This window comes from Diadema antillarum, unplaced genomic scaffold, assembly GCF_040938485.1.
Source record: "Diadema antillarum isolate AM-2024a unplaced genomic scaffold, OU_Dant_1.0 seq00001677_RagTag, whole genome shotgun sequence".
Classification (NCBI taxonomy): Eukaryota; Metazoa; Echinodermata; class Echinoidea; order Diadematoida; family Diadematidae; genus Diadema; species Diadema antillarum.
The window spans coordinates 52,151-195,000 of record NW_027272372.1 but is presented as its reverse complement, the minus strand read 5'-3'; the positions used below and the strand labels follow the sequence as shown (position 1 = coordinate 195,000).

Sequence of the window (142,850 nt, the reverse complement as noted above, 5' to 3'; positions counted from 1 at the left end):
CGTTTGATATTTCGTTATCTTCACTTGAATCGTGGTCCGTCACTTTTATGACACAGAATGCATCAAGTTTCGAACCCTTGACTTTCACCTAGATTGCAACACATAGAAGCTTTTTGACCCACCTGCTTTCAGATATTATAATCCCTCCTAAAGTTTGCAGATGACACACACACACTTATACAAAGGCATTATAAACAAAGGATCAATTTTCCGACACTCGCGAACAGTATTTCGAAGAAGTTGAAGAGCCCTCGTTAAACTTCTTGAAGGAAGGTTGACTAAATAATTTTGCAAAGGCAAGTGGAAGGCAATACATCACGATATTTCAGAAATTATTGTTATCTGCATACATTGAGAAATTATTTCAAATATCACAGTAGAAAATAATTGTCAGCAGCACCACATTATCATTGTGGTCGCAAAAGGGAAACATAGGAACATTAATATAGTAACAGAAACAAGCTTTGTTTGAGTAACCCTGACATTAGAACAGCCAAACCCTTCCATTTATCAGGGGCGGATCCAGGAATTCCATAAGGGGAGGCGCCTTTACAAAATTAAAGGGGGCGCACGCGCCCCCTCCAATTTTTCTTCTTATTTCTTTGTTTTAACAAAAAAGAAAGAGGGGGCGCTCGTCCGGTGCGCCCCGTCTGGATCCGCCACTGTTTATGGTACAACGTCAAGCGGCAAGGAACACATATCTAAATCATTATCAGCCAAGCACCGAGTATTAAAAGACTGTATGTACAAAACTCAGTAGACACTTTTGCTATTAAAGTTGCTTTGCGAAAAGTGTCATGCACTCATTTTGACGAAATGGTACATTCATATCTCTTTGCAAGCACTCACTGCCCCCAAAAAACCACAAGTTCGTCCCACGACATGATCCAGCAATGACTTTGCAGCCTATATGATATTTTGCTGTATAAAAAATTACTTTGTAAAAAAAAGAAAGAAGAAGAAATATATGAAATTTTGATATACATGATAGCCTAGAGGCGTAATCAATATTCGACCAACTTTCTGCGCGCCTAGTTGAAATCTGACCAATCACGCTCCGCCTTATATTTTACTTCAGCCAATAGCTGCTGCAGCTGCGTCAAGGGTGTGTGGGTGCTAAGGAGAAATGGGTCTACATTATCTTATGTATTGCCACACACTTTTCAGATCAATTACTGGCAAGAGCGACAAAATCGTTCTTCATCTTACAAACCGAAATCCAACTAAAACTTACGTTAAATCTCTGAGCATGCTGCACTACGACTTTAATCCGTAAGAAATTATTCTTTAGCAATGATTGTTTGTACGTTTTTTTAAGGGGGGGGGGATGGATACAAAATAATTGTATAATAAATAAGTCAATAAACTTTTGACAGAAAATGAGAAATTCTAGACAATGTATGAAAAACTGAGGATATCGAATCATACAATGCTCTAGCTTCATGAGATATCGAGATGAAAGTATTATACATACGATATTGAGTCGAAACAAATGAAGCCACAAAATTTTGCCATTAACTAGCAATAATTGAATATTGTCTGAAATAATGATAATCTTTGAATATTTACAGGTAGCCAATCAGGCCAGGAAAGATCTCGTGTTTGCAAAGAGTTTATCTATACCACTTGAAGGTGAAGTTTCGTGTCTTTGCCTTTGCATTTAAAATACTGATGAATAAATATAAAGACTACTCGTGTTATTATGATGATTCTAATAGACCTTGATATTATTATGCTGTACAAAAATTGAAACTTATTTGTTTTCTGTATTTATTTTTTATATCTTTCTACTGTATTAAAAGGAATAGTAATGAATCAAGTATACAAAATGCCTGCTACATCACAACAGGAGAATTGTGTACTGCAATTATTCTAAAAGGCCAGTTTGGTGATGATCATTTTTTGTTTCTCTCAGCTGTTTATTTTTGGATCATTGTTCAAAATAATGCACAAAGTGTAGATTTGTTATACAAATACAATTTCTGTCTCATTTTTGATAGAATATGTAAAAGAATGGAATGGAGGAAAGTAATCATTTCAGTCAAAATGTGCAATGGACCCGTTCTCGCACTTGAAAATTAACAGTATGCAAAAGGTCTGTATATTTAGATGAGCTTCCTATACCACTTCATTACCATACAGGTACACCCCAATCTGTTTTTGATAATAAATACTACATTGAAGTTTTTACATTCTACAACTAAACAAGCAATGATATTCTACATTCACTACTCTTGTTTTAAAGGTACTGTTGGGACGCCCTGGGCGTGTTTGATTCGTATGATCTGCCGTGGTTTCATCAACCACACGGCTAGATATCCGATCATGACCATCTGGAGAAAACTATCCGCTAGGAAAGGCAGAAATGTGTTGTCGAAAGTTGGCGAGCCGCAACGGGCCTCCAGATCGCCGCGCCTCTCCCTCATTTCAACTAGGAGGGCGCTATACTGGTAATAGGTCAGACCAACTGTGGAGAGATGGAACAGCTGATGACTGTGAGCAATGAAGTCGAAGCGACCCGGGGCGAACACCTCGGGGAAGTGCGTCCCGTAGGTGACGACGGTGGCGAGTGCGAAGAGCCCATGGGTGATGTGGTGAGAGTCCGCCACCGCCAGGGCGGGGGAGGAGGCGGAGGATGTCACCGGTAGATGCCCGGAGCCGTAGAATGCTCGGTAGAACAGTGGCATACTGTAATGTTCAACAACGGAAAATTAAAACAAAAATTATAAGAATAATGGCACGTGCAATTTAAACTTTTAAAACTCTGAATCTTCACGGCAAATGTGGTTTTATGCACCAAATAGGACCAACATCATCCACCATCTAACTAATTGGGTCTAGGGCAATATACCCCCTGGGCAATTACACCCTCCGCACCCTTCCCCTGACCCTAACCCTACTTATAATCCTATATAATCTTGAACCTGATCCTAACCCTAACCCAAACTCTAACCCCAAACCTAACCCCCACCCTAATTTTTACTCTAACCTTATCACAAACCAGTTACTAGCCGGGGGGGAGGGGGGGGGGGGGTAATTGCCCTCGGGGGGTTATTGCCCTGATACGAACACTTATATTGTGAAACCTCGTAAGTGACGAGCTTGCTGCAACCGCTTAAAACGAGGAGACCGCATCAGTCCTATTTTCCCGTGGCAGAATGGCTCGGTTATAAGGAACTTTTTTCTTTGTTTTGTTTTAATCTGCTTTATTCGGAGGACATTTTCCAGCATCATGACAAAGAAAAATATACGCAATCTGATCGGGACGAAAGTTGCGTTGCACTAATCATGGCCAATATAAGAAGTATAAGAACACTGTTTAAATCGATTAAAAAAAAAGATACAGACTTACTTGCACCAAAAGTAGTAAGCGGGGAATGTGATCTTTCGTCCGTGGACGCGCAAGGCAGCGAACCGGGACAATCTCGACATACACGAGGTGGCAGAGAAGACCAGTGAAAGAAGAAAGACCATGGGTAGGTAGATACGATGAACGATCGAGTTTAGCAGCGACGGGGGAAATGCGTAGGCGTTGTATGCTGTGAGGACACAAAAAGAAAGTTCCTTGCATTGGATCAAAGAAAGTTTGCTGCCAAAACAGTAGAGTTGATTAAGATAATATCATTTGAATGATACCGCGGAGAAATCTTGTTAGACCTCAAATATCCTAGCTTGTCTGAAGTGGTTGTTGATGAAAACTAGGAGAATGGGATTCCTTCGATATTCACAATTCCATTGACGTTGTTCCCATCGAATATAATTCATCATAATCATCCAATTTTTCAGTTCAATTCAAATTAAATTTTCGGAGTCCAATATCACACATACAGCATTATCAAATACAACAACAGCTAAAAGTAACAACAATATAATATGAAACAAAATATACGAATGTAGCAATTGAAAACGGAAGAGAAAGAAAGCAGGTTCAAACCTATTATCGTGATTATACACTGTAAAAACATCGGTGTTAGATTTAACACCACGGGTGTTAAATCTAACACCGATCAAACTTCAATAAAGGACCACACCCACAGGTGTTAAAAATGCACTGTGATGGTGTTGAAAAGTGTTCACCTGACACTTCGTGGTGTTAATTTGACACTGTACCTGGTGTTATTTTGACACTGTACTGGTGTTAATTCAAAAATGACACCACATGGTGTTGATTTGATATTTGCTGGTGTTAATATCAATGGTTTAACACCCGTCCAGCTTCAATAAGGGACCACACCAGCTGGTGTTACTTTGGTGTAAATTTATTTTCACATTTTTTCAAAAATCTAGTATTTTAACGTAAAATTCTTGATCGTCTTGTTTAAATTCAAAATCAACAAGAAGTGCAGTTACTAAGAAACTCTTCAAAAAACAGTTAAAAATTTGGAAATGACACCCGTAGGTGTTAATTTAACACCATAAATGAGCACCGAAAATTTAACACCAGCTCGGTGTTCACTATTTAACACCGGACTTTTTGCAGTGTAGTAAACTTTTTGAACAAAATCATTGTGTTACTGGAAAAGAGAGACCCACGTATAAGACAAGATCGTAGAGACGGTGGCCAACTCACACGCACACACACACTCGCACACATGATCGAGATATAAAGACTATTATATAGACTGGACGACTAAAGCAAAAGACATCGGAAAGAAGCACGTTTACTCTCGATGGTTATCATGGTTATAGTCTATGTACACGTATATAACAAGATTTGAGAACGAAAGCAACAGATTCAGGAAGACATATTATACATTAAGCTCTGTGCTAATTAACAACTCCACTGCACGGTTAAACACACCTACACTGGGCCTCATTCTCATAAATATGATATCAATCTATCCATACGTAATATCTGAGATTCCAACTTCTTTCTTATTAATAGGTCAGCGTGGTTTAGTGGATAAGACTCTTGACTTTCAAACTGAGGTCCCGAATTCGAATCCCTCCAAGTGCATACGTCCTTGAACGAGATGTGTGTATGTGTGTGTGTGTGTGTGTGTGTGCGTGCGTGTGTGCGTGTGTGTGTGTTTGTGTGCGAGTTTTATTTAATTTTTGATGTCTCTCTCCACCAAGATGTTCTGATGGGTACCTGGCAATGCTTGGGTAATAATAATGACAGGGCCTTCTGGAAGGGCAATGCGTGCACTGTAAAAGCTTCCCTATCAGTCGATCTTATGATGATGATGATGACGATTGAAATCAAGATTAATATGATGATTTTCATAACCATTATTAATATTATCATCATGATTATGGTATAACGTATTCTAAGAACTTATAATTATGATGATAACGATAATGATAATGATAATGATAATAATAATAATAATAATAATAATGATAATAATAATAATAAAAGTAATAATAATAATAATAATAATAATAATAATAATAATAATAATAATTATTATTATTATTATTATTATTATTATTATTATTATCATTGTTATTGTCATCATCATCATCATCATCATCAACTTCATTAATATACCAATATATAACGCACCTATACTGAGGCCCATGATATAGATGCTGACGGTGCCATAGTCGATAAAGAAACAGATATAATAGGCGACCTCGGAGAGGCTGTTGAACATGTGCGCCATCGAACTCCCCAGCGTGTACAGGCAGATGGAGACGAGGAACACCATCATCGGCCAGTTGAAGGGGTCGACGACGAAGGCGTAGTCGACGGCGTACTGGAGAGTGACGACGAGGAAGATGAGGAAGGGCACGAAGTGGGTCCAGAAGTTGAGCGTCTCGTTGGTCAGACACGACACGCTGACTATGCAGGAGGTAATGCTACTTCGGCACGAGCGGTATCGAGTGAAGATAAACGGCTCACGGTAGATCGCCGGCACCTGTTGGTCAAAAATAATAATAATGAAAGTTGGATTACATTGGCGATGATGATGTGGATGATACTTTGATTATTGTCATTACTTTTATTAGCATTATTGAAATTATTTTTTCTTTATTATCATTATTGAGAAAATCTAATATCGTCTTTTTTATAAATAACATGTTAATGCCATGTTCACAATGTATGCATGGTTGCTGTGTTAAAGCGGATTTAAATTCGTGAAGAAAAAGGCGCCATTCAAAATTATTAATACTGCTTTGATAAATGAGATTTCCAATATAATCACTATGACAATAGCATTAATACATATGATATAGAGCTTATTATATTACTACCGGCATTATTACCTGGTTGAAGCGAAGACACTTCACAGGCCAAAGGGTGCCTCTCCTGTCCTTGCCTACGTTCAATAGTCCCATCTTGAACCATCAGGGTAAAACTAAAAAAAAAAGGACAACAATGATTAAAAGGATGGTATAGTATTGGAGGAGATAAGGATTGGGCTTTTAACTTTTATACGTTGTGAGATACCCAGAAACCACTTACGAAATAATACAGACCATACCATTTTATAAGAGGAATTCAAAGTTTATTAGATGAAAATCGGTTTTGGAATGGCTGAGACATCCATAAACAAAGTAAAACAAAGCGATCCTAATAAAAGGTGGGTCCCATCTTATATTACAATTGCTCTGTTTTGGATATCTCAGCCATTTCAAAACCAATTTTCATCAAATAAACGTTGAATCCCTTTTGCAAGTACATGCTCTTTCATAATTTTATACATTATAGATTTTACATTATCTCACCAAAAAAAAAAATGTTAGAAATGTGAAGTTAGGTCTCAACCAAAACTGTAGGATCCCTTTAAAATATGCAAGTAGACATAGATCAAGACAAATATACATCAAAAAAACTTTAACAACAAAACAAATACAAAACAGAAGAAACAGAAGTACACGAAAAGAAAAAATCTAATCAAAACACGATAATCACAGTTCTATCGGTGAAGCGAATTTGTTTCACCTCATTTCATTTCATTTATTTTCATTTCTAACATAATGCAATTACAACAAAGCATAATGTACATAGATATGCAAGAGCCATACAACAATATGAGGAAATACTGTGAACGGAAATACAGATATCATACACTGTGGCCTTTGTGACTGTACGGAAATAAAATTGTTGGAAATGGAGGAGAACCGCTGAAAAGGAAGGCTTGTACGTAGTTTGCAGCCCCGTCGAGTTAAAGGAGACCTCCGGATGATTTTCAGATTTTTACATTTCATTTCATTTCATTTCATTTCATTCTTCTCCTTTTTCCAACAGAACATAACACAGTATAAATTAGGAATCATATCACAATCGTATACATACAACTTGCAAATGATATCAGATACAATAATAAAGTTACATAAAATGCATGTATACGCAAAATAATACAAGGTTATGTTTCAGTTGGAAAAAAAAAAACTGAGAGGTCCACTAAAAAGCAAGCTTGTAGATTGTGAACCACTCAAGAGAAGTCTAATGAAATACTTATTTGCAAATGCTTAGCACAATTATAATTCAAGACAAGACGGAACAAAATAGGAGACACACAGCAACATGACACGACTCGACAGAATAGATGGAAAAATGGAAGGAAGGAAGAAAGAGAATGCATACACGCTGATCAAGGAAACGAAAGAGGGAATTGAAGAGGTGCTTCAAACAGCTGCTGGCTGCATACAGCCATGCAGAGATTATGATGGCTATTTCATTATAATGAATTCAGAGATTAAAGATAACATAAAGTTTTGGTACCTCAAAAGTTTCCCTGAGTTTCCTTGTCTTAGTTTGTGTTTCAGGATAAAGTACATTTTATAACTAACACTGTGAGACTTACTCGCCCCAAATTGCTCTCATGTCTTAGTAATCATGCAATAATGGTTTCATACAATACGTGTATATTGATTGTCGCGGTACCGCGTCGAGTCAAACTAACGGCTCGTTCGAATTTTTCAGAGCCCGCTCTGCTCTGATACGAAACCATTAATTCATGATCACTAAGACATTAGAGCACTTTGGGGCGAGTAAGTCTCACAGTGTTATTATATGAAAGGTACTTTAATCTGAAACACAAACTAAGACAAGGAAACTCAGGGAAACTTTTGAGGTACCAAAACTTTATAATCTTTAATTGATTGATGGTTGGATGATGAACCCTGTGGTTGTTGGGAAAAGCGAAACATCAGAGAGGGTTTATCAGAAAGGATTTCACCTTCCGCTTAAAAGAATACAAAGAAGGAGAATGTTTTATTTCGTAACTTAATAAATTCCAGAATCTAGGGCCTGTGTATATAAATGTATTTGAACAACAATACATCATATGAGTTATACTTAGTACAGAGTTTCAGAATCTATAGTGATTATAGGATAAGGAATAAAAGTGTTTTCAAAATTTATAACAAATTACGATGAACAAGGATGATGACATGGCAGCCTCACCATAAGAATGCATGAGCTGGGGCTCAAGGAAGCAGAACAAAAGAAGAAGGCATGCATACAGATTCTACGCAGGTGAACTTAGCAAGCGGTATTGTAATGGAATGATACTGCTACATTTCTGAAATACGTGAGGCTCTATGTCATCAACTCTGTTCAGTGTAATTTGTTTTAGATCTTTTATTGGTTTCTCTGCTTAAAGCTGGTATCTCACTGAGCGGCGAACGTTTGCGAACGTAGCGAATTTGAGATTCGCAACTTTTCTGACGAATGTTTGCGAAAAATCAAAGTTCGCTTCTGCCATTAGCGACAGTTAGCGACTTTTAGCGATGTTTAGCGACAATTAGCAACACTTTAGCGAATGTTTGCGAAAGTGTTTGCGAACACAGGTGGCGACTATTAGCGAATGTTAGCAAATGTTAGCGACAATTTTGCAAATGTTAGCGACAATTTTGCAAATGTTAGCGACAGTTTTGCAAATATTAGCAACTGTTTGCAAATCCTTTGCGACAATTTTGCGAATGTTCTTGGACCTAGAAAAGTACCAGGCGATTGTGTATAGTAAGACCCATAAAACGACATAAAACCTTCCACTGAATTCAGATCTCTTGTGACAACCGTTCAAGATGGATTTCCAGGATATGGAAATAAATTTCTAGAGGCTCAAGGTGTTGCTATCCTTGAAGAGCTGCTTTGTCAGGCTGCTGCTACAGCTATGTGCAGCATAAGAGAAATAAAATAAAGAAAAACAAGAAAGGAAGAAGAAAAGAAAGAGAGTCAGAGAGTGCTTGTTGCAGAGGACAGACTTCAGTCAAAATGAAAAGCTTTTGAAGCAATTACAATCATGATGGAGATGTCAAGAGCTTCAAGAACTTTCTTAGAGTGGAACCTTGTCTGTTTCAGAAGCTCTTATATAGGAACCATGTGGTTACTTGTTCACTAGCAGTGGCGAATCATATAAAAATGTTAGCGACACCGTATTACGACCGTTTGCGAATTCTTACAAGTGTTTTGCGAATGTTTGCGAATGTTTGCAACTGTTAGCGAAAACACAAATTTGCAAAGGTTCGCAAAGAAATTTTGAACATGTTAAAAAACTGTTTGCGACAATAAAAACCGTTTGCGAACTTTCTTGCGAATGTTAACGAACCTTTTACAACCGTTTACGAACTCTGATGGCGAATTCCCAAATTCGCTACGTTCGCAAACGTTCGCCGCTCAGTGAGATACCCCCTTAAGGGCCACAATAAATTCCACAAAGTATATACATGGAGCTGTCGATTTATGTACTATGCATGATGTGAAATTATGAAAATCGTATGGAATGCCCCTTTAATGGATCAAGGCACATGCCTCAATCTGTCTATAGGGAGCCATACCCCCCCCCCCCCACCCTCCATAAAAGGGGGAGGGGAAGATGCATGTCAACATAACTTCATATGTGAAAACTCGTCATTTTGCATGGAGAAAACAACAACATAGCAAAGGTAATAAGAAAAGTCCAAAGTCCAGTTTTCCGAGAGAAATCACCATGTTGATAGGGATTAGAAACTGCACTCATTCCCCTATCACACATCGGTTTTTCAATAGAGGAAGTATTTTGTGTAAAATGCGACATTCTATCTCTCCTTCACTCTCTCTCTCTCTCTCTTTAGAATTCCCTTTCAAGCATTTTGTGGACTAAAAATAAACATTAGTGCTCCTTACATTTTTCCTATGACCTTTTGACAAGGTTAAAATGTAAATAAAAAGATAGAATTCCCTCACATTGTTGACAAAAAACATTTTGTTGGCGAAAAATTTACATTATAACAAAAAAAAAAAATGCTCCAAAGGTACATCTTTTTCTCACGCATTTCCGACAAGGCCGGAGGGGAAAAAAAGAATGACGGGAAGAGAGAGAGAGAGAGGGAGAGAGGGAAAGAGAGAGATATTTATCTGTGTTTCTGTTCGCCTCTCGAATGACTCTAGCAAATTGTATTGGATCTGTTGAGGTCCGGGTCGCCTAAAAATGACGGTTGTATATTAATAAGCTATGCAGCAACAATAGCTATGATGACCAAACTGTGTTCATGGTGCTGATTATGGCAATTATGAAGATTGAACATGACCATGTGCGTTCATCATCATCATCTCTCTCTCTCCCTCTCCATCTCTCTTGTATTCTGTTTTCATGTCGTTGTCCATGTCGCTGTTATATTTAGTTTGTATAACTACATTATGTGTGTGTAGATGTGTGTGTGTGTGTGTGTGCGCGCGCGTGCATTTTGTGTGCATTTATGTGCCGTTTGTACGATGTATAGCGCTTTAAGAGCGGATTAAAGGTATTAGAGCTGATTGCTATAGCAACTCGCATATTATAGGCAATTATGCAATCATGTTTCAAAGCGGTTATAGCAACACTCGTATGAATACACAATGTCAATGCTTGTATATTTTGATGTATTGGAGCTAAGGAATTGATGTATCAACCAAATATCGGCACTCAATGTTGATTATACGTCCTTGGCCTGCTCTTTGCTACCGGTGGAAATGAGATTCAGCGGCCGCTATGGCAACTGTCTCAGAGGCGCCCCTGAGTGTGGCGGAGTGGAGTAAAATGACTGTCCAAGCCCTTCTCGATCAGCGCACCCGTTTAACTCGAGTATAGACATGGTGTGCGCCGCTCAGCTGAGCCATAGTGCATCGTAATGAGATGAAATACCCACACATCTTGGGGGAATGGATCGATGTTGATGATAGATGCACGCTAGATTAAGAGCTCCAGCAGTATTTTCTCCCTCGCTGCCCTCTCGTGTATACTCAATGTCTTTGCTCTCTCCCTCTCTCAAAATATATAAAACATATAACCATAATAATTATGTAACCATTATATCAAATCTGTAGGCCCTATATACTTATAAGTGACTTATCGGTGTTATAATGTTATAGTTCAGATGAAATACATAGATAATAATGATTACCCATGTGCGTGTGCCATTGAGTGTCTGCTAAAATTACACGCCTCCTTTCTATCAGTTTGAACAATTTTTAATTATCCGCCAAAAAGGTATATTAGGTATTTATTCCTTTTCATATTTTCTTTCCTCTCAATTTTGGAGATGATGAATTGAAAATTCCAATGTATATCAATCTTTGCTCCTCCCACCCCCCCCCCTCCTCTCTCTCTCTCTCTCTCAAAATATAAAACATATAACCTTAGTAACCATTATATCAAATCTATACACTTACTAGTAACTTCATGAATTTATCGGTATTATGATATTATAGTTCACAGAGGCGGATTCAGGAATTACATAAAGGGAGGGGGGGCACAAACAATATTTCTGGTGCTACTTCCGGGTTTCATCTAATTTTTTCCTTTTTATTTCTTTTGTTTTAACAACGTTTAATAAAAAGGGGGCGCGCGTCCGGTGCGCCCCCTCTGGATCCGCCACTGGTTCAGATGAAATAGATAATCATGTTAAACATGTGCGTGTGCCATCGAACGCGTCTCCTTTCTATGAATTTGCACAATTTTTATTATCTGCCAAAAGGTGTATCACTTTTTCCCATTTCTCCTCTCACAATACATTTTGGGGATGATGAAATTTTGAAAACCACAAAATTGTGACGATGATACGAATAATAATTACAGCAAACATTACTGTTGTCGGTATTCTCGCTGATACACTCAGATTTCTTTTCTTGTTCCATTTTCTCTCTTTTCATTCAGCTCAATTTTTGTTCCTTCACTTCTCTCACATTCACAATTATGTTGTCCACACCAACTACACACATACATGCACTCAACCCTTTTTTTCTCTTTCTCTCTTCCGCTTTCTCTCCCCCTCTCTCAAGTTCTCTTGCAAATTTCTAAGCAAAGAGAAGAGAAAAAAAACGAAAAAAGACCTATCACTCTTGCCGTGGTCACATGCCTACCGACCAGACTAAAAAATAATTGACTTTGTATTTTTTTTTTCCATTTCATATGAGCTGCAAAACGATTTCGCCAACTGCACTGCATTACACACTGTCATGCAGTTTATTATAGATACTCAAATAACAGCTAGATCATACCATAATTCATTTATATCAAACAGCCTTGTGATAAATCTTCAATATTAAGGGTTGAAACTAATTTCGTATCTACAATGCCTGGTAGTGAGCTATTCACTATCCTCCGCAGGGCCCCAAGAATAAATTATAGTTGAGAATACGCGTGTCTATATCAAAAAGATAAATATGAGAGAATAACAAAATATATACGACGGATGATTTCCCCATAGCACGTCGCGCAGCCCCTCGATCAATGAGCCGTTAAGAAAACGTGGTACGAGGTGTAAAATTCGCATCAAACGCGTACAGCGCATTATCGATTCCACACACAGTTGGGGAAAAAACCGAAAACGAAGCGATATTCATCTGTAATATTTGATCCTCCCGCTCAGTATGGTTGTATGTTATTCACATATGATATCCATTAGCAATCACATAAAGCAAGGAACGTCCAAGCAATTTTCTAATGAGGTCTACAATATTCTCACCGAGCTTGCAAATCGCATGAGGTACGAATGTGACTTACCGGTTGTGTATTATGCGTCCGTATCATATGCAGATCTTAAGTGGTTGTGCGGGCAGAGGTAAATTGGCGGCCAATGCTGCAGCTGCAGTTGTTACTGGCGTGTAAAACACCAAGGGGGAATGGCACACACAATATTGCTAGCTGCAGGTCTTCTCTTCCTCCGCTCTCGTATAAAATAAGCTTGAACAGCTCCTAGGTGCGCGCTATTTCAGCGTACGAGTTCGCATCGGAGAGTAAATTATGAATGATACTATTAACCGGTAGAAGAGATGATAATCATACAAAACAGCGACAGGCACTTGTCTTAGGCCCTATATTATATTCATAGCAACCGCTTTTTGCTCAGTTGTGGATCTCCGCATTTCATTTATGTTGTGTCGTAATACGCATGTTACAGACCAACCGTCGCTGCTATATAGTAATAAATTGGGAGATTCACACCTTATTACATGTTTTCTTACTTTCTTGAACTCGTGCAGCTGACCAACATGGCGCACAGAAATTGCGCATGCCTTTATTGCATAAACCACCTGCCATTATCAAACAATTTTACACTATTACAAATTGATGAGCATGTGCAGATATAGCTAGGTCATTACATACCATCTCTTAAAATAGACCGATTCCGTAATGTACTCAGATTTTATGCATGCTTTGTTCACAAAAGTTGTCCTTAACAAATACAAAGCTTGCCAGAGGCTGGCCCTATACGTTGCAAAATCTAAGTGAATTCCCGCCTGTGGAACTTAATGGAATTAGAGATCGAGCAGGTGAATGAAATATTTCGTTACTATAAACTAGGCGGTAAGAAATGAGACATCCATAAATTGTAATATTTAACGGTCTATTGACTTGCGCCTGATGTATAAGTTCAAAAACTGGATTATAGGCTTTGATGAAAACTATGGTTTTGTTTATTTGTTTGTTTGTTTTCAGATATTCATGTATGAACGAGGTACGTATTGGAATGTATCTGTACTCTCAAAAAAAAAAAAAATCGAGTGAAAATATTCGCTCTTAATGGAGTAAAATGTTCATTTTCACTCGTATTGGAGTGACCTTAGGGATCACTCGAAGATTTTGGAGTGATCCCTGAGGTCACTTCAAAACGAGTGAAAATGAACATTTTCACTCAAAATTCATTCTAAATTCACTTTTTTTTTGGGGGGGGGTATTCACTCCTTTAAGAGTGAATATTTTCACTCGATTTTTTTAGAGAATAGATTCTTTTCAACCAAAATTTGCAAGAGACATTCATGCAGCATTTACATACAGTCAAACCTGTCTATAGCGGCCACCCAAGGGAAACAACAAAAGTGACCGTTATATAGGTTTTCCAGGTCAAATGTCCACCGAGATAAACCAAAATGTCAAATAGGTAGTTCAAATGTCCATACAGCTAAACAAAATAATGTTCATGACAGAATATGGTATCAAATTAGGCAATTCAAATGTCCACTTAGGTATGAAATGTCCGCACAAATATCAGACAAGAGACAATGCAGTTCGAATGGTGCAAAAGCAAAATATTACAGAGAACAATGCTCTGGGAAACCAATATCAAATAATGTTTTCAAATGTCCATTCCCTATATAGACAGTGCTTTCTTGATTCACAAAATCATTATTTCACATAGGTAATTGTATCGTTTAGGACATGTTTTCCAAGTGAAATGTCCACTAGCTCAAACATTGTTCAAATGTTCATGTGCATTGTATATTATAAGAGAGAGGAATATATGTCCGCAATACAATACGGTTAGCAATAGGCAGTTCAAATGTCCATGTAGGTATGGAATGTCCATGCAGCACATGTCAAATATCAGACTAGGCAGTTTAAATGTCGCATAGCCAAATAAGTATCCAAATGACTGGAGCAATGTCCCATAAGGGAGATCAAATGTGACATAGTGATTTCAAATGTCCATAGTCTTAAATACTGCTTATTTAAACCATATAAATCGTAACCTTACATACATAAACGCATTCCTCAGTAATTAGTCTTGGATTAAATTGTTATATCATACACAAACACAGGTCCATACGATGTCAAGATAAAAACATATTTTTATTGAAACTTTTTTTTTTAAATGCATACAAGCAAAATCAATAGGGCTAAACTGACATGAAGCTCATGATAGCGATGTAACTTCCTTTCGTGCAATTTATCATTTCATCAAAGAATGAAGATTTCTGGCATGAGACTATTCACTTTCATTGTCTAAAACATAACGGAAGTCATTTTCTTCAGACTGTTTTGTTTTGTGATATTTTGCATCATCTCATACATAGAAAAAAAATAGTTTATGTATATATGTGTATACAGAACGGCCGTTCTTGTATTACTCCCTTTACTGCGATTGTGCTCCAGTTCAGAAACAAATGTAAACCTGTCATTTTGATGTCAAATTCTCAAGTTTCAGTTTTCTAAAGAACGTTTCCTCTCAGGCTTGTCGGACGGAATTTGAAGGTGGGACGGTTTCGGTCGTGGCTATAACCAATTATCATTTATCACCATTTTATCTTCTTGGTTTTTTTTTCTAACTCTTTTCTTCTCCCTCCATCCTCTCATTTCTCTTCCCCATTTTTCTCTCTCCCTTTTTCTTTTTCGGCTAAAAAGTGGTACAATTCATACCTTGCCATTAACTTCGAAAGACCTGCTTTTGTATTTCCTGCAAAAAGGTTTTTTTTTTTCAGATAGGAAACTGAGAATCAGCAAGAGAAGCGTAGTTATTTCGGTGATGTCACTTAAATTGTCTTGCATAATGTTGGCATAGACTCCAATAGGCAATGCTTGTCATCGTGTTTTCGAGTCAAAGGATATTTGAATTACCTATGTGACATTTGAATTCCCAATGACCGACGTGATACTCTCATTGACCAGAGATGACGAAAGAATTTCTATTGTGTGGACATTTGACTTGGCTATGGACTGCTTATGCACCTATATGGACATTTGATTTCCCTAATTGCATTAGAATGACTATATCATACTTGCTTCGCGAAAGAATTTGATTCAGAAAGCCTATGTTCTTGTGCGTGCAGAGCACCATACATCAAATGCCAGATTTCGGTGGCAAGAAGTATGAAATTTATTGAAATCTTTGCACACGTACAAAGAGTTACCGAAAAAGAAAATATTTGTGAATCTTATGATAAGAATTCCATCGAATATCTCATATTTTTTTAAGAATAGAATTTTCCAAGGTCGGACTACAGTTACTTCCTTGGTCAGAAAAAAAAAACCCACAGGAAGTGACTCTTCGTGATAATGATTCTTAACTCTTTTGCATCACCCCATGAAAATGTGATACTTCTTTTGTTCAAGTTCAAGTTCAAGTTCGAATTTATTCGTTTTTCCACAATAAAGTATAATATAAACATAAATCTCACTTTCTTGAGCGACAGAAACAATGCATGTAAATTTGTACAAAGAAAACAACAATAATGGGAAAAACTAACAGTATCAATACATTGCAATTGTTGCAGAGGTAACGAAAATGAAAGAATTTTCAATATGCACTGTGTGAAAAAACGGAGGGACCCACTAAAAGGACAATGCTTGTAGAGTGTGGGCCCCTCTTGTATTAAAAATTCGACGCAAAATTTGACTGAATATAGCAACAAAGCAGCACGAAAAGTTTAGCATAAAAAGTTTAGCAGCCCACTAAGAGACAGACGGACAAACAGTCACACACAAAACAATAACAAACAAAATAATGAGCATGAGACAAGACTGGGACAGCAACAAGACTACTTATAGGAAAGAAAACTGACTTGACGACACGACAGGAAACAAGGCTATTGCGCGACGAAGAGGTAATAAAATAGACAGGAATATGCAACAGAGACAACGATCCTCGGAGGTTTGAAGAAGAAAGAGAAGAAGAAGAAAAGAAGAATATACTCATTTTCTTGCAGTTCATAGGTATTTTCCTGTCATTTTATTGCAAATGCAAAATTGCTTCTCAAGTTTCAAACTTCTAAATTTATGCTTCACCACTCTTTGGAATTCCCTGGATAAAAAAAAAAAAAAACAACCCAGTGTTCTTCAGAAAAAGGAAAAAAATGAGTGAGACTCGCTTTGTTTTAATAAAGTCATGACAGATTGTCTCTGAATGGAAACCCAATTGTCTGTGCCTGATAATATTCATCAGGATTTCATATTGTTGAAAAAGATAATTCTCTTTGCTGTGTTTTGGAGTCAACTGATATCTAAATTACTTACATGGCATCTGAATCACCTATGAATGACATGATATGCTCTCATTGACCTGAAGTGACGCGAAAATTTACATTGTGTGGATATTTGACATGGCTATGGACATCTTACTTACCTTAACGGATATTGATTTGCTAAGTGGACATTTGATTTCCCTATTGACATTTGAATTACCTAATGTGACTCTTGATCTGATATTGCGGATATTTGACCTGGAAAACCTATAGCAAGGAGGTTGAAGAGATGGAGTAACAAAAGAGTTATTCCCTTTGATCTATGTTCGAAGCCGCCACTCAAAAATATTTGAAGCATATGCCAAACAGGATCTACCGCGCCGATACGAAGACACTTGACTCGTGTCTCATCGCATAATCACCAGCCACTTTCAAAGGAAGATATGTCTTTGTGATGGTAATTACTATTCGCTATCCTTCTTATAAATGCTATAGGTGGTACAGACACGAGGATGCGCGAACAGAAATTGAGGAAAAAATGCTGAAATGAAAATGAAAATTACTCGACTGGGCATGCGCGGGCACTAATCTGATATATCTATCAATAAAGACTTGAAGATTATTACATGACTTGTTATAGTTTCATTTGGGGAAATTAAGTCGAAAAGTGATAACACCAGCTTTCCAGGATGGTACAGTTTTAAACATTTTCACATAATACAGCTCTGATTTACTCTTTTGTGCAAATTTCTGAACGGAATTGACTTTTGTTTTACCTGCTCTAGTATCATTAAGTGAAATTTCATTTCATTTAATAAATGGATAAGCAAAATATGGCCAACATTACAATAACGTTCAAAATGAATCTTCAGATCGCTCAGCAAGACGGCGGCGTTGAACATCGATCATCAAAGGCACAAGTGCACCTGTGGAATTCTTTTGTACATCAATAGAAATCTGACAACTGTTTGAATAAATTACAGCCAGTTGGAACTCCATGTATAAAACCTCCGTGGTTATACACAGGTGGCCGCTATAGACAGGTTGGTGGCCATTTTGAATTTCAATACTTGCATTTTATAATAGCAGAAAATACCGCATGTTATTCTTTAAAAACAACCACCAGCAAACGTTTGCATGTACACTTATGTATCATGGGGATTTTTGATGTACCGTTTATTTCAGTTTAATTTTTCCCTACTTCTGTTCTTTTGGTTTTAAAAATAACATTTCGGGCCTGAGGAATTGCTCCTGGTTCGTACCGGTTTGCATGAATGGGGTTCACGGGTAAGTTCGAGAGGATCGATTGATAATGCGTGAAGCTTACGTATAAGCAACAAACAATACCAAGACAAGTATACCCTCTATTTGTCCTTATTCAAAGGGATTTAAACACTATTATTAGTCGGCATTTTGGCAAAATTATAAGATGTTATTAGGAGTTGCCTTTGCCTTTATAGCTCTATTCAGGGCGACATTACTGAAGCCCAGATCAAATCTGGTCATTAAGTCAAGTTAGTGGTATGACGGCTTTTCATGGCGAAGAGCTGCATTAATTTTGCCAATCATGTCGGTGTGATTGTGACTGAGCTACGACTTGGTATAGAATTCACGCGATAAACGTAAAAGCCAACGTATTCATCATGTTCATGGCTGATTTAGCGGTTCAGCTAAATTTTTGTGGCCGCTATACGCAGGTTGATATTCACCACGGGATACAAAATGAGTGGCCGCTATATAAAGGGTCTATAATACAGCAATTTCGTGCCGGGGATTTGGCAGTGGGCGCTACAAGCAGGTGGACGCTATAGACAGGTGGCCGCTAAAAAATTACCACTTTATCACACACATAAATTTATGTGAGAATAATCTTTCGTACCCCCGAGTATTAACAGTCATTCTCTTTTGTTTATCCTTAGTTTGGTCTTTAGTTGTACCCGTGCTCCTCATCCTATTCTCCACACTAGGCTTTGTTGGGACCTATATACACTCAACAAGCTTTGCTTTTTAGTAGGTTCCATCGTATTTCTCTTTGCATTCTTTACTTTGATTGAAAATGACACATCGACCGCTATGTACTATGTTTGTATTCCTATATCTTTTTGTATATATCCAAGCTGAACATTCTGTATTATTGTATTTTGTTATATTTCATGTGTTTTCCATCTAGAAATACGAAAATAAAAGTGAAAATTGAAATTGAAAATCGAAATTGAAATTGGCTGTTTTCAACGTCATCTTACGAGCCCGACACCAAAGAGGTATAATAATAACCCACGAGCTCGACATTGAATAAAGGTCCATGAGTCGTACAGCCCAGTGCACGAACTTGACGCCAGGCAAAAAGCCCCACCGGCCCGCGACTCTCTATATATAGGCAAAATAAGGCCCATGAGTTCGACTCTTATAATGGGCAAAAAATTAAGAAGGCCAATGAGTTCGACACTTGGCAAAGTGGAAGGCCTACGAGATAAACACCATAGGCGAGAAAGGCTCACGATCTGGACACAAGGCAAAAATGACCCACGAGACCGACAATACATAAATAAGGCCCACAAGACCGTCAGGAGCCGGGAAACTGTTTTTTTTCTTCTTTCTTTGGGGGGGGGGGGGGGTGAGGGGGAGAGTGTCAGGGTCAAAGGGTCTGGACCTGGATCTGGATCTGGGGGTGTTTCATCAACATTTTGTCAGCGCTGACAATTTAAGCAAAATCCTTGGTTTTGATTGGATGAGATGCTCTGGTCACTGACTGTTACTATGGTGATTGTCAGCGCTGACAAACGTTGATGAAACACCCCCAGGGGGGTGTTTCATAGAGCCGCTCGTAAAGTTACGAACAACTTACGAGCGACTGGTGATCAGTTCTTGTGCTGAATTATGGAAATTCTGATATGTACAATAGTGTATAGTACATCAGAACTGATCACCAGTCGCTCGTAAGCTGTTCGTAACTTTACGAACAGCTTTATGAAACAGGGCCCTGGATGTGTACGATGCAGGGCCCTACTGGGCATAACGCATCGGACGAGAGAGGGCGCAGAGTTAATTAGGAGGTTCAGAATTGATGGCCTTTTTGAATGAGGCGATTGCAGGCGAGTATAGATAGTCGCGTCACTCAGGTGGTGTCACTCGATGACAGAAGATGGGAAGAACGAGTTTCTGAATTCTTCTGTTTGTGCTCTCATTTTTATTAAAGCACTTACTGTTATTTGTCACTTGTCTCTCTAAGATATTTACAGCATCACAGTTTGTGAATTATTGCTTAACACGGATACGTCGTCTAAATTAAGAAGAAGGAATCTCAAACTCACCCTCAGGGGCGGATCCAGGAATTTCGTAAAGAGGGGGCGCGCCCCCCTCCCCATTTTTTTCTCGTTTTTATTTCTTTTGTTTCAACAAAAAATAATGGGGGGGGGGGGGGCATGCGCCGGTTGCGGTCCTCCCTGGATCCGCCCTTGCCTTTAACTATCGGTGCTCATCACGTCGATTAAGGGCAATTTGTCAATCAGTTGCAATTTAAATACGCAACTTAGATTAAGCGAAGAAAATCATAACCAAAGATTGCCCTTTTATAAAAACAAAATACGAAAGGTCAAAATTTTGATTTATCTTTATATAAGTCCGTCTCCTCAGTAAAAGGGAATATAGTTAGGGCAACGTAACAACAATTCAAAATATCGATGAGGAGAACTTTTTTTCTTCTTCTTGATTTTGATTCCATGTTAAACACAGGGAAATTAATGTCAGTTTTGTGTGGAGGCCATTATCATTCTCGAAGACACTTTTTTAATAATTAGATAATGATATATAAAAACATCACGTGAATGAGATTAATTTATGGTCACTTCGCTGCCCGGTATTGATCATCATGCAGTGTATATTTGCCGTCCTTTGGAGAGACGGGGTTGTACACAATGGATAGGCTATTGCACATTCTCAAAATTTCTATTTTGTTTTTAGGTGTTAGGCCTATTATGATACAGTGTATCATACAGTTGTTATACAGTGCACAAAGGATTTGCATCATTGGTGACTGATCAAACTGTATCCCTTCTGTGTTTGTTCCTGCTACGCGTGTAGACATAATTCGAAAAAAAAAAAACAGCAGCAAAAATCCGCCGGAAATCGAAGAAAATACTTACAAAGCGACCAAACGAACAAACACTCAGACATTAATCAACACAAGTTTCCATTCCCATCCTTATTTAATTTGTTATATTATGTATAAAAGAAATAGATTTCTTCATTTATTTTTTACTGACAACTTTTGTTAATTTACGTTTTGCAATTACAGTCAAACCTGTCTACATCGGCCACCCCAGGGAACGACAAAAGTGGCAGTTATAGACAGGCGGCCGCTATATACAGGTCGGTGGCCATTTTGAATGTCAATACTTGCATTTTATATTAGCAGGAAATAGTACCGCATGCACTTCTTTAAAAACAACAACCAGCAAATAAGTTTGCATATGCAACTATATATAGGCCTATCATGAGGATTTTTGTTGTACAATTTACTTCAGTTTAATATCTTTCTTTTTTTTGCGACTTCTGTTCTTTTGATATTAAAGATAACATTTCGGGCCTGAGGATTGAGCTGCTATGGTTGAGTTCGTAACGGTTTGCATGAATGGGGTTCACGAGTGAGTTCGAGGGGATTGAAAATGTGTAAAGTTGACGTAAACAACAACAACAAAAAAAAAAACAATACCCAGACAAGTACCCTTATTCAAAGGGAAGTTTAAACCCTAATTAGTTGGCATTCTGGTAAAATTCTAAGATGTTCGGCCTATTAGGAGTTGGCTCTTTGCTTTTGTCGCATCTATTCAGGGCGCATGGCGAAGAGATGCATTAATTTTGTCAGTCATGTCGGTGTGATTATGACTGAGCTATAGGACTTAGATTTCACGCGATGAACGTTGAAGTTCGCACAGTCATTTTTTCTTTGTTAAAGATAATATGAATCTAATTATTCATCACTGAAAGCCAACGTAGCGTATTCATGGCTGATTTAGAGGTTTAGCTAACTTTTTGTGGCCGCTATACGCAGGTAAATATTCACCACGGGATAGAAAATCAGTGGCCGCTATAAATTTCGTGCGGGGGATTCGTGCTATTAGCAGGTTGCCGCTATAGACAGGTGGCCGCTAACACAGGTTGACTGTATTAATTACAAAAATGTTCTGCTTACACATAATTCCCCTGTTTCTTTGATGGAAATGAAAATAAATTTGATCTTGAACTTGAACTTGACAGAAACAAAGATTATTGTTGACTTCGTTTCGATGATTTTCATAACGTTATTTTTGACTGACACTCGACAGTCTGCGGTGCAGAGGGATGTTTCCTGAGAGTGTGTACAATCTTCCTTGTTTGTGCTTGATCTATGGACACCATAGACCGTGTTGCGATGGTAGATTCCCATGATTGTGTAATGACTGGTGCACGGTCGGTGAGCGTGCTGTGGCATTTTACTCGTAAGCTCCCCATCGGCCTCATCCTTACCTTCCCATCCACTATCCTAGACACTGTGGACGGCGTTGCTAGATTGGTACATAATTGGTGAAGGCAGTTGGAAAACGGCAAGAAAGTTCAGGACAGTATCAGAGCTCTAACGGTTACAGGTATGATTATGTGTCCGTAATCCATGCCTATTTCATCTACTCTCGGCTGTATAAAACACGTGAGCATTCCTACTATAACAATAAAAGTCTCACTGTAAGATAACCCCGTCGCGGGGCGCTGTAACACAGTAACAGCGCCCCGAAGCAACCCATGCAATTTTAGGAAGCACTCAAATGCACTGCAACACGTAAACAACTCACTGCTCAAAAGGACACTTGGATTCGCAACGAAAAGCCACATGATATAAAACCATTATTGTTGAACAATAGAAACGACTATGTATTTCTCACCATTACCTCCGAAAACAAGATAAATAGTCATCTTTGAGACCGTCTACTCGAGATACTGTCCGTTCGCCGTCTTGTTGGTATCACGTAAATATACTGATCTGCGCATGCGCAAATGAATATTCATATTTTACGTCATCTGCCATATGTACAATGTTGCTCGTATTTGGTTCTCGGTCTCATTTAATAAAGGACACCTGTTCGTACCAATACCATAGGTATCATGGAGTTCAAAGATGCTCTAAGTGAAGTAGAGGAGGATGTAAAAAGAATTAAGTTCAAAGTGGAGCAAATAGAAATTATCGAGAACGCAGTGAAACAGAATGACACCTTCCTAATGTTGCCAACTGAGTTCGGCAAGAGTGCTTGCTTTGGTTTCATCACCAAATCTTGGAAGTTGGATAAAGCAGGGCTGCACACTAACCCATTTTTTTTTTTTTTTTTTGCCGGTCCAACCTGTCTCTGTCGGATCAGTAAATATCCATTTTTCCTCCCCATTTTTGTACTGGTCGGAACAGAAAATTTACTGGTCAACAACAACCTGAAAAAGCATTAACTGGCTTGCAAATTTATTTTCATGTTTTTGTCGACAATAATATTACCCCCCCCCCCAAAAAAAAAGAAAATACATTTTGCAAATAAATATTTGGTAAACTCAAGTGCCTTGTTTATGGATCATTTCCTTGAGAAGGAACAAAAAGGAATCATTTGTGAATTGATTTGTTGATACGAAAAGGAAGTAAAAAAAAAAAAGAAGGGACTGAAATGCGGTTTTTAACTTTCCTCCGAAAATTTCTTCCCGTATCTTACAAGTATGCGTTCTTGAAAGTACACTGCAGGGTCGAATTTGTGATGCTTTGTACTCCTATCTCTTCTTCGTGTATAGAACCATTTTAAAAGAATTGAATGTTTGTGAATTAAAGTGTTAAATGATTATGAACAAAATCAGATTGTATCAAATGCGTTTGTGACTTTCTGTCAACATCGGCGCACGTAGAGTAACACGCGTTACTTAAGTTGCTGCACTTTTCACATTTTTGGTGCTCAGCTGGATTGTAATGATTATATGAATTATTTTTGCTGTATAGTATTTTCTGATGCATGTGCCAGAAGGGGTTCTTTATTTTTCTCCCGATAATCTGTTCGCATTTGTGCATGCGCTCTTGAAAGGTATATACGGCAGCATACGGCATCAGGGTCGAATTCACGATCCTTTTTGCGCTTATTTCTACCTCAAATATCAGCGGGATTGTGACGATTTTATGAACTTTACTTCGGATCACTGTTCGGATGTAATCTGTTGTGATGAACACACCAGAATGGTTGACAATGCGCCCTTTATTTTGCTCCGATAATCTTTTCGCATTTCGTAAATGCGTCCTCTCGGATTAGAAGAAATGATACGGCCGAATTCATGATTCTTTTTGCACCTCTTGTTCTCCTCAAACTTCAACGGGATTGTGATGATTTCATGAATCATTTTGGCTGTAATTTTTTTAATGCACGCGCCAAAAGAGGTTTAAAATGTGTCTTATTTTTCTCCCGAATTTCTGCATGCGGTATGCGTTTTTGAAAAATACACAGCATGCAGGGCCAAATTCACGATCCTTTTTGCGCCTATTGTTTCTCAAATTTCAACGGGATTGCCATGATTTCATGGATTATTATTCGGCTATAATCTTAATGATTCACGTGCCAAGAGGGGTTGAAAATGTGTTCTTTATTTTTCCCCGATAAAATCTTCGAATTTCGTAAATGCGTTCTTGAAAGATCATAACACGGCCGAATTCATGATCCTGTTTGCGCCTATCAATTTAATATCAGCGGGATTGTGACGATTTCATGAATTCCTACAGCTGTAATCTTTTACTTTGCACACACCAAAAGGGGTTGAAATGTGTCCTTTTATACTTTTTACCGATAATCTCTCCCATTTCGTAAATGCGCGTCCTCTCGGATTAGAAGGTATTCACGGCCGAATTTATGATTCGTTTTGCGCCTATATTGTCTCCTCAAACTTTAACGGCACCGCGGTGATTTTATGAATTATTTCGGCTCTAATCTTTTGTAATGCACACACCAGAAGGGTTGAAAAAACATTCTTTATTTTTCTCCCGAAAATCTCTTCGGAATTATTCATGCGTTTTTTGAAAGACAGTATTCAGGGCCGAATTCGATATCCTTCTTGCGCCTATATTTCAACGGGATTGCCATGATTTGATATTCGGCTGTAATCTTTATGATGCACCACCAGAAGGGGTTGAAAATGTGTCTTTTATTTTTCCCCCAATAATCTCTTCGCACTATTCGAATATCACGATTTTTTTTTTGCGCCTATTTCTATACCTCAGATTTCAGCAAGATTGCGATGATTTCGTGAATTCTTTCGGCTGTAATCTGTTGTGATGCACGCACAAGAAGGATTGAAAGTAGTTTTTTTTTCCCGATAATTTCTTCACATTTGTACATGCGTTTTTGATAACCAACATGGCATGCAGGACCGAATTCAAGATCCTTTTTGCGCCTACTGTTTCCGCAAATTTCAACGGGACTGCGATGATTTTATGATTTTTTTTTTAATTTTTTTCTCGTCACATTTTGTGCATGTACACAACAGGACAAATTTCGTTATCCCTTTTGTGCCTATCTTCATTATGAGATCATTCTGAAGGAATGAAATGAAAACAAACGCAATCAGATCTTTATACTGCTGTAATTTTTTCAATTTTTCTAAAAATCTGCACAAGTAAACTCGTTCTAACATGTCATCTGCCACGCTGCTGCAAAGCCGGGATCAGATCATGGGTTAAAAAAAGGCATGAGTGAAATGACCACAGAAATGCGTGCGCCCCTACGAATACATACTCCTTGTCTGATGGCATGACCGCCGATCGCAAGCAAACGAACGATGTAAACGCGTTGGGGAATACCGGCATGCATTTCAGCAGTATTGTACATACACGTATAAGGCTTAAAAGGGTATTGATCAAGCAAGACAACATCCAAAAAAAAAAAAAAAAAAAAGCCATGGGGAGCAATGGAATACAATCCCAATGACCATGTGGATGGATCTGAAAGGGTTAATTTCTAGTTTTTCATCAACCAATCCATTATACCTTTAAGATGAAAGCCAATCTAAAATTTTATCAATTTCACGACAATGATAAAAAAAAAATCCAGCAGAACAGTGCAAAAATGATAAAATCAGATAAAAAATAAGGAAGTTATGACATTTGAAATTTCAAAAATTTTCAGAAGACACTTCTTGTCCCATTGCTATGAATGAATGAATGAATGAATGAAAATGAATGAATACTCAAGAGTCAATTTTATTGATCTGTATGTCACAGTACATAGAAATTTAGCTTCCAATTCTTCCAACTTGTTACACACAATAATTATGAAACACACACGCATGTGGACACACACACACACACATACACACAATCAAACAGAAAGTGACAAGCCTGACAGAAAAAGAAAGACAGGAAGGATCTCCTCTCATACGGTAGTAAGTCTTTGAAAAAAAAAAAAAAAGGTCTCTCAATAAATAATCAAACAATTCTCAACTATTGGAAATAAACAAAACATGTATGTAACAGAAGTGTATTCAATTCAAATCACAGTAGAAAATAAACATGAAGCAAAAATGAATATGAGTCCCCAAGAAGCAGAGCTTGTGAGTGGAGCCCATTGTGAATGTACAACATTAAAACTATAATGTACAGTGTGAAAGGAAACTTGATCTATAGATGAGACATCTGGGGCATTGCCTCTGCAGACTGGGGAAAAAAAAAACATACCCTCTATCATGAAAATCACCTGTTATTTTCTTAATCCTTCACATCTCCAGATGTTCATTATGTGTGCACTTCCTTTATTGCAAATAAATAATGAACCACACATTCGAAATGTGCTTTAAAAACGAAATAAATAAGTGCCGGTAGGCCCGATAGTAAATCATCGCCCAGCATGCATTCTATCTGTTACGTCTCATGAATATTCATTTCAGTTCTCAGCGAGCTGTCCGTTTTTTTTTTCCACACGCATACATTGCGTATTACAGTATGTGCTACGTTTTATCCATATTAGCGCATGCGCTGTGTAAGTCGTACTACAATACGAAATGCGGTAGGACTATAAAAACCTCGGATAAACTCTTTCACAGGGCTCTCAAAACAGATCATATTGTAAATCGACTTCGCCTGCCGTGATTGTAAGTATCTTATCTAAGAGTAAGGCTACTGATTTCAGTATAAAACCCTCTATTTTGGTCTCTGGTCACATAAATGCTTAGCCATATCAGGTGCTTCCGTGACAGGTATAGGTTTGCTGTGCGACCCCTTTACGGTACGTATTTGTCCGTATGGGGTCGCTGCTGCGGTAAACTGTAAGAGTGTAACAAAAATGTTAAAATTCTGAAGTCAAAATCTAACACTTAATTTAACAGCTGAATTAAATTAACTTAACGTTAGATCTAACGGTTAGATCTCATGTGACTGTGAGTGTACGGATGGGAATGTTTACAGTAGGTAGGGTCTACTGGTATTCTAGTAGGTCCTAAATTTACTTCTTGAGTTCTTCTGCTGACCTCACGACCTCGACCTGTGGCCGGCCTGTGGGCCCATTGTTCTCAATCTGTAGACACAAACACAATGATCATAACATTGTCACATTGATACAAATGGCAATGCAACACTAACCTGTATTGTAACCAACCAGTGCTAAAACAGCAAATTTTTCCAGTGACAGTGTGGGTGAAAGTGTACTGCCACTGATGCTGCTGAACATGACAAACAAAGAGGTAGATCTTCCTTAGTGTCTAACGGTTAGAATTAGAAGTGATTATAGAACCTAACAAACGTTAGCGAGACTCAAAAGAATGGAGACAGGTTCATAGTTCATGAGTTGAATAGCCACAGTGACCTACACATTTGTAGCCTTTATTGGGATAGTGATTCATACAGCGACTGGGCTGTAGTTACATGTAGCCTTGGGATGACACTAAACAGTTTGATGTTTCTAGAAACATATCCATTTTTAGGGAGGATGCAGGAATGGTGCTGACAAAGATGGTTTCATTACAATTTATATAAAAATCAGACTGCAGTAATTAGAGGGGCACATGTGCCCCCATTCATTTTAAAAATTTCTGTTTTAACCCCCCCCCCCCCAAAAAAAAGGGGGGGGGGCAAGTGCCTCCCTCCCCCCCCCCCCCCCCCCCCCCCCTTTGGATCCGCCACTGATGTTGTGCATGGTTGAATTTTGGCACGGGAATTCAAATTTCAGTGTGGACAGGTAGGGCCTACCATAAAAGTCTGAATTGAATTTGAAGAACGCTCATAAGTACTAGAGACTGGCTGTACTTTGCTCACATTGCAGTGTTATAACTTACAGGATAATTATCAATACCTGGTACTATGAATGTTTAAATTTATCTACTGTGAATTTTTGTGAATTGTGCCAGTTTTGGTTGATATCCAGGTGTGCTCCAGTCCAGCCAAGCGTTGTGTATTTGTGAGAAAGGGAGATGTCGCTGACACAAGTTCATCCGCCCCTTCTGCTGCGTGCATGCTATACGTGCAGCTGCCTAGTCCTACCAAAGACCACCCCATCCCTCAGCAGAATCCCCTCACAGCGACAAGAATGCCTCTCTCAAAGACATTTTCACTGCGCAACGTCGACAGCAAATTCTTCCCTGGCACGAGAACAGAGCTCCTCTTTTTCCCGCCGCAGTCAACTCAGAACTCTTACCTCTGTCGGCGGCAAGAAGGCCGGCCACGAAATGCCAGACTCGATGAGCCGCAATCCCGAGGGAAAGGACGTTGACATCATGCAGCTGGTTGGGAAACACCGGAAACGGTACACAAGTGTGTATTCGTGGGGCTTTACTTACACGGGTGCGCTCGGAGTTCCCGCTTACTTCTTTCCCACTAAGAGGAAGAACGCCATACGCAAGCCGAAGAAGTTTCAGTCCACACCGTACAAGCTGAAATTTGATGAAAAGGTGATTTTCCTTTTAACATATCCATGCCCCATCTCAAAATGCATTTATGATTACAATGTGAATGCCATGTTCCATGAATTTTTTTTTTTTTGAGATCTTTGCAATCTGACATAATAAGAATGCCAATTCTTTGTCTTATTTAATCTTGGGTATAGGGTGTTGTAATCAACGAAATGTGAAACTGAAATTACAACCAAAATGCAAATAGGATCCTACATTGAGTTGAATCTGCCCTAGAGATCTACAGAATACAGTGACAGAATAAGGATTAGTATCCCTTTTCAGAGAAAAACCATGTCATTTCACACCTAGGACTTGGAGATGAGTACCAGGGGGTGTTTCATAAAGCTGTCCTTGAAGTTACGAACGACTTAAGAACGACTGGAACACGTTCTGATGTGCTCTACTTATCAGAATTTCAATAATTCAGCACAAGAACTGCATGATCACCAGTCATTCTTAAAGTTGTTCTTAGCCTAAGAACAGCTTTATGAAACACCCCTCAGGTGTACTTGACTACACTTGTTTACACTGTACAGGTGTACATTGTACTTTGTACAGTATTAAAACCTAATAAAGAGGTTGGATAAAAACAAAACCCTGTTGTATACGTATGGTGATTTTGTACAGTTTGTAGGTCTCAATTCCTTACACTGTATTATATTTGTTTTTTTGTTTTTGGACCTGGTATTGTAGTAAGAATCCTGATGTAACAAGATAATTGTCATATGAGAAGGTTTCCCTGTATTACTGTAACCAATGGCAACATTTTACTCACCTCACAAATATCGTTTGATTCACAATAAACACACCATGAGGTACTGGTTAATGGCACATGTACATGTATGTAATGTTATACAAGAAAGCCGAGTAGGGGCAGCTGTTAAGGATTAAAATTAATTTTCAACATCCCCAGATCACGACAGCGGCATGTGGCTACGGCTTCACCCTCATTGGGAGCAACACCTTGGACACCCAGAAAGTTTGGGGCATGGGAATCAACACCAACTCACAGCTGGGCTACCAACCCAAGGCAGAAACTAGTGGTAAGATGTTGAATCTCTTTCCACCAGCACAATAAGTCCTAATGAAATCCTTTTTTTCTCCCCCTTTTAAGAGGAAATCTACCCTTAAAATGAATAAACTTTAAAAGAAAGAGAAAAATATTCCCTACAGAACGATACAAAAATGGAAAAAAAAAATCGGATAAGAAATAAGGCAGATATGACATTTTGAAATTTAACATTTTTTTTTTCAGAAAACATTTCTTGACCAGTCCAGGCAGGAATACTCAAATGAATAAGTTGATGATGTCATGTTCTCACAATTTCTTGTTCATTTCATGTACAGAAATGACAAAAATCTCATATTTCAGCTTTATAAATATAATACTTGCCTTAAAACCACCCAAAATAAAAAAGAATTAATGTTAACGCTAATATATCTTGGTATGAGAACTTGCTTTTACTTGTATTAGCTGAAAATAACAATTTTTCCGAATTTCATATTTAACATTTAATGAAAAATTGTGAGGATATTATGATGGTATGAATATTTATATCGCTTTCTTTTGAAGTTTATTTATTTCTTTGCTAGATTTCCTCTGTAAATCCCTTGTGATTAGCTTGGAGTCGTGTGATCTGTTATGCAGCATAATGAAATTCAGTCCTGAATTTCCCCCATAGAGTTTTTAGCCTGTGCCATTCAGCCAGTGCCAGATATATTTGAAGATTCTGAAAGGAGAATGAAAGGTGTCTGACTTCAATGAAAGACTCACTTTATATACAGGTAGTCTACTAAAACTTGGGTTTAGGAGATTTCAAAAACAGTAGAATCTGTTTAAAGTCTGATAGACAGAACTGCCAACTTGCATAGTTTTGCAATCTGTTTATATCATATTTAAAAAAAGAATCAAAATCAAGAAAGGTGTGTTTTTTACAATGAAAAATATACATATATTTTTCTGTAGAAATCTTGATGTAGTATGCGTAGTGTGAGCAACTTTTGCATGTTTGAAGGCATTTGAAACCCAAGTACAGTATGAGGATTAGCTAATGCAGAAATTATAGTAGAATGCATCAGTGTAAAAGTTTGAGGAAAATTGGACAATCCAGTCAAAAGTTATGAGTTTTGTAAAGTCTTTAAAGTGAGGGCATGTTGATATCAGATAAAATTTCAGGAGAGGTAAACAAACCAGTCATTTTTTCAACCCCAAATGTGCCTTTTTAGCCCTCGGAATACTGTGTTGTTGTTTTAACTAGGATAGCATCCTTATGTTGTATGCCCACATTGTGTACATGTTTTACTGTATTGATATTATCAGTGGAAGGGATGCATACAATCATCTCACCTACCCCAATCCACCTGCCTCTCATGTTCCCGAGGAAGACGCGAGTCACCCAGGTGGACTGTGGCCGCGCCCACTCGCTGATTCTCACCGACGAGGAGGGAGGTAAGGATACCATTTTGTGTGTGTGTGTGTGTGTGTGTGTGTGTGTGTATGTGTGTGTGTGTGTGTTGAAGTACAAGGTACATATTTTTATCCACTGGTGTACTTGTATACTATGTGTACGTGTATATTATTGGCAACATGTTACCATGTACATGTATTATTACCTCCGCCAAGGGAGGAGGTTATGTTTTCTTCGGCGTTTTTTGACAAGTTTGTTTGTTTGTCCGTTGGCAAAACAACTCAAAAAGTAGAGAACGGATTTGGATAAAGCTTACAGGGAAGATTGAGATTGACACCAATAAGAGATAATTAAATTTTGGTAGTGATTCAGGAATTTTTGTGGATTTTATGAAGGATTTTCAAAATTTTGACAGGTAGGGTCAATGAACTTGGGAGTTCAAGCTGCTTTTTTTTTTTTTGAGGTTTTCATACACACACTACAATTTGTGCTCTAGTTTCTGCTGCTTAGGCGAGGCGGGCCGTGCAGCTGGAGGTTGGTGAGGTAACAAAAAGATTCTATATTGGGGAATCAGACTACTTTCAGCATGCATACGTATGGGTAGAAATCATTGATCTCTATGGAAGAACAAGATCAATGGTGTATATGAACTGCTTTGCAGAGGTCTGTGCTCTCAGAGTGCTTCTCTAGGTCAGAATGTTATTTTAGATTATGTGCACTGTATGCAATGCCAGCAGAGAGAATGGAAGCATTGATTAAGAATCTGAAAACAGAGAGGAGCTTTGTTCTGTGTGCATGAAACCAGAATAATCACATTCCACGATGAACATTCTCTCTCTGTCTCTGTCTCTATCTGTTCCCCCCCCCCCCCCCCCCCCCCCCAGTGTTTAGTCTTGGCAACAATGCACACGGCCAGTGTGGAAGACCAGTCATAGAGAATGAAGACTACAGGTTAGTAGTATTTCTTTATTACCCACGCCGATGAAAATCGGCAGGGGGTTATGTAAAGGGTTCCGTATGTTTGTTTGTTTGTTTGTTTGTTTGTTTGTTTTTTTTGTTTGTTTGTTTGTTTGTTTGTTTGTTTGTTTGTTTGTGTACAAGATAACAAGAGAACGGGTAAACGGATTTGCACGAAATGTTATGGGGATGTTTGGATAATGGCAGGAAAGAATCGATTAGATTTTGGTGATAATCGGTTGACCCTTGCAAATTCTGTGTGACCTTGAAGTTTTGACCCCATGGTATAGTGACCATTCCGAAAATTTCCCGTTTCTCACTTTGCGATTTTCCGCTACCATACGAAAACATAAACTCCCCAACAATCCGACTTCGCTGCTCAAATGTTCATAAGAATTCTGAAATTTACGTTTAGGCCTATTTGAGGGCTATGTCCTTCTAGATTTATGAAAGTTCGTTCTCCGTCATCACAAACTGGCCCGTATTTTGATGATTTTTCAAATTAACATTGATTGTTTTTTTCGTTGGAGGAGCATTTTGCTCGGTCGCAGTCACACTGCACGATATGCGTGCTCAATGTCAATGCATGTGCAAGGCCGCTGAAAATGCATCGCGCTCTACACTGTTGGTGCAAAATTGCACCGGGGACGTTGCGGCGCTCGTTGGTGGCCGAATACTGGTGCAGTAGACATTTGCATTCAACCCTTGCATTGAATAATTCCCGTAGACACTAATCATAGGGGTAATTGCCTAGGGGATACGTAAATTTTGTTTTTCTTTTGCGCTTTTGTGGATACCATCAAAGATCGTACACTCATACGACCTTTGATATCATCACACTCTCGGCTTGCTATAATCAAAATATCCCGCAAGAAAACGGCGTATTTCTCGGTTTTTAGCACTTTTTCCGCGACCCGTCACGTAGACAATACTCTTAAAACTGGACTTAATTCGCGCGCGCTTGGAAAAGTTCCGATTCTGCACTTTTGACGGTGGAATTTGGGATTTTCGATGGGTTTTTGGAGGAGACTTAAGGACTTTCCTGTACGTGAATGAGTGTTAATACCGTATGTGTAATGATGTGATTTGCGTGTGATGTGACTGTAGAACCAAAGATCGTACACTTCAGTGTACGATCTTTGGTAGAACTCACTGGCTGGTGATAAAGCACACTGGCAATTAAGTGGCCGAATTCTGGTAGATGACCGAATGCACATTATGTTTACCCTGACTTTGTACTTAGGCGTGGGTCTGCCGCCTTTGACGGCCCCTCTCTAGTTCTGAATGTTATTGAAATATTTCCCAATCATTAAGCCAAATCAGGACAAAGCAAAAACAGAAACAAAACAAAACAAAAAAGCACACACACAAAAAAAAGCACACACATGCACACACACACACACACACACACACACACACACATGAACAAAAGGAGAAAATGGTGTAATTAGATATTATATGGAGTTTATTTGAATACTGGAACTTCTGAATTAGGCCATAACCACTTGAAGGAAGCCTGATGTGTCAAAACGATAATAATGACTCTGGTATATTGCTATAGTGCAGCTGCTACATAATACTGTGTTGCAATTTAGGAGGCTTCTGTCTTTTTTAGATTATATACACCCAAAAGGGTTAAAAACTTAAAATCACAAACTTAATGGAATTTCCTCATTATTACAAAAGTACAGATTATTCCATAGAGATAAAGGCAACAGGAACCCCCTGCCAGCACCCATACCACAGTGTGGTAAATACAGTATGCCATGTATGATATATTAAAGGTACAAGGTCCCGATGTTTTAGTCAAATGCGTACGCGGGCGCACGGCGCAAGTTTCCTATAGAGACCTACGCTATCAACTCCTCTTTAGCGCTTACGCTTTGGCCCACTTCCCCGAGTCCGAAGAAGTCCGATCCACTGTAGTCAGTGGTCCGATCACAGTTCGGCTCATGATTCGGCTGAGAGGAATGACAGCTTTAGCAACCTTCTTTTGTGACGTCGTAATAAGAAGCACATATGCACACACTATGGCATTACTACAGACTGCGCGATGCGCAGAGAAGACAACGAAGGCAACGTTACTTAGCAACACTTATGCACTTTACTCTTGATGACAGCTCAAATTCGGTAATCTTCGTATCAATGCTAACGGTGATCGGCAGTAACATCAACAGCGCCCTCTACACTACCGGGACTATGCCCCTTTAATGATACCTGTTTATCTCCCATTCTGTACTTTTGTTGTAGATGCCTACAAGTCATTCAAACTAAACATTTTTCTCTCCATTCAATTCTTATTTCTGCAGTTCAAATAAAGTGGTGCACAACATCAAGGGCATTGAAGGCAAAGTGACTCAGGTGTGAATCAGAGTAATTTGACCTTTTCTTGTCAATTCATGGATTTAAAGGCTGACAGTTAACAATATCTTGTACTTGTATGTGCACCATTTATTGTCCGCTCTTAGTAGGTCACGGGGGTTCGTACAGTATGTGGTCAAAGCTCACAGGGAACAATAATTTAGTGTAAATTTTTGACTACCAGTTCCCATACCTGGTGCGAAGTGTGCTCGGCTGAATCCTGAGCATTGTGTGTTCATCTTGATTGTGTACAATTGCACTTGGTTCATAATCCCTATAACAAATTGTGTTTATGGCTTTATGCATAGCAAACAGTAAGGGCATTGAAGAGAAAGTGACTCGGGCGAGAATCAGGGTGATTTGACCCTTCTTTAATAGTCAGTTTGCTGATTTATTGATCGTAGGTAAGGTGTGCTACGTATATGCGCAGTTATATTTTGTTTGATTGTATGTACACAACACTCAATGTTTTGTATTTATCTATACACTTGCAGTGCTTATCAATGCTTTCTTTCTCTTCAATTGTTTCTCAAAGCCATAAAGGAGTTTCAGTAAATGTTGATGCTGTACGATTGTCGATTTATGTTCTATGAGATGAAGCAGGAAATATTGTCTGCGGTGTGAATGATATCCTGCCTTATGGTTGCTCCCCACACAGATCGCATGTGGACACGATCACAGCCTCTTCCTGACGGACGCTGGTCACGTGTACAGCTGTGGGTGGGGTGCAGATGGCCAAACAGGCAAGTGATATGCCTCATCAATATTCATGATCAACTTTACAATATTGCCTCACCTAATTTGCATATTTTAACTTTTTTTGACACAATGAAAGAGCCCTTGAGTTATCTCCTCCAGAAAGCAGGGGGAATAGTTGAAGAGTTTGTTCGCAAAAACCGATAAGTCCATTTTTGAAGATTTTGAAGTACGGTCGCTGTCATAAAGTACAAAATAATACCTCTTAAATCATATATTGGTCAATACATATAAAGGTACATTTTTGAAGTTATGGTCAAAAGAAGCAAAAACTTTCTTATTATTCTCTCTATTTTTCTTGACCTTTAATCGCAAATATCTCCATTTGGCAAATATGGACCTATCGGTTTTTGCGAACAAACTCTTCAGTTTTATTCTTGATGTACAATGTATGTCAGTAAGTCAAGGAAATGTGTACTTTTCACACAAAATGGAATTTTGTGAATATTTCGTTATATTTTCTTGTTGCACATATGCAATGTCACAAATGGTAGTAGTCTTCTCCTCCCATGATGGCTGCACTGAAAATGTAAAAATTCATAATCTTGCAAAGGATTGTGTGATTTTTCTCAAAATATCTTTGCTAATGTGTTTTGCTAATATTGCCACATTCACTCAATCCACAGGTGTATTTGGATTTCATTTCTCTATAACATTTATTCTTTCATTATTTGTTTGAATTTTGTTTGATAATTTTGTATTAAGATAATTTATGCTTGTTTAACGGGACATTTATATGCATAAAAGACCAAAAATGGTTTAAAATATGAAATCCCTGTCCCGATACTCTCTGATATGAAATTTTCATTGAGGAATAATTCTCGCTATCGCCAATGACGTAAAAAGTACCCGGATGTGGCTTTCTCGTCAAGATTTAGTGCACTTGGTAGCAAGGGCACTTCCGGCGCGGGGCATAATTTGCACAACGCTAGCGTGCGCGTACGTGTACCTTACCTATAGCGCAGCGCCGACCACGGATACTAGTACAGTAGGCCGCTGTACTTGATACCGCCCGAGCCAGCGGGCGCGAGTGGCCAGGCCTGTCATACTCGTACACTGTAGTCCCCGCCGGCGGCCGGCCTTGCATTAGCATGCACCATGTGTACCACTGCACGCAGCGCATAAGCTAATACATACCGGTACAGCGTAATGCTTGATCATGCGATCGATGTGCACATCACAGATCAGTCATCTCTGCATATACGCTGAAAATATGCTGGAAAATATTCACCCACCTGGATATACAGTATATCGTCATGGAATGTCCATCCTTTTTCTTTATTTATTCTCTGTCGAAATGTCGCGAACACAATCGGGAACGAACAGTGATCTCGAACTTATCCTGTCTCCGAGGCAATTTCCTCCAAGTAAGTACGTACAATGTACGTAGGCAATAGGCCTACTACCTAGTGCTACTACCACAACTAGTAAGTCGCGCGTTCACGTACTGCGCTGTGGAGTCACCCGCAAACTTCACCCACGCTGCCACGTCACGTCTCGCATGCCAGTAAGGGTCCTATTTCTGCAGATTTTTTTCATTTATTGTCGTGCGAACAACACATGGCAGCTTCGCAGCAACAACCAATAGTTGTATTGACAGCAATTTCGTAAGAATGGAAAAATTTCAAATCATAGTAAAGCTGAAATTCAAGTCGAGAAAACCGGAAGTACACGTAGAATACAGTCGGTTGTGTGTGTAAATAGCATTAGTCACGTATCACGCGCGTACGAACGGAAGTGACTTTGCTACCGGACTATCCCATAATGCACCGTAAATGACGCTTAAATCAACATCCGGGTACTTTTTACGTCATTGGCGATAGCGAGAATTATACCCTTGTCCTTGTAGCTCACTACACAAATAATCACAAATAATGTGGAATGTATGAGTGAGATGGGATATCATCTTCTGTTTTCTTTTCCTCTCCAGGTCTAGGCCACTATGGTGACACCAGTATTCCCAAAAGACTAGAAGGAGACATCAAAGACATCCCCATCACACAAATCTCCACGTTTGCTGACTGCTGTCTGGCTATATCAGGTACTGTCAATCTTCCATGAAATCTTGTCTCTCCCAGAGAGCACACCCGCCCCTCACAACGATATTAGTTACGTTCAGATGGTGATCCTTCTCGAGGATATTAAAGCTAACTTTGAGGATAAGCTTGTTGTTGAGTATGAAGCACCAAGTCTCGCATGGTCTCTTTCGTCATGAAATGAAAATTTAATGACTAAATGTGACCCGCTACAACAAAAAGGTCCTAAAGTCGCGCACGGTCGAAGCCGTGAAAATCGAGTTTAAAGTCAGAGCATTAAAATTGGTCAAAACTTGCGATTTTTTGATTTTGATGTATTATTGGAGTCTAACATGTCTTCTATCATCGTCAAAATTTTGAAGCAAAATGATCAAAGGAAAGATTTAAAAAATAATGTTTTTCTGAGCCATGTTTTTTGGCGTTTCAACAAAGCAGAAACTGGTTCGAAAATTTGGATCGAGCGCCACAGATAGGTTCCGCCCCTAACAACGACCAGAGTGATCTCATTGGTCAGTTTGCTGCTTGCTGCTAACCGAAGCGTGAAGTTCGCACACTGCCCAGTCGAGTGGTGCGTGCGTGCGGGGTGCGCTATGCTCAGCCGCTTCTCACATCCTGGTCACTGATTGGTTGGTGAGGAGACCGCCGACGCTGATGTGCTTGAATGAACTCTTCGGGGGTTGCTAGGGCTTACCTTCTATTGTCCAGAGGTTGAAACTAACTTGCGTGTCCCTTGATCGCGATTGCGTCGAAAGGAAGACTTTAAGGGCGCTTTTCTCGAAACAGTGATTTTCCAGACGTCTCGACATGCTCTCTTTTAAACATCGATATCTCCGCAGCCGATTATTTTTTATAAAATGTTTTATATATCCATTTAAAGCAGAAAGATTAGGGGATTATATCATGCAATTTCGTTACAAAGAGACCATGCAACACTTGGCTCCCCATACTTAACTACAAGTTACCGTCGAGGTTAAGGATCACCATCTAACGTAACTTCTGACTGCTTTGAGGGTCATGGAACAAATCCTACATAGACCCCTACTGTTCACTCTTTAGTCTCAGACATGTTTAGACCTGCATTTTATTCACAGGTCATAGCATGTCAGTTAAAAGTAAACAGATTCTGTTATACCTTTGTTTCCACAGAGATTTTTTTTCTTATCGATCCCTCGTCTGAAGCAAAATTTTCTGCTTCCAACCACCCACCAAAGTTTATCAGATCACAGTCTAATGAATCCGACTTGTGTTGGTCGACTATCAGGTCAGTGTCAGACATGTCGGGCGTGTTCCGATGAGGTGAGATCGGCTGATGGAGGAACTACATTGTAGGCTCAAAGCTTAGTTTGCTGTCGAACGCAACTTGCTGTCACAAGTCAAGTCAGTGTCGGATAAGTGTTGAGTCTGTCCGGTGAGTGTCGAGTTACTTGGATATGTGTCAGATTAGTGTTGTATGGCTATCGGGCATGTCCAGCTGGTGTCCTATGTTGTCTGTTGAGTGTCTAATGACTCAGGACTTGAGTCGCCACCAGATCGGATCTTCAGACCGATGAGATACCGACATAACCTTTCGGCCCTGGAGAAGTATTCTCATCTGAACACACACCTCTTGTATTGCACTATTGCATGGACTGGTATCTGTGAATATTAAAACCGCTGTTTATTAATTGGAGCATTGATTAAAAAAATGTTGTTTACTTCTTATTATCACATTTGATGCATACAATGTATGTATATTTAAGCTGTATCACAAAACACCCTACTATACAAAAATTCCTAATAAAGTTGCAAATACGAGGAGATATCAGTACTTTTCTCAATAAATCATAATCATTTTAATAAAACCAATTGTTCTCATTTTGTATAGTTAACATTGATAATACTGATTAACACTTTCTTTTTGGTTATTTCAATCCCTAACTCTCATTTAAGAACTATTTTGAGGCACTAAAGCTGTTTTTTTTTTTTCTTTCATGTGCAAATGTTAGCACAGGGCTTTATTGTGTGGATTTTAATGTTTGATGTCTTTCAGACCAGGGTGAGCTGTTTGGCTGGGGGAACTCAGAGTACAACCAACTCAAGTGTATCACCGAGGAGACCCAGGTCTATGAGCCCCGGCACATTCCATTCAAGGAAGTGGGGAAGGTTACCAGTGCTTCCACTGGAGGGACCATTTGCGCCCTGACCAATGGTAGGAAATAGTGACCGTTTCTTAAAGATGTTAAAGATTATTTTAAGTTTTTAGAGTTTCAATAGTGGAACTTGTGATCTCAAGCTGTGAACCAGTGTGAACCTTTCAGTTATATCGAAATTAAAAGAGATTTATATATGGTTTATGGTAAAGACATCCCTTGATGTGTGCAGAGAGTATTGAATACTTTAGGTCTCAGTGGCCTGTATTCAAAAAGGTGGTTTGAATGAAAACCATTGTTTAAATTTAGTCCATGGACTAAAATAAGCATGAAATAGCCGTATTTTACACCTATGTGGTCATTGATGGAATTTTGTTGGAGAACACAATTTGTCACTTGCATCATGTATACACTAAATTTGCATTAATTAAGCATGAACTAAGTTTACTATAACCTCCTTAGTGAATAAGGGCAATTAAAGGTATTGTTTACCATTGGGAGCAGTGATTTTAAAAATGTTAAAGTTATCACATTTGATGCATATATGTAGGCCAGTTGTATTATAGAACATCCTACCATATAAAAATTTCACCATGAAACCTGAAATATAAGGAGACATCACTGTTTTTCTCAATAAACCATAACTGTAGATGGTTTATTTTTGAAACAATTTTATCAAAACTATTGTTCATATTTTGTATAACAATACTTAACATTGATTATACTGATTTAAATCTTTACATTGGTTGTTTCCATCCCTAACTCACATTTCAGAACTATTTTGAAGCACGAAAGCTTGGTTTTTGTTTCATCTGTAAATGGTAAATAATGACTTTAAGTTTACAAATATCAGTCAGCTGGGATTTACTTCTTTTTTGCTCCATGGAACAAAAACAAGATTTACTGCCTGATGAAGTAAAATTCACGTAATTATCTTTAATAAGATGTTTAAGACTGGTTGTTGCTGTAAATTGCAATAAGTAAAATTTTTTTTAGCTTGCTGTTGAAGTTCAGCTGTAATTCATGCATCAAATATACCTGCAGTTTTCTTCAGCAATATGCTATGCTGCCAGACTTGCAGTATTTTTTTCATGTCTGTCTGAACTTTCTCCAGATGCTGGTGAGGTGTGGGTGTGGGGTTACGGCTTCCTTGGTAGGGGACCAAAGCTGACGGACACGGCCACTCCCGAGTGCATCGACATGAACCTCTTTGGGAAATCCCCTTCCAAGACTGATGTGGCCGTCTCCAGGGTCTGGTGTGGTCTCCACTACTTTGCAGCTGTAACAAGTAAGAATGCTGCCCCTCTGGGAGAAAATACTTTTTTTTTTTATTGTTTGTTTGTTTGTTTGATGTCTTCATGTAGCTGCATTCCCAGCGGCCCTGAATTGGCAAAACAACATATCTACATGCATCCTCTTTTCCAGTAAATTGAGTTTAAAATTTGGCAGAAAGGTACTGCTCTGTAAGTGTTTTGTTTTATGTTTCCTATAATCATACCCTTAAAGGAACAACAGCATAAAAAGTATATTGAATCCAAATTGATTTCACTAGACCAGATTTCACTAGGCAAAACATTGTAACTCTCAGTCAAGTGCACATGGTGCATGTCTCACTGCATCATTCTGCGCATGGTTCTGCACGTGGTTCGCTGAACCCCGCACAGCCATGCAGCCTATTACTGCATAAACATGTATATGGTCATGCAACGTATTGCATGACTGTAGATACATTGTTTTGTAAGTTCATGACCGACGCGTGTTGAAAAGGGGCCACATACTTTGTTTTACCAACAAAATTCTAACATTTTGAATTGGGAGGGGACGTCATATCTCGGTATCAACTGGATGCATTCTGATTTCAAGATTTGGTTAAAAGTTTTATTACACGGAAAAACATTGAAATATGTCACTAAGTCAATTTTCCTCAATTTCAACATAACATTGTTTTGCCATCTCCCGGCCACCAGTGATCACTTCACTGACAGTAGGTAGTGTACATCGCAACAGTGGTGTACGTAATGTATGCTGTTTTTCCTTAGAATTTAAACATTTTAACATAAAATTCATAACATGTTTCTGTAGGGAATGTTATAAAATGAGGTAAATCATGTGAGTTCTCTAGGAGCTCTAATTGAGTTTGAAATCACTCTTTTTGTCTTCCTTGTGTGAACTTGTTTGTTTGGGTGATAACAATAACAATAAAAATAATAATAATAATAATAATAATAATAATAATGATAATAATAATAATGATAATAATAATGATAATAATGATGTCTTATTTACCTGGGGTAATCTCTTCAGTGTTGCCACTGCTCTACCAGAGGGCTCTGCTATTATCATTACCCTAGCATTGCCAGGTACCCTAAATATACACCTGGGTCGAGAGGGACATAGTGGGTAAAAACATCTTGTCCAAGGACGTAAGCACTTGGCGGGCGGGATGTGAACTCGGGTCCTCCGATCGGGAGTCGGGAGTCTTATCCACTATGCGACAGTGGCCCCATGATGGAGAAATCCAGATAAGAGAAGGCCAGACAGCTACAGTGTAAACACACGTTTACACACCCATTCTTTCTCCCTCTTTCCTCTGTTTAGACAAAGGGGACCTCTATACCTGGGGCACCAACGGCTCCGGCTGCCTAGGCCTCGGCCAACTTCACAGTCAGTACTTCCCTCTCAAGGTGAGCAGAAAGACTTTTCCCTACTTGGGAGTGGGAAGGTCATTTAAGCTGCTTCTACCATCATCCCTCTTTGCAAACCCCCATAGTTCCTTCAAAGTTTTATCTGTTTCCCGTCTCAAAGATTTTTAGCTCAGATTGCTTCACCATTCGGCGACATATAATGAGAATGCCTCCTGAATTTTTTAATTGCATGAGAGTCTGAAAGATTTCCAGTAAAGGCGACAGGGGGTTTGGCATCACTTATTGAATATGGTGAGGAAAGTACTCTCATTCTGTTTGTTTGTCTTGTCACAATGTGGTGTGAATTAAATATTGTATGATATTCTGCAGTAAAGCTGTAGTCTGACTATCTAGCTATTTAGCATCAAAATGAGGTATATATCTGTCAAAATGAATAAGGAGTGGGAAAAGATGTCTTCTATTGCAATGGAAGTATGATTAAAATGTACTGTAAAAGATTCTTCAATGTTTTTTTTTTTATACATATGAATATACGTGTACATGTATATTAAATACTGTCAAAGATTCTTGTACTGATGTCAATTTTGTCCCCTGCAAGACTGTTAGTCCCCACACGCTTTGTACAAGACGCACTAGGTTTCCCAAGGCAGTGCAGTAATTGTTGCCAGATAAAACCTTAAGAATTCCATGCTCATTGATGCCTTCTCCCGTGTTGCCATGGTAACGTGCTACAAGTTTCTCTTCAGGCCATAAAATGACCTTAAAGTGATGGTATGGTTTTGGTTTAGATAGGGGATTCAAATCGAAAGTATTTGTGAGATAATTAGAAACTACTTATGAAATATGATAGAGCATAAAGAGAAATTCAAAGTGTATTTGATGAAAATTGGTTTTGAAATGGCTAAAATCATAGAAGCAAGGTAAAACAAATTGGCCATAATAAAACATAGATCCCACCTTTCATTAGGACCTCTTTGTTTGTGGATGTCTGAGCCATTTCAAAACCAATTAGCCCGTTGAGGACGAGTCCCGAGTATACTCGGGCAGGTGTCTATGGGAATTGCGTGTTGTAGCAAAATCAAACCGTCCTCTACGGGTTAACATGAAATAGAGTTTACATTCTTCTAATAGTTACTCTATTTCTTTAGAGGTTTTTCATTATGCCACAAAACAGTTGGAGACCTGAAGCCCCTCTCAACCCAGGCTATACCATTCCTTTTAACCCTAATATGGCCGGGGGGGGGGAATCCGCCCCCCTCGACGTTTCATGCTATGATTCTGTTACGCGAGAAGGCCTCGTCGCAAGGCTTCTTGACTTTGTTTGTTTCGCACAACTTTTGAGACCAAATTTGCGACGTCCGCGCATACTTTTGCGAAGCCACGCCCGTTTTTGTAACGGAATGTCGCCCCAAAACGGGCACAATTTTGTGATTTTGTGTACATTTCCTATGGAAAACAGTGCTCTGTCATGAAAGTCATAAAAACCTGATTATTTTTACAATTAATCACTTTCATTGATTAGTTTTGTGCTAATTATGGTAGAAAAGTGGTCAGTGACAATTTTCAATGAAAAAACAATGAAAAAACAGAAGTTGAAAAACAGAAATACATAAGAAATTCTGAAAACAATAAACTACATTAAAAGAATTGAAATGAGTTTTGGAAGTTTTTGTGATGTACAATTGTTGAATATGCTAAAACAAATTTACAGATCAAAACTTAGACTCTCAATGCTTTTAATTAGGCTAAATTATGATCTTGAGGTTAATTTGCATAATTAATTAATTAAAATTAGAAATTGATTGTTTCAAAAAATCTTATGACATAATCTTGGAGATTATGACGCGGGTCTCACGCATGCAAAATTTCATCGCGATCGCACCACCGATGGGGGGGGGGGGGGGGAATCCATCCCCCCCGGTCTAAGCATAGCCAAAAAAGCCCGGCCCCTTTAGGGTTAAAACAAGGTGTAGCATTCGCAACAATTATATTGACAACCCACTGATACCCTCTTCCTGGTTTCCATGGTAACATGCCGTAAGATACTTTGCGAAATTCACAAAGGTGATGTCAGTTTTTCCATTGATGCATTCTTCATTTCCGTGGTGAAGTGCTACATCTCGGTGTCTAGGCGAAACAGTGACTCTGAGTACATATACATGTTTGCCTCCATAATATTATTCACAATCATGTTGATGTTGGTATTCTCCCGATACCTCTTTCTCCGTTTCCATGGCGACTCGCCAAAGGTCTCTCTTCCGGGCCAAGTGACCCACGTGGCATGCGGCGTCGACCACACCCTGGCCTTAGTCAAGAAAGACCTCTGATGCTCTAAACCCGGTCACAGCCAGCGACATCACATCGGTACACAATATCAATATCATTTTAAAGAGCTGTTGAATATGAGACGGTTATAACTTGCCAGAGAGAATTTATTTTGTATCTCGTCATTTAGCGGTACATATATGAATATCTATGTTCGTGAAAACAAGAAAGAAATGGTATCGTGGATACAAATCATATTCTCTTAGCTGCAGATAGTACCAAAGGTCAGTGATGGATGTAAACAGAGGAAGGCAATTGACCTTTCTTTGTTTTAATCCTAGAAGCAAGAGGTTGCAGTTTATTGTATTTTTCTTGTGCTAGCCAGGTGATATGTTTGCTTTTGTCTTCATTATGGGTAACGGAACTTAACCCATTGGAGACTAGTCCCGAGTATACTCAGACAGGTGTCTATGGGAAACGTGTATTATAGCAAAATCAGCCCGTCTTCAATGCGTTAAACTGAAGAGGTGGATGCGAAATGGCAATCAGTATTGTAACATTGATCCAAAGTTCATCAGGGTGCAAATGATTCAGTCTTATGCTGTCCAATTATATTCACCCCCATAATATAATATGCATGGATAGTATAAATGATTTCAAGCTACAGTAGTATCATTTGCGATTAAGCAGTCTTCTTCAGAGGGAGTCATTTAAATGGGAAGTTCATCCTTAATATAAAGTTTGTTGAATAGAACCAGAAAAGTGAGAGAAACAGGATAGTGAAAGTTTGACCAAACTCTGACTGAAAATTCTGTAAGTAGCAAAATTTTGAAGATGTGACCAATGGAACAGAAATCAATAACTTTGTGATGTAGCACATGTAGCATGTAAGCTCCACCTTCCATTTGCCCTGTACATGAAATTCCACAAATACTATAAAGATGTAATATGTTTTTATGCATGCAGAGGTTGTATTGAATGAATATTTCATATGATTGCACGAAGGGTGCATGCTATGCACGATTGGATATTTATTTCATTGGAGGATGAAAAATAGATTGGAAGTGAGCTCACATGTGACATCAGAAAATTGTCAATGTGCATTTGATTGTGATTGATTAAAACTTCAAGAAATCATAGCTTTCGTAGTTTTGATCAGAATTTGCTTCAGCTTTCGCTGTCCCGGGAGTTCCTCTAATATTTCTGCGTCTATCCACACAAACTAAAGTTCAGGGACCTTGTGATTGAAGTCTGGTCTTATCCATTGAGCTTCAATATCTCCTCAATACAGGATGCATTGGTTATACAGTGCACTCCCGTTATAACGAACGCGGTGAAAACAACGTAAAAATTCATGGTGCACCATCATCCAAATTATGTTTTTTATTGTTTATTTGTTTGGTTGTATAATGAAATTTTGATATAATGAATGAAAACTGCTGGTCCTTAGGACTTTGTTATACGGATATCCACTGTATTGCTGTCGTTTTCTAGATATTGTGTTTTGTAACACATAAAGAACTTGGCAGTGATGCCCTGGAATATTTGTATGCTACTTTTTTTTTTTAATCCAAAAGTATATGATGTGTGTGAAGAGAACTCATGTATTAGCCAGCAAATGAATGCAGCCAAAAGGTATTATTAGTGACGCCCATAATAATTAATATGAACACTTGTAATGCGCCGGTATCCGTCATGAATAGATGGTCATGGCGCAAGAAAGAGAGGCAGAAAGAAAATACCAGTGAAAAAGAGGTATGAGAAAAATTAAGTCCTCTGGACCCGCAGTTTACGTTTGTTACAGCAAAAATTTGTGTTGCCAAACGAAAGAAAAAGTGCAAAGCTAAACACTGTATACTTATAGATGATAGACTTAGGGACCTGAATTTTCACTTCGTTGTAACAAAATGTTGTTTAGGCATGTTTGTTATAACAGGAGCAGTCTGTGTCAATGATATGTGACCGTGCACCTCAAAACGAACATAAAGTCGCACACACTGATTTTGCGTGAGGACTGAAAATAAGTGAAATAGGTCAACCTAGCCGAACTTGACTTTTTCATATTTTCTGAAAGAGCAAGTCTTTTTCTACATTATGTTAAAATTTGGGATCATAAAACGGTCAGGAAAGTGTGTTTTTTAGCAGTTTATCTCGGACAGTTTTTAGTAGAATACTGTGATTAGATGTGTCTTTAGAGTCCAATTTTCATTTCTGAGAAACTTTGTACACACTCTTCACTTTCAACACTGTTCAACTCTAATAACTTTTGAAAGGATGACGCTACTGCTTTGAAAGTTGGCATTGATTATGGACAGAGTGTGTTAATAAGGCATGCTTAATTCCAGTTCACTTTGATAACCCCTTCATTGTCGTTACTCCGGTGGTTTACTTCCTGTTTTTTGGTCACCTTCATCGCACCGGGAGCATGGCTTGGTAAAGATTAAGCGCTTGAATAGACACAGTATATCAGAGCCTCTTTTCTCAGTTCACACTTTTCCTGAGTGTGTGCTTTCTTTCCAATATTTAGATAGGTTAGGAGAATCCATATGAATTGAGTTAAACATCATTGTAAAGCTTAGAGACAGGTCTTTCAGAATCTGCCCTTAACTAAAAATCCATGGCTGGCGACTTTTTGTGTGTTTTGTGGTGCAGGGTCACATATGGTAACAACCTATCATCCCTGAACTATGCTATCATTATAAACTTTCACAAACTTTCATCCAAACCTTATTATAATTGTGGGAGATATGAGAATTCAGTACATGTGTTACAGGCAAATAACATACGAGAAGAACCATTTGCATGTTTACATTATCAAAATAGTTTATTCATGTTTGTATACACAACATTTATTACGTGACAATACAGTATATCCTCCATGTTTTATAACCCATCTGTCACCATGAAACTGTGTCTTTTCGTAAACTGGTGTAACACCTGTAAAAAAATTATATGCAATGACACATGTGGAAGTGACACAGAAGGTGTAGCAGCTTTGCTGTGTTAACACATGGCATATTCAGTGCAAATTGAGTGCAAATTGAGTTTGGAAAGTGAACGATAAACAAATAATGTCTACATAATGTGGTCATTTGGTTTTCCAAATATAGCATACATAGCATTTTTACCAACTAGCCTTTACTTTGCAAAGTTCCGAGCAAGGGTACATTGAATACAGTTGTACGTGACATGTTGCTGAAATCTAGTCATGAGCTCCCCTCTGCTCTCCATATGAATACAAGTGAAACTGAAAAATTTAAAGGATAAACAGCACCCTTCCTGTTAGGTCAACTATTCAATAGAATGAACGAAACATGAATATATCTCATATATAAGTCCATCCACCTATGCTAACATCTCTACAGTAGAACAATTTCGTCGGTCTCATGCAAAGTGCTGAAAATATTTAATTACGTATCTTTTGTACTATACTGCAGTGTCAATCACAAAGAAATAAAAAAGGCCAAGTTCTTCTAGAAACAGACTTAGTAGAACTTTGATGAAATATCAATTTTATGTCTATACACCAACAATATTTTCTTAAATGCACTAGAGTACTGTTATTCTCATAATTATATATACAAATTGCTCAATTATTCATATATACAGTGTCATCAACCAACGAAGAAGAACAAAATAAAACATCAGAAAGTGGCGCTACATGTACTAAATGGGGCTATTTGCAGCTACATTGCAGTCGCCCATTGTGGAGGTTATGGATGAGAGTTGTAGAAAAATAAAATGTATTGAACTGTAACAAAACATGCAGACTAGGCGTGAAAGCAATATACTATTCCCAACACCAGAATATTACAAGACCTTAATGATGTTAATTCAGATACCGACACAATTTTCTCATTAATTTGGGATAAATGTGATATATGCTCCAATTTTTGATGCTTTCATTTCATATAGATTTTCATATTATTAAGTGCACTTGATTATTCATACACTTTGTACAGAAATCCTGACACATTTTGTAAATTTTCAAAAGAGCATGTATCTGTACATTACTATGCTGACAAGAATAAACCAAATGAAGAAATCTTCTGCCACAAGAGTTGTTGTACTAGTGCAGATGAAAGGTTGCCACAAATGCCAGAGCTGTTGACTTGTAATAATTCAAAATTGATAAAATTCATCAGTCTTTAACCAAGCGGGCATAACTTTCAAAGACTCAGAGAACACAATCTGTGTCTTGTTTTCCACTCACCTCTGCTTTCTGTAACTTTCATTAAGCTGCCTGACTTAACATTTATTCATATTCGCAGGAAACTTACAAATAGAAATACCTACATGTATTTGATAACAACACAGTATTTCAGCAGATGCTAGGCAAGCATTATTGTGTCCTTGCAAAAAAATTTTGCTGCAATATTTTCATCTGTGTGTGAAATTTACAATAATTGGAGCTGAAAATGCAGTATTCTCGTAATTGACAAAGTAAATTGTCCTAAATTTTGGACACGGAGCTCCAGCACTTACAACCATGTTTGCTGTGGAAGGAACTCTAAAGAAGCATGCTAAAACTCATTTCATTCAATGTTGGCCATTCCCAACAGAGACTATTCATCTAAAAGTTTGTCCACTTTATGGAGAGATGTATTCTTTATGATCGTATGTTACCCAAAGTATTTCTCTTGAAGCACTTCTCTAGTTATTGTCAGAATTGTGCATTATTCTAGCAAAAGATGTACATGCATAGCATACTATAGCAGTATCATGAAATGATATACAATGTACCTCAAAGCTAGATGATGAGATCTCACCGCGCTTGTTCTCTATATGAAGTTCAGTGTTCGTGGCCAGAGAGAAAATGGGCAGGGAAGATTGTTGAGGGACATACTTATGAATGAAAGCCCTGATTTAAACATTGAATAAGAATATGAGTTGCATGTAGCTTTGCTTCTGAGATATTTGTTCTTTATTGGTCCATTTTAGATTGCTGACTATTCTGCATCCTACTCATAATTTCATATTTTATGATTCATTGATAATCTGGTTCATACCCTTACTCTTGTCTTTAGATTTTGTTGCAATATGATTCTTAAAACTGTGTTGAGCACTGCTCACTTTTATTATCATTGAATAATTGTCATATTCTTAATCATTCTTGAATAAGATAATACTGTACTTATAACTGTTAAACAGGTTTTTGTTTGTTTGTATTTTTTAAACATCGTCACGCTGCACTTCTATATTTTGACATCACACCCAAGTTTATGACGTGCAGCCGGATAAAAATTAGTGAAGAAAAGGTGGTTAATTTATTGAACTGAATGATTTGCTTTTTTCATTTGTGTCAATAATTTTGGATGATCTGCATGTGATGCTTGTTTTGCTGTCCAGTTTTTCTGAGTTGTTGCAGCTCAGAAATATACTTCTGTTTCTAGCCTGTTTTTGAATCATTAAAGTTTTTGGCACAAGGCCTCCTCATATTCACCATTACACTGTATTTATAGTTTGACTATTGTATGTAGGTAACCAGTCAGAGTACTCCAGCTAATACTTACCCCCTATACTTGGCTAAAGTCTTTAGAATTGCTACATGGAGAGTAATGTGTACTGTGAAAACTTATCATGAGGAGATCTGAGATCTTAGACTCTCTTCTATACAGCTTATAGTACACTTGGAATTAAGACATAAATCGCAAATTGCCTCATGTAATGACAAATCCCATGCCTCCTCCACATCCTCATTATATGTGAAAAGACAAATAATTTTGATCCATAATTACTGTGAGGTGCAAGAATTAAGAAGGTATTTTCAAGTTGTATATTTAAACTGGTGTGTAATTTGAAGTAAGGTGCTGGTCAGAGAGACTAACTGTGCCGTGGTCTTTTCATCTTCAGAGCAGCCTTGACTAGAGACTATTCAAAATGATGAGTGTTGTCAACATTTGCAATACCAAATGCAAGTTAAATTTCTTTTTTCTTTCTTTCCTTTTGAAATAAAATATGGATACTGAAGAAGGAAGCCTTGTGAGTATGTTGTTTGTTTTGAGTTATCTTGTAGTAACTGCGTGATGACTTTAACATCCACATGTAATCTTATCATCACTGAAAGTTGATTTGGAACCAGAGACTGGTCTGACATTAGTACATAAGAAAATAATACATATCGGTTACGTTGACATACAGTGCACTAGAAACATGTACAATAAGAATAGAATTACGGATACATATTAAGTGAAATGCTCACAGCTTGTACGTTTTGCTGTTGTGGTGATGTTGCCATGGTTACAGTATTCATTAGTCGTAATTGCAAAGCGTTCGGCAGAAAGGCGCTCAGGATTCAACAAAGAGGGAGGGAAACAATTGTTTGTACTATAGCGTTTCAGTGCTATAAAATGCCAAGAAATTTGGATAGACTGTATGGTGACGGTACGTACCGCTCGTTTCGGGTTGATAATGATTGTACTGTGCAATGTCCTGCGTCTAGCGCAGCAGCGCACTCTGCGACCGTGGTCATGTCGGCTTCTAGTGCTCTGGCGGCCGGTGGTAGTGAGTATGTGAGGAATGCTTCTCAATAATCTAATAATCGTTTAGTATTCTTCGGCGGCTTGTCGCTCTTTCTTGATCAGACGTACCCGCGCCCATTCCCGCTTCTTCTCCAGGTCGTAGCCGCTGTAGTTCGACGTGACTTGCTCCTCGCTCTGGCGATCTTCCAGCGACGAGCGGAGGTTGCGCTGGCGGAACGCATCTAAAAATAACAAATGAAAACATTAAATTATTGAAGTGTCATTGACATAGCGCCAGCTATTAAGCGCAAAGAGACAGCGTATATTCTTGTGTGGAATTGTTATTATAATTGTTATTATATTTATACTTATTTAATATTGCAAATATTATAAATGCGTCATGATGATAATGCACAATGGCATTGGCAACCTCCCTGAAGATACCACAGCACCTGTTTCCATTAGTAAAGGGATTTACAATTACTGAAAGCTTGTTACTGTTGGTACTGTGGCAGCAACTAGAGGACAACTGATCAGTTGTGGCTGCAATGACTGCAGAATGACAAACCTCTACATGAAACAAGATGTCGAGATGGTTTCATCACGATAGCTGGTCTGAACCCATAGAGGGCGCCTTAACTTACAGTTCGTAACTCGACATTGGGTGAAACATGTAAACTTTGCAGATTGAAACAGGAAACTCTACTTTGGTAATGTGCTAAAACGCAGAATCATATCAACGGACATCATGGAATTTGATGATATGAAACACAATTTTGATGTTTAACACATTCTCACAAGAACGAGACAGGAAAAAGCGGTTTGTGATGAAGGAAAAGCAGTTTCGTCCCGGACATGCTTTTTTTGCTCGAATCGGTTGTTATATTGGAGCATGAATACACTGTAGTCTTCTTTTGATTCTGTGATAAGTCATGTTTTCTGTCATATTTTTCACTACTTTTACGTCACAATTTATTCCCTGCCAAACCAATAATTTTCCTTTTAGTACTAGAATCGTCTTGGGAATCTCTATCTTAGTTTTTACAGGCTTTGATATGCGAGTCTAGACGGACACTAAGACTCTTTTGGGAGAGAAAACTTTTGAGAATCAGTCATCATCTTACCTGCATTTCGAATCGACACCGCCCTGAAGACACTTCGCCTGGTCGTCCGGCCACCGTACTGTCCATATCCCGGAGAATCCCCGACCTCGCTGTTGTAGTACACCGATCCCGTCTCGCTGTAGTTGGAGTAACGCTCGCTGCGATCGAACCCGGACACCACACTTTGCCCGTCACTCGAGACGTCTGTGAAAAGATTTGTTTATTTAGAATGAGAATGGTGATAATGAAACTAAAGGTAAAAACGATGACGATGACGATAATGATTATGAGAAAGTAGTTTCTTATATTACATTCTCCTGTGCAAAATTCAACATTGGCAATGATAGGATTGATGTACCTCTCTCTCTCATCGTAACAGTAGTGGAAGTATTCATATTCAATGCTAAAAAGAAAACATCACGTTTAAAAAACAAACAGAAACAGAAAAAATGTATTAAAAAAACATAGCACATGAGTACATTTACTACATGTATTCTTACTAAATGACAACAATAATAGAAATGATGTAGAAGTGACAGATGAAGGAGAAGGAAACGGAGGAGGACAAGGAGAATGGTGAATAAGAAAAGAAAAGAATATGAAAATGAAAATGGCGGGAAAGAGGAGGGGACGAAGAAGACCGATATCTCCGTTGCTATGACTGCAATAAGCCACGCCTCTACTTTGCCCGTACCTGGCTCTGATTGGTCGTCGTCTTCTTCCCAGCTGTAGCTGAATGGTTGTTTCTCCTTCTTCGCCTGTTTCATGGCCTCCATACGCGCGCGCCGTCCGTCCTTCTTGTCTTCCTTCTCGAAGTTGGAGCGCCGCTTGTTGACGCGCGCCCACTTCCGGCTCGTCTGTGACGAAACATCAATGTAAACCGACCGTTAATTTAAACCAATTAAGAGAAGGGAGGGAAATGACCGTAAAAGTTTTTAAATGGTTGAGGACCATCATGTCAGTCGATTTCCGTTATGAAATCACTAGGCCCTATATTTGCTACGAAGAGGATGATCTGTGTATCTTATCTTGATAATACATTATACCATGTATTAGGGCCTACTCGGTAAACAACTACACGTCAATCTTCGTACACCTCGTAAGATTCATCATGCCAAAGAATGTATGAATTGTAAAGACATTCGATTCGTTCTTACCTCCCTCCCCATCATGTTGTCTTCGATTTGGGCAGCAGTGCGGAAAACTTTCAGAAACCGGTTGACGTCACGAAGAACTGTATAAGAAGAAAAAAGATGATTGGCTGAGGTTAACTTCTTGCTCCTGGCATAGTTATAATAGGTGGAGTTAATACATGACGAAGCGGAGTCCCATTTAAGAAAAAAAAATCAAAGAAAGGAAGCGCATGACTCATCAAGCGAGACGCGCTGCTTGTCTTCATCTCCAGTGGGTTTGTTGTATGGCAGATATGTACATATATTGACCAGTCGTAAACATAAATAATTATTGCCTGGCAGATATGGGTATATTGACCAGTCGTAAGCATCGATAATAAAATACATAAAATACTGACTGTGCTGTAGGAAACGAAGACGCTTGCTCTCAGGATGATTGTAAAAAAGAAGAAGAATAGATTTAGAATTAATCTGCAAACTTTCTCTTCTTCAGACCAATGATATTTAGGCTACAAGAAAATCGTCTGGACATTGATTTGAATAAAGTGGATGGAATTGCTGTAGACTACATACTACGATGCCAGCATTTCCTTTAAACTTTCAATCATCGCAGAAGAAGTCGATCTAAGGTAATATGATTGTAGGTGTCTGTCTTCAAGCTGCTTACGTAATTACGTGGTTACCTCGGTCGTGTAATTATCTGTCATGTCTCATTAATTCAGGCGGAAGAACGAATCATTATTACGTGACAAGCTGGGTCATTACAGATTTAATAGCGAACGGAAGGCCCAATGTGTTTTGCATATAACGGGTAACCGTTATCTGGGGCGCACGGAACTGGGTTATGCCAAGAGCCTAGTAGTACCTCCTTGGTTATGCCTGACCTATTACCTTGCTATCTCGGAATAATCCTTGAGACTAATAATTGGATGGGGTAATGTACTAGCTGGTCAGTCCTATACTAGTATAGTTCTGGGAATCTCTAGTGTCGGCTAATTTACTCATATGCCGAGCTAATCCCAAGATACTTTGCTTGAAAGATTTTAAAATTGCTTGTGTTTCTTGTTTTTAATGATGCTGACTTTTCAATGGTATCCTACTGTTGAAAAAATGAAGACAGTATATACAATGTATAAAATAAATATAATTCGTCATTTAATGAGACCCAGCATCTATAATGACAATGTAAAGCCAAATGCCAGGTCCCGTATAGTTACCAATCTGCGCTTGCCAAAATATTGATTAGTTCGGTAAAACGAATTCGAGATTCAAAGTTGATGTACTGCATGGTGTATAGGATCAAACATTTGTAGCTCTACACCTACAGGACAAGTCAGGTCCGTATCTTTGTTTAATACGTCACGAGATTTACCTCTGGGATTGTCCATTTTGATAGCGGGAAGAACAACTACAGAGATCCAGCAGGGTGTGTTGAAATCCTCGACTTTGTCCTTGACGAAGCTGAGCGATACGATACCAAGTTTCTTTAATCGATGGCTATCGATTTGGCCATCTCCTTTCTTTGCCTCGAGAGCAAGTTGAACTTTGTACTCCACGATGTCAAAGACCTGCGATATCACAAATGATAATACAAATGATAAATAAACTATGCACATTTTCTTTTTATTCTTCTCAATAGTGTGCGATCATTCGCGTCTATATATCAATGATAAACGAAAAACTTCTCTCACAATTTTAGTTTGGAGGGTATGATACGGTTGAATTTCAAAATAAGATTTATATGTCTGAGAAGTTCAAAGTGATGTGTAAGGATTGTTATCACATTAATGTAAAATACACTTTTTATTCGAAAAACATTTCTTTAAAATATAAAGAGAGTTTAATCGAAAAAAAAAACGAGTGAACTCCACTGTCTTTAATTTGAGAAATTTCCACTGAAAGCTACTGAATAAAAGAAACCATGTTAAGAAAATATGGGATACTTTTGGTTATTCCTTGTTATGCAACAATAAGTCATGAATTAAAAGTTAGATGTTGCTCCATCTGCTGATGGACTTACTCCAAATTGTTTAAAGACGGCATGTAACTCATTTTACGATCAAATTATCCTTCAAGTGACCTTCAAAATGGCCTTCAAGTTACCTTCATGGCCTGGTTGCGTGGTAGCCGCCCCATCCTTTCGATCACATCGGCGGAGATGCAGTGGTTTTCGGGTTCGAAGCAACCTTTCACGTAGACCTCGTTCTTGCCTAGTCTTGTCGCCCAGACGTTTCCATCACTGTCAATCTCCAGCTGGACTCCCTTGCCGATGTGCTCGCGTACTTTCTTGGTCTCCTGGTCGCGGAGAGGGTTTGTGAGAGCCCCGAATCCAAGTCTAATTCAGGTGACAAAAGATACATACTCTTACTGAAAGGAGCCACCCAACCTGTTATACCATCCCCGCACTTTCCAGATCACAGAAAACTGATTTCAAGCAAGCGAACTGAGGGCGTCACCCCCACCCCCACACTTTTACAGAATATTTGTTATGTCCAAATCATGTTTGTGTTTCCATTTCTTTCCTTGTCTCTTCACAAAACCTTGTCGAGAAAAAAAAAAATCCATACTTTCTGGACTCATCAATAAGCAGCTGAATTGCAGCATCTATCATCATTTTCAAACCTAGAGCTTTTCGGGATATTGAAATGAGAGATACAATTTCGACTATTTTTTAACTTGCGAGTTATCATTGTTCAGGAGTTACGTAATAAATTGACCAAAATGCAAGGCCACAGTTAATAAGGCCTGACACTTTTCTCTATCAGGTACAGTGCACTCCCATTATAACGACCACGGTTATAACGAAATTCCAGTTACAACGAAGTAAAAATTCAGGAAGCAACATTATCCGCTCTATGTCTTTTATTGTGTATTTGTTGGGTTATAACGACAATATAATATTGCCTTCATGCACGTTGCCCTGTATGAACTCCCTCTTCAGCGTAGAATATACAAAACAACAACAACAAAGCAATCGAACACATGAAATTTCGTCTTTGATATTGACCGTTTCCATATAAGTGCAATATAGATTACTATATGTGGTGTTTTATTTTATTTCATTTGTTTGTGTGTGTGTTGTTATTGTTTTTTCCTGTTTTTTATTTTTTATTTTTTATTTATTTTTTTATTTTTTGGTAGTTGCTGGTTTATTTTCAAATCATGTTTTGCTTGAACCAACCTGCCCGGATGTTGGAATGCATAGCCGTCGATGATGAGGGCGGGCGACTTGATCTGATAGTCGGAGAGTCTGCATCTCTTCTCCATGAAGTAGACTTTGCACCAGGCCTCGGATCCGATCTCGTCCATGCCGTACGAGAGTTCACTGATAATCTCCTGTATTTCGAGATAATGGTTCGAGAATATTATTCAAAAAGGGGCGTGGTCATGGGATAGCAGCCCGTGGTCTCTGGTGGAGTTCATACTGGTCTTCCATCATCGTGTGGAATTTCTTGCTTAGTCTCAGTCTTCATTCAAGGCAGAAACGACTTGGAGGTAGACTATTATGAAAACATCATGAAAACACCAAGCACTGCATTTCTCTTTCATTGTTAGAGACTTGAGATGCAGATGTGTTTTTTGAATTGTTCTTTAATATTTGAGGAGATGTTTTTCTCTGACCTGAACTTAAGTACAAACTATTAAAGGACAAGTTCACCTTCATAAACATAAGGATTGAGAAAATGCAGCAATATAAGTAGAACACATCAGTGAAAGTTTGAGGAAAATTGGACAATCGATGCAAAAGTTATGAATTTTTTAAATTTTTGTGTTGGAACCGCTGGATGAGGAGACTACTGCAGCTTGTGAGTCATATGCGTACAACTGTATAAAGAAAATGTAAAGAAAATTCAACATATTTTCACTTTTTTCGCATAATAAAAGACCACTTGACTTGTCTCTTTCTAGAGGCAGGGGGAATGATATTACCCATAACATATGTCGGTAAGGAGTCAAGGGAATGTGTACCTTTTTTCAAAAGATGAAATTTTGTGAAATTCTCTTTATATTTTCCTTATATTGTTGTACGCATGTGACATCTGAGTTATTCATACACTGCAGTAGTCTTCTCATCCAGCGGTTACTGCACAAAAACTTCAAAAATTCATAACTTTTGAACGGATTGTCCGATTTTCCTCAAACTTTCAATGATGTGTTCTACTAATATTGTTACAATCTCTCAATCCTTATGTTTATGAAGGTGAACTTGTCCTTTAAGCAGTCGGCATTTGGTCGGTGACATTGTGTGTTTATGAATGGACGATGGCAATTTATCTGTCACGTTTACATGAACGTATGAAGACTTCGTCTTCAGTGACGCCATAATGAATCTATACAGAAATATAATCATTGAAGGAATAGACAATTTAGATGCCTGAATATGACTTAGTCATCTATCTAGGGTCTATGAATTCATGATAACATGCTACTTAAAGTGAATGAGTAGGTGAACATGAGGCCAAGAAGGACTCGTCATGACTCGTCATGACTTTGTGGCGGGGGGGGGGGGGGGGGGGGAGGGGATAATGATATTTCATCGCCGAACTTACTGACGTAAAGAAACGTAAATGAAGATTTTACATGCACTAAAATAACGTGAGGGGCATATAATACCATCACAAGACATGGAACTGCCGAGAAGTGATCGTTTATTCTTCTGCCAAATTCTTGGTACAGCTGATAGACAATGACACTGATAATGGCGATATTAGCAACAGAATTCTATTTAATCTTGAGGCCCGCAACGTATACACAGCTACAAACGTCTATAATACGTCATCAACAGTTCTTATAAATGGCAAAAGGTCCTGCATTGTTGATAAATTGAATGTTTTATTTACTCAAAGCTCATGAATTCAGTTATCCCTTTTCCTGTGGTGAAGTATTTTTCTTTATCCCCAGAAAAAACAAGGCTAATAGTATTATGTGATCATAATTAATAGTTGACTCTATTACAAGACGAATAGGAAGAGATTCCTTCCAGAAACACTTGAATAACATGATACAGACCAAGAAAATGTAAATGTAAATACAAGAACAAACACAAACACCATATCAACACCATGTATCTTTTGTTGAACCTCGTCGCCAAAATAGACAGCTTTGGGGATTTTAATATTTTTTAAAACCATTTTCCGAACCGCGTTTCTTGCATGCTACGTATGTCAGGAAACTTGTAATCGCGACTCCCTGTGTTTCGCAATGAGCTCATGAAAACCCAAGGGTTCCAGAAAAGGACGAAAATTACACTCCGATTACGAATCGACTTCTTGTTAAACTTGCCCTGTTACTGCCGCACATGCTAACCTTGTGTATTACCACAGTTATCGCCGAGCAATATGGAGTCTTGGCAAGACAGAGCACTTTCATTATTTTCCATGGTTTATTCATACTTTCACACAAAGAATGAAAATGGACAAGAAAAAAAAACGTGTTCGTGAGTAAATTATACCTCTTGTATCATGTTCTTGCCCTGCACTGCTCGGCGTATGATGCCCACCGACGTATCCTGTGTATTGCCGTTTGACCAGCTAACGTGTTTTCCTTCTGTAGGGCTGGTCTTTTGAAATCTCTAAACGTTTGGGTGATGGAAACGTTATGTTGACTTGAAATTTAAAATCACGAGCTGCAAACTGAGGTGTTTTTTTCCCGGCGGTGGTGAACTAAAACTAGCTGCTGCAAGTCTTATATAATCGACAATGCATTTGTTAGCATGTGCTTTGAGCGAGGATTAAAGTTATGTGGTGTAGGGCGCTTCAATATACACAGTAAAATGCGGAAACAGCGCTAGTTAACTTTGCAAAAGAGAGAAGCAAGCAACGCACTTATATTGCACATTCTATTTACCTACCTATCTATCTACCTATCTATCTTTCATCTACCTACCTACCTACCTACCTACCTACCTATCTATCTATCTATCTATCTATCTATCTATCTATCTATCTATCTATCTATTTAGTATTATGATATTATGATATGCTGTCTATAGTCTATATAGGAAACAAAATGATACAATACTAGCTGTTATACTACTTGATTTTACTTTAGAAGCACACCCTCACTGATGCATCGTAAGATATCAAAATCCTGGAAGATCTGACCAAAATATCTTTTGAATACCCCGTACATAATCAATGGTGCTTGCTTTACCAATTTGACACCGTTAACATACCCTAGGTTATATAACATGCATAGCAAGCAATAAGAATGTATGATTTTGTTATGTAGAAACTCGGGTCATCGTTGTTAAGACCACTACGGCCTTTTCACAAGTATCTTTTTTCGCTTCAAGGTAAGAAGAATTAGTTATACACTTTTATCAAAGACTAACATTTTGGTATGTTTCCTCTTTCTAAGTCATTGCCTTCTTTGATATTCATTTATCAATTTGAAGAAATAATGTTGATTTTTTTTCACACCCCCCCCCCAGTTTTGAAAGTAATCGTCATATGTCTAGAGGCTATTTTTATCAACACTGATGGGTCCCATTTTAGTGATGATTTTGGGTGTGTATAGAACGCAATGATTACAGAAAATAGAACTAACACGGCTAATTAATCTATAAGCAGGGCCTACTAAGGACTAAAATAATTTCCTGACGGTCATTTGCACAAAGTATAGTTGATGTGCCATGATTGTGCGACTGTGTGCATGTCGTGTGTTTCCGTGCACACATGTGTGTGTGTGTGTGTGTGCTTGCCATGAAATCTCGCAGAATTTGTTTTTAAACATACGTGTGCATTAAATTGAAAACAATCATGTATTTACAACCACGGAACACAGCGCGTGTGCCTCAGCTATACCTGCACGTGCAAAGGTGCCAGTGCATGCTTTTCAACGAGTTGTCGGCTCGGGAGATTGGGGTGATATAACGCACAAGGAAACAAGCTGAGCGTTCCGTCAATCAACTGCCTATAAAAATCATCCGTGACTAATAACCCCTAACTTGTGTGCTGCTATTAATGAAAGTTACAAATTTGGCAAGACAGGCGGCTAAATCTATACAGAACGCACCAGTTTAGCTAGACAAGTTAAAACATCGTATATATACAGGTAGTGTCGGTATAGTTTTGAAAACATGCAGGTTTTAACATAGGATTTATATGATTAATAACGCATGAAGCAGAAGGAGGGAAAAGTGTACCAAAACCTAATCCCCCTCGGATAAAATGCAAGCATCCCAGAGAACTATCCATTTGCCCTGAATATATTATACACCACTTCTCCAAAAATAATATCGGTAAACAGCAGAAGCAGACACATAATTAAGCCATAAAGCCCGATAAAACCCCCAAATAAAATCCCGCACTCAAACCCAGCAGTAAAGCTTTTTCTGGATCTTCGACAGTTTTTTTCTTCTTCTGCATGCTATGTAATTGTTATTTGATTTCACGCTGTGAAGGCACTCCGGTCCGGACGACATAGTTATAATCCTGACTTGACCATAATGACAGATATCGAGGTGATGAACACATGAACACATGGATGGCTTTTTTTAGAAGGTTTGTCGACTTCAATTCATGATTTTCTTCTACATAATAATTTTCGCATATTCTCGATAATGAAAGTCAAGTAACAGGTGTATACCTAATGGTTCTCCTTTAGTTGTTCCGGAAATCATAATTCACAAAGAGCATTGATTTCTACAACAGCAAGTAAAATGATTCCTTCATACACATGCATTATTCTCTCTCTCTATAATACCAAACACACACTCATTCTTATATATATATACACACACACACACTCACACATTATATCAGAAAGCGGGTGGGAGCTTTAATACCAATTGAACGTGCGTTTAACTAATATTTGTGATATAATGATGTGATGATGAATAATTCGTTAATATAGCAAGATTAAAAATGCGTAACAATCGGTTAAGCAGCATCATTATATTCGAAGCATAGGTATATCAACGAAAACAAAATGTTGTTCCTATATAACCAGAAAATTTTCTGGGGTGTAACAAATCTAATGCATGCAAACAAACTTGGTAATGTGTGATATGTACGGGTGGATGGAACACCCTGTTCCTAATTATCATATAACAGGACTGGTTCTCACAAGGATAATATGTCAGAAATATATCAGAAACGTGAGCCAATGCGATGCTCTGAAGGCCAGCATACATTGAAACTTATTCTACACTACAATATAATAGTTAAGTAATCTAATTTTAGTTTATGATCACAGTCAGACTGTCTGGCTTTAAAAGAAACGTTTATGTTAGTATAAACTGCTAAAGCGACTAGCAAGCGACTATATCATTAGCGCAACTACAAACCTAGGTTAGTCAAATTGTTACATCATTTGAATAGAATCATTAAGAAGATATTGTAAACATGCATTATAAAATATTTGATAGATTCCAATTTAGTTGGAAATAAAATTACGCACATAAGAACGCTTGTACCACTTATTTGCTGAGGCAAAAATTTGTCTGCTGGGCTAAACAAAATAAATTTTGAAGACCCGGGCAAAATATCTCTATCAGAAAAAACTATTTGTGAAATTGTTTAAATGATCAGTGGCTATGATATAATGTATAATTGTGAAGTTTAAGAAAAAATATATATATATGAAACATTTCATATCAATCTATAATAAGTTGTTTATTTTCACAAGAGGCAAGAAACATCAAAGAAACGTCAAAGAAATCGTTACATTTTAGCCAATTTTGTCAATTTTTAAAGCAAGCAAAGAAAGTAGACGAGTATATATTTGAGAAAACTAAAGGTTTTGTATCTAATATCAATTGGAATTGCATATACATTATTCAGTTGTTTCGCAGTTGCCTGTCAAATTTGGATCATTTTTATTTATGTATTGTAGGTGACATTTATTTTGTACCTGAATGTTTAGATGAATAAAGTTTCTTTGTGAAAAAAAGAAACATCAATTTTCATGAAGCGAAATTTGTAGAATCAACACATGGATTATATGAAAAGTTTTGTCACAAAATGAACTTAAGCGCTATTTCTAAGCATTTCAATGAAGTCAGATGGAGCAAATTGAAATCTTTCCAGTAATACCTCACACGAAACAAAACAAGGAATATTCTTGAAGTTATGATTAAAAATATACCACATTTTCTCATCATTTTCCTTGTTTATTTTAACAGCTTTAAAAACAATGTTGAATTACAAATATCTCAACTAGGCAGCAAAAATGGAATTAACTCGTTAACTGCGATCAAAATCTCTCCCACCGATAATACAATGATATTTTGGTCATAATTATACACTACAGCCTGAAGACCTAAAATCTTCCGCTTAAGCTCAAATTCTCCTCGTCATTGTTGCCTGTGGTGGGTACTGCCTTTGAGAGTGTGTAGATGCAATTCGATTAGCTCTCAAATAACAAATTTGAAACACACACACACAAAAATGAAGAAATGCTAAGGAGGGATTTGGAACGAGTGTGGGGGTGGAGGGGAGGGGAGGGAAGTGGCCTTTAGGGTTGGAAGGGGTACAGAACAAGACCTTTTGCAGATAGGGGAGGGTAAAAGGAAGCCTCAGTTAGGACGTCTGATGGCCACAGCGGGATATGTAACGGGTCTTCGGGCTAAGAATCTTACCCGTGGGAATAATAATTATACTCCACCAACGCACTTGACCCCGTTTCGATTATATTATCTTTTGAAATAGTTCTCATTATCGTGCGGGGGATAGAGGGAAGGGGATGTCGGGGGGGGGGGGGTCTACCTAATGGTAAACAAAGAGAAGGATGATCGTGTTTTTTCAGATTACTTGATTGTCCATACGATCAGCTATAGAGACACTCAAGACAATATTGCTGGGTTACAGCTGATGCCGCGAATACTTTCCTTTAATTCTCAAACTTCTCGCCCTTTTTCTACAAAGAGAGTAGTATTCTAAAACAGATGATAATTACAGTGCGCGAGCTATAAATTCCAAAGTGTCTTCAAACACAATCTAGATTATTTGAGTATCTTTTCGTTTCTTTTTACCAAGCGATTGTGATATTTGGGTATAAGCAACAGTTCAACAAAAAGGTAAAATGACGGAGGATGATCGACTTACATCGTCTATTTGAGGTTTGGCGGTTGGGATCTGCGACCTGTCTGTGCGAGGGCCGTTCACGGGAGTGAGAGGGTTGTAACCCATAGGGCGTGGTAAAACCGGTGGTGGACCAGATCTTCTCTGGTTCTGGGCGTGGCTTGGATGCAGTCCGCCCGAGTACTGGCCATTGACCGGTGCGCCCGGTGACGAGGCCGGGCGATTCTCCTGCTCCTTCTGTCTTTGGAGGCCATCGGTCTTCACTCTCAGCTCACTCAAAATCATCTGAAAGGGAAGAAAAAGTGTATGTAGTACATTATGATTTTATTCTCCTTTTAAAGAGCTGAGAGGGCTGAATCAATATTTGACTCAGATGAATTTAGTGCTGCCAAGAGAGTTAAGTTTATGACGAGACATAGGCCCTACAGAGGTCATAAACCACCATAAAAACTATTACAGTCAAACCTGTCTATAGCGGCCATTCGAGACGAAAAAAGCGGACATTGTTGACAGGTGGCCACAATAGAAAGGGTGTATGACATAAATTTTATGGGAGGGGGATTGAGTTTAGTGGTCTTATACTGCAGATGGCCACTATAGACAGGTGTTCGCTATGGCAGGTTTGACTGTAGTTGCCATTGTTAATCTAAACTATGAATAGGAAGAATTTTCAAAAGGAAATCACTACGTAAAAAGCTACATACTAAATGAGTGCAAATTTAAGTGCCAAGGGAGAGAGAGAGAGAGGGGGGGGGGGGGGATGAAGTTGGGACCGAGAAAATGTAGAGACTCTTCTATTCCATGGCGTGGGCGGGAATGGGTGCGGGTGACAACCCCACCTGCTTACAGGTTATTTCCCCATGGCAACGCAAACGTTCAAAATTTGACTTTGTATAATATTATTCTTCCTCTTTGATGAAGCGGCAAGTCACTTTTCCCTTCTTGTGAAGTTTCATACCTTTCCGCGACGCTTAATCATCACCACTTCATTTCCATTCTATTCTCAATTAACTATTCATAAACGAGAGGAATACGAAATCTCCCACGCTCCCTTACTCATGCCCGCTCTCCATTAGTCACCAACGCCTGAATTAAAGAACTAGAAAGGAAAACATAACACAAACAACAAAAGAAAGGGAGGACACCAAGCTTAACTCGGGGCTCCCGAAGTGAATTTATAGATTATGACGTCGTAGTGTGGTTGAGACAACGTAAAAAGTGCAAATCGCTGAATGTAAACGCCTTCAGACTAAGTCGCCTTTGAGTGAATTCTCGCACTAGGCCTTAACGCCTGCCAAGAATAACCCGAAACTTAATTGGGAAAATTGAACTTGGTGGTCATCGTATATGACGCCTGCTAATTGACAAAAGAGTTTCGCTCCAGGCTTAAGGCCGCTTCCGGAGCAAAGCCACACTCTTGACCATGACCGACATCACTTGTAAAAGACCTTCGACGTCATGGCACTTCCAGTATGACGTCAAAGTGACGTCACCACTGGTCAAGAAGTGGGTCAGGTCAAATGATGATGGGAGCTCAGTTAGCAAAGTTGAATCGTGTCAAAGACGCAGCAACTTGCTATCCTAACTTTGAAACGCTCCTTTGGAGAGAATTCGTGGCCAAACGGGTTTATCCACAATGTCATTTTTGCCCTAGGTACCGGAGAGTATAGAATCACATCGTCGAAACATTTTTCTAATGCTTAAAATCAAGGAAAACATATCTTAAATATTTTAATATGTCTCATAAAGGTTTCCTTTAGTTGGGACCGTTAAGTCAAGTCACACTCAGGAGATTCGTCAACTTTCAATGTGGACTTTCATATTATTATAAAAAAAAAGATCATGGGAAATAATGCAAAGAAAAGATATCGGGACATTCTCCTTGCGTCGACTTGCACGACTTCTATTTGACTTATGCAATGTCGATATACGCAATCGAGGTTTATTTTAGTGTGATATAAGTATATTCTCTGCTAGAATTGCCGGCGTTGGGTGCGGTTTGAACGATGTTGAATGTCAATCATCAATCTAGTCCGATTGATGTCCGGATGCCGCCAAGCATACCACCAATCAGCATTAAATGCTGATTGGTTTTAAGGAATAAATTTTAAGGAACAAATTTTATTCCTTAAAATTGGTAGAGACTCAAACTGACCATAGTGAACATACATGACTTCCTGCTTCATTTTGAGCTATAGCAAGCAGCTAATTTAATTACTGTAGACACCTTATCCTTCACCTAATCTGGGGCATCATGGATTTGGCATTGTGCCGTGACTGAGGCAGTTTATTCTTAGGAAACACATGGACAGGTACATCTAGTTAACCACAAGATAACGTGCTAATTTCAAACTCTTGATGCTAGTGTGCGACGAGAAAAGCTCTACCATAACTTGTTTGCTTTAGAGACTTCCTCTACTATCTCGCTGCTGTCTGATTTAAGACATTGTCACCCTTGATATAGTTTGCATGTGTCGCTTTTCATTCTTATCCCCTCTTACTGATATGTTTTCTTTGTTGTTTTAATTGTTGATATGGAAATATCGCATCTCAACCAGAAGTATAGCAGTCACCTCGAGTAGTAAAGTCAGCAAGCAAACTGGCGACAACTGTTTCCCGGGTATTATTTAGAGATAATCGCACAACTGTATTCAAAGTCTTATGACTAAAGCTAAACTTCCCATACTACTGGCTGAAGTTAGCGGCTGTCGTCTTATGGTAGCTGCGAAGATAAAACGCGAAGATAAGATCATTTGTGCGGCTATTAGTGTCCGCGCTCGGCGCCATCATCTTTTTAACCAGGCCAGTCTTGGCGTCAAGGTATCCAACGCGACCGCTCGGAGCTAATCGCCCGTTTTTCGTCATTCCACCTGCCCCGGCCGCGTGAAACGCAAACTTCAATCTGTCATCGTGAATTCTGCCGATGACAGCTCCAACTCGGACATCGCGAAAGCCGAGTGCGTTTTGACGTCATAAAGGGGGCTAAGTTTAGACGAGGATATTTTTTCTGCGACGGTAATCTCGCAGCAATTCCCAGCAACGAGCTACTCTTAGCTCCAGGTATTCCAAAACAATATAGACACAAAACAAAGTAACATTCTCCGGGTTCTATCTGTCTCCACCAAGAGATTTGGTCACGGGTGCATGAGAAAGAAAAAAACGTCAACATGAGACATACATTCCCTAACCACCAACCCATCAAAAATAACCCTATAACTAGATTACAGATGACGAAAAACAGAGAGACTCCTCTCCCCCCAAAGAACAACAAATACAATTACAAAACAAAACTGAAAAAAAAAACAAGCACAAAAGCTAAATAAGACCCAAGACATCTTAAAGCTCGGTTGCCCTATGAGCTTGCACGTAAAAGTTGAGAGCTTCTAAGCAAAAAAACAAAAACAAAAAAAAAACAAAACAAAAACAAAAACAAACAAACAAAAACCAAAAAACAAAAACCCAAAATAAAAATATGGACGATAATGTGCATTGCAATTTGAACGAACTGAAATCGAGGTATCTGTCCATTTACCATTGTTTACGCCATTTACGTCATGTTACTATTATTAAGCAGCAGTTCCACCACTCGTTTGTCCTTGATTGAAAAACATTTGAAGAAAGTCTCTTTGACAAAAACTAACTAACAAACAAACATACAAACCAAAAACAAGACACGATACCAAGTTTAAGACACATTCCCAGCACTCAAAACTCTACAACACTATCTATCAGATCCCTACCTTATATACGGAGTGGGAGGGCATTCAACAAGAGAAAAGACATTTTAACAAACGAATAGCAAAAGAATGAATGCATGAATACAAAAAAAAAAAGAGAAGATAGATGACCAGATGAATTGATAAATAACTAAAGTAAATGAATAACTAGGTATGCATGTAACTAAATGAACAAATGAATGAATAAATGAATGAATTAAAAGTAAATATCAGTTCTGAAGTGCTTTTATCCTCATGGGAACGGCATTTTTCGGAGTGGTTACCGGTACCTGTTAAACCCTGGTGGCTTCCCGCCCAATTTGGCGCGGAAATGAGCCTAATTTCCGTGGATTTATGATATGACCGTAAGCCATGAACCCACCCAATATGATTTTTTCCTTCTCCCTCTCTCTCCCTCTTCTTCTCCTCTCTAGTCTCTCTATCTGCCTCCCCTACCCCCCCCCCCCCCCAAAAAAAAAAAAATCCCCCTTCGTTCCAGTATTCCCCCGTGTCATCTCTCGCTTGGGTCTCTTCCTCCGCCGGGCATCTTGAGTGCACATGTCGCAACGCAAGAAGGGTAGCTGAGCGCGCCCGCTCTCCCCCGTGTATTCGTCTGATCGGCGTGGAAACAGTTGGTGGGGGTAGATAACGGACGAAAGTGGCGCCCGTAACTCACAATTTGGGGTAACAACTTCTTGTTGCGCTGGGATTGACATCATAACTATTTTGGGTCAACTATCCAAAACAAAGAGCCCTGATATCAAAGTGTATCCTTTGTAATATTTCAGTATGGCTGCTTGCGATTGACCCCAAGCCCTGGGCGTGACTCTCGGGTTTTTTTTTCTGACCTCCTTTAACTTTAAGACGCTCTCGTACACCTGATGTGAACAATCATGAGTTTACAGACTCTTGTTAAGGCCTACTTCTTTGTTTCTTCTGCGAGGTAAGGGGGGAATAGAATCAAAGGAGCTGGCTATCAAAACGGTCCACCTTCCCTGCCGAGTATTACATCATCATTTTCATGCTTGCTTTAATGTTCTGAATCCAGACTAAATGATAATATCTCAGACGCCATCAAGCACAGAATATGTAGGTAGCTGCAAGTTCTTATAAGATATACATTAGTTTGTTTTGCTCCGCTTTGAAAATAATGTCAAGTTTCTTCTTGATTCTTCTGCATCCCCCCCCCCCCCACCCACCAGCACCACCTGTCAAGAAAAGTGATGTTGCTGTCAGACACAATCCCAGCGTGATACCGTCGTTTTGTGTCGGTTCGAATCCCGTTCTAGGTATTTGCAAACTGAGCGTGATATGATTCCCCTCCCGGTGTTCTCTTATCGAGCGGAACACCGAGCTTCCTCACGCCAGGAGTTATGGCTCATCACAAAGTTCATATACCCGCTTGAAGACATCGAAGTTGACCATGATCCTGTAATGCCTTGGGAGATAATTTGAAGTTTACAACTGGATATAATTTTGGAAGATAGAATAAAGGAGCTTGAAAGGGTGCAAGTTGCCCAACATTACGTCTCTCCGTTTTGTTTTGTTTTGCTTTGTTTGTTTTGTTCTTTCATTACATCATTCTTTTAACAGAGACAGAAACCATGAACTGATGCCTGAAAAGAAAAAAAAAATGAAAAGCAGCAAAATTCAGCATAAACGCTCTGAGATGGAGTGACCAGAATAATCCGGTTGATATGATAAATATGATGAATTTAATATCTTGAAATTCCATTACCTTGCTTCTCTATGATTTTTTTTTCAATATCTGTGCACTTCTTCCACGCATAAAGAATATTTGCCAAGACACGACATACATTATCACCACATTCTGTTGGTCTACATACATCTTCTGTAGTTATGAATGTTCTTGATGGTACCAGGGATACCTCCTTGATGACACTGATCCATTGGATTGCAGCTGTTGTGAAATTATAATGCAGCAATTCTTCAATGGCGGCTTTTCTTCATGCCAAGGAGCAGAGAATTTGATATTTGTGTGTGTGTGTGTGTGTGTGTGTGTGTGTGTGTGTGTGTGTGGATTCCATCCCCTCTCCATCTCACTTTGAAACGCTTTGATTCAGAGGTACAACGCATCTTACTTCAGACACGTGCACAGGTTAACCAGGGAGGTGGATCTGTCTTTCACCTCCCTGGGTTACCTGCATTATAAGATGAAATGTACACCATACAATGATCTTGATCTATGTGTGCAATTTCGAATGTATACGTCGTGGAAGCTGTCGGTGGCTATAAGAGTATTCGTCACTTGAACGGACTATGAATAAAAAAAAAGGTTTCATAGATCACGATAAGTATTCAAACTGATATTCTCGGGAGTTGATAGATAAGCGAACTTCAATTCTACATTTATGCTTACTCCAATTTGCCCTGCAATTTGCACCATTATTTTTCTAAAGTATTTTCAAGATTACAAAAATCAAAGGGAAATTGAACACGCATGACGTTTTCGTATCGACACAATTGGCTTCTTCGCTTTCATGAAGTTAGGATCACTTCGAAAAACCGTCTGTATCCCTTTGGTTCAATTTGGGGTGTGACGGGGAGAGGTTACTCAACGCAAGAATTTGCAGTGGGCAGTGAGAGGGAAAAAAAACATAAGGTAAAGTTTTCAAGAAGTTATGTTCGTACCTATTTGATATTTTTGCTTTATGGTCGGTCACTGCAAAACTGGCACCATTATTTTTAGAAGCAATTTCCACACACGGATATTAGATCACCGAGTCACGGGAAACTCTCGGCCATATACAGCGGTACCTTGCTGCTTGTGTCCTCGTAAACACGAAGGAGCGCTTTAAGAGTTTGTTGAGAAGTCGCAAATCTATTCTGAGTTTGAGTTACTTTCCGACGAATTTTCTCTTTGGATGAAATAATTTCCCCATTTATGTATCCATGGCCCACGTGTAGGATTGGATACCTGGGAATGCAGGAACCATCTTGAAGAAAGATGTGTGTGTGTGTGTGTGTGTGTGTGTAATATAGGCCTATATTGAGACCCGCCACGACAAAAGGGTTGGAAAGTCGCTGACAGCCTACGCGAGGAATTTACCCTTGAAAATGCTGCAAGAAAATTGTCACTATCACTTGAATGATAATGACAATGGTCGCAACGCCAACAACGGCAATAACACTGCGTCTGTACTACTACGATATAATATGAAAAGTAGTCATAAATCAATATCATGTTTATCATGTAATTGTATCAAAATTATTAGCGTTGTGATCAATAGTATTATCATCATCGATTCCAAAGGCACTTTTATCCTATATACAAACAAAACTTCCATTCTAATTTCAATTACAGCCTTGAATCACGTACAGAACGTTATGTCTGCTTTTAAAAAAATAACGGTATACAATCGTGCTGATGATGGGTGTTCAGAAACATCTCAAATTACGGGAGCATCCTTCACTTTATGTATCGATCGTGCTTGAGCACTGCATGCTTAGTTTTTAGGATGAGAATCATCACTTCTCTGGGTGAGGATATTTCTGTTTCGACCTAAAGCAACTTGTCACCCGGTAGACGTACTTAATGTCAATATCACAATTGGATCATCTATGGTACGACTAAGCAGGGAGTTAAAGAAATATACAGAATTTTTCAATGAAGACCACATAATGGAACATCTAGTCGAATCATGGAATTCAAGGTATCTCGATGCCAGACTCACAGCACCTAAGAACTCGAAGTTAAATGCAAGGGAAAGTTAGTATTGTGTTTCTTACCCAAACATATGCCAAATATGTTGCATAGCATAAACTCGGTCTATAGTCATTGATAGTGTACAGTTATGATTGTCTGTTGGGGATTTGTATGTGAGAACAATAAGATGAGAACAGTAATGATGATGATGACGATGACGACGACGGTGATAAACATGGAATCACGCTGACGACTATCTAAAAGGTCAGACATAATTGAGTGACTTTATAAGAGCACATCAAAGTAGACTAAAAGATATTGAGACTGTCTACAAATTCGTCCTTCGCGAGCGAAGACTTGATGATTCCTTGCATGAATAGAAAACAGAAAGCATACCACGTGCTCTGTAAGCCTTCTGGCTATGACTTCGATTAGATTTCCGCTTCTCCCTTTCGCTAAGGAATTGACAACAAGAGTTTCCTGCTCCGCCATCGTCAAATTCTGTCTTGGGGTACATCCAAGGGAATCTTGAAACAATGCTTGAACCGGTCCTAAAAGACTAAGTTTTCTCCGACTTCAAACATGACTCATTCTAGACAGTACATTCACAGGTCCAAAGCCCAACGCCCACGTGCAAGTCGGGGGCTGTTGCTGCACCTGTCGCAGTCACACCAAACACAACGCGTGGGACCACGGCATAAAATGGGTCTTCCGCCGTTATGGAACTTAGTTATTATTACACTGTCTATACCTCGCCCACCTACATAATCCCCAGTGCTAGCTTATTAATTTCTTAGAACGCAGAATGCGCACACCATAACAATGTGTGTTTCCCTCTTACGGCTCTTTAGCTAATATGCTATTATCAAAAAGAATGCCTCTTTAATAAGTTATTTAAAACTATTTTCATATTTTTGCGCACTTAGATTTAGTAGCATGATTCATTAAAGCCATTGTAGATCTGTCTTTTTTTTATTCAAGGTCATGGGACTTTCTCTGTGAGTCGGTACTCAACGCTGCACAACGTTTTAATTCTGGGAGGACGTGCGGTTGGGGATTGAAGCCTGTGGAGCCCGTAGTGTTAAAGGGCAATGAAATGATTTCGAATTTATGTTTAAGTTATAACTCGGGTCATTTGGCGTGGCCATCACTAATAAAGGCTTGATTATCTGCTAGCAAGTAGTTAATCGTGGATTTTCTTGGGATACCATCTCAGTAATAGACACTCTCCAAACTGTCACGCTGTTCGGTAGCTCTTCATTCGTAAACTTTGACCGAAATAACGTATGATATCATTGTAATGCAACACCAGGTCAATATCGGCAAGATGTGAATGAATGAATAAGTCATCATGTCTTCTGTGTTTGATTTTGTTTGCTGTTGAATAGCAAAGTCGATCGTTGAAAATAGCTTCTGCAGTTTGTCGACAGAATTGAGCTCTTTCAACTAACTGTCTTTGAGAAGTAAGGAAATGAAGTTCAAGATAAGTGAAGATTCCATTTGTGACTATGAGGTCGAAAACCTGAAAACTTGGGTAAGTCTCAAAAGGTCGAGTCATCATTATACACTCTGAGAATATCATGGTTTGCGTTTAATACTCCATCAACGCTTGCCTTTTATCGTTAAGATCTTAGGCAACATTGTGCCTGAGCAATCCAGATCACGACGTTCTATTGAGGTGATATTACTGGTATCAACTGAGTAGAAATTTTGAGTCTTGACACCTATATAGCTGTCAATTTTTGGTCCAAAAAAGTATTGGAATATAGATACCCCATGCAAGTGAAAGTTCTCTGAACATGACATTTCGAGAGCATTCGATAAACACCTTAAATAAAATGCACAATCAAGAAAAAAAAACCGTACACTGATTCGATTATCAATACTAGAGGATTCATGACAACAAATTCATGCCAATGACATCGAAGACGATGTTGGAGGTCTTCAGTGTTGAAAGGCCTGCCATGTAGCACAAAGTTAGGAGAACAATATTCCCTGTCTTCAAACACATTTTTGCTTTTAGGGTAAGGTGTGCATCAAAAGTCTTGATAGTTCTGCTGATCAGAAAACGGGATAAACGGAGAATATTACAGAAAGATCCATTGAAAACACGTATTGGGCAGTGTAAAAACAATTCCTGTTTCACATTCTCTTGTATTTCTACGATTATTGCTTCTCTAGAGGTTGTTGCGATATTGCAATTAAGATGTATAGGCTGAGATATGGTCCATAGAAACAACTGCACAGTAAATTGGAAGAAATGTTTGTTTTATGTAGAGATGAATTTCAAACAGGAATTAAGAAGAATGATAGGAATAGGTCTGTTAAAGAATTATTAATAAAGCTCACCGGCGCAGCAGCTATTAAAAGTATTAAACAACTGTTTGGAATAAAAGAAAACTTCGATGAAAGATGACAAGGACTGAGACTCACCTGCCGCTTCTTGAGGTCGAAGCGTTCCTTGTCCCTGCGGTCGAGTCTCACCATGGCTGTATAGACGTGGTCCGTCCTCCTCTCAATCTGAGCGAAAAATGACATCGCGTCTTGCTGGTCGCGGAGTACACGGTTCCTCAGGACCGAGTAGCGCATGCGTGCGGCCCGCCCCCTAGCAACGCGCTGACACGTCACGACCTGAGCCAGGAGTTGGTCCATTCGGGTGTCGAGTTTTTCCGTGTGCCAGTACTTGAGGAAGACCTGGTAAGAGTGATGAAAGCGGGAAACCAGAGGCATGACGATCATGGGAAAAGATTAACACAATCGACAACAACAACTGTTATTCTTAACAACAAGCGATAGCAACATTCGAAGTGCGACTGCCGAGAAATTTCTATGCCACTGCCAAAAAAAAAAAAAAAAAGAAAAGAAATCTGAGAGGTTGACCCAGATTTTAACTTTTTACGAGATGATTGCAAACCTCTCATGAATTTATGAAACATTAAAGAGCAAGCGGCTCTAAGAGAATTTAAAAGTTTATTTGATGAAAATCAGTTTTGAAAAGGCTGAGATATTCCAAAGAAAGGGAAACAAAGTGATTTTGTAGTAAATAGTGTGTCCCACCTTTTATGGGGATCACTTTGCTTTTGGATATCTCATCGATTTTCATCAAATAAAGCTTAATTTCCTCTTAGAATTGAATGCTCTGTAATATTTCATATAAGTAGTTTCTGACTGTCTCACAAAAAGCTAAAACCTGAATCCCGATCTCAACCAAAACTATACCATCCCGTAAACTGCAAGATCAAGGTCTCTATATATACGACAGGGGAGTTCAATGGTCTGTAGCTTTGACGGTTGTCTTTGCACCGCCGAAATATGCTACCAATATTCAATCCTGATTAAAAAAAAGCGGGTATTGACATGGATGACAAGTAACGAAATCAGGAAGAATATTCAACATTTATGTTAGAGGAAACTGTGCATTTTACTCTATACCTTTCGCAGTTGTTTTTGCATCGTATGCCTTGTATGGTCCGTCATTTATTTCCTCTTGGTTTCCAATGGTTTCGTACAATACGTGTATATTGATTCTCGCGGTACCGCGTCGAGTCAAACTAACGACTCGTTCGAATTTTTCAGAGCCCTCTCTGCTCTGCATGGTACGAAACCATTATTGCATGATTACTAGGACATGAGAGCATTTTGGGGCGAGTAAGTCTCACAGTGTTAGTTATATGAAAGGTACTTTAACCTGAAACACAAACTAAGACAAGGAAACTCAGGGAAACGTTTGGGGTACCAAAACTTTTTTATTATCTTTAAGTATATATGTCCATTTCTTTCTTCCTTCTTCTTTTTCCTTTTCTATTTTTTTCCCGTAGCGCTTAGAGACATTTCATGTGATAATGCGCTATGTTGTGAATTGTTATTATCATTATATGTGTCTTCTACCTCGATTACTAATAGTTTACCTCAAACAATTTGTTGAATAGTAGAATTCTTTTCAATATCTTTTATTCTACAGAATCTGTCTGACGATTACGAAAATATATATGATTTGTTTTTTTGTCTAATTTGCTTATACAGTAGTGTAATATATCTTACTTTTCGTGGGTAAGGGCTGTTACTGTAAACAAGCAATCGGTCAAACAAGTATATATATGCAAGTATATATACAAGTAAACATAAACAAACAAACAACACTTCCAAGAATCGGTGAGGTAGCGACATTGTTTGTTTGTCGGCGTTTGCGCGATTCAACCGATTATTCACGGCGTGCATGGACAAAACCGGAATCGATTGTCAAGAAGTCACCGATCGGTTATCATCGGTGATTAATCTTGGCCGTGAATCACACTCATTATCCTGTGTACTCGACGAGCGCTGATCATATCATATCACGGCGCAACACACACAAATACACAGGCATGATACACACAAATACACAAGCATGATACACAATAGGCAAACACCTATATAGCAACTTCCTGTCGGAGTCTGCGGTTGCTAGGGGATACAGAGAAGCCAATGGACGCGATGGGGGTGGGGCAGGGAAAGCGGAAGAAGAGAAAAATATCGTGTGGTGACTTTGACGTTGCAATTCGCTTACGCCAAATAAGGATTCTGCACCACCTGCCGGAACTACAAACATCTTGGCCCCCAACAACAATCGCAGCTGAAAGAACAGGAGTGAGATGGACCTCGACGTTACGCCTGCAATATTCAAGGATGTGATGGTGTGTTATTTGGGAGCAAAGAAAGACAAACAAACAAACAAACAAACAAACAAATAAACAAACAAACAAACAAACAAACAAACAAACAATCTGTAAAAAAATGTTACCTTTATTTTGTTCTTCTCGTTACCAAAGTACTTTGTAAATGTTTGTCAAGTTCAAGTTCAAGTTCATATTTATTCGTTTATTCGTGTCTGACCCCTGCTTATTAGCCGTTTTTATATAGGTTGACAAACAGCAGAACAATTATAAAAAAAAAACTTTTATTTCTTCTTTTGATTTTTAGTATTAAATGAATTTCGAAAAGATCGTCTGTGTGATTAAATGCTTCATATGTCAACAAATTACAGCAAACAATGATAATTTCATCTGTGGGAGAGGGTAAAAGCCCTTCAGCTGAATCTTATTTGAAGGTAAATTTTCTTAAAACATACAGAACGAAACTGAACAATATTGTTACAAGCGTAATCAATGATATGATTCATGCCGAAAAATTCATTCTATGTAAAGACTTTAAATTTAGTTTTTATTCATCTTTTGTTCAAAACTGAATTTGTATACGGCGAGGAAAATTGGTATGCAACGCAGAGAGTTGCATTTGCCATGGAGCTACAAACGTGTAGCTCCATGCATTTGCTAAGCTGTTGATATCAATTTGGTCATTGTCATTTTGTCGTTAACAGCTCCTTACGAGAGAAAGTGTGGAAGTGGGAATGTGGTATCAATAAACTTGACTCTCTAGCAATAATAAAGATATTATGCCACAACCAGGCCACATAATACTTACAGTGTCCAAGGTACACTTCTGAATTGGACAGTATTACGTTTCACTTCTCTGGTGTTTTATTTGGATAGTTTTGTGAATTTTGTTTTTCCTTTACATGAGACAGTTATGATAATTATCATCAGAGTTGCCATGGTGTGGAAGGATGTCGTGTGTACCAAAAACAAACAAACAAACAACAACAATAACAACAGCAACAACAACAACATCAGGTACAATTACGGCGACAACGAACAACAACAACTCCTTTTCGCTTCATTATCGTACGTGGTATCACGTCAACATTCCGCAGGAAACTGCTATTGCTCAGTGCGGTTGCATCATGGGAAGGGGAAACCATAGCTTAAGGTAGATTCCTGCGTCAAATCTCACATGACCGTGACCATACCGATCACAACAATATCGTCACCGATATAATCGCATGGATTATAGCTTAGACACGATTACCAGACTCGCGTCTCTTTATGCTGCGATGTAGAAGTATACGATACACTCATCGCAGCCGTTTGAATTGGGTTTAGCTTTCCTTCACAATAATCATTGAATGGAAAATTGATTATCAGTACACTATCTGTATAGGTTCTAACGCCAATATAACATGAATGAATGGATTGTTCGTGAAGCAAACATCTGGATAGTAGACTAGGTTTGCAGATTCCACTTCCAGGCGACTGATTTTCCGTGGTTTCACGGTGTCGGTGGTCGCTGCTTACGGAGGAAATAATTGCTCGTTAACAACTGACGGAAATATTCCTTATGCTATGTTAAGACCCCTTAAACAGTCTTTCCTCATTTTCCCGTAGCTATGCGGAATTGGCGAAGTTCACGGGCGAGTCATGTGATAAAATTGGAATACTCAGTGTCGTAACACTACAAGACTGAATCTTCCGTACAGTGCCTTGTGCGCAACTGTTGTGGTTTGTCGTTCTTTAAAAATCTTGCTCTGTAATCGTGGTAATATTCTCAAACGCACACCCAAAAAGGACTAAAGTTGATCAATGTAGAACCTAACCCCAAGAACGAGCAAAATGAAGAGCATGATAATGCAATTAGTCTGATACATCATTACTAAATATAAAGAAAGATAAAACTTTGCTTCCTTAGCTTGAGCTGTGGTTAGGTCTTTGAAGCCAATGTTGTTGTTGTTTTTTTTTTCGATCGAATACCATCAACATCAATGATGAGTACTGTTATTCTAATCAAATCCAATAGCAGTATTGAACTTGCCCGTACGCGCACTGTATCATATTGTACGATGACAAAAGTTTATGTGATACTGTATAGGTCTATGAGCAGTACTATCAAGTTATTGCCGAATATAGCTCGGGCTGATGACAAACCTGTTTCTCATTACAGATTTATGATTTTCATATACCACGTATGTGTGTCATGTTATGTTAGGCATTTTTCGTCGAAATCGAAACGCATCAGGATTTGTGTTTTCTTGAACAAGTTCTGAAGGGGAAACCATAGATTCCTGCGTCAAATCTCACATGATTGTGATCATACCGATCACAATAATATCGTCACCGATATAATCGCATGGGTTATAGCTTAGACATGATTATCAGACTCGCATCTCTTTATGCTGCGATGTAGAAGTACGATATACTCATCGCAGCCGTTTGAGTTGGGTTTAGCTCTCCTTCAATAATCATTAAGTGGAAAATTGATTATCAGGACACTATCTGCATAAAGGTTCTAATACCAATATAAATGAATGAATGGATTTTTCGTGAAGCAAACATCTGGATAGTAGACTAGGTTTAAAGATTCCACTTCCAGGCGACTGATTTCCCGTGGTTTTACGGTATCGGTGGTCGCTGCTTACGGAGGGAATAATTGCTTGTTAACAACTGACGGAAATATTCCTTATGCTACGTTAAGACCCCTTAAAGAGTCCTTCCTTATTTTCCCGTAGCTACGGAATTGGCGAAGTTCACAGGAGAGTCATGGGATAAAATTGGAATATTTTCGTAACACTACAAGAATGGATCCTCTGTATATTACTTTTTGCGCAACTGTTGTGGTTTGTCGTTCTCAAAAAATCTTGCTCTGTAATCGTGGTAATATTCTCAGACACACACACACACACACACACACACACACACACACACACACACACACACACACACAGATCTACCGTTGATCAATGAATAAACGGTGAAACCTGGCCCTAAGAACGCGTAAATGAACAGCCAATGCAGTTACTCAGTAGTCTGTAATGTCTTTATGGAATACTAGGAGAAGGCCGTGCTTCCTTCGCTTGAGCCGTGTTTGGTCTTCGAAGAAATTATTTCTTTTCGATCGAATACCATCAGCATCTGATCAAAACCGACAAAAGCATTAAAACTTGCCTGTACACTGTGTCATACATTAGTACATGCAGTGACGAGTTGGTGTGATAGGTATATGAACAGAAAAGTCAAGTTATTGCCGAATATAGCTCGGGCAGATGACAAACCTGTTTCTCATTACAGATTTATGATTTTCATATACCACGTATGTGTGTCATGTTATGTTAGGCATTTTTTCGTCGAAATCGAAACGCATCAGGATTTGTGTCGTCTTGAACAAGTCAAATTGATATTAATTTCGGGAAATATCAGCCTGACAAGATGGAGGTACGATTAGATGGCCGCCGATACACCTCAAATGTTTACCATTAAAGCATTGATTTCCCAGTAGGGAGGGGACACTTTGTTGTCCTGCTAAATGCACAGATATTAGTCCGGTTCCATACGCACCCCAACGGAAACGTGAACCGGCACTCTCGACCTCGTGTGAACACCCTGGACGCGAGGTTGACAAATCGATCGTGACAGTGTGTAGAGAAGAGGGACATTCCCCGAAAGCTTTTTACCTAGGTCTATATTTATTATTTCATCTATTTGTTCTTATGTTTCTGGAAGTTTCTGTTTGGTTCTACCCCTTTAGAATGCTTGGCCCTTTGTTGTTAGGTGACCAGATACAACCTATTTATACATTATGTCCGAATGTATAGAACTGTAACCCTTAATAACAACAGTATTTTTACTTATTACTTTTGCCCAACATTCCTAATATAGAGATGGCAAAGAAAAAACAAAAGTCCCCCAAAATTGTTCGCTGCATGAGAAATAATTGAGACGGGATCTACGTCGTGTAATTTCTTTTCAGAAAAGACATTTTCGTTAACACTGCATGCATGGTTAACAGCTTTTGTGCAACTGGGTGATAAAAAAGTGTTATGTCGAAAAAATCTACAGTTTTCAATTCTGATTTTCTTTTTCTTTTTCTTTTCTTTTTTCTTTTTGGTTACAAATAACAATGCCTGAATCTGATAGATTGGATTTCAGTGAAATTGGTGAGGGCCGGTTTTTAGTCATTATACTTGTCAATAAATCATCAGAGTGTTACAGTAAATTGAATTCACAGGAGATGTCACGCATAAAGCAAAATGTTGAATCCGCGTGGATTTTACTCAAGAAGTATTCGAATTAAATTTCGTAGTGACGTATACTGAATATGCAATCTTTAGATGCGCCGAAATGGTAAATTATGCCTTTAAGACTTTTATTTGTAGCTGAAAGGGATGGTATAGTTTTGGTTGAGACCTAATTTCAGGTTTCTAACATTTTTGGGTGAGATAATGAGAAACCTCTTATGAAATATTAAAAAGCATTTAATTCAATGAGAAATTCAATGTTCATTTTATGAAAATTGGTTTTGAAATGGCTGAGATATCCAAGACAGAGCGATTCTGATAAAGTGTGGGACCAACACTTTATTACGCTCACTTTGCTTTACTCTGTTTTTGGATATTTCAGTCATTCCAAACCCAATTTTCATCAAATAAACTTTGAATTCCTCTTAAAATGGTATGCTCTGTACTATATCATAAGTGTTTTCTTGGTATCTCGAGAAAAGTTAAAGCCCAATTCTCATCTCCACCAGTACTGTATCATCCCTTGAACGTATGTACTACAGAGTACAAGAGGTTGAATAATATAAACTTGTGATTATCTCGTCGAATATGAAAGATTTACATCGACTTTCGATTTGCAAATTAGTTCATTGTTTGTTAATTCGTTTGTTTTTTTTTGTTTGTCTGTTTTGTCACTACGCGATGTCTTTTAAGAGTCAGCTCAAAATTGCACGCAGGTTAATGGCTGCGCAAATTATAAGTTAAGATATGCATGGAATACGACATTACAATTCAATAGAATGACCATGATGTATACATCACCAAACAAACTACAACAACACACACACAAAAGAAAAAAAAAACCAGGCTCTTTACATTTGTCATGTTCGGTGTTGTAAGTATCGATTTTCTAGATCTCATAATCATATACAAAATTGCAGTATATGTTAGTCTGGTGCTCTGGCTATGATTATTATATTGGATATCATTAAAATGGCTCAAGAGATGCGTTTATGGACGCATGCGTCATCAATCTCTAACTTCGTAGCTTGTTGTTACCGGATGGCCCCTGCACTAGCTGCCCGCTGAGCCGGCTCACTCCCGTGCAGCAAGCTGTATAGATTGCAGCGTTCACTCGTAATTGTGATCACGCGGTGGTCTGTTATTTCGGGAAACATAAAAATCTGACTTCCTGACTAAAACATCCGTCTATGTTCTCAAAGCTTTTTTTTTTCTTTTTTCGGCGATCCCCATGTTATCAGTTGAATTCATCTAAAGCGCATGATTTTGTGTGCTTTTCTTTTCTTTCTTTGTTTCCACTGACGTGCGGTATAACTCATGCAAACTGCACCTGTTCCCTGTGTGCCAGATGGGACAGTCTGTTACATCTCAACTGTCTGGGATCAAAAGAAGGTAGGCAACGCGTACCCCGCAAATACTAATCTTTTTAGGAATCCTCCATTTTTCCATAATGCCATTTTAAGATAATATTTATCAGAAAAGTAAGATGATAGTTACGGTGATGATTATGATGATGACAGTGATGATCACAATGATAATTATAAAAACAATAAGAATGATAATAATGATGAATTTACTACAATTGTTACGTCGATAACGATATTGATGATTGTTGTCATTATCATTTAATTGTTTTTTTTGTTTTTTTTCAAATGATAGAATTTATTGATTTCTCGAAGCAACATAATTTTACAGAGGATAAATGAATTACAAAGTTATTTCTTCAACACAAAAACATTTCTTTGATACAAACAATTTAAACACATATCTGTGTTTTTATACTTTTTTTCAAATATTTAAATATCTTCTTACTAAAAAAACATACTATAAAGGGTCGTACATGCGAGAATGCGAAAATAGGATAAAATAACTTTTGGCAGTCCGAAAGCCCGCCCAGGCCCGCCCGACATGGCGACGACGAGTGCACATTGAATAACTTCCACAGGACCATTGCAATTGACTACACACAGCCCCGCCGCCGTATACAAGTGTAACACTTGAGCACAGCGACAGGGCCACGCACAGCCACATTGCAATGTACAGCTAATAAAAGGAAATTCGTAAATACTAATAGGCCCCATGGACAGAAAATCTAGAAATTAGCAAACAAAATTCACCCGCCGTCCCCACGCTCTGGCAGGCCACCAGCGGACTTCCGGCAAGCCATTGGAACGCCAAGGATGCACCCTGCCCGAAAGTATGTACAGTGCATACATTTACATTACACACGCCACACCCAGGTAGGCTCCTAGAAAGCCACCGGGTTGCCACGAACATACCCTGCCCGAAAGCATGCATAAATAAAATTACATCTTAACAACGTTAAAAGAAACTCGCGGGTACATAGACCTTTAACTATTTTCATGCATACCTCCCCGGCAAAGGTTGCTCCAGGCAACCCGTAAACACGTCAATATCCACCTGACGTTGCAACAACTAAATGTATGCAAGGTGGATTCCAAGTATGGAATTATTTTCTACAAACAAAATCGAATGTTACCAGTTTCCGAGAGAAAATACCTCCATATATTTGACTACGAACCAAATGAAAGTGTTGCATCAGCCCCATCCTTGAATCATCAAGAAACATGAAATACACTATATTAACGAAACAACATCAGACAATTCAAATAAGTTGAACATGTCTCCATTTATCTAAAAACACAGTGATTTTACCTTGTTTTAGATATATAATTTCTTCAATTTCATAATAATGTTTCAAAGCTTTTTGAAATGACGCCAAAGATAATGTACCGTTCTTACATCTTGTGGCGAATATGTAATATTTGGCATATAAAAAAACAGAATTTAATTGTTATAATATGAACATTTAATTGTTAACATTTAATTGTTAACATTTAATTGTTATAATATGAAGAGTTTGTTCGCAAAAATCGATAAGTCCATATTTGCCAAATGGAGATATTTGCGATTTAAGGTCAAGAAAAATAAAGAGAACAATAAAAAAATATTTGCTTCTTTTGACCATAACTTCAAAAATGTACCTTTATATGTAGTGACCAATATATCATTTAAAAGGTATTATTTTGTACTTTATGACGGAGACCGTACTTCAAAATCTTCAAAAATGGATTTATCAGTTTTTGCGAACAAACTCTTCATATCCTAAATCATCATAACCGCTATAATCATATCAGCAGCAAATACCTTGTGCAGGCAATTCACCATTTTTAAGGGCAAATTCTTGATTTTTTTTTTCAACAGGATGTTGTGATAATATACTTTATGAAGCATTTCGTAAAAGTACAAATTTCAACCGCGTTTTAGTTTCCATAACACTTCTTTCATTTGCTTGGCTAAATACATACTTGCTCTCCATAATCAGGTGTAACATCTGTGACTCTAATCCCCTGGGTTTGTCCTTTTCTCGCCAGCTGTTAGAGGATACTAACTTACACCCTCTATTCTGTCCCCCAAAATTCCATGTACCTATAGTTGTTATCCTATACCTATCTGCACATGCAGTCCAATGCGTTGTAGTTTGATGAGGCTACACTATTGAACTGTTAAAAAGGGTGAAAGTATTTTTAGGGACCCCTTTCCAGAGCATTCGATCTTGATAAGAGTGACGAACGGTGACTCCTTGTCAAACCTTAATGTTCCGTGTTGGTGCACTATCACAACCAAGACACTTGGCAGACATCCAATGCTCTTTCTTTCCCTCTCTTTTCCTAATTTCCCCCTCTTCCTTTCTGCATTTTCTACCAATGATTAAAATAGTTTCACTCGTGATTTTAGCTTTAAGAAAGAATGCAATAAATCGTAGACGACAGTCGGACATGCAAGGATTCTTTTGTATAGGTTGATAGTAGTACACTGTAAAAAGTCCGGTGTTAAATAGTGAACGCCGAGCTGGTGTTAAATTTTCGGTGCTCATTTATGGTGTTAGATTAACACCTCCGGGTGTCATTTCCAAATATAAAACTGTTTTTTGAAGAGTTTCTTAGTAACTGCACTTCTTGTTGATTTTTAATCTAAACAAGACGATCAAGAATTTTACATTAAAATACTAGATTTTTGAAAAAATGTGAAAATAATTTACACCACAGTAACACCAGCTGGTGTGGTCTCTTATTGAAGCTTGACGGGTGTTAAACCATTGATATTAACACCAACAAATATCAAATCAACACCATGTGGTGTCATTTTTGAATTAACACCAGTACAGTGTCAAAATAACACCAGGTACAGTGTCAAATTAACACCACGAAGTGTCAGGTGAACACTTTTCAGCACCATCACAGTGCATTTTCTACACCTGTGGGTGTGGTCCTCTATTGAAGTTTGATCGGTGTTAGATTTAACACCCATGATATTAAATCTAACACCGATGTTTTTACAGTGTAGAGTTGTGCCGACTGGAAAATATTCCCAGGTCTTCAAGAGTCGCTCACAATTTGACACTCGCAACAAGCTCGCCAGTGCTCGTGACTGCAACTCGGCTAAATATTATGTGGGAGCTTAGAAATGCACTGTTTCCCCTTGGGAGCAGTGATTTTCAAAAATGCTTGAGTTATCACATTTGATGCATATGTGTAATAGGTCAGTTGTATCACAAAACATTCTACCATATAATAATTTCACAATAAAGCCTGAAATACAAGGATATATCACTATTTTTCTAAATAAACAGAAACAGAAGACAGTTTATTCTTGAAACAATGTTATTATAACTATTGTACATTTTGAACATTTAACATTACGTATAAATCATTAATAATACGGATTGACATTTCTACATTGGTTGCTTCTATCCCTGACTCACATTTTAGGACTAAATAAGCACTAAAGCTGTCTTTTTTTCATCTCCAAAATGGTTAATTATGCCTTTGAATAAGTTGTTCCAGGTTCCAATGTTTGTCGACAACGATATTCAACCAGTTAAACATGTTAAAAGCAACGTGCGGAAGAAATTCAATTCTTTTACCACAGGTGAAGCTAAATGACTGTTATCCCCCAATAGTACCGGAACCGCCCGCAACCGCCCGTCCTTTTTTTTAATAGTTTTATGTGTTTTTTTTTTCATATAGAATATAATTGTAATTTGAAAGAGGTCAAAGGTCAACAAAAGTGTGGCAGAACTATTTCTGTGACACATAATTTTCTTGGAAAAGTAATTATTATAATGGATCTCACATAGGCTTTCAAATGAATATAACTTATAATAGACAAAAATAAACATGCAGTGAGCTACCTTACATCATTTAGAAAATTGTCGAAATGAGAGCAATATTGCCGTACCTTCAAGGGAACCATAGGCCATCATGTACAGGATCTTTAGTTCTAAGGGGTTATATAATACTCAAGCTCATAGTTTATCTTTACTTTGTGAGACTGTATTACACTGTATACTACAATACCCTTTTAATGAAAAAAAAATTCGAGACATATTCCACTTCTGTCTACTTCCTTCATTCTCTCCTCACTCCATGTCTTTAGTCGATTTCCTTCCAACTTTTCGACTCGTCAGTCCCGAAGATACTGACACGCCAAGCATCAAAGTCTGAGAGGTAAAAAGCTTGCAGGCAGCACTGGCTGGAATTAGTAAATCTCGTTCCCTTTCACACTCAGAGAGCAATACAATCAATGACGTCATAAATAGTCAGAGGCCCCAACTGCCCCCTCCCGCCCCCGCAAAAGCTTACACACAGTCATACCTGTGCCAAAGGAAAACATGAACGAAGTCACAATATCATTATTATTATTATCATTATTATTATTATTATTATTATTATTATTATTATTATTATATTATTTTTATTGTTATTATTATCATTATTATCATTATTATTATTATCATTGTTACTATTATTTTTACTTAAGGGATAAATGGACAACGAGAAACTGCTGATGTGTGCTTTTGACTAGCAGTGATACAAAATGTTCGAAACAGCGCACTTCTAACACAATACAGGTTCGTCGAGTTAACTGTTCACACACGTATCATGATCGTCAAGGCTGATAGGTTACACGTGATGGAAACATAAAATGTAGCTAGATATTTCATAGTCAAGCCAATTTAGCATAACTAAATTTCATAACGATAGAATTATCCTATCTATCACAAATGTGATGTCATTTCTTGGCCTGATGGCGAGTATTGGTCGGATAAATCAATTTCTGAGTTAGGGTTATTGGAAAATAGAAGTATGAATTGGATGACACGACTTTTTATAGGTTGGAATCATTCCATTGATCATAATTATTTTCGCTATTTTGGGGGATGAGTATGATACAATATCCTTGGTACACCATTGCTGTGAAGGGAACATTGTTTCGGACAGAGGCGAAATACTAATATAATTCGAATAAAAATAAATTTGAGAAACATGACCTAAATGACGTCATGGCCACGGAATCAGACAACTCTGCATAAAAAGTGATCACTGCAGTTGTAGATAGATCATCAACATTCAGCAGTGGCGGATCCAGTAGGGGGCGCACCCCTCCCCCTTTAAATGTTATTAAAACAACAGAAATAAAAAGAAAAAAAAATGGGGCGGGGTGCGTGCGCCCCCCTTTACCCCTTTAATTTGTCAAAGGCGCCCCTCTTTACGGGATTCATGGATCCGCCCCTGTTCAGATAATTTGAATTGTGATGACATCTCTCCGATTTAGGCTGAAATTAGGCTGAAAATGTATTTATCAAGATATCATTGTCAGTTGCTATGATCATTGCATATTGTAGGTCCTAATGCTCATTGCCATTTCTCTCCCAAATTATTCCAGTCATCACCAGGTTTTAATATCTACATAAAAATAAAATCATATTTGTCATATGAATAGCTGCAATTCAGTTTGAGAATGTACTTGAAAGTACTTGATTATCATGGCGCCCGACTTTCTACCCACAATGCAACAGTCACTACCTTCACAGTCATGCTCACTGAACAGGCTAGTTACCTGGTTGGTTTGAAGTGAGGGCAAAACACGCACACACATAAATACACACACGTTATCACGGACCAGTACGACTTACCTTTGTCTTTCCGATGTGGTAGTCTGTTAGTCCAGCCTTTTCCAACACTTGCTTGCAGAGTTTAGGGTTGCCTGGTACCTCTGATGTCAGAGGGAATGCGATGAATTTGTATCTTTGTTGAATAAAGAAGAAGAAAAAAAAATACAAGGTTATTTAAGACAATTTAATCAACCAGTCGACAGCTATCACTCTGACTCTAAATCAAGTTATCCATAATTTCGTGTATACTTTTATCTCTTTTTGTTTTGTTCTGTTTGTGCGTGTATTTTTATTTACTTATGTATATCTATATTGCAGCTCATATTCTTGCATCGAAGCTCTGAATACACCAGTGAGCTTTGTCTTTGGTTAGGTCTTATCTGTTTAATGGCTCTCAAGTTTAGATGAAGTATGTATAAACCTACCATTACATCGAATCAAAACTACCAGGCAAGTTGCTACCATCGAGTCTTTACGTGAAAACCTTACTGTTTGGTTACAGTTTTTACTACAGCAGCCATGTACCGCTCCTAATCATGACAATTGTTATCAAAACATACAGTCTGAGAGCTCTACGTTCACATCCTATTGAAGTATTTGCAATCCAGGTAGTTTGGTCGTTTTTGCTTTCATACAATTACTACATGGCATAATGGAAAACTCTCTCGGTGCTTAATGAAACACAAGCCAGGCCTGGATACAAATATTTGAAACAACTGCGGCTCGAACTTAAAATACATCGCATCTTACACTCCGTAAATATACGATTGTGAGTTTGAATAGTGAGGTCGCAAAGACACCCGTCCGAGATACAAACTCACCGATAGAGGAAATCCGGAAACTGCAACCGAGTCGGATATCCGCTCCGTCTGATCCGAATGGTCTCCAGCACCCCGGTATATCTGAGTTGGCGGAGAACGAGCTCGTGGTCGAAGAGGTTGTGGCGGCTGATGGCGTTGGGTTTGATGCAGCGGATGAACTGGGCATCGGCCGAGAGGAGTTTCTCCATCAAATTCGTCAGGGAACTCTGAAGGCCAGGACGAAATAAAAAAACAAATGTTTATCGTCCCATGAAAAGAAGGCACATGAGAAGAGAAAAAAACATGAAAAACGTTGCAAGTAATTTCATAATTTCATGAGATTAGGCATTATGCGGTGAAGTTGGTCACATTTCGCATTTATGAGCCTTTGGATTTCTTCTGCAGAAAAACAAACAAAACAAAATATCACAAGGCAAAACGAAGCAAACAAAACAAAACATACACCGAAAATAAGATTTATAATTTACCTACCTGCCCTGAAAAGTGCTCCTGCTGTTAGGATATTCCAAAGGAAAGAATTTGCTCAAAGAATTAAGCTAGCAAATTGTTGGCGTCTTTATAAGTGAAATGTTTGCTCATGAAACTTGAAACAAACTACCTGTTCACATGACCAGAAACTAACATCGCGCATGCGTATTTACACTGTTTACCATTTGTCTTCCAAAAGTCTGACGTTTCATCTTATTGAACCGCCGAAGTGCGATGTAGGACTATATAGGAAGTGTGCAACCACAACAACCAAGGCCAGATAAGTGCGGGAAGCGAACTGATCCCTCGGAAAGATTAATTGAAGTGTTTATTATCCTATTTTCTCGTTATAATGTGGTGGAATATTTGCTACCAAAGTTTGGCACTCCCACAGTTTTTACAAAGGGAGAAATATAAGAGAAATGCCGATACCAACGCGCTGATTTGCGATATGCAGTCACACTAAGACGCACTAAAATTCGTCCTTGTTAAGTGCTCCTTTTATAATTGTCATCTTTTGACCAACCTTATCCTGCAAACACTTTCAGCAACAAAGTTGCTTAAATTCTGATTATCATTGGTCATACCAAAAACAACATGAAATCTGGACTGTTGTTGCCTCACACCCCCATAAAATGTTTGTGTTATTGATACGACTATCACTATGGGTGGAAAAAAAGAGTGAGAGAACTTTCACGAGGAACGTATTAGTAACGCTTTTTAATCTGACAAGAAAAAGGCGGCACAAGGCCTTGGTGAGAGCTTCAATGTCAAAGCCAACTAGGAAGAGACCCGGAAGTAATCTTAGGTGGGTGATAGCGGCCTTGGTAATGTGATTTCCTCGTGCGGTTCCCTTGCAGAATGTCATCGACCTCGTAATGCGGTTGGATAGACAGACGGAGGCCAGGTGTGAAAAAAGGCCTCGCATTTTATTGGCATGGCATATCTTCAGCCATTATAATCACATCATTTCTTACTCTCCCCGATGGATCGGTTGTAAACCACATTTCAGGGAAGACATCTAGATTGATGGTTGATTATAGGGTAAATAAAATAATGATAATGATAATAGAAGTAAAGATAAAAAAACAAACTGGTGCCCCTTTCATCGAGGGATTTCAATCAATAAATGTAGTTACTCTCTCGCTTAACTCTTTATGTACCATGGTGTTAATCCCCTGTGTACCACATTATTATGAGACAGCAACATAGTGGTGCCTTTGGAAAGCATTTTGTTTTTCAAATCAATGTATCTTTTACATTTTTTCTGTAACGATTGACATGTAATGAGCAAAAATTGTAGAGAAAATACCAGACTTTGCTTTGATGTAAATTGTTTGACAAATCTGTGATTGTTTTTCAAATCTGTGATTGTTTTTCTTTTAAATGACCAGAAGCTACATTACTGTTAGTAGAGGCATGATATTTGCACACAAACAGTAACATAATCTTATAATTTATTCACAAACCCAGTAGGGAATACTGCTTGATAGTCAATCAACACATAAATTGCAAGCTACGTTTGGCAGGAATGAAATAGCCTGAAATGCTTTCATTGTACCTTAATAGTATTTGGCGATTTATCGATCGGTTTGGGCTGGTTTGTGTATTTGAGCAGAATATGCAAACTTGGCACTCCGTCGACTGGGTCGGGCGTGCGAATGTGGCATATAAAGAGCTAAGACTCAAAACTAAAAGATAAAGTCTTATTTTTCATCCAGGTGACTTTGATATAATTTAAGAATTTGGACTCAAAGGTAAATCACTTTAACTTAAATGCAAATTCTAGCAATGTTTCCAATTCAAAAATTCTTAGTTGCAAGGTTATATAAAACAGTATTCGATGCTGTGTACCTATAAGTATAATGCACTTATATTATCTGAAGCTATTTCAAATAGAAATCAGGATTTGATATTATCGCTGAATGGTATTAATAAATAGATTTAAAAAATGCTTTTTTTTTTTCAAATGATAGAATTTATTGATTTCTCGAAGCAACATAATTTTACAGAGGATAAATGAATTACAAAGTTATTACTTCAACACAAAAACATTTCTTTGATACAAACAATTTAAACACATATCTGTGTTTTTTATGCTTTTTTTCAAATATTTAAATAACTTCTTACTAAAAAACATACTATAAAGGGTCGTACATGCGAGAATGCGAAAATAGGATAAAATAACTTTTGGCAGTCCGAAAGCCCGCCCAGGCCCGCCCGACATGGCGACGACGAGTGCACATTGAATAACTTCCACAGGACCATTGCAATTGACTACACACAGCCCCGCCGCGGTACACAAGTGTAACACTTGAGCACAGCGACAGGGCCGCGCACAGCCACATTGCGATGTACAGCTAATAAAAGGAAATTCGTAAATACTAATAGGCCCCATGGACAGAAAATCTAGAAATTAGCAAACCACATTCACCCGCCGTCCCCACGCTCAGGCAGGCCCCCAGCGGACTTCCAGCAAGCCATTGGAACGCCAAGGATGCATCCTGCCCGAAAGTATGTACAGTGTATACATTTACATTACACACGCCACACCCAGGTAGGCTCCTAGAAAGCCACCGGGTTGCCACGAACATACCCTGCCCGAAAGCATGCATAAATTAACTTACTAGTACATCATAACAACGTTAAAAGAAACTCGCGGGTACATAGACCTTTAAACTATTTTCATGCATACCTCCCCAGCAAAGGTTGCTCCAGTCAACCCGTAAACACGTCAATATCCACCTGACGTTGCAACAACTAAATGTATGCAAGGTGGATTCCAAGTATGGAATTATTTTCTACAAACAAAATCGAATGTTACCAGTTTCCGAGAGAAAATACCTCCATATATTTGACTACGAACCAAATGAAAATGTTGCATCAGCCCCATCCTTGAATCATCAAGAAACATGAAATACACTATATTAACGAAACAACATCAGACAGTTCAAATAAGTTGAACATGTCTCAAAAATGCAATTTTGTCTTTTATACCGCCTTTTTAGCTAACACACGCATTGTTTGATAACTAGTAAACTCTCAGAATAAGAGAAAAGTATACATGTAATATAGTTGCAACGGAAACCATGTCAGAACAGATCGAAAAGCAATCGAAAAGCTCGGACAAAGAGTTTGGATGGCTGACAGGTTGAATAAAAATGAATGAGAAGACGTGAAACACACGAGGGCGCTCTACTAACCATAAACTGTGAGCCAACAGTGGCGGTCTGATTGCGAGATTTCCCAGCCTTGGCTCGCGCTGCTTTCTCCTCCTTTAGCCTTTGGAAATATGGAAAAATCATTCATTTATCTATTGATTTAACGCTCACTTTGAATACAGAAAAAATCTGATCCTAATGATTTTTAAAGCAACATCTCTTGGTCACTTCTCCCATCTCAGCTTTTGGAAAATGTTGGATTTTCTTTTCTATCAATCCCCACAAGATATGACAAGTTGCAAAATGTTTGATATAGTTTCAGTTTGGCGAGAATGTATTGTTAATGTGATATTGTCTTTCTAATGGTCGGCATAGAAAATGACGAGACCATGGACACTAATGGCAGCATCAGAAATAACACTATAATCAAAATGAGTAAATACAAGCAAATAGAAAGAGGAAATAGAAGGAAAAGATGATGGTGGTGATGATAATACTAATGAAAAGGAAAAAGAAACTAGTCTAATGACTGAACGGATGATGATGTTTAGATGATGGTCACGATAGTAATGATAAAGATATTGTGATGAAGATGATGATAATAATGATGGTGATGATGAAGATGACGATTATGTTATAATGATGACGATAAAAAAAAAACAAGCAAAGGAGCAGAATGAGAATGAGGAGGAAAAGTAAAAGAGCTTCAGGTCCCGGAGGAGAAGGAGGAGAAGGTTACTAGAGGAGGAGAGGGTGGAAGTGAAGGAGGAAGGAGTGGAGGAAGAGGAGGGGAAGGAGGAGGAGGAGAAGGAGGAGGAGGAGGAGGAGGAGGGGAAGGAGGAGGAGAAGGAGGAGGAGAAGGAGGAGAAGCAGATGGAGGGAGGAGGAGGAGGAGGAGGAGGAAAAAGAGGAGGGGGAGAAGGAGGAGGAGGAGGAGGAGGAGGAGGAGAAGGAGGAGGGGGAGAAGGGGTAGGTGGAGGGACACTTACTGCTTCTTTAGTTTCCTTGCTGCCTCCCTGGACAGACTGACGCCTGGATTGACAACGATCGTTGGGGGCGGTTTACACATCAGGATGTCTTTCTGATTGCGGAAGAGGGTCGTTCCACCTCTGGGGATATGAAACAAAATTCATGTCGGGAATGCCTCCCCACTGACTAATATGTATAACAGAGTGTGTAATAGACGGGAAACCAGGTAAAGTTGTAAATAATACTTTGAAAGCATAATAATAATAATAATAATAATAATAATAATAATAATAATAATAATAATAATAATAATGATAATAATAATAATAATAATAATAATAATAATAACAATAATAACAATAATAATTATACTACTACTACTACTACTACTACTAATAATAATAACAATAATAACAATAATAATTATACTAATAATAATAATAATAATAATAATAATAATAATACTAATAATAATAATAACAAATTCTTATATAGCGCATTTCAGACTTAAAAAGAATTTCAATGCACTTACAAACATATTATACCATAATACAAAATATAACAACGAAAATTACAATTTACCAAACACAATAGGCCTATATTACTCTACAATAGCTATTTCTTGTAAGTACATAAAGGGTCAGAGTTGCCAGTACATCTGAGAAACTACACTAATGATTTCAAATTTAACAAGCATGAACGATAACTCCTAATAGTTTTACTATTAGGGTGAAATTAAGACAGAGGATGCTCTCCGTCACAATACGAGATTGTACTGGGTAGAACTGAAGTGAAAATGGTTTTCAAGTGTACATTCATAACACTTCAAGAGAATTTGGTTGTTAAATCCACACAGTATGTTATCAAAAAAGCAGCACTTTATAAATTTTTCTTAGATCTAAGTCAAGGTTTTCTATTGCTTTTTTTTTGTTCGTTTTACGTCTTCAAAGGACAACTAAAAGTTGACATCGTTTTATGGTAATAGTCAGTTCAATCATGAGGATATTAGCTCGGTATTGAACTTCGCAAGGGTGGATTGTCAAAGCACTTGCTGTCTTTGTATGTAGCAAGAGTGCAATCTCTTAATCTGTCAAATCGTAGACACCATATTGGATTTGTTTTATGTATCATCACGAAGTGTAATTTATTTGTACCTGAATGTTGATACGTGAAAAAAAAAAAACAATCTTTGTGAAAAAAAAACAGTGTAATCTGGAAGCCAAGAAACACAATGAACTCGAATCAAAGCAGAGTTACAAGCAGAGACAAGTCTTTTGCAGTGACTCGTTTTCCATCACATTTATAGTTTAGACCTACTTCTGTTCCGTCTGTTTGCTGAAGAGAAACTGCACGAGTCCGTTCTGCGAGTTGGCCATGCACTCAGAGAGCACGCTGCTGAACGTGTCGCGGTTCTTCTCCAGAAAGCCCGTCGAGTCGTACCAGATCTAGCAACATGAATGTCGTGGAATGAGGGCGCCATATTTTATGTAAGTCATATCAAATCCAATCATTGCATATTATATGATAATTCTCTCCTCTTCACTCTCCTTCTCTGCTCTTCTCTTTATCCATATCATATCTATATTTTATATATACCATACCTATAATATCATTATCATATCATATCAACATATCATATCATATCATATCATAGCATATCATATCATATCATATCATAGCATATCATATCATATCATATCATATCATATCATATCATATCATATCATATCATATCATATCATATCATATCATATCATATCATATCATATCATATCATATCATGTTGAGGGTTCAATCAAGAGACAGAGAAAGGGAGGAGGTTGGACGGGCGTCGAAGACAGTGGAAAACTCACATCGGATGCGAAGTGTCTGATCCCAAAGATCGTCGTGTTTCCTTTGTTCTTCTTCTGCATGAGGAAGTTGGCGTTCTTGGCGTGATTGGACGAACATTTGGTCACAAAAGTGACGTCACTGGCTTTGGGGAATCTAGACTCTTCGTCCAGGATCGAGAGAAGACCAAGAGGTTTCTGATATGCAAATATTAACAGGGGGAGAAAAAAAGATGCAGAAAGGATGATTCAAACAAGAATGAATACCAAACCCAAAGAATGTGATTGTAATTATTATAACGGCCTTTTGAGTATCAAGTTTATCGTTTATTTCTTGAGGCTTGGGTTTATAATTGCTAATCCCTTCACATTCATAAACATTGTACTACCTGTATAAAGAGGTAGAAGTCGAACAACCTCCATCAGTGAAATGAACAACGACACAGGTCTTGATAACATAAGTGAACTGACTGAGAGGACAGCTGCCATCTATGTAGTCAAATCTGCACAGAGTCTGCACCCTATACCCCCCCCCCCCAAAAAAAAAGAGACTTCCTATGATAGCAACTCTTACTGTAGTAGCAAAATGTCATGGTAATGGCGGGGGTAATGACAAGAATCCAGCTTCCTGATTGGCTGTTGCTACGAGAGGTTTCTATTCTAGCCAGAGCTGCTATCCCATTATCGTATTAGAACTTGGACATCAGACATTGCCAGAGGTGCTACCATGTTCATGGAACCCGCCGATGGCACAGCCTAAAGCCAATGCGTGCTCTCGAATTAGTAGGACGTTTATATTAATGAACAATGCTTATTGACAATTATTTTGATGACAGGTAGGAGTTGCAATTCCTCTAATGACTGGTCCTTTTTTAATGTTGTTTTAACACAAATGAGAGGCCTGCTTAAAACGACATTTCACTTTCAGACCTATGAGGTATGCTGATATAACGACTTCTTGCTTAAAATATCCCTAGACTGGGTATTTATAAACAACAACACGAGTCTGATCTTTCAAATTAGTCCATACCGCCAGAAAAAGATCCAGCACTGGCTTGTTGTCCTGGTAGGAGACCGAGTGCTTGGGAATGCCTTCCCCGGCGTACTCGGCCAGCTCCCAAGCGAAGATCCGCTGGTTGAAGTAGTACTGGAGCTGCTCGTTCGTCAAATTAATACACATTTGTTCAAAGCTGTTGGTCTCAAAGTTCTCGAAGCCGTAGATATCCAAGATCCCGATCTCATACCCCTTGGTTCCACTGAAAGGGGTTAAAAACACCCAAGCAAACCAACAAATAAGTTTCTTTTTTTTCTTTTAAAGCACGTCATGTCATGTGCCAAGCTGCTAAATATTTGTCTTTCTTTGATGTATGCCTTCCTCTCTACATAGAAAAGAGTTTATAGTGGAGGTTTTCTGTAATTGGTACTAGTTCAGCAAGATCAACATTTCAGTTACCTCAGCACCATTCTTTTAGAATTAATTGATTGGTATACAGTTGTTGGAAACCGGCAACTTGTTGTCAAATGTAATATTTTGGGTTGCTAAAGTTCATTAAGTTATTGTAAGACGCAATCCTTTGTTCCATTTCTCCGTCTTTTATTGCTCAAGAGTCTGTCTTTTCTATCGTCTTAAGGTTCAAAGATCTTATGTTAATCTGATGAGATCTTACATTTCTCTTTTACTCATGATAATCGTTGAATTAGTTTATCAATGATTATCGTGAGTAAAAGAGAAATGTAAGAGCTTAAGCTCAACCGAAACACATGAAAGAGGGTGGTCTTGACTTTTAGTAAAAACAGTCATAAAGTGCATTCACTGCAGTACTGAAAAGGCAGCTACCGCGGCATCTTCACTTACGGACTTTCGGCGTCGGGTGCGAGGAGGACGTTGATCTGCTGGACGATCCAGTTGAAGAGCTTGTTGTAGAGAGCCTTGGCGAGAGCATCGCGCCCGTCGTTGGCCTGGTCGACGGTCTTCAGCGTCACGATCTGCTCGCCTGTCAAACGAAGAAATCATATTGTCAGCATTGTCTATATAATTGTTCGACAAGTGGTTAGTGATCTTTTTCAAAAGTGATGTTTTATTAAACGATTTCCCAAAAGAAAGGTCAAGCAGATCGTTATCAAGCTTAATCTCCATTGATACCGTGATGGAATGAAATCAATACCCGTCCGTAACAATGGCATGTCGCAAAAATAAAAGATGAAATTACAAATATACAAACAAATAAGCAAACAAACAAACAAACAAACAAATGAACAATCAAACAAATGACTGCATGATAAGAAAATGATAACGAAATGAATAACGATATAAAGACACAACAGGAAGACGAAATTGTCAAGTTTGTTCAAAATGACCAAAATATGTCGATATGTACAAAGAAAACAGTGCTATAAAATACTTTCGCCACCTATATCTGTAAGGAAATCGGTAGAAAATTTCAATCACAATTTAGATTGTAATTGTACTCTGAATCAAAGGCTTCGTGGTTTTAAAAAAACCCATCAAGAATCATTAGGGTTAATGAATTACTTTGTATCATGGACATCTGTAACATAAACATCTGTCCACTGTGTTCGAGCTCCTGTAAACAATTTCTCATTTGCTTGGGATTGCGATGCTACACAAAGGTTATTTCTCGTGAAATTATGTGACAGAACAAGATTTAAATTACTAAAAGTGTACATTTAGTTCTAAAGGAAATATGAAATATACCGTCTGTTTGTATGCATGTAAAATAATTATTTCATATTTTCTGCCAGAAACAACAAAACGAACAATGTTCAGTTATCATGTCTTACCTCTGGCTTCTACCACATTCGAGATGAGAGCAGTAGCGAGGTTTGCCGCATCGATTCCCAGGAGTGTCGAGACTTTAGGGAGGGGAAAATGGAAAAGTTTATATTAAGCGTCATAAATTCGTCCTCTCTTTGTTTCACTGGGCTATTAGCTTTATGCTTTCTTCAATACAAGTTGTAAAACAGAGAGCCAATGGTGGTTTAAAGGTGTAAATCGGCTTAGCCATTTATCATGGAATATTCTTTCTTTTTTGTTGACTGTTCTCAATGATAATACTTATACACAGAGTATACAGAGAGCGATCGTAATGAAACAAATTAAGACAAGGGATCGCACTTTTGCCTTTTTTGTTTTGTAATTTTGCGTGGAATTGAATAGCATTACAAGGTACGCAGAATAGAATCCTGGCGCACACTTCTTGTCACTTTTTTTTCTCATAGGTTTTGTGGATTAGGCCAAAGCTATCTCTAATCAATGCCAATGATGGAGTACTAAAAATCGGTCGTCATTTCAATTTATGGTTTTTTAATTCTTTATCCTTAGTCTAAAACTACGTGGTGACGTGAATTGTTTAACCGTTCCTAGGAAAGTAATCTTTGATGGATCAAGTGAGCAGGGAAAATTAATACCAACTATTTATCCTCTATACGAATCGTCTCACGCCACTTTCCATAAAATTGGGCAGAGAGCGCCACCTACCGACTTTCAACACATATTCGTCAACGATGTAGGAGCCACCCGTCTCTTCGTCCAATGCGAACACGATGTCTGCGATCTGGATGACGGCCGACAGCAGACGGTAGGTCATCATAATGTCCTGGCAAAGTAACCATGGTAACGAAGTTAATGATATAGATAGAAAGAACCCTACCATGTGGGATACCCAACATACTATTATTTTATTTGATTCCTGCAAAATCAAGTCACATTGGTGAGGAAATGATATCCATGAGCAAAGCCCAGGCTGTTTTAAATCTCTGGGATATTTGCCAAGTCAGATTTTGAAAAGCTATTAAGATTGATTGGTTTCCGAAAGAGCCCAAGGTCCCCAATCTCAACTTCGGTCGTATTCTTTGATGCAATAATCCAATGACAATTTGCTGCTCTTGAAAATCGATCCCACGTATATCATCGTTTGCAGACGCAGAGCAGCTGTCGCCCAGCAGCCTTACTTCCCGAACCCCTCCCCCTCCTCAACGCCCTCCCCTTCCCCCTATTCGAAATCCTTGCCAACCGCCATCCATCGCCCCTTTCCCAAAACTTTTAGGAGCCAAAGTGGGCTTCTGGTCGAAAAAGGTTGAGAAGCGTTAGCATTTTATTCTATCTTGTTTCTTTCACCGTATGGTGGCGCCATGCATGTAGCTTTCGGCGTCACGACCTACCTCTTGTGTGAAGCCGACGAGTTCCATGATTTCCTGGAGGTCGTCGAACGCCCGCTGGCAGTGCATAAATTCCTCTTCGCTCGTATAGATGTTTCTCGCTCCAGAACTGTTCAGAGTCCTGCCAAAAATGAACACCAAAGCCGAACAAAGATTAAGAAATTGTTACATTTGTTCAACACACAAAAGAAACGACTGCATGGTTTTCGCTTCTCGGGGATCCGCACCTGGTAAACTGGGAAGTGACCGGAAGTGACCCCCCCCCCCCCCACACACACACACACATATTTTTGAAAACGTTCAGCCGGCTCTAAAAACAACACCCCAAAATGTAGGGGTGCATGTGAAACAGGCATCACATCATCGGCAGAACTTTCTTAAGGATTTCTTAATACTGGCCACCCCACTTGACATTTGAAGAATCTGAATTACAATATAGCTCTGAATCAAAATTTTGGAACATTCAACCTGCTCTGGACAATCCCATCAGCAAGTACCTATACCACAGCCCAGCGATGACTCCAAGAAGAATGCTATATAATGTATTAAACTGAATTCTAGGACAAGCTGAGAACGTCTTATTTCCTTAACAACCAGTATGCTTGTTATAGGCCTACGTCGCCCAACTTAGCAATAACCAGTGACGCAAATTGGATCAGATTCACAAACGGTTCCATACAGGCGTAGACATTGCTATTCGAACTTACTTTCATCGCGTAACTGAAATATAGTGTAAAAGGTTCAGCAACATAGATCCAATGGCCCGAATTCACGAAGGTGGTACAATTGAAACCATAGTTTAAACCATGGATAATTTGTATGGAGCGCCAAGTGTCGCATGGCCGTTTGTGTACGAAATGATCATTTCGTCGACGAAATGACTGATTTCGTAAGGAAATATGCCATGCGACACTTGGCACTCCATACAAATTGTCCATGGTTTAATCCATGGTTTCAATTGTACCACCTTCGTGAATTCGGACCAATAAGCTGCAATTCTTAAATGCACATCCATCCGCAACCATGGATACCACTCCTCCATCTTTGATTCTGACTTCCTGTTTTCCACCCACCTGTGTTTCTCCGGTGGAGTGAGAAGAAGACCCACAAGCTGCTGCTCCGTCAGTCCGGCGAACAAGTAGTAGAAGACGTGGAAGTTCCTCTCTCCGGCTCCCTGGGATACCACTCGAGACTTCTCCAGTAGGTACGTGTCTATTCGGGCTGGTTTATGAAGCAAGCGGTAATAAAGAAGTGTCATGTTAACCTGCGTTTTTCGTTAGTGAATCCATTGATGACGAGATTATAGACTTGATGGGAATTGTCTACATATCGTTGGAAGATAGTAACCTATGTTACTCCATCTTCGTACCTTTTTCCTCGTAAGACATCATTGTTTTATATCATGGTTGTGAATAGGTATTATTACTGTTGTTTTTAATCAATGCACCTGCTCATAGGGCGCACACGCACATACACAAAGAAGCGACACAATCATACAAAATAAAAAATCAACTAGGACAGTTGTAAGAAGCGAAGAAAAAAAGCGAGAAGAGAAAGAAGAAGAAGACGAAAAGAGGAAGAAGAAGAAGAAGAAAAAGGAGAAGGAGAAAAAGAGAGTTACACTAATCCTTGATGACGTCAGTGCTTGACTGTCTATACTTACCCCCTGCCACTTGTCCATCCTCGGTGAATTGCAGCTCGAGAAATTTTCCAAACCGACTTGAGTTATCGTTCATGACTGTCTGCGCATTTCCAAAAGCCTCAAGTAGAGGGTTCACCTGCACAAATGAAGTCACATTAACGATTTCTATTCCATACATGATTTCAACATTTTCTCTGAAATACAGCTTGAAATTGTTAAACCCCATATAACCTCTTCTTTTCCCCCATATCCAAACTATTATGAAAGACCGGCTTGGAGCACCTGAACCTCAAAGCCAGAACATAGCTAAGCATTCAATTGTCATGCTTTATAGAACCTAAATGAAAATTGGAAGAAATTGCGAAGAAATTCCACTCCATCTCTAACACCTTCCTAGTGTCAGTTGCAGTTAGCATGGCTCTCTGACAGCACGAAAGTTTTTTTTTTTCGAGGCTTGCCCGACATAACCACAACGACAACATGTTTGTAGTAGAAATAAGGGAATGGATTACACAACTCCGTTCATGATAAGTAATTCTGTCTATTTTAAAAACGTCTGTTAGCTTTACAGCTTTAATACAGTCACTACACTAATTTGTGTATTTAGCGATTTGACTGACGTTCTGTCCTAGCAAATTATCTCAACATCAGCTGTTTGCTCACCTCTTCCAATAGTCATGGTCCCCTTAATTGCTTAATCGATTGCTATGCGAATTATAATGTCGTTCATGTTTTATTTGCTTACATCTACATATGAAAACCCATAATGTGTGACACTCGGGACATTGTTTGTAAGCCGTAGTCTTACTTGGTTTCATGGACTAAGGCAGCAAAATCACATGCCGTTTCGTAAACATATTCATATCTCCTTATAATTCTTAAAAGTATTATTCCATGTAATGTGAAGTTCGCATGAAATATTGCCGACAGGAGTACGCATTCTTTTTTATTGTTGGTTTAAAAAAACAAATGTCGACTGCCTCTGCTTCAAACGATGACACTAGACTATCGATCGAGATGGCCGCCAATAACTAAATGAAACCTACGAGGATAGAAGCGTGTAAAGACAATACATTGACATAACAATCCAAACCGTAAGAAACGGACATGTTTTGACCAGTTTTCTTTTTTAGAAAAATAATTTCCCTATCGTTCTAAATTTCCGTCTCTTTGCACATTTATTGCCTTCATACAGCAGATTTATGTAGATCGATGGTAGTTGTGAATAAACAAAAAATCTCGGCTAGTCACGACAACACATCCTACACTGCTTGTTTCTCGACAGCTGAATAAACACGCGGAAGTGTCGACGAAGGGATAGGTAAAAAACTTTGAATCCACATTGATGTCGATTATAAATACCGTTATCATTATTGCAGAAAACACATTCACCTTCAGATTTTACTTAAATTGGAAGCAAATACACTAGATTCTATGATTCGTAGCCTCACATCTATCTTGACATAGACGATTAGGTGTAGGCTTTTGGAAAAAGAAATCAAAGAAAGATGACGTGGTTTTAGTTTTGTATTTTGTCATCACTGGTCCAGAAGTTTATTTGGAGTTTCAAGTGTTTGCTAGGCTAAACGAAGAATTTCGGTATTTGGATAGAATATGATTCGTGTCAGGTCTAATTATCAGCGTTCATTTTATCACGCCTCCCTTTAAGGCAGCTGCAGGTATTTATATATCAGAATGAAGTTAACTAACTGAAAAAGAAAGGCTGTACAACTGACTGTTGTAAGGATTCGATTCTGTTGTAAGGATTCGAGAAGGACACTGTCTTACACATAACGGCTGACATCACTTTACGTTTGCTTAACCATTTCTTAGTGCCGGTGTGTACCTAGTGTGTGTGTGTGTGTGTGTGTGTGTGTGTGTGTGTGTGCGTGCGTATGAGTATGCGTATAAGCTTACTTGTGTGTACGTACGTGTGTACATAATGACAAAAAAGTGTGTGTTTGTCTGCAAAAACTAGTCACAGGACTACTTGATCGAAGACGAACGATTCTACAAACTGAGCAGGATTGAAAATTGCCTGCCAAAATTTGACTGATCATTATAAATCATACGCCTGTTTGCTATCCAAGGCTCTTACTGCTTGTGTGTTCTCTTTTGTTGGTGTTCATGACATACAATTTTGTACTTCGTTCAGCCCTGATGCTGCTGCTGTATTTTGAGGTTTGTTTATCGTTTTAGAGGTCGGTCGCTTCCACACACGCACTCAGCCAGATGGGAGTTTTCGGAAAACACAATTCGTCATTCTGTCGGTTTGCTTGCCTAAAGTGGCGCCAAGTAAGTCAATGATGCAGTTGAACAATTACGTCACTGTATTGCTGGCTTCACGAACCCATTTAACCAATTCCTTACAGGAACCCGATGTACAAGGTTCGCGTCCGGTCAGCTCATAAACTCACAAACACTCCAGTAAAACACGGGGTGAAACAAACGTTATGTTTTGACACGTTATTGTCGTGCGCCTTCGGAAACGAACTTGGCCCTTCATACGCAAAGCTCCGCGACAAACATTTCCCAGCGAGGCGCATATCAAACACTTCACTTAGCTACCGATCTTATGCTGAACAAATAGACATTTGGGACACTCGGCAGGGCAGTCAGTATATTTTCGTTTTTACACAACTACTGCGACGAGTGCTTTTGGTAGCTCGAGGAAGTCAACCTTTTCCAGTATGAGTAGATATCAGTTTCCTATTATCGTCATCTTGTGTGTGGCTATCTTCACCCTCCTGCGATATTCAGACTTGAGCACATCAAAAAACTTCCTTGATACAGCGCTATTTAGTACCCATTTCGTCAGCAGAGATGAGAATGACCTTAAGAAGTCCAGTACAATTTCTCAACGCGTGCCAGAGCAGAGCATAACCCGAGGAATTCTGCTGGATAATAACGAGAGCGCACACAGCGCGGGAACGGACAACACTCCTTCAAGAGCCGCCGATATTAAGCAGTGCTACGTATACCATCCTTCTTTCAAGCGACCGCTGCCGGAAGCGTTCTGGGTTGTGAGACAATGTAAGCGGAGGATCCCTCGTGCTATGGTGGTTGGCTACAAGAAATGCGGCACGGGGACACTCAGCCGGTTCCTCGACCTTCATCCAGCGGTATCCATATCTCACGAACTGAAATTTCCCGCCAATGATGTCGATAATGTTTCCATCAGCGAATGGGTGAGTCAGATGCCTCTCTCTAGTCAGTTTCAACTCCCCATGACGGAGAATCCGCAGTTCCTGATTGGCTACCGAAGGATCTTCCTCGCCCTGAAACCTGTACTACCCATAGACGCCAAATTCCTCGTCATTCTTCGAGACCCTGTACAAAGAGCAGTCTCGGACTACCTACACGACCTCACACATTCAGGGGCACCAACGAATGCCAGTGAGCCGTTTGAACGCACGTTCAAGGGCGACATATTCCGGGATACCTTTGAAAGGACAGTCTTCAACCCAGACACCCACGAACTTGAAAGTGAAAAGCGCATAATTAAGCAAAGTAAATACATTGAAAGTATACGGTCTGTGCTCAGTGTATATCAGCGCAAACAGTTTCATTTCATAGACGGGAATGCTTTTGCAGAGGATCCATTTCCCATTATGCAAGACATTGAGCGCTTCTTGGGTTTGCCGACGTTTTACGCGCGCTCACATTTCATCCGGGACGCAGAGCGCGGTTTCTTCTGCGCCAATGTGACAGAAAGGCCAGATTTCCGATGCATGCAACCAGGAAAAGGACGCCCTCATCCAAACGTCTCTGAGGACGCCCTGAAGGAATTACACGACTTCTATAGACCATACAATCGCGCCTTAGCCGAGGAAATTGGGCTCCATTTTCCTTGGCTGAAAAGCTAGCAGCACAATTGTGGAATAATGATTCAGTACAATATTAACTGATTGATGATGTCGCTTCGACATGTGATGCGAGGTCCAAGTGCAAGGTGTATTTTGAAGGCAAGGGATGTAAAATTGCTCGCTAGCTTTATAGGCTCTATCTAAGAAGAAACCTTCAGTTCATCCTTGATTCAGTTTGAGGAATGATAGAATTGACACTGGACAGAAATAGGCTACATACCTGGAGGATTTTCTCTTGCAGGTTTGCCTTCTGGCTGTTGCAATGACTAATGATATGCCCGATGACGTATTTCGCAGTTTCCGTCTTCCCCGCCCCGCTCTCTCCGCTGATCACGCAGCACTGTCTGATACCCGTTCGACGCATAGAGCTGTACGCCTTGTCGGCCACAGCGAAAACATGGGGTGGGAGCGACTGGCGGTACTTCAGATCTGCATACGATGACGATATCTGTGTAATGATGAATATTCATGTTAGTAGAATATACATAGATGCAGAGATAAGAAGTGACTTCTTACAAACGTTAGTTGTGAGTTACAACCTTTATTCTATAAAGCTGCTGTGTTGACAAGCACAACATTGATTGATCGATAAGATACATATCCAAATTTATGTCATTCTTCCGTCGAGATGTTTTTCATTGCAACTGATTGACAAATTGCTCTACATCGACGTAACTATGCATGGAACTTGATCAGTGTTGTTGTTTTGTTTTTTATAATACACTGATCTATTCAGTGGTTATTCACGTCGATGGAGGGCAATTTGTCAATCAGTTGCAATGAAGATACATATCGTTTATACGTTTCTTCCTCATGTATGCATATGTCTCCCTTAGTTAACTGTACTCAGTGTATGTGTGTAAGCGGTTCTGTTTACTCCTTTAAAGCCTCGGAGCAATTTTATGCAATAATCTATTTGTTATTGTTGTTGATTTTCTTGTTGTTTTTAGATGAACTCATAAGAAATGAAAAGTATATAAACCAGTTTAACATGAATTGACATTATTTCAAACGCGTCACCAAGTTAGTCACATAAATTGTTTCAGTTCTGTTCCATTTCGATGGAATCAAATCTTTAGGATCTATGAAAAATAATAGACTACATGTCAAGGAGACTACACACTTACTGATTTCTTCTGATTTTTGCGTTTAATACTCCTAGCAATAAACTTATGTAATCATGAATATTGCTTTCAGTCTTCAGTTTTTGTGATAAATAATAATTGTAATCTACATCTTAAATTCATTGTGAGTGCAACAGTGCGTTGATACATCCGATGTATAATTCACAAATAGACTCAGTACTTGATATTTATTTTACATAATGTATAACTATATATAGTATATCATGTAAATATGTATAATATATGCGTGCATGTGTGTCTGTGAGTTTATTATTGCGATACAATATTATTACACACTTGCACATGTATATATCGTGAAGCCTTAATTTAATCCTTATGGTACGACGCATAATGTGCTATAGAATACAATGTATAGGCCCTACATGAGTCATTACCTATATAAAGTAATTACTTTACTATCATACATTTTAATCTTCTAACATGTTTGTATGACCTGCATGGAAAGAAAAAGCGTTGAATATTCTGGTAACCCCTTTAAGTTGTCAGGAATTCGTAGTTCCACAATTATACAGAAAAAAAAAACGAATAAAATAATATTGTAAAGGTTTGCAGAAGGCGGCGGAATGTTCGGATGGCTTATCTTTAACAAGAAAACAAAAGGAATGAAATAGTTCTTAGAAAGTAAGAAACTACAAATAGTTTGTTTGTTTGTTTTTGATATTGAAGGACAACAATGAACCCCCTTTTTAAAGAGATAATCCGAACGTCTTTGCGGCACTCTATTGCCACTGTGTTGATACTTGTTATGTAAATAAAAGGAGAGCATAAAACATTTTGTACGACACTTTCACGGCATCCGGGAATTCTTTGTGTGGAGGTGAATGCACTATCAAGATTTTACGAATGGCTGAGTAGAATCGAGACATTGCGGTTTGCACACAATGCACGTTTCTACACAACTCACATTTCCCTCTTGTGCACTCGCGCCCCTCGTTGTGCAGTACTTAAAGGTGATGTGTACAATTAGGAGAAGTGATTTAAACATGTTGCAGTTATTACATTTGATGCATATAATGTGTAGGTCAGTTGTATCGCAAAATATTTTACCATATAAGATTTTCGCACTGTTGGAAAAGGTTGTGATATTCGACAAACTTCGTTTGATTGCTGCTTGCTAACTGAGAACAGCTTTACTCACATCATGATATTCCCAAACCCTTTTCGCAATTTAATACTGATATTACTCAGTGATATGCTAATGAGACGCTACCTCATCTTCGATTTTGCTCTGATAACATAATTGTTATCGTAAGTTGTCTTAGGTTATTGATCCTTCTTACAACTACAACGACCATTCCTCGACCAACATGACCAATCCGTGCAAATTCTCGAGGTACAGATAATTCAAGATTTTTGTTACATCGTTACGGATTGGTGTAACATATACTCCAAACACCTTAATTTAATTGTTTGAAGTTTCGGAAACGAAGTGAATAAACATAAAAAGAGAATAAATCGTCTTACCTCGAATGTGTACAATGGAAGAGGCTTGTATGGGTTGACGGCAACTAATATGTCACCAATGTACGTCTGAAATAGATGATATAGACAGGAAAATGTTCGATGACAATATACTAGAATAACAAATATATAACATTGACGGCTATGTTCCCATTACAACATACAGCCACTACAATAAAGAATCACCCTACTCAGAAGAATGGTGAACGATAAAAATACATGAAGTCAAACTCAAAAGTGAAGTAAAAGACATGAATAACAAACACTGTTCTGAAAAAAAAAAGTTTAAATAGATTTCATTGTGACAAGAAACATTAAGCACTTTCAGTTTTTGGTTTGTGATATCAATTAGTGGAGAGAAGTAGATCAGAACACAATGAATCTGGACACCAAACCACCTCCTTACATATTCATTTATGTTTATATCACCATAGATCGTCATCACCAATATATAAATAACTTACGTTTCTTTTATTGCTCTTCCTACACATTTTCTAGTAGAAATGACCTTAACGATATGAGCTTCAGGTGTCGCAGTTGAACTGAAGATTAAAGTCTAGCATCTCCACCAACCTCAAACCCCACCCCTTCTTGTGTGTGTTAGGGGTCAGAAAAGATCGCTACCTTTAAGTATCTCTCAAGTAAATTCATTGATGACGAAACCATGCAGTAACCCTATACAAATTGATGGCAATATACATAAATGAACTAAAAAAAGAAAGACAGACAAAGATTTAATTAATGTACTGTTCTGTGCAGCCTTCTGTCAGAGTAACATCATTACTCATGTATGCTATACATTTCTCCGTATCAGTGATTTGTAATATTTCTGAATAAACGTGGTAAATGACGACTGGTGGTGGGAAATGAAGATTATTGCTTACGTAAATCTTGTCAGTTTCATGGCGCCTTCCGATGGCTTCCAGCATAGTCTCTTCGTCCAGTGTGTCGAGAGCGGCAAGGTCATCCACTCCGTCAAAGTTGTAGCCGCGAGACATGGTGGCTGCGTTCAAACTCCTGGCTCGAAAAGTCTTAATGACAGATCACAACGTTTGGTCCAGTTTGACACGTAAATCCCACAGCGACTCTCGGAAGATGAAAATTAGTATTTTTAGTCGCTTCAATGTCTACGATGATATTTCTTATCCAGGAAATCAAATTACGTTATGAAGTCTTTTTCCGTTGTGCAAAGAAGATCTCGTAGACTTGGCGCGTCGCTGTAGAGCCGTTTTATCGACGCAGCATTCCGTTATTGCCTGCGTCAATAATGATTCGGGAAGATGTTCACGAAAGTTGATCTAATCACTTATTCTCCGACAGACACTCCCTGTAGATATGAAACAAGCACAAAATGAAGAATAGATCAATAAGTGAGAAATGTGCCTAAATAGCCTAATAAACGCAGTTTATTAATTCGGGTTCAATTGTGAATTTTGAATGACACTTAAAATCTTAAAAAGGGGAATTAATCCCCATGAGAATCGTACTGAGTGTACACTAGACTAATGATCACGCGTGTATGCTTTTGTGCATAAGTTGCAGATAAGAAAACGTTGGTATTGCATTGTTAGTTCATTGTGCTGAGTAACATCAAGAAGGTTCAAGAGATGGAGTCACAACAGTCGTATTCCCTTTGATCTATGTTCTATGGCACCACTCAAAAGTATTTGAAGTTTGTGCCAAAGTGAAGATGTCCTTATATAGTAGGACAGTTATCATGATTATGATGCATGCGTTATTGTATAATGACCGGTCATTCTCTAATGAACGTATGTCTTCATGATGATAATTAGCTTTCGCCGATCCTTCTGACAAAAGATGAGAGGTATAATTATACTACTGGAACAGACAAGGGGATATGCGAGTAAAAATTGAGCAAAGATCGATAAAATCAAAATCAAAATCACCCGCGTTTACATGTCCTGTCACTAATCTGACACATCAATTTATAAAGAAATAGGACCTATACATGAAGACTACATATCAGTTTCATTTGTCGGAAGTGATGGGAAAAAAGATATAAAATTGGCTTTCTAGTGAGGGTGCAGTTTCAAATACTTTCATAAAACACAGCTAAGATTTACATTTTTGTAAATATTTCAAGACGAGTTTGACTGTAACTATGCTTTATCATTAAGTGAAATTTCATTTTCTTTAACGTGTTTAATAAACAAACAGGTAAAATAAAATCGACATTATGTCTGCTTCCAAATGAATCCTCAGAATGCTCAGGAAGACGGCGGTATAGAACCCCAACCATCAAAGCCAAAAGTGCACTTGTGAAATTATTTTGTGCATCCACAGTAAAATGACAGCTTTTTTAATACTAGTATATAAAGATATAGCCAGTTTGAACTCCATATGCCTATCCTGAGCCTCCTTGGTACGAGTGCACACAAGACTAATGACTATTCAGTATGCATTTGTGTATAAGTGGCACTTTAAACACATTTAAAATATGATTAAAAACACGCTGGTATTGCAACGATGGTTGTCCTGCGCAACATTAAATAATGTAATGTAAATGGTGCAATTTTTCATTCTTTGTGCATGCGTCGAACTGTCGAGAAATTGAGCAAAGATGGACACATGATAAAGGAAATACTCAAAGTCGGTTGTGATCGGATAAACTGACATGATCTGCCAAGTGGCGTTGGCTATTTTATTAAAGACCAATGTATAGGTGACTCCGAGACAACAGAAAGGGCAAAAACAGTGGATGTACTACTTAGTATCTGAGAACTCAAATTTATTGATGGTATTGCTGAACACAGACGTCATGACAAACACGTTGACAAATTTCGGATTTCAGTATCCGAATGCAAGGCCAGTAAAGGTTTCGAACTATTAAGGCTAATCCATTATATCCATTAACTCGACAAGACAATAAGTTTGATGCAAGTTACAAAGTAAACCGGCAATTCACAGTAAGTATGGATTAACATGAATACTGCTGCGGACTTGGACTCAGAGATTAGGCCCGAAATGTCGTCCCATGCTCTGGTCCTGAAGCGTGGTCTCGTTTTCACAGCGACAAAAATATGCATAAAGCTCGCCCGACGTAACAATTTTATGGAATTTATCGTCATGTTCAACCAAAGAGTGAGCTTATATTGTGCAGAACAGGGGGGGGGGCGTTTCATCAACGAGTTCGTCGGAGGTTTTCACCGACAAATTTGCTATCAGCCAATCAGACGCAAGGATTTCTGTAGCTTTTAACAGTTGTCAGTGTAAATCACCGACATAAAGTTTCATGAAACGGTCCCCAGGTGACCAGAATTGTCTATCAACATGATCAATGAACAATTTGGAAAGCATTAAGTTCATTATTCTGCATGTAATGCAATAACAATCTTTCTCTATTGATACCACCAAGTATACCACCTCTGCTGTCAGGTAGTTGTGCTGGCAAGCACCATTTATAAGGATTATACTTGAATGAACATTATATCACAGGTGCTTATCTCACAGATGCTTATCTCAGTGCATTTTAAACCAGCATAATGACCAGCTGGTACAAATGACCGTTTTCTGCTCATGCGCAAAGCGGAAGTCCAAACTAACTTATTATCACTTCATTTCCATACTTACAAGGCGAACATCTGCACCAAAGATCTATATCATAATGATTATGCCAATGCAAAAGTTGACCGGACAAACAAACCGAAGCATACGCCATCCATCCATCACTATTAACTAAGGTCGCTGACGCCACTATCAGGATGGATCATTGTCCGGTTTGCTCAGCAAACAATATTTTTTGTTTAGACCGCGTAAATATCAATAAAGCGTGTCCCGCATATATGGCAAATAGAAAATTTAAATGTAGGGCACGTCATAATTGATCACAGCCTGATTAACTCTTCTAATGAAGAAAGGCAAAACTATTAAAAACAATCCTCTTTCTACACAATGATGTATGGGTGTGTCTATGGGTGTAGTAGGGGTGCCAAGGTAATAGTGACGACAAAACTAGTTCTTCTTGTCCTCACCAGATTTGGTAGTCGCGTGAGTGAGTTTTCTACTTGCGCCCTCTATCTTTGAATTTCGCGCATGTATCACCTCAAGTCATGGACCAGCGTTGTGTAGTTTTCGCTAATAATGTAACCTTCGTAAGAGCAATGATATAAAGTTATTATGCCCGATGAAATTTCTTTTTCAACTAGGACTGGCGTCGTGGTATGTCCGAATTTAGCCGATTTTATCGTCTGCCTTTGCAGGGCACGAAAATGCGTCAATGGCTTACTGTATACACTGTTATTTTCGCGTACAGATATTTTCGCGAATGACGAGGCCATATACATTTTGCGAGATGTTGTTTTCGCGAATTGACGCTGACGTTTACGTTAATGCACTATTAACAGGGCGCATGGAGACATTTTCGCGTGTTGCTAAATTCGGGATCCAACTGTGATTCGCGAAATTCGCGAAATTTAAACCCTCGCGAAAATAACAGCGTGATAGTCGACTGTCTGCACTTCCAAAAGCCAATCCACACTTGGCAGTAACATCCCTTGGAATAATACTTTATTATTTACATGAAAGAAATATCATGGACCACAAATTTCAACATTTCACTCAAATCGACCTGTGTCGGCTTAAGGGTATCTTACAACAGTGTCTCTCATCGCATCAGCCAATATTTCACCACAATAGTTTATGCTATAGATTACATCGAAAAAAAAGATTAAATCGAAAATAGACAATTATTGTTGCTGTTGACGCACAGTCTCACCTCCCCCCCCCTTGTCTCACATTGTGCTGCTTTCATTCTGATAGTGGACAAAAAGATGAACCTTTGGGTATCGAAGGATGCATTGCGACAAAGCAATCAGTAAATTGTGTCTGAAAAGCATAGGTGGGGGGGGGGGGGGGGGAGGGGGTGATTAATGTTGCAAATTTCCAGCACAAAAGGCGAAGAAAGGAGCTTTGGTCGCATCGTATAGGCGTCCTCTGACTTTACAAAACATTCTATTTAAAATAGAATAATAATAACTATATTCACATGACGAAGAAAAAGTATTAGTGGTTAGTAATTTGGTTAATTTTCCGTTTTATATTCATTATCTGATACCTGGATTCTAGCGTCTCTGCAGGCCCTGTATAAAGAGTTTGCTCTGAAAGTGAGCTGCTACTAAAGCTGTTCTTTTAATACACACACATCATACAATATACGCAAACGCAAGTACACACACACAAACACACACGCACAAACATTCACACACAGAGACACACAACAAACACACAGACACACAAACATTCACACACAGAGACACACAACAAACACACACACAAACATTCACAATCCTCTGCCGGTCATTTTAAATTAACTGCACTGATCATAAATTCCACGAAGACATTTCGGCTGATTACATTGCCAACGACTGATAAATCTTTATTTGCGCAATGGGTCGTACAAGATTGTAGACGCGATTGTCAATAACGAATCGAGAGATCTAGTGATACGTACAATAGGGGGAAATTCCCAGTGCTTTTTTTTTTCTCTACTTGGACTTTAGAACAGCACTGTCTACAAACCGATTATCGCACTCATAATCTAACATCACGATTGCCTATACCCTTATTCAAACTTATGGCTTTTGCTGGTGTGCTTCTTATTTATCCCAAGTTCGTGCTTACAATTTTATAGGGTGCAATGGGAGCGTATTCATGCGGCTAGGGCGATACCTTGGAAAAACGTTTATTTCTTTCTCACGCCTCAAAATAGAACAAAGCAAAACACAAACAAGAGAAAAGAAAACACAGCAAGAATGATAAAAAAACAACAAAAACTTGTTATTCAACTCGCAAAGGAGGACTTTAGGAATCTTTGCGTGTGCGGGACCATGCTTATAATGAATTAAATCTTCTAACAGAGTCAAAATATATACATTTATTACAGAACATAATTTTCTCTCAAGATCTGCGCGCTTCCTTTTCAAACTATATATAATCATAACCTGTGTGCATATTATTCATATTGCAAGTTGAGTATGTGAATAGGCGACATAGACACATTATGAACGTGTATTAGTGTTTGTAGCCATTATCAGCATTATCACCATCACTATAATTAATATTGTCATTGTTATCGTTAAAATGTTATCATTAGTAACATTATCATTATTGCTGATATTTTCTTAACACTACTACTTATACTATAATGTATACTACTACTACTACTACTGCTATTATTGCTACAACAACAAAAACAACAACTACTACTACGACTATACTACTACTCCTACTACTACTACTACTACTACTATTACTACTACTACTACTAGCACTATACTGCTATTACTACTACTACTACTACTACTACTACTACTACTACTACTACTACTACTACTTCTACAATGTACTACCACTACTACTACTACTACTTCTACTACTACTACTACTACTTATATTGTCTGGAACAATATTGTGAAAATGTTAAAGTTTTCCGAGCACTTATTTATATCAATTTTTGATTACTCATGTTCTAACAGCATTGTTCGTGCAGTAACCTTTTCTCTCGTTCTCTCTCCCTCTCTCTCTCTCTCTCTCTCTCTCTCTCTCTCTCTGACTCCCCACAGGCTGCTAATGCGTGAACATGAATGGCTAAATCAGCTTTCCAATTAATCAATTTGCAATTTCTCGAGGGGCTGGGTGTTGCTGCTAAAGATTATGGACTTTTGTATGTCATCTCGGGATAAGAACTCAGAACGTCACATGAGTTTAACAGTATCGTGTTTTATAACCTTTCCTATATAAGTGACAGAGCTCCCCCCCCCCCCTCTCTCTCTCCCTCTCTTTCTGTCTCTATCTCCCAATGACATCACAGTTAGCACTTTGGTCTATGAATCCGATTCAATTTTATACTCCATGAGATATGCGCAAACATATCGTTTTTCTTGGTAAAGCTGATGAATCAAAAGGCAACTACAATCCATTGTTTGAAAATAATTCTTAACATACTTTAATATCATGATAATATGCACACATAAAACACAGGCACAAAAGCATAGGGCTCTACACCAACTCTTTCTTTTTGGGCCACTAAAATCTTTCGATATTAAATTTGGGTGGCCCGAAATAATTGAAAATATAAAGCAATCCTTTGGGATTTTGGCTACCCGACCAAAAGAAAGATCTGGTGGTCCGACATCAACTTTTAGTGGCCCCCGGCCACCGGGCCACCGGGCCACCGGTAATACCGAGCCCTAATTGTAATTATACAGATGTCTATTTTTGGTGTACATACCACACAAGTGCTTATCTACTCGCTCACGATGGCTTCACGTTGAACTGCACAGCGAAAGAGGTGTATCCAAATGACTTTGTAGGGCACATTTGAGTAAATATTTGTTTTCGACAAAGAATCTTTATCACAAGGATATGTCGTCAGATTTAACCCGAACCGGATCTGGTTTAACGACTGCAGTTTAGAATCCTTTGCCTCATTTCACTCTCTGAAAATATTTTGGTGCATACTAATAGAGCGTAATCGTCAAGAATATATTCTCATCCTGTTAACTTGCATAAGATGAAACATCCCTACTGGAAAGAACACAGTGTCCCACAGTGTGTTCACAGTGTGGTCACATAGTCGACTATGTGAAGATGATTTCACACTGTGGGTGTGGTTTTCACAGATTGTTCACATAGCAATGCTTTATTTTACACAGTAAATTGATGAAGAATCACATTGTGTTCACACTGTTAAAACGCTCGAATTTAACAGTGTCAAGAGATTTCACACTATTTTCACACTGTGACTCTCACACAGTGGGACACACTGTGGGACACTGTATTCTTTCCAGCAGGGGTCGTGATTGACATTCAGTGGATCCCTTGCCTCATTTCACTCTCTGAAACATTTTGGTGCTCACAAATAGAGTGTACGTAAAAAATGGTCAAGAATAAATTCCCATCCTGTCAACTTTCCCTACCCCTTGCATGAAATGAAACATCGTGCTCGACAAAGTGTTATGTTTATCCTATCTCTCTTTTTTCCTGAAGTTGCATACTTTTGAATGTTATGATATTGGTCGACGTAACCCCTTAACTAAAATAAGAGGAACTAATGGCGACATCTCCGATAGCACTAACTCACGCACAGATTATGTAATATGTGTAAATGTATTATATGTCATATCTATCTCGCGCTCGCTCTCTCTTTCTTTGCATTCATATGTGTGTATAGATATATGTATATGAATAACACAATTAGTTATAACATTCGAAGTCCAACACGTGGAAAATTCCAAGATGAACATAATATATATATATATATATATATATATATATATACACATACATATATATACAAAAAACGAGTAAATAACCAAAATACTACGTATTGAAAGTGGCAGCAAGTATTCACACGGACAAAAAAAAAAAAATACATGTGGCGCCATGATCAGGTAACGCCCATGTATAGGCCCTAAATAGGGTTACTGCATAGTAATGTGGGGAGTCTTTAACCCTCTGTGCGCCACATTAGGCCTAATTACCTCTCCATAGGTTTGTATGTGAAATTTGTGCACATTTTGACTCACTGGCATAGAAAGAGTTAAAGGTCCTGTTTACCTTTGGGAGCAGTGATTTAAAAAAATATTCAAGATATCCCTTTTGATGCATATGTGTAGGTCAGCTGTATCACAAAATATCCTACCATTAATTTTTTTTTTTTTTTTTTTTTTTTTGCAATAAAGCCTAAATTGTAAGGATACATAACCATTTTTCTCATTTAACCGTAGCTGTAGATAGTTTAGTCTGGAAACATTTTTATCATAAATATTGTTCGCATTTTGTATATTTGACAATATCTTAACATCGATTATACCGGTTCAAATTTCTACATTGGTTGTTTCTACCCCTAACTCACATTTTAGAACTATTTCGCAGCACTAATGCTGGGTTTTTGTTTCATCTGCCAATGGTAAATTATGCCTTTACGAAAAAAAGGCGTCAATCACTTCTATAGGGTTGATGGTGGAATTTACAAATTAACGTTCCTATCAGGAGTATAATTTGATATGAACATCTTGCCAGGGTCACAAACATAATTATATAAATATCATAACTCATATGCATGTATTGCAGGACAGTGACGTACAATAGAAAAGAAAGAGCCATACACACAGAAAATACCACGGTGTAATTAGCCTAATTGAGTCGAGATGCGAGCGAGTACATCATTGAACATATTAATGATGGAATTACATCTTATAGTCTATTATTTGCTACGTGCATAACAGGAAATGAATGAATTGATGTTGTGGAATGTGTGCATAACAATCGTCTTTGAAACATTATTGTGGGGAAATATTTGGACGTATGCCAGTGTCAACATATTATTGTAATTGCAACACAATTGATATGTGCATGTATATGTATATGCGGTAAGGATTTGTGTGTGTGTGTGTGCTAGGTCAAATGATATCATGTTTATTTGAGTATCTAAATATGCGCAAACACGGTTTCATTATCAATTGCACACATTATACACTCACGCGTTTGTATACATGAATATAATGTTTCATGGTTCTGTACATACACTTGTACATACAAATTTCGTGTGTGAGGAGTTACTTCGAATACATTTTCTCTGACTGAGCAAAACAAAAATCAAATCACTTTCAAGAACACTTGATTTCATGCAGAATGCTCAATTGAGAAGGTGCTTTCACAGAGTACAAGGAAAGGTTACATTTTACTTCAAAGCAGAATAGCAGAATATGAGATTCACCCCCCCCCCCCGCCCCACACACACACATACAAATTGAATCATAGAACTTAACCAATGAGCTATTTTCGTTATGTGAATATTTTCTTTCAAATCACAGTACATGTACAGCATATGAAACGTGAAAACTTAATTGCCTAATATAGGCCTTGATAAGAGAAATGGCAGACGATCAATGATCTTTGAATTTGCAACTATATGATATTCATGCTATGATAATCACTTGAATACCTTTTCGGGGAAAAAGGGAATGAAAAAAAAAGTTTCGTGTGATTTCTGTCTAAGAGTATCGGTATTGTGGAGGTACAATCGAAAGCTTCTCACTCTTTTGCTGTTTTAACCCATTCCATTCGGGAACCTGGTAGCCTTTTTAGTATGAAAATGGTTAAATCATTCTAGTATTATTCATGTGATCAGTGCCAAAATATATTTCCTCTGTGCATGTTATCTAAGGGCTCATTGTGTTCTACATAGTTTGAAAGTATTTATATAAACATGATTGTAATGTATTTTAGCATTCGGGTTACTCTCTAAAAAAATCGAGTGAAAATATTCACTCTTGAAGGAGTGAATACAAAAAAAAAAGAGTGAATTTAGAGTGAAATTGGAGTGAATTCTGAGTGAAAATGCTCATTTTCACTCATTTTGGAGTGACCTCATGGATCACTCGAAGATTTAGGAGTGATCACTGAGGTCACTCCAAAACGAGTGAAAATGATCACTCAAAATTCACTCCAATTTCACTCTAAATTCACTCTTTTTTGTATTTATTCCTTTAAGAGTGAATATTTTCACTCGATTTTTTTTTAGAGAGTACGATTTTGCAAGTTTTTACCAAACAAACCATTCTAATAATAATAGTAATACTATACTATTACTAACAAGAGATTACTGCATTGTGATTTGCTTAGCGTTGATCAAAATTAATTTTCCTTCTATTAGAAGGAAAATTAATTTTGATCAACGCTAAGCAAATGCTAACTTATCAATGCTTAGGGATTTCATCATTCTTGTAATTTAGTAAAATGTTGTACCTGCATGATGTAAGAAGTTATGCAGACCATAATAGTACCATAAATTATAATTGCAGTATATCATAATGAACGAAAGGATTACAAAAACACACACACACACCACACACACAAACTTACACACACACGTACACAAACCCAAAGAGCAATATACTCACACAAACACATCAACACACATGCACACAGTCACACACGCACACACATAAACATGCAGAAAACAGAACGAGGCCTAAGTTTATGACAAATAATGGATACGCCTATTGTTATCCGCCACGGGAGTAGTACCCGGTAGCACTAGACGAAGTAAGACTTTAGAGTGTGACGGGGGAACAATGAGAAGTTACACAGGCGGAGGTCACGGTAAATACGTGTTAGCTGAAACCCTTGGTACAGACCTCACCCACTATAGGATTTGTATTATGTACGTCACCAGCAGCTACTCCCATGATATACCTTTGACTAGAAAACCAGCTAATGTCCAGCTTTCTGCGACCGATTTCTCCCTGTATGACTTATATCTGGCTAAAATCTTAACGTTAGGTCTTACTCAATCTTCACCTGCTTTCAACAACGAGGAAATACAATAATAATCTTGCCACCAGAACATAATTGTGAAGTGAAAATTTGTGATACTCACTCCTATTTCCGCTGTTATGTCGTTGCTCTTAATTTCAGCATTAGATTGATTATGGAAAAAGAAAAACAAAAGATACAAGATGACTACAACATAATAATATGGCTTTACCGCCATCGTAAATTGCTCAAAACTCGAAGCTAGACTGGTATGTGTGTGTGTGTGTGTGTGTGTGTTTGTCTATCTGTCTGGCTCTCTCCCTCTCTGTACCTTCACTCACTATCTTTTATACACGTATCCCCCTCTCCCCTTCTCTCTCTCGATCTCCAAGTCTCTCTCTTTTGCCCTTTTCTTTTCCTTTTCCTATAATATCTATCGCACATTATAGCATAATACGTCATACTTCAAAACGTGTAAGAGTTTGAATTAATCATTTCATTTTATTAGCTGATTTCCCATTGCTCAATTGCCCTCCACTGCCCAATCAGAAATATACACGGTATGTATATCGTATTATTATTATTATTGTTATTACTATTATTATTATTATCATTTTTATTATTATTATCATTACTACTAGGTCTACTACTACTACTACTTCTACTACTACTATTACTACTACTACTATACTACTATACTACTACTACTACTACTACTACTACTACTACTACTACTACTACATGTACTACTACTTAGTATTTCACTGATGTAGACCTATGATTGACCAGGTGATCATATCAATGGAAACACCTTTTATGGACTACAAAAACTTCTGTTTTCCTTGGACTGTTTACATTAGGCTGACTTCAATAACCGTGTACCTATTTTTGTCCAACACCAAGAAATGATAAAAGGAACAAATCGTGCCTTGTTCCGCCCACTGTTTAAAATATTTCGGGGATACTGGTTGTTTCCCATTAAAGGCCTTGAACCACGTGGTGTTGCAAATGTTATACTTTATATCGTGTGTATCGCGGGGATAACGTTTGAAACCTTGTCGAGAGCGGGCAGGGCATATTTTGTAAGCTTGTTTTCCTGCTAAATATCGTTTACGAATCGCAAAGAACTTTGTGTTGTCGGTTCTAAGCGTATATCAGTGTAATGATATTATACAAAATAGAAATGTTCAATGTACTGTATAGCGTACATCGCGAAATCTTCTATAGTTTCAAGTTTACTCAGGTCCATTTTAAACCACTCCATAGCTGCATTCCGTGACTTTATGGCATTGAAGAAATGTTTATATATATATATATATATATATATATATATATAATTCACATTTCTTTGTTTTTAACATAGGGTCTTACAGGGCAACTAGATTTGTGGACATATAAATGGTGAACAAACTCAAGTTCACAAATAGTCAAGAAATGTATTCCATTACGCATAGTGCACACAATGGAAATAAAAATAGAAATCATGAATATTGTATATGAATATTGTCAATATGAATTCCTGCCATCAAGTCCCTCGAGACCACCAAAGTGACATGCGGTGTAAGAGTACATCGTTAGTGGTAACGTTGTAATTGTGAACACAATCTTTATTGCACTATGTGTCAGGCAATATTGGTTATAAAGCTGGAGGCAAAATCATAATGAACTACACGTTATTTTATCTTTCTCATTTTACTCTGGGTCATCTGACATTTTCCAAATGATTATGTGAGAGAAGGAGAAAATACACTAAGTAGACGGTTGGGGGGGGGGGGAGAAACCCACACAAGCAAACACTTCATTATTGATGGAAATGCTGACATTATTGTGGAAATTGTAATTACGTCGTCAGCAGGGCGTGCAAGAATAGCTGTGATGAAATGATGTGCAAGTCTGTGCTTAACTGCCAACATCATTATAATCTGTGAACTTTTAGCTGAATCATTATGTACATGTCATACATCAAAGACGAGGTGATGTATTGGACCTTAATAGGCTTTAACACGATATTAGCCTTAAATACAAACTTAAAGGTACAGTTTACCATTGAGAGCAATGATTTAAAAAAAGTTCGAGTTATCACATTTGATGCATGTGTAGGTCAGTTGTATCACAAAACATTCTATCATAAAAAAATCGCAATAAATCCGAAAATGCAAGGAGATATCACTATTTTTCTCAGTAAACCAAAACTATAGACGGTTTATTCTAGAAAAGAAAATAAGCTCACATTTTGTATATTTAACGACACTTAGCACTAACTATACTGATAAACATTGTTTACATTAGTTGTTTCTGTCCCTAACTCACATTTCAGAACTTTTTTGAAGCACCAAAGTTGGGTTTTTGTTTTATCTGCAGAGGATGGGTTAATTGGTGTGTGTGTGTGTGTGTGTGTGTGTGAAGTGCAGCTATGAAGATTCCTCTCTTACAAAACAAGAACAAGAACAAGAACAAGAACAAGAACAAGAACAACAATAATAATAATAACACTAACAACAATAACAACAGCAGTAGCAACAACAGCTGCAGCAGCAAGAACAAAACATAGTTTTCCTAATTGTGGTTCAATGCTCTTCAAAAAGTTACCCCTGCCTGTTCAGACAATGTGTTCAGTACTCCATTACATTATACTCACCTCATGTCTTAGTTTGCAAGCATGTCGATTGGAATGTCTTGGTTTTTTTATCTCTGTTACTAATATATTTCGTTGATTTACATAATAATACTAGCCGGTACACTTTGTTGCTTACGAGAGTTTACACTCTCTGTGAACATGGTGAATGTAAGTTGTAAAAAGCATTTCGAGAAACTTTGCTTCTTGTTTTGATATGTTTTTTCTTAACGTCCATGTACACTGTGTTATACAGGGTTTCCTTCCAATGGGTCTACTGGATATCAGCAGAATGTCCTCGTTAAAAGACGCTGAATTATCATATATCATATATAAAAAAAAAAATTATCTCTCTCTTTTTTCTCTCTTTTCAGCCAATAGCAAAATCACAACAACGGATTGGATGTGTTATGATCAACCTGTGATTTTTTTTATTGCTATCAGGTACTGCTGTATTGCCGTAATGTTGCTCAAGCAGGAAGGTAGTGCATTAGTACTATTGTGTGTTATAACCCAAGGCTGAGTTGAAGAATCAGTTGATTTCATGCCAGTCGCAATGAGGTATTGTATCAATTCCCATTGTGTCGTATTTGTATATTCTTCTATTGCATACAGGGGTTTTAAAATGTATGTGTGTGGCTGTGTTCCTATTTGATTAGTACTTTTATGCTCTAAATATGTATTGTATAATCCATTGAAGACTGTGAATGTGCACAAAGGGAAATAGAATATCATCCATGCATGTTATTGGAAACAACTGAAATGATGATGATGATGATGATGATGATGATGATGGTAATAATAATAATAATAATAATAATATGATGATGATAATAATAATAATAATAATAATGATAATGATAATAACGATAACGATAATAATAATATGATAATAATAATGATATTAATAATAATAACAATAGTAATAATAATAATAATAATAATAATTATGATAATAAAAATAACAATAATAATAATGCTAATGCTAATATGATAACAATAACAATAGTAATGCAATTCCCAAATCGATAATGTTAATAATAATAATCATGTCTTATCTATCTAGGAAAGCCTTTTTAGGGTTCAAATTTGCTTTCCCTCTTTTTTTTTTTTTTTTTGCGGGGCTGCAATGATTATTACTTAGGCATTGTCAAGTACTCATTTTTAGCCCTGGGAGGACATCGAGCCTGTCGTATTACCAACGGTACATGTATGTACATTGTGCTTATATTTGTCTTTCAGCGAAGGAATGACGAAGCAAATATCAGCCCTCGACTGAATCCAGTTTTCTAGTCACATGACTATTGGTGACATTCTGGTATACAAAATTGTATATATTTGCAACGGTATCAAAAAGAAAAGAGCAACAACAACAACAGTGACAATACGCTTACAATAATCTGTCCATGAGTCCGCTTGGACGCGAGTTAGAACTCAATGACAAAAATCAATACACAAGTAAGCGAATGAACGCAATATTCTGGTACATGATTATGGCAAAAAACAAAAAACAAAACCAAAAACCAAAAAACAAACAAACAAACAAACACGTATATATATATATATATATATATATATATATATATATACGCATACTTTTTTAATAACCATAATCATGTACCAGAACTTTACAAACAGAAAACAGAATGAAATACAAATGGTTTGGCTCAACATCAATTATCAAGTCAAAAAACAATCAGCAGCATGAAATGCCTATTTGCCGGTTGCCTCCTGGATTAAGCAGGAGACACAATGCAGAGATAAACAATAAGAACTTTCTCCCAGAATCGTGTCACAGTACTATAAAAGTATGTTACACAATAATTATAATTATGATAACCATAATACAAAAACACTATTGCAGATATTAACCAAAACAAAAAACAATATACAATATCTTACTCAAACGAAGAAGAAAGACATATAATTTTGATTCTAAAATTGCATTTCTATCTTAAATATGCAATTTTCTGTCATCATTCTGTTTTCCTCGTCCCTCTCCCTCTTAATATAGCTCTCTGTCACTCTCTTCTTTCTTCCTCCCTACTTGTACTTATACCCCTCAGATTCTTAAACTCAACCCCCTTAGATCTCTCCTTATCCTCCACACGCTCTAACTTCCTTAATATATATATATATATATATATATATATATATATATATATATACATATACACACACACACACACACACACATATATATATATATATATATATATATATATATATATATATATATATATATACATATATATACACATACATACAATGGGGAAAGTTTTACTTATGCCCCCACCACTTATCTTACTATACTCTACACCACTCTATCCCTGTTGTCTTGTACTCACGGGTGTATATACGCACATTGCAACTGGTGGGGTAAACGCTGGGGAACATACAGGGAGACTAGCCGAATATGTATACTTAGATAAATACATCGTACACGGATGTGTATAACGTTAAGATCGTCAGCATTAGAATACAAACATAAGATCTGCCTATATTGCCATTTTTTTTCACTCATCGCACTGGTACAATTGTAGTTTGAATACCATGCACAGCACCATTAAGAACCATGGCACCAAGAATCATAATGCCATGGCACCAATTGAACCATAGTACGATACGACATGGCGCCGAGAACTACTGCGGTGCAGATACCGGCCGTAGTCACGGAAGTGGAGTACTATAGTCGGGAGTACCGGTGACACTTTAATCGCAAGATGACTCAAGAATAGGTCAATACATGACTGAATAACTGAAGATAAAGGGAAAACCAGGAAAATAATATTCGTGTGCCAGTGCTTACTACCTAGGAGGTAAATGAGTACAAGAGAAGAAGTAGAAGTAGCATCAGAAAGAGTAGGAGTAGAAGCCTAACATGAAGGGGAAAAAAGCTGGTCGACTTTACCTGTCTAGTTACCCTCTGCTCCGATTCCGGGTCCACACAGTCCGGTGATGGAAGAGATTTACGCCGCTCACCAAATAAATGCAGTAAAACACATTACGTCCTGGAAAACACACCAGAATGTTACACCCGATGGTGACGGTACGTTTCCCTGCCGGGAGTTAATGGTTGCCAAGGAACTCTAGACACGTATAAAAATGGTTACATTTTGACAATCTGTTATGCGTCTCAGGTGCTAGATAACAAGTAACTCTGTGCACGGGACTACAGCTGATACCAACAGTTTTAAATAAACACTCCAGTGAACTCACAATTACAAAGCTATACAACAGTAGTGCGCTGACTCACGCACACACAGACAGACACGGATGTAAGGTCTGTAAAATCCACCTTTACGGTTTACCCATTCAAGCATAATCTTTGCTATGACGTGCGTTCGGGTGCTACTTTTTTTCTTTTCCTTTAAGAGGGCTGGGTCCAAAGTGCTCATCTATTGCGAGAGATGCAGATCTTTTGATTGTCTTGTACACTTAAATAGCAGACGAGAGAGAGAGAGAGGGGGGGGGGGAGGGGGAGGGGGGAGGGGGGGGGGGAGGAGAGAGAAAGGAAACACAGTGATTCAGAGAATAAAGAGAGTATCAAAAGGGTTTACTACCTGAGCGTTGCACTGAATTTCTTGATGAGGTCATTCATTTTTGTATCCCTGCCTCGTGTCGTCACAAGTACCCGACATCAAAACTTGGAATATTATTTATTACATATTCTGTAAGATAATACTTACACTCTGTATGCCTGCAGAGAACATGCTTTATCAATCATGTCCAGGGAATTTAACAACAGAAGTGATAATTCTTTCAGCAAAAAGTTGCCACCTCTAAATTTCACGGCATGTCAATATTAACATAGATATTAACGATATAAAACGGAACTGGTAAAAGTTATGTTTAGTCAGGAAGAATTTTACTAAATAAAGTGCAACTTTTAGAGAGAAGTAGGATCTCAGGAAATGTGTTACTGGTTTAAAGATGAATATCAGATTTAACAATCATAAGGCTTTAAAAAACGCTTGTAACCGAAACAACAATCGGTAATGGACAACATGATGCTCTAAATGAAAAGTATGTTGTCTTTTTTCTTACGCTAATCCTTAAAAACAAGGGAAAGATGAAAATCATTAGATTTAATACCAAAAACAATGGGAATGATTTTATCACGTTTTGATTAAAAGTTTCCAAATATTTCACACAAGGTAGATGAATTTCAATTCTGAAACTGAGAAAGCTTTCTCTTGTGGAAGAAGGCAATTTGATATCCCCCTCCCGACCCCGGCCTGCACCGCTCGGTTGCTGTGCTCCCGCACTCGTCTTGCTTGTTTTCCCCGATGGTGACATAGTTATATATTCCCTCCCCAGTAAAGAAATGATACAAAAATAAAAAAATAAATAAAGGCAAAGGAAGAGTTTGTTCGCAAACACCGATAAGTCCATATTTGCCAAATGGAGATATTTACGATTAAAGGTCAAGAAAAATAAGGAGAATAATAAAAAAAAATTTTGCTTCTTTTGACCACAACTTCAAAAATGTACCTTTATATGTAGTGACCAATGTATCATTTAAAAGGTATTATTTTGTACTTTATGACGGAGACCGTACTTCAAAATCTTCAAAAATGGACTCATCGGTTATTGCGAACAAACTCGTCAGTTTAATAATCATAATGATAATGATAATGATAATAGTACATGTAATAGTAATAGTAATAGTAATAGTAATAGTAATAGTAATAGTAATAGTAATAGTAATAGTAATAGTAATAGTAATGATAATAATGATGATGATGATGATGATGATAATAATAATAATAGTAATAATAATGATACTACTACTACTACTACTACCACTACTACTACTACTACTAATAATAATAATAGTAATAATTCATGCGTTTTTCCATACTCACAATATGTCGTTATGCTTACACATAAATATGGTAACCTGACTCATGCATGGCAAAAACCTAGCCTTTAGAAATGAACTTAATATCTGTTTTGACGTCCACATTTCCATCAAACTACATTGAAAAGTGTACTTTTCATGAAGATTTAGTGAAAATCTCCTTATATTTTATTTATTATTATTATTATTATTATGGGTCAGAGTGAAGGAAGTAGCCATGCCTTCGTTTGTCTGTAGCGCTAACTGTTATTTCTTTTTTGCTGTACGTATGTGTGTGTGTGGTGTGTGTGTGTGTGTGTGTGTGTGTGTGATATTTTCTGTTCCGAATCAGATGTTGGCAGCGATGAACAAGATGAACATTATCACTGTTATTTTACGTTTTCTGTGTCGTCCTGAGACTGTCTCACTCGTTGTCTATTATTTTTTTTTTTATTGCGCCCTCTGCCGGCCTGCCGCGTTTTCAAAATTGAAGAGCCTTTGCGTTCACACGCACACACAATCACACACGCACACACACACACACACACACACACACTTTTCTTATATTTCTTTATTCGGATTTCGTTCATTTTCATATCCCAAAATTCACGTTCACAGAAACAAAAACAAAACATTATGCAAAGACAAACTGCATTATACACAAACATTGTACAAAATGATGTCAATCTTACATTATACAATACAAAGACAAAATGCAGTATACACAAACATTGTGCAAACTAATGTCAGTCTTACAGTGTGACTCTTTTTTTAATAAAAGAAACGAAATCCTTTTTTTTTTCTTTTTTTAACACACACTCAGTATTCTCGCCAAATGCCCGCCAAAGGAGGACATGATAGTTTGCTCAAGGCAACTGGGCATATTCCATTACTTGTTTCTCGAAAGAAAACAAAAATCGAGGCCATTTGCGAGAACACACACGCACACACACACGCACACACACACACACACACACACAAACAAACAAACACAACATTCGTGATTTGTTATTACGTTTATTAATTACTATTCATTATATCAATCTTGATTTGTTTATTGATACTTTAACAAAAGGAATGTGAGTCAATGTATTCGCAACTGCATATTAAAGTGTTCGTCCTTTCTCTCAAACCTGTGGTTTCCTACAAAAACGCCCAATAAAAATAGCAGATTGAATTTTAGAGTAGTAATTCATGCATTTACTTATCTTGATAATAATTTATACATGATATTCTTGTGCACTACTCGACCAAGGAACGGTATAATCCTATTAAAACAATTCTATGGTAAATTAATGATTGACACGCTTCTCACTCTGATGACGCCGAATGTGATTGTCGACTGTATCAAACCATTTTGATTACTTCATGTCCTATCAAAACTGAACAAAACATTATCTGCTCACATAACTTGTGCATCCTCCACGTCTCTATCGGAGGTATTAGGGAGCTTTAGATTTTAGACGCGCGGACGTTCAATAGGGGAAAAAAAACAAAACATGGTCTGAGCCTGCGCAGTAACTTGACGTGCGCTACTGCGCAGGCTCAGACCATGTTTTTTTCCCTTTGAACGTCCGCGCGTCTAAAATCTAAAGCTCCCTAGTATGATAATGACGCTACTGCCGAAGTTATCGTTCATCATTTTGCTGGTTTCTTTTGTACGAATATTATTTACAGACTTATTTTAAGACCCGTACATTGTTAGTGATAGCTGCTGTAATTCTAATGTACATTTCATCTCCAAGCACTGACCCAGTCAACGACTGGGCGCATGGACGACTTCATCTTTGCAAAATGAATGAATGAATAAACAAATAAACGAATAAGCAATAAAAAATAAATAAAAATCATAATACATTGTATTCATCTTAATTGTAAAGTTGTTACTCGTATTTAACTATAGCTATTTTGTTGATGAAATTTCGATATTCTTTAACACTACCTGATTTCACAGATAATTACAATCCTGTACTGAAATCAAGCAGCTGGTACAAGTGATATGTCTTTGTTGTTGTTGTTGCTGCTGTTTGTCTGCATTTCATTACATAGTCCGGTATCTTTTATTCCCCTTAATCTATACGATTATTTAACTTTGGCATAGAAACTGTAACTGTATTTATGTGGCCCTTCAAAAAAAGAAGAAGAAGAATATAATCTAATAAAAAAACGAAAAACATTAAAAAGAGATGAAACACTTAACTCAAGTCTTTCTCAATTTAACTTCCTGGAAGAGATATACTAAGAACTTATTCTCGCAGGCTGGAAGAGTAGGTGTTTTGGTGTCATAACCTCGAGTCGAACTCCGCCTGAAGCTCCCGCACCAATTCTTTCTTCTCGTCTTCTGGGAGAAAACTAGCTCGGGCTGCATTCATTGTCTGGTACAGAAAATGAAGAAATAAAAAAGACACTTGCAACTAAAAAGGAACCATCTATCCAGAACTATTTCAGATCAGTAAGTATTAAAAAGGGGCCTATTAGTATTGACGAATTTCCTTTCATCAGCTGTACATTGCAATGGTCCTGTGGAACTTATTCACTGTGCACTCGTCGTCGCCATGTCGGGCGGTCCTGGGCGGGCTTTCGGACTGCCAAGAGTTATTTTGTCCTATTTTCGAAATGGAATTGAATAATTATGATAAAGAATAATACGCTTCTCTGCACTACGGAGGCGGGCTGTCATATAATCAGCTGCTTTTGGAGGTCCCTGCCAAACCATTTTTGGTTGGGTATATACAGTCATGTTTGCATTAGTGGGTATCCTCGCATGTACGACCCTTTTTAGTATATTTGCTAATAAGGAGTTATTTGAATATTTGAACAAAAAAAAAACCATGAAAACACAGATTAGTGTTTAAATTGTTTGTACCAAAGAAATGGCTTTGTGTTGAAGTGATAATTATGTATTTCATCCATCCTCTGCACAATCATGTTGCTTCGAGAAATCAATAAATTCTATCATTTGAAAAAAAAAGTATTAAAAAGGAGGGAAATTATTGGTGATAATGTCAATGAGGTCATCATGGGGTCACGTATTCAGATTCATATGGTAGGATCGAGTGACATGACGTAATTATTTCCGATGCTTATCTTTCTTTCTTTTTGAAGGGGCTGTCCAAGACGAGGCTGATACCTCCGAAAAACTGGAGAGCCCTTTTAGAAGTTATTAATTTTCCAGATTTTGGAGCAACCACCGCTAGATGGGGAGACAACTACAGTTCGGGCTCCTGTTTCAGAAAACTTATAATCAGTAACAACTACCACATTTCTATATGAAAACATTGCTCTCAGCCAATCAGATGCAAGGATTTCAGTAACAACTATCGTAACTAACACTTGTTATTGATAACAAGTCTTATGAAACGGGGCCCGGGACGCCACGTATATGAAAGCGTTAGAGAAAATGAAGAGATCAATGACACAAAATTTCATCTTTTTTTTTTTTTTTTTAAAGTACATATTCCTCGACTTGGTTTTGACATTATACATGATTAAGGGAAATATCAATTCCCCCATACTTTCTGAAAGTGGCAAGTCAAGTCCTCTTAAGTGCTAGAAAATCGAAAATATGCTGACTTTCCTGCCTAGTTTCATTTTTTCCATGCATGACGTCACAGTCTGGCAGCATCAAAACTTTGAGATATTCTCAATTTTCTAAAGGATTGTTATAATTATATCCCTCAAGCTTTCACTGATGTATTCTACTAATGTTGCTGCCTTCCCTCAATGTACATAATTTGGGTTTCATTCTCCTCTTGCGGGATTTGCAGGACATGCGACAAACAAGACAGGTGGGCTCGCTAATGTGTGCGCCCTCTTTTGACTTCTAACATAAAGTGATATTATTATACTCGGGTTCAGAGATTTTAGTATTCTACAATTATGTCTCCATTATTAACCATTGATCTAGCTGGCAGGAATGATTATGTATAGATGTTAAACTCACCATGTCCGCTAACTGGCGATCTGTCATGCCGAAGTGGTCTCGGGCAATCTGGTATTCGCACGTCATCGTGTTGCAGAAAATGGTGGGATCGTCCGTGTTCAGGCCCATGTTTAGACCGTCTTTAAAAAATCTGCGGTGGTAAGAGGCGTGAAATTGTCATCACCTCTAGACTTTACGAATACAATTGCAAGAAGATTACGCAGCACTCATGTTATGGCTATCACAAGAAGAAGAAGAAGAAGAAGAAGAAGAAGAAGAAGAAGAAGAAGAACAGAAGAAGAAGAGGAAGAAGAAAAAGATTTAATTTAACAGTAATTTGTAGGGAACCGGTAAACAAAGTAAAATAACACGCAACACTCAAGATACAAAGACTTACTTCATCGTGCAGTGATCTTCTAGACTCCCTGACCATGCCCCTGTTTGAATACTCGATGTCGGGCAAAGCTCCAGGTGAATGAACTTTTCACGAACCATCTAGAGTTACATCAAAACGAAATCAATGTTACACTCATTCATTGGTTTTGTGGTCCAAATTGGCATCCCCCGGCCGCCCCCTCATTGTTTGATTGTGACGTGCACAGACGTTACAGTATCACTTCGGTCATACCATTCAGAATATCTTATTATACCGACCGTGAGAGCTATCACTAAAAACGGAAGGTGCCTGAAGAATATGAGGCATTATAATCCCGAAGATTCGACAATTCAGTTTATACATCAAAAGATTAGAATATGTGATACAAGTGACATGTGTGACATGGTTTTGCCCCTTTACAGCAGAGAACTCTGAAATTTGCTGATAGGTAAGCAACCCAAATCCTTTATTATTTCTACTATTAATTTATTTACTATTCTTTTTGTTTCACTGGTACGAAGTTACCCCTCACCTCATACACGTCGCGATTTTCGGTTATCCGATAACCGTGTCCTATCCGTTCGGCTCCAAGTTGTTCGATGGCGAAACGCACGTTGTCAGCTGGTCCTAGCTCTCCGGCATGAACTGTACGGTGGATGCCGAGTTCCCGTGCTATCTGACGTCAAACAGACATCGAAAATGTCACTAGATAGGCAATAAGGACGCATGAAACATTCCTATGCAATGTATTACCAGCAAATTTCCACTTACAGTACTTTTTGCTACATCATGTTTAACAGTGATTACCTTTTATCAGCACTTCAAAACTTTGTTCACAAACTATGGATACTCGCTGCTAATTGCCTTTTGAAGGTCGGACATAATCAACGGTACAAATCCACTGCACATAAATGCGTTTTAACATTAAAAAGGAGAGCAAACTTTTTTTCCCCTTTAAAATCTAATTAGAAAATACTATTGCATATCCTACATTTGAATTTTGCATGACCGTAATGTCCATATTCTACTGTCACCCTGATGTCAAGAAATCAATGTTATTTCGTCAGCCCTAGTATTTTTATTTCGTGATTTTTGAATGTGTGCTTTGCTCCTAATAAAGGCCTATAAATTTGGAAATGTTTCCATATTCAAATTGCATATGATGAACAGAGTAAAATCAAACGAAGAGAAACTATGTATACTTTTAATGAAAATCAAATAATAGAAAAGGATAGTTATGGAATTCACAGTTTATACACACCTTCCCAGACAAGTAAAATCAATTTCCACCACTTTGAGGCGATCGTGTCCTCGCCTACTCGATGCATTTTTAACGGTTTCAAAAATTAATCGACGGAAAAATTTACTTCTTTTTTATTTTGTTTTTATTTCTATAATTACTTTTATCTATTTTTTTTTGTTTGCCCTTAACATAACAGCTACAGCGCCAACAATATTGAAACAGCACCATTGCTAATCATTAGAACAGTAGGCCTACACTACTCTGCACTGATTTCACATTAAGGATAATAGAATAAATTTTTGGTATTATTATTTAAATGGTTTGATTTCTTGTTTCAAAAGGACTTTACTGAGTGAGGAGCTGCATGTTTTGCGTAATTGCAGGGTCGGATCCAGGAATTCCGTAAAGAGGAAGAGTCTTTACAAAATTAAAGAGGGGGGGGGGGGGCGCACGCACCCCCATTTTTCTTTTTATTTCTTTTGTTTTTGCAAAAAATAAAGGGGGTGAGGCCGTGCGCTCCCCCCTGGATCAGCCACTGAATTGTGTTGTTGCTGGCAACACCATTGTGCAATAAAAACACGAGAACTTGTAGAATGCCCCACCTTTCTTTGGCAATTTCCATTTCCGTGAATCTTCTTCTATCTCTCTGTTTACATACTCCCTGAAATGATAAGGTCGGCTGGAACATGGAGTAGTACTTAGCTTGGAGTCACTCTCTTACAAAACGACGCAGTTGTATAAAAATGTGATTCACTCCGCCTTATAAGAATAAAAAACATGCCACTCTCATTGAAACAGTAGTGTTGTTTATTTAGTTCTTTGCTTTGTCTATGTTGGTGAAACGACATTTTGCTCCCGCGACAAGTGTTTCGGTCTTGTTTTCTTCAAGGACTTATGATTAGGGTTGTGATATGATTTTAGGTTTAGTTTGATTGGGGGACTATGATTAAGGTTAGGATTGTATTTGTGGGTAGAATTTATGTTTGGTTTAAAGGGGTGCATAAATTATATTTCATGGGAGCAATTGTCGCAAATTGCAGCAAATGTTGATGTCAAGGAACGGTTTTTGTTACCCTGTAGGCGTCTTCATGTTCTCTGGCCCACGGTGCATTCTCGTCCCCTGCTAGATCGATTCCCACCACTGTATCATTGAAGAATTCTTTACTCAGCTCTATAACCTCCTGAGAGTATTCTGTGCGAAGAACATATTGGTTTCGAAGGAACATCTTAATATTCGTCTTGTTAAGTTCATGTCAAGTAGGTATGATTATTAAAATTTTTATCATCTTATTTTGAGAACTATTTTACAGCATTATCTATTTTTTATACCATCAAAACACGTTTTCCAAACTATTGACGATGTTTTTGCAAAAAGAAGTGAAAGATGCATTAATAAGAATGTAAAAAACAAACAAAAAAACAAACAAACAAACAAATGCTGTCTTTTTTTGTTCTTGTCTGAGGAAGTATGCGTCTCTATAATTAACAAGTTATTTTGCCGTTCATTGCTGGCAAACATTTATCAAAAGAGCACCAGTAATTCGGGTTGATATCAATATTTTTCCCTGTACGTGTATATTCATATGGGTTACTTTACACTTGTATCGAGACATAATATCTATTTCTCTCCCTTTATATCAACATTTCTGTTACATTACCAGAGCAAAACACAAATCTCTGGTACAAAAGCTTTTACCTTCTCTTGCTTTGTTGGTTTGAATTTCCCCATTTAAGTTCCCTTTCAGTAAACTGCGACGTTTTAATTGCAAAACCTATTTTAGACAGGGGGATACTGATCAATTTGTAATGCTTTAGTCATTAGCTTACCTGGAAAAGCCCTGATCATGCACAAGATTGTGCGACCTTTCACCCCGTAGTCCCGGCACCCCCTGCGAATCCCATCATTCACCGCGACGACGACGTCCCGCGGCGATACTATGACGTCATCACCGGAGGACCTGCTGGGGGAGGCGAGAAAGTGCGGACAGTAGCGAGCCTCGAAGTACCTCACGCCCTCACGCGCCTGATCCTCGCAAAGCTCGTAGGCTACTTGGCTGATGACATCTTGGTCTCCTCTGAAATAATAATGACAATAATAAAAACAACAACACCGTAGATTTCTTTTCACGTGACATTAAGAGCAATACAGAAATCTACACACTGAGTCGTACGCTAGTCTGCAAACACAGTCCCTCACGACCATTAAGACGTGCTGTGCACGCATTTGTTCTCAATTATTATCAACACTTTGCAAGCCATATTAATTACCTGTCCATAGATGTGTGAGTTAAATTTGTGCACATTTCACTCGTTGGTACAGAAGGGGTTAGCAGAAGCATCCATAGGCCTACATGGATAACACAAGGTCCACAGAAAGCCCAATCTCCTGTGTCCATAACTTCTGCATTGTAGTACTGAGGGAAAAATGGCGTCATCCTACAAGTCATTCGGCAGTTATGGTATGTTGCCACAATACCTGCAATTTTCTACCTGCTGTGAAAGAATGCATGTCTGGAACAACTCGCCAAGCTGTTAGCATGGTTAGAGCGATGTCAGACGTTCATGTCACACAAGAGTTCCGCTTGAAAATTAAAGCCCCTCAGCGGGCATATATAAGCTAACCTTTCTCCTCACAGCGGTCTCTTAAATAGAACGACCGACCGAAATAGGCCATTCAGTATAGCCTGCCCAACTGGTGTCAATGTGCATGCGGCCCGGTACAGAAGAGTGAGCAACGGACTGTATGGCAAAGAGGCTTCGTATTTTGTACTACTCTTGGCTGCTTAATTCAATTTATTTCATTTATTCTTCCACAGAACATAACATGATACACGAAAATTAAAAAATGAACTCTGACATTCAACCTACTCGCTATGAAAAACGGGCCGCGAGAGATAGAATATATCTGGTAAGTTGTAAGTAAAAAAAAAAAGGAAATGCCTTATCTATTATACACTTTGACTATTGTAGGTGAAACCGCATTCACTTTTTGTGACAACATTTTACCTGCATGTTTAGTATCTTTCTGCACAGACAGCTAACAAATATACGTCAACCTACCGAATAATGGGTAAGATCAGGTCAAAATTTGACAGGAAAGTGGCGAAGTCTCGTCGTTTCTGATTGCGAAATGTTTCCACAAACTCTGGCAACGTCCTTCCAGGCAGTGGTATTCCTTTTTTCCTGTGATTACGAAAACAAGCACGGAAGGAATAAAAAAAGTTAACCAATACAAGGCAATGATGGGTCTCACAAAATGATACTGTTTACTCTGTATTTCAAATCAACCAAAAATGGTAACACAGATGTTCAAACAACAAGAATGTAAAACAAATCAAAACGTCAAATTTGGTTTAAGAAAACAAGAAAATCAACGTGCAGTCCACCCTTTGCCAGTCACTTTGTCAGTATCTTTTGGGTCTCCATAAATCTAAATACCAAACAACGGTGCAATGCTACAATGGTTCTGCAATGGTGCTACAGTGCCAAAAGAGGGCTTACAGCGCAAAAGAAAACAACATCAAAAATCCGCTGTGAGTTTTCTCTTCTCACCTTATCTGGTGCTTCTAAAAGAGTTGTTTCATGACAAGCGGCGCCACGGACGAGGCAACATTATCATCGCAAAATGTCTGACATATTTCCAGAGTTCTAACATTAGCGTCTAGTTATTGTGTCCATGCAAAGGTCGCTGTAGATCTTTTGGGCCAAGATTTGTAACAATGATAATCCTAGAAGATGTTATAGTGATAAAGATTGAGGACGAACAAACCTGGCTATTCTCCACAGTGTCTCATGTCTGACGGCACCATCTATGTGAATGTGAAGCTGTACCTGTGGAATACAGAAAGCAAACAAACAAACTGATTAATTAGCATAAAGGTATCACAGTAGATAACCACTGTACAGTGACTCATCTTTTATCAAATGTGAAAGAAGTATTTAAATACATTGCGTATAAAAATAAATGTATAACCGAGGAACCGGGTCAATGGTTCTGGACCTGTGAACTAGAAATGCTGAATTCTATTTCTACCAAAGATGAATCTCCTTTACGAGATGATTCATCTAAAAATTCTCCACCCCCCTCCTTACAAATTTTCTGTCAGGTTATGCAGGGATGATCCATTGTTTACAGGGCCGGCGCAGCCGTGGGGGCCGTGGGGGCTCGGGCCCCCACACTTTTTGTGCACCATACAAAGGAGTACATAAGGTGTCATCACTTTGGGCCCCCACACTTTTTTCAACCCGGAAGTACGTAAGTGGCACTAAAAAAGAAATAGATCGAGATCTTGAAGTATGGCGGCGGTAAGGTTATGTGTTTTGTCTGAAGACCTTTTTTTTTTATAACACCCGGAAATGGGAGGGGAGAGAATGAGCCGAGGACCTTTGTTTGTTTGTTTGTTTTTTTGCTTGTCAGCTGAAGAAACCCGGAAGTGGACGGGGAGAGATGAGCTGAGGACCTTTTTTTTTTTTTTTTTTTTTTTTTTGCTTGTTAGCTCATGAAACCCGGAAGTGGGCCCCCACACTTTTGAAAACACTGCGCCGGCCCTGGTTTATAAGAGCACCACTCGAAAGAACAGCCTGAACACTTTTAACGCTTTTTACATCATATGCACCTTTTACCGAATATGACCCTTCTATATCTTCATTAGATCAGATGAGGGAGATGGGGATTGTAGAGCGCGAAGCATAATTCCCTTTTTGAAACATAATAGCTGTACCTCCTTAGGCTCGTTGAATTGAATCTCTTGGCGTGTGATTCACAAAAATCTGTGTTCCTCATCAGAAACTTATCGGTCTGCTTTTCTCATTTGTTTGCAATAGATGCAACCGTTTATGCAATCAATCCTGCAAAGCGAGGAATCTTTATTAGGGCATATCCCTTGACGGAGAGGAAATAGGGTAATGGATATATCATGTCTTACATGATAATTTCATCATCATGATAATATGATATGAAACTCATGTCATTCGTGTGAGTTGTGTTTTCCTTCTCATTCTTTTCACTAAAACTAAGGAGCTCCTTGATAAAACCATGGAGCTACAAACGAAGCTCCATGCTAAAACTCTATTTATCACGCTCACCAGCACATTATTCAATTTGAACCAAACTAAATTTCAGGTGGTTTATTCGAATTGACTTTTCACTGCTTTCATTTCGAATGACCAATCAACTGTCAATTTCTTCTTGCCCCGTAAACTTTTTTTAGAGATGAGCTATTTATCATTTCCATTCTCTGATATAAGATTACCGTTCCAAAAGTGTTTTGTGTGTAAGTCTTGAGTAAGTTCCTTTTTTTTTGGGTCGGGAATTCTCATGAGAATTACCAAAGAGATTTGGATTGATCATTTTTTTAGCAAGTGTTGAGAGAGAGAAATAGACAAAAGTTTGATCAATCACGGACAAGCTGGCTTACTGCGACGCTAAATCGATTGCCAGCGTTGAAAAGAACTGCATGCTGTAGGATTTTAGCTTTAATGCTGGCTAAGAGCATCAGCTAATCATCAAAATTCATGACATTATCACAAATTTTGATAACATGATTCATTGTTCCAATAAACAGAGGAAAACATGCTTGCTTCTTTTTGACGCTAAAAGCTGACAAAACTTAAACGGAGTATTGATAATCATTGCAAAACGCGCGACTACAGTTTCCCCTTGCCAGGCCCGCATCAGACGCAACGGCCGCGGTGGCGTTTCAGGGCCCCCTACGTGATCCGTGCGTTGCATGGATTCAACGAGAAAGCAATGTGAGAAATGCTATGCTGTGGTCTCAACCGTGATGAGCATATCATTCTGCATATTGGCTATGCAGCTATTTTCGTCCAATCGGCAGTACATTGATAGAGCGAGAGAGTCGCATTACATTGCTTATATTATGCATCAAAGAAGTAAGACGTCTTCCTGCACTTGGACGTGTGTCTATATAGGTGAAATGCATGCAAGGACTGACTGTTCACGTTACGTGAGGCGAGTGCATGTTGCGTGGAAAGTAACACCTCGCTCAACACCCCCAGGCTTCTCGCACATCACGTTGCCTAGCAACCACCCAGTACCCATCCTTAACGTTTCACACGGATGGGCGTTTCAGCATCAGAGATCAAAACAATCTCTTGTAAGATATATAATTCTCTCTCTCTGTCTCTCTCTCCCTCTCCCTCTCTATCTGTGCCTTTGTCTGTCTAGTCGTTGATTTTGTCAAACAATGTATAAGTTAATATGAAAAAAGCGTATGAAAAGAGCATGGTGTCCCGCTCAAAAAACACAAAATAAAACTCTAATTCTACCCTTTTATCTCTCTCCCTATCTGTATGTATATATGTTTATATATCATTTGATACATGATATATAAAACATTATGAATATCAAATCTCAAAATATTATAGAAATAATATCATTTAAAGTGTTCGTGGTCAACATCGCTGAGTTTTGGTTTCTGCTGTTTTCTCTCTTGAAGGCATAAACTTGAGAATATTTATTCTTATTTTTTCATTTATCTTTACAAATATTTTTACTACAGACAAATATTTCTCCCCCCTGATCTCTTTCACACAATTGTACTGTCATGAGGTAAGTAGGCAAGAACAAGAGAGTGCATAAAAAATGTACAACTTTTGAATGTAGTCAGTGAAATCATGGTTTGCTCTAAAAATGTATATGCTTGACTGGAATATACATCATTGGGGGAATTGATTTCCTTTCAGCATTTCAGCTTTGTTGCTGCTGCATGAAGAACATGATTATGGCAGATGCATAACTGGCATTGCAATGAAACTTTTCATTGCAGTCCATGCTGAGTCTTTGTCTTCTTTGACAAATAGAACACTCTTCTTTAGTGCCTAGTTTCATTTTCAGCAGCCCATTAAATAAATCATCCTTAATTGCAGACAAATCTTCTCAAGAGCGAAAACATAAATAAATTCCTCTCATCAGGTGTGTATACATATTAATTCTATTTCATTTCTTGTGGGGGGGGGGGGGGGGTAGTGAGATTAAACTTTACTGCATGTGGCTCTCAATGATTCAATGACTTTGTCGTACCGAGGATGTATTCTCTCTCAATTTAACGAGACCTCTCATATAACTGGAAATAGAATTTGATATTTGGAGGCGTAGCCTGAACTGCGGAACGCGGAAGTATATAAAACCTGAATCATAATTAACGCATCCTCTGTACGGATTGCGAAATTACTGTCTAATTGCCTGACCCAGGAGATTTCTACGTCATCCACTCACTCTATCGTGATATGGCCCTGAGCCAATTTTTCTCTTTTTCTTTCTCCTCAATACCTAATGCTTTACAAATAAAAAGGTTCCGCTCACACACAAAAAACTCCAATTCAGTTTTCTCTCAATTACTCACCGTACAGACATTGGTGATGTTTGTCGGTCAACGAAACCACGTCATGCTCTGCGCTGTCCATAATAGTTTATGCGCGTGGTATCATATACACAAACAATGTTGTGATGTTTAGTATACTAGTACTCTGTAGAACGCTTGGGCAGAAATGTTTCACATCACATTGTGCATTTATTGTAGCATAAGACATGACGTGCATTGATTAACACTGTAAATAGTGAATGATCCTCATGGGTGCAATATTACAATACCATTATGTGCGTGAAATTGAGATAATTATGTACCCCATATTAGTTGAATATTAGTTGAATGTAAAGATTATAAGGGTATAAAGTAAGAGAGTAAGACTCCACAGATATAAATTGTTGCTTTAACATACACATGTACAAGACTCGGTTGACAATTAAAGCAGTACTATACTTGACCTTAGTACTGTCCGCGAGTGCCACAATAATTATGCCTGACCCTGATGATAATATATGTAGGCATCCAGTGCGGTTTGACACAGTATAAGCAAATTCTGCATGCCGTTTAGTTCGCATCGCTTACCAAGACGTAAGTAGCGCATTAGATAAAGTAGTATTTGCTCTTAGGATAGACCGTATTGACCCGAAACTGACAAAGGGAAATAAGCCGAACAATAAAAGGTTGCATGCAGTCTTTAAAGGGTGTGTACAGTTCTGGTTGAGGTGAGAATTTAGCTTTAAACGTTTTGCGAGATATTCAGAAACCACTCTATATGAGATGTCAAAGAGCATGCAATTCTACGGGGTATCAAAAGTTTATTTGATGAAAATCGGTTTGCAAATGGCTGAGATATCAAAAAAACAAGGTGAAACAAAGAGATCCTAATAAAAGGCGTGGCCTGTCGCCTTTTATTATTATCCTTTTTTGGATATCTCAGCCATTTGAAAACCAATTTTCATCAAATAAACGTTGAATCCTTCTTAATATTACATGCTCTTTCATATTTCTTAAGACGTTTAACTCTCGTTATCTCTCTTAGGAATGTTCAAAACATGAATGCCCACCTCAACCAGTACTGTACACTCCCTTTAAAATTTGATTACCTGTGTGAAGTCTAATCCCTATGCCTTCAGTACTGGAAGAAGAAAGAGTTGCCTATATCGTACGCTACCCTTGCAGCTACATAAGCAAAATAAGAGGTAGTTTCCCTTCCGTTTTAGAGTGACGAAGTGCCCAGCGGGATAACGTAATTAGACACGTTCTTACAGTGCATTGCAGTGCATAAGATGCATTCATTATGTGTACTGGTTTGGATATGCATGTGAGCTACATATTATATATATATGACAGCAATTTACTGTATACATTATGGTTTGAACGCGTTGATTATATGCGCTGATTTTATGTTACTCTAAACATTGAGGAATACATTTCATTATATAATATTATAGGAAATACAAAAACAAGTTTCCCCCTTGTCTTTTTTATTCCCCTGTATTTGTGTGTTTCTTTACTGTAAGCACACGTGTACTATACACCTGTATAGATAAAAACGCATGAGTACATTGTCCCTCCGTTACGTAATCGGCATTCCAAGCATACAAAAGCAGTGGCAGTAAAGGTCCGTTGATATGATGAGTTCATGAATAATGACTAGACATTGTAATCACGGCAAGATATGCCATACACCTATTTCGGATACCTAATTTTGGCACCATCAATAAGCGTAAAGCAAAGAACGGGTATTTCAGACAAACATTTAGGCCTATATTTACTATAGCGTATTATCAGCGCAAGTATGAATGATAAGTCTGCTGACTTCAGGCCCAAAATACATTCATAATCCCTACAATTTCGCGACGAACATAGATATATAATCTTTAAGAAGGCAGAATATTACATCAGAAATAGATGAGTTGATTTTAAAAGCTATTCAAGCTAGTCATGCACAGGCGAGGATCTGCGTTGCATTGCGTAATACAGTTATCTGGCGTTGATAAGTATAGCGTATTGCATTACCTTCGGAAATATATCCTTCGTACACAGCGCTTTTGCTGCGTTGCGTTCACGCATAGAAGTACTCATGGGTCGTAGGAAATAATGTCTGTTCACGTTGAGTTGGGTGGTAGAGGAGCGTTGATTCACACGAACGAAGCCACGAGCACTTAATGCAATCAACGACGATAATTTCCCGTTTATACCTCGCGCCATTTCACTCGCCTTCGAGTACTGTGGGAACCTACACAGCCATACATGGCTTTCATGTCGGAATTGATTATTGGGTAGTGCGCTCCATTGAAAAGGTCGTTCCCATCTTTTGCCAGCCCCTTGACGGGTGTCTGTGAATGCAGAACACGTGAATACCGTCGTCGATCATGCACGAAACATACACTGCACCGGAGCATTTGTGTCCCTCTGTACGGCTCGGAAAGAATAGGTTATCAAGGGGCCAGTATGCTGACAATCATAATCACTCAAATATAACTGCACTCTCACTTTCGTCCCTAGTGGTACATTGTACTTCGTAAGTCGAGTCTCCTCGCTTCACCTCTAACTCTCCATCCCGCTCTCTTTCTTTCTTTCTTTCTTTCTTTTTATTATCTCTCCTCTCTCCTCCCTCTTAGTAAGCATCCCTATACGATGTGATACAATGTGGAACTTTCATCATTGCTAGGCTTCTAATAGCCTGTGTGCAAGTGTATATATATATATATATATATATATATACATATATATATATATATATATATATATATATATATATATATTATACACATACATTTTACATACTATAACTATAGTTCATTAAATTTGTGTAAGATACATACATATTATAATATAATAATTTGTGTATGTCTCACGCAACTATACACACGCAATATATGATAATTATGGACCTCAAAGCATTTCTGTGTTTTCTTATCTATGTATGTTTAATTTTAATCATGTTTGTGTGTACATACGTGAATGTGGGTATTCATGCCAATATATATATATATATATATATATATATATATATACACACTTGGTGATTCTATATATATATATGTATTATAAATAATATATATATATATAATATATATATAATTATATATATGATTATATATAATACAATGCTTTATATGCATGTATACAAAAAGTGTGCAAAAATCGCAAACAAACGAAAGCAATTTTCTTCAGGAAATACGTCATGATACTGGTGACAACTCCAGACTTAATCTATGCACATTGAGCTGGATTGCAGAAAACTTCATCACATGCAGAATGTCAGGGGTGTAGTTTTCATCATTACTATTCTCTAAACTCAAAGTTGTGTGAAAGATCATAGAGAACACGAGAGACAGAAATACTCGGACGATAATTAACACTTCGCTTCTACTCTTAACATATTATTGTGATATAGGCCTATAAAGTATTTGAGATATGCTCATAAGAAAATAAAGCGACTCGAGAAATAATGTCAACATCCAAACTATCTCGTGGCAGATGAAACGTCGGAGAACGTACCCCCCCCCCCCCAAAAAAAAAAAAATGCGATGTGCAAAATAAAAGATAAACTTGTGAGAGATTAAATGTTAGATGTCAAGAGGTAAAAAATAGTAAGTGGAAATAACGTCGGAGCCTAACATGGCAAAGGTTTTAATCGAACAGACCAATATTATACACATACCGAGGATAGGTAGGTGAACAGGCTCTGACATCAATTGACATGTTAACTTTTCGGTCTTATTCACTAATAGCAGAGTTACCTCTGACACTTTGACTTCCGGTACTGTATCCTCCAACCTCTACCTTGTTGGCCTCTGCATTGTTTTTTTTTTTCTTTCTGCGACATTTCTACTGTCGGCGTTTTTTGCCCCGCTTATTTCACATTTTCTGGCGTGAGAATATTTTAATTTTACCATTATCATCATATCTAACCATCTCACGACCATCATCTGAAGTAAAGTATTAACATCGCAAACGGGCAGTGACAGAATTCATATTGTAACCTAATTTTTGTCTCCTTGTCATAATTTGTTGCTATTATCTGATCCATCGACATACGATCGTCGCGTCAAAATAATTACGTCAATTTGGTGGGGGGATAAGATCGAAACCATGCCAACGAAATTACCGCGGTCCCCGATGCGTGACTGAGAGAATGTCCGTTCCCATGGCAACCGCATCCTTAAGTTCGTCCGTGCGTTTCCATTAGGGAGACCAATCAATTTCTGAACTTGATCAAATTGATATAATACCAGCCAAACGACTGGTAGGGATATGTTTTCCGTTCGCCAGTGCAGCAGTCAGTCATTGTTTTGCAGTCCATTTGTTAGCTGCACAGGATTTAACCCTTTTGGATATTGGTGTATCTCATCTCCGTTTTGGAGGGATTTGGATGCAACTCTTAAAAAAAAAAGATGGACAAATATGTGGTAAGTCTCCTCTGTGTGTTTCTTGCTACCGGCGACTTTATATCTCGACTAAGTGACCATTAGGTACGTTTGTCAAACCATGTGTGCAGTGTAGCCATGATGATGTCAGGCATTCGTCATTGTTTTGAGAAATTTACATGACTGTTGAAGTGTTGGAATACTGCAAAGATGCGATGGGTATTGGGGAAAAGAAAATATCAACTGGAATGATTATATTTCTACTTTAAATTGGAGGGTGCAGAGGATGTATATACTGTCCTTCCTTACAATGTATGGAATTGCTTGGTAAGCACTGTATGAGAATATCAATTTCCAACTGAAGAAGTTGTTAACTGTCAGTGTTAGATCTGATGTGAACAACCAGGTTTTCGACTATACACCCATATACTATGTTGTATTTCCTGTGTGTGTGTTGGAGGGGGGGGGGGGGGGGGGAGGATTTGCCCAATAAACATTGAATTGCGTTGTAGCATTCCTCCCCATATCCTGCATTTCTGTACACTTTGAATATTTTGCAAACTAAGAAACTATTCAATAATCGTGCGATGTATAAATGATGCTATGCATTCAACGTCTGTAAACCCCCCCCTAAAAAAAAAAATTGTTTCTGTTTGAAATGGAAAAAAATGAATGAATGAATGGATGAATGAATGAATGGATGGATGAATGAATGAATGAATGAAGAATGAATAGTATACGTCTATCTTTGTGGGTCTGTTTCATTGGGGCAAAGGGGAGAGAGG

At 38.2% G+C, this 142,850-nt stretch overlaps 6 protein-coding genes across 6 annotated transcripts in view; 3 read left to right on the top strand and 3 right to left on the bottom strand.

Moving 5' to 3' along the window:
• Window positions 1–2,228: 2,228 nt before the first annotated feature.
• LOC139711638 (membrane progestin receptor gamma-like) lies at window positions 2,229–6,285 on the bottom strand. Its single transcript, XM_071623497.1, has 4 exons — window positions 6,214–6,285; window positions 5,510–5,864; window positions 3,353–3,539; window positions 2,229–2,688 (listed from the first exon to the last, which is right to left on the bottom strand). Exons 1-4 carry the CDS (start codon window positions 6,283–6,285, stop codon window positions 2,229–2,231), a joined length of 1,074 nt encoding a protein of 357 aa, XP_071479598.1.
• A 16,434-nt stretch (window positions 6,286–22,719) lies between these two features.
• LOC139711643 (RCC1-like G exchanging factor-like protein) lies at window positions 22,720–45,479 on the top strand. The gene is made up of 12 exons (XM_071623503.1): window positions 22,720–22,778; window positions 28,492–29,014; window positions 29,931–30,060; window positions 31,338–31,466; window positions 32,310–32,376; window positions 34,692–34,743; window positions 35,402–35,486; window positions 37,430–37,540; window positions 39,565–39,723; window positions 40,779–40,952; window positions 42,263–42,348; window positions 44,559–45,479. Exons 2-12 carry the CDS (start codon window positions 28,538–28,540, stop codon window positions 44,634–44,636), a joined length of 1,548 nt encoding a protein of 515 aa, XP_071479604.1. The 5' UTR covers window positions 22,720–22,778; window positions 28,492–28,537; the 3' UTR covers window positions 44,637–45,479.
• Window positions 45,480–50,920: 5,441 nt separating this feature from the next.
• LOC139711642 (myosin-IIIb-like) lies at window positions 50,921–107,212 on the bottom strand. Its single transcript, XM_071623502.1, has 26 exons — window positions 106,968–107,212; window positions 106,087–106,152; window positions 103,698–103,925; window positions 99,633–99,747; window positions 99,043–99,190; window positions 97,973–98,090; window positions 97,290–97,407; window positions 96,593–96,664; window positions 95,646–95,784; window positions 94,821–95,046; window positions 93,815–93,988; window positions 93,279–93,406; window positions 91,982–92,101; window positions 91,035–91,113; window positions 87,364–87,569; window positions 86,564–86,675; window positions 73,113–73,373; window positions 63,321–63,581; window positions 58,724–58,843; window positions 56,453–56,607; window positions 55,375–55,606; window positions 54,644–54,839; window positions 53,296–53,372; window positions 52,833–52,995; window positions 52,160–52,342; window positions 50,921–51,277 (listed from the first exon to the last, which is right to left on the bottom strand). Exons 1-26 carry the CDS (start codon window positions 107,079–107,081, stop codon window positions 51,120–51,122), a joined length of 3,969 nt encoding a protein of 1,322 aa, XP_071479603.1. The 5' UTR covers window positions 107,082–107,212; the 3' UTR covers window positions 50,921–51,119.
• LOC139711633 (heparan sulfate glucosamine 3-O-sulfotransferase 5-like) lies at window positions 102,040–103,477 on the top strand. Its single transcript, XM_071623493.1, has one exon. It carries the CDS (start codon window positions 102,302–102,304, stop codon window positions 103,475–103,477), a length of 1,176 nt encoding a protein of 391 aa, XP_071479594.1. The 5' UTR covers window positions 102,040–102,301.
• A 19,859-nt stretch (window positions 107,213–127,071) lies between the features above and the next one.
• LOC139711641 (adenosine deaminase-like) lies at window positions 127,072–139,953 on the bottom strand. The gene is made up of 9 exons (XM_071623501.1): window positions 139,709–139,953; window positions 134,131–134,192; window positions 133,422–133,544; window positions 132,189–132,436; window positions 131,435–131,553; window positions 129,651–129,794; window positions 129,140–129,237; window positions 128,764–128,893; window positions 127,072–127,195 (listed from the first exon to the last, which is right to left on the bottom strand). Exons 1-9 carry the CDS (start codon window positions 139,898–139,900, stop codon window positions 127,103–127,105), a joined length of 1,209 nt encoding a protein of 402 aa, XP_071479602.1. The 5' UTR covers window positions 139,901–139,953; the 3' UTR covers window positions 127,072–127,102.
• Window positions 139,954–142,092: 2,139 nt separating this feature from the next.
• Window positions 142,093–142,850, top strand: part of LOC139711636 (serine/threonine kinase-like domain-containing protein STKLD1) — a 2,504-nt gene continuing 1,746 nt past the window's right edge. Inside the window, exon 1 of the mRNA XM_071623496.1 lies at window positions 142,093–142,107. Coding sequence (XP_071479597.1) covers window positions 142,093–142,107 — 15 coding nt within the window. The remainder of the gene's footprint in view (window positions 142,108–142,850) is intronic.

Excerpts from the sequence above, each read along its gene's own strand:
- LOC139711638 (XM_071623497.1), bottom strand. The coding sequence starts at position 6,285 with ATGGGACTATTGAACGTAGGCAAGGACAGGAGAGGCACCCTTTGGCCT. Across the intron at positions 3,540-5,509 it reads TATCATGGGCCTCAGTATAG|CATACAACGCCTACGCATTT; the intron begins GTGCGTTATATA and ends GTGTCCTCACAG. Across the intron at positions 2,689-3,352 it reads GCTTACTACTTTTGGTGCAA|TATGCCACTGTTCTACCGAG; the intron begins GTAAGTCTGTAT and ends TGAACATTACAG.
- LOC139711643 (XM_071623503.1), top strand. The coding sequence starts at position 28,538 with ATGTCGCTGACACAAGTTCATCCGCCCCTTCTGCTGCGTGCATGCTAT. Across the intron at positions 40,953-42,262 it reads CTACTTTGCAGCTGTAACAA|ACAAAGGGGACCTCTATACC; the intron begins GTAAGAATGCTG and ends TCCTCTGTTTAG. Across the intron at positions 42,349-44,558 it reads GTCAGTACTTCCCTCTCAAG|GTCTCTCTTCCGGGCCAAGT; the intron begins GTGAGCAGAAAG and ends GACTCGCCAAAG.
- LOC139711633 (XM_071623493.1), top strand. The coding sequence starts at position 102,302 with ATGAGTAGATATCAGTTTCCTATTATCGTCATCTTGTGTGTGGCTATC.
- LOC139711642 (XM_071623502.1), bottom strand. The coding sequence starts at position 107,081 with ATGTCTCGCGGCTACAACTTTGACGGAGTGGATGACCTTGCCGCTCTC. Across the intron at positions 87,570-91,034 it reads CTGTTGGCTCACAGTTTATG|AGTTCCCTGACGAATTTGAT; the intron begins GTTAGTAGAGCG and ends CCTGGCCTTCAG. Across the intron at positions 51,278-52,159 it reads GGTGTCGATTCGAAATGCAG|ATGCGTTCCGCCAGCGCAAC; the intron begins GTAAGATGATGA and ends TGTTATTTTTAG.
- LOC139711641 (XM_071623501.1), bottom strand. The coding sequence starts at position 139,900 with ATGGCGCGAGGTATAAACGGGAAATTATCGTCGTTGATTGCATTAAGT. Across the intron at positions 131,554-132,188 it reads CATGATCAGGGCTTTTCCAG|AATACTCTCAGGAGGTTATA; the intron begins GTAAGCTAATGA and ends TTCTTCGCACAG. Across the intron at positions 129,238-129,650 it reads AAAATCGCGACGTGTATGAG|ATGGTTCGTGAAAAGTTCAT; the intron begins GTGAGGGGTAAC and ends ATGTAACTCTAG.